The sequence below is a fragment of the Pagrus major genome, chromosome 24, assembly GCF_040436345.1.
Source record: "Pagrus major chromosome 24, Pma_NU_1.0".
NCBI lineage: Eukaryota > Metazoa > Chordata > Actinopteri > Spariformes > Sparidae > Pagrus > Pagrus major.
Window position 1 is genome coordinate 21,833,701 of NC_133238.1, and position 117,647 is coordinate 21,951,347.

Consider the following 117,647-nt stretch of genomic DNA (forward strand, 5'->3'; position numbering starts at 1 on the left):
CCCGTCTGCTCCTTATCTGAGGGAATGGAATTTTACCAGCACGCCATCGGCCTGTGGCGCCCGTCCGTCAAGAGGTGGCGCTCTCTGCGCTGTGCTGATTTCATTGGAGCTGCATGAGGAAGTGGAGTCCTGCTGTATCACATCCTGCTTTTGTTGTCTCCGCCTCTTGTGCAGACCACGCCACACTTGACGGCGTGTACGCATGAGCACACACACACACACACACACACACACACATATGAACACACAACCCCGCCCTTTGCTTTAGAGATCCTGAGGAGGGAGGGAGGCTTTTCTTGTTAAAGTGATCAGTTTCTTCATGGCCAGACATTCATGACAACATGGACCCCCCCCCCCCCAACACACACACAACCTGAAAACACCCCCCCACACACACACACACACACATCAATACAGCACGTGTGTGTTGTGTGTGTGTGCACGTCGAGCAGCACAAAAGAATTAAAGGTATTCTCACAAATGGTGATTCATGAGCTATAAAATGCTACATTATGAGGGGTTTTAGCTTTATTCTTGCTCTATAAGTGTAATATACAACCTATTTAGGGACTGTACACAAATTAATGGGGGGGGGGGGCAGTGAAAAGAGGGAAGGTTGTGTATTTTGTCGTTTTGTTGAAGAAAAGATAGAAAGGTGTTGCTTTTTTTACTTTTTCTAACACCCCAAATGTATATTTTATCATTCACCTGCAGGATTTACACACAAAAAACCCCAAAAACAAAAAACAAAAGGGATAAAATTGTCAGAAATATGTGTGTGCCAATGAGATTTTACTGTTTTTGTACAGATTTAACAAGCAAGATACAAAGTGCAGTAACAATTAGCTGCTGGTAGATGGATTTTGTTACTTTCAGATGAAGCTAAACTAGTATTTCCCCCTTTTTACAGTATTTATGCTAAGCTAAGCTAAACATCTGCTGGCTGTAGCTTCATATTTATTGTAAACACATCAGAGTGAGGTATCAAACTTCTTCTCTCACTCTCAGCGAGAAGGTGAACAAGGTTATTTACCAAAATGTCAAACAGCATCTACTATATTATATAGTTAAGAGGGTGTCGCAGTTTTAACGAGGGGTCAGGTCAGAATAAAATATTAATAATTTCCTATGGTGCCTTATTGAAGTCTTATTTAATGCATTTTATTATAAATGATGCTCGTGGGGGATTCTGTTTACTCTGTAAGAGGTTCAGGATGGCACAGCTGCTGCAGAAACACGTGAGAGTCTGTGGTTTTCATGCTGCGAGTGCAAAATCAACCTCTACTTTATGTCTGTGCTTAATGCTCTTGACAGAGGGGGCTGCCTGGCTGCTCCCCACCCATCACACCCACATACCCACCCACCCATCACGACCTTGAGGGTGATCACAGATGACTGGAGTGGACGTTTTTTTTTTCTCTCTCTCTTTCTCTTTGTGTTTCTTTTCTCTGCCGCAGGGTTCATTTCTGTTTTGACTGACACTCAAAAACTGAGTTTCTATTTTCAGGGTTTTAAATGAGACAAAAAGCGTCACAGTCTTAAGCTCGTACTTGTTAACAGTCTTGCACCTCCTCAAGGCAGCAGGAAGCGAGACTCCCCAAACATGCGACCGCAAAGACTAGCGACTGTTATGTCTGCTCTGGTCGATCGCAATGCTGCCCGTTAATGATAAAACTCTTGTCTGAGCCAGAAACAATGAGGAAGTAGAGCTGATATCAGCCTCTTTGTGAGCAGTGGAGGAATGAGTCAAATGCACAATCATGAGATACATTGTAATAGTTTTTTTGGGGAAATAGCGGCGGCGTCCAACTGAGTTTATTGTCATCTAACAAGCTCTGTTAACCCTTTTTATATACCACTGGCCTGAAGCATATAAAGGAAGTATGAGTATTGATTTGAATAGAAACATGACTTTGCTCTGAAGGACGTGGCGTACCAATCCTCTGTGGTTACGACCATATGTTCCCTCTGGTGCACAAATAATTATCCACATTGATTCACCACATTTGTTTTCCCATGAAACCCCCACTCCCACACACACACACACACACACATACACACCAACTGGACACATGCTCGGCCTTGTGGGAAATCCCTCCAACAGTGGGCCCTGGGTTACAAATAACCACATCCTCCTACGTCGCTCACAGTTGTGCAGCATCTACTCGACTAACATTTGTAATGTGATCACAGTGGAGGGGTGAGGCTCGAGTGGAGACGTTGGTTCAGCTGTGCATGAGAGAGATAAAGTGGCACCGAATAACCCGGTGAGCATCGCTGAAAAATGCTTCAAAATGACCTCCCTAATGCAAGGAATTATGGGTAAAAAATAAACATGCTTGCAGCAGCTGCTATATCCAAGCAGCCAAGCATGTCAGTGCAACCGCAAAACATAGTCCGACACTATTAGAGAAGAGTCACAAAGTTGGACTTCTAAACGCCTAATAATGCTAGTTAATGCTATCTGTAGCATTGGCTAGCATTAGCCACTTCAAGCTACTGGTCATACCAAAAAAGCTCTAGCAGCAAAATCCCTGAGTCTATTAAATTAAGTTTAAAGTTTACATTTGTGAAATATCGTGTCATTTATTCTTTCTAAAGTAACGTAGTCGAGCTTTAAATAGACGTTATCATCCTTTAAACATCCTTATTTCTGAACACAGCTGCGTTTAAAAAGAAGAATAGTGCTAAAAATATGTAGCGTGTTTCAAATGTTCATGCTAGCCAGATCAAGATGTGCTTGTGGTTATACCGCTTTTGTCCACAGGGGGCGCCAGAATCAACACAAATAAAAGGTCCTCATAGCGGCTTTAAATTTGTCTTTAATTTCATAGTTTTTTTGTTTTTACTGGTTCCAGATTAGTGTCTTTTATTGCTGTATATGTTTTATCATTAGCTCTTAATATTGTTAATTTGTTGCCTTCTGTGTTGAGGTGAATACATCACTGCATTTCCAGCCATGACCTCGCTGGATTTCACACGTCCGGCTCATGGACAATTCAAATTCAAACATCACTTCCCTCCTCATAAAGAGCTGTAACCCAACAAACTGTCTGCGAGCACAGTTAAATATCTAACCTATACGAGGAGGTTTAAACAGGTGCGATAAAACCCAGAAGATAAGAGCTGAGAGTGCTTTTGTCTGGACGGGCCGCACCTTGTGTGTAAAGTGACCTGTTTTAAACCAGCAGATAAGAAGCAGGATATTTTCTTGTTTTATTGGATTTGATTCTGTCGCTGTCAAACATGAGAAAGTCATCTCGACTTGTGCACAAAAACGGAAAGCACAGAGGCAGCATGTACTGTCCTTTTGACATTTTTAGCCTGCAGTCTCCCCCCTTCCTCCCCCGTCTCCCCCTCTCCTCTCTGGTAATTTCCGTTGGGTGATTGAGTCTGAATTCCAGATATCCCACAGTTCAGATTCATGTGCCTGCGGTGAGTCCGGACAGGACACTTCTTAACCCCTTCCACCTTTCATTCCTCTCTTTCTCCTTTATTTCCTGCTCCTCACCTCCACGTCACTTGCTCCCCACATTCCTCCCCCTTCCTCCCCTCCCACATCCTCCGTTTCTCCCCCCTCGGCGCCCGTCCTCTTCTTCGGCCGTCTTGATGGATGCACGATTACGCAGCCCGGAGAATCGGGATCGGTTAGCCGCAGGGCTGACATACTGTACGAAGAGAGGAGTCGAGAAGTGAGAAAAAATGTGGGATGAGGTGTGTTTTCAGACTGTGGCCGAGCACGAGCCATGGGAATGCACACACACACACACACGGTTTTACTGTACGCGTGTGTCCGTGCACACGCTCCCACAAATTCCTGCTTGGTCATGTGGCAAAGATATTAACTGCCAACTGAGAGCTGGAGTCACCGCATCTCCCTCTTTCACCCTTTGACTAATCAATAGACAAACACACACAGACAGACACGCACATGAACACACACACTGTCTAGTTTAAACCATGAGATGAGATAAAAGCTGCGAGCAGATTAAGTGTGAAAAATGGGTGCAGCCACACCGACATCTCTGAAATAACTGAAAAATCTTTGCATTAGCTTTACAGCGTCAACATATAAGCAGATCTTAAACTAAGACTGTGCATTTTAAAAGTAGTGGTATGACCAGTTAGCTTAGCTTAAGTTAGCTAATGTCACACTGACATTAACAAGTATGTTTGCAGCCTAGTCTCGCTTTCAGGACTCAAAACTAGCATATTTCGTTGCCACGCTAGCAGCTACAGGCTGAAATATCTCAACAACTACTGTGAACAATTGCGATAAAATAGTTTGTTTCAGGCATTAATGACTTTGGAGACTCCTTACCTCTCCGTCTAGCGCCATCATCAGGTCAAAATTTGGATTTGTCCAATATTTTTTACCTAAAGCTAACCAGAAAATGTTAGCATGCTAGCACGCTTAACGAAGACGGTGAACATGGTTAACATTACTAAAACATTTGTATGTGAGCGCTGTCATTGTGACCATGTTAGCATGTAGCTCAAAGCAAGCTTGCTTAGTGTCTATAAGTAGCCTCACAAAGCTGCTAGCATGACTGTTACTCATGTTCAAACAATTAGCTAAGAAGGATCTTCGCACATTTTTCTGTCATTTAACTAAAATGTCAGATTCAGGTGTTTTAATTTTACCTTTAAATATGTAGAAAAAATATAATAAGAAAGACTGTAGCAAGCTTTCTTTGAGCTAAATGCTAACACTTGGTGCCAAAGTACTGCTTCAAAGAGCTGCTAGCACGGCTATTAGTCTGGTTCAAATCTCAGCAGTGTCTCAGTTGATTCAAATGTCAGATTCAGGTGTTGTAATTTTACCTTTAATACCTGTACAGAATATAATGAATACTGTAGCAAGCTTGCTTTGAGCTAAACGGTAACACTAGAGCCTTAGTAGCCTACAGTTTCACGGTGCTGCTAGCATGGCTGCTTACTTAGCTGTAACTTTAGTTAAGAAGGATCTCTGCTATTTTTTCTGTAATTCAACTGAAATCTCAGGTTCGGGTGCTGTAATTTTACCTTTATACGTGTACAAAATACAATAAATACTGTAGCAAACTTGCTTGGAGCTGCATGCTAACACTTCTGATAAGCTACAGCTTCACTGAGCTAGCATGGCTTCTAGTCTTGGTCAAATCTCAGTAGCTACTCTTTAAAAGAGCCAAACATGAGTCTCTGGTATTTAGCTAATAAGGATCTTTGCTAATTTTCTGTAATTTAGGTCAAATTTTATGTTCAGTTGCTGTAATTATATCTTACATCGTACTGTAGTCAAAAAAACTGCATCATACGGTGTGATTACATGAGTCACTTCTGCAGAGGAGAGGCCAAGCAAACTGCTTTAAACATGCTCAGTATGAACACACGCCCTAACATCAGGACTGGTCCAGCTCAGGACATCACACACATCTGATGACTGGCAGTCTGAGCGCTGCTGATCTCCTCCAGTCACATAGTTGACCTCTGAGCTGCAGGACACGAGGAATCTGTGGCGTGGTCGGCTGCACAAACGCTTGAATCTCAGCCATTCGGAGGATGAAGGCCGCTCTTACAAAGAGGTTTGCATGATGAAACGCACACGTACACACACACATCTGAAGACACACTGCAGGTCATGCTCTTTTCATTCCCCCTCGGCTTTGAACCGATGTCCTTTGTCACTCGGTTGATCTGAGGTAAACCACAACGCTGCTTCTCACTTCCTCGCTTTCAGCGGACAAATGGCACTTAACTCATTTCACAAAAGGGGAACTTTAAAGTGAAAACACACACACACACACACACACACACACACACACCACAATGTGCTGGCTAGCTGAGAGGAAGTAACACATAACAGGAAAATGAAGTTGTGTAGTCTAGCATTGACACTTGATAGCTTGTTTTACCTAAAACATTGCTAGCAGGGCTCTGATGCCAAAAAAAAAAAGATTTTTGTTTCACTTTACCTTGAAATAAGACCTAGTAACGTTCATTTGCGTTGATGACAAGTGAAATGATACTTGAGTGAGGAAAAGTAAAGATATCGTGTTCAAATATTACTTTGGTGAAAGTGAAAGTCACCCATAAGAATATAATAAAGTATCTGATATTCAATGTACTTAAATATCAAAAGTAAAAGTAAATTAGACACATATTTGGCTCTGATGCAGCACGAATCTGCAAAGAAACTAGTAACTAAAGCAATCAAATCAATGTAAAAAGTACAGTATTTGCCTCCGAAATGTAGTGAAGTGGAAGTATACAGCAGCAGGAGATGGAAAGTAACAGTAATTGAGTAAATGTACTCAGTTACATCCCATCAGTGGAAACAAACAAGTTGTTTGTGTATCTGAGATGATTACAAAACACTTCCCCTGTATTTTATTATTTTTCTTCACTACATTATCATCATGTGTCAGTGTTCTTAACCTGGAGAGTAACTAAGTACATTTACTCGAGTACTGTATCCACTTTATGGAACGTTATACTTCTACTCCACCACATCTCAGAGGTAAACATTGCACTTTTTACTCCACTACTGACAGCTTTAGTTACTACTTATGGAAATATGACAGTGCAAGTACCTCTAAATTATATTAAAGTACGGTACTTGAGTAAATGTACTTAGTTACTCCATCCCTGTTAGCATCAAAGCTGAACCAAATACATTGTTAGGCCTCTATAGGAGCCAGCAGCGACACCAGATGTTAGTAAATTTCCATTTTAGGCCATTTTGTGTCGGAGGCCGTCGGGTTAATTGTTTGCACTCTGATGCTGAAGGTGGGTGAGACGGAGCAGCCGAGTCCAGGAGGAGGAAAAGGGGAAATGTTTCTCGGTGCAGTGCAAAGGTTCACCATCTCACTCTGGCTGCCTCGGCTGTCGTTACATAACAAGCGAAACATGCGAGAAAAAAAAAAAGAGACAGAAAAAAAAGAGGGGAAAGATAAATGAGAGAGAGAGAGAGAGAAAGGGGGAGGAGGGACAGGTGATGTCATGCTTTTCATAGTAAGAGGGCAAACACGCAAACATCACACTTCTTTTCTTCTCCCTCTCATTCTTTGTGTGGGAGCGAGATGCCGAGGCCGTGAGCAGCGGCGGCGACAAACCCTCGAATTACAGCAGATGTGGCAAACTGGCCTTATTTGGCATCCTGGGGAAGAAAAAAAGGAAGGAAGGGGACGAGGGCCAAAATTCCACATCGGGTTTTTATCAAACCGAGAGCGATGTGGAGTCAGCAGCAAGCAGCAGCCTTTAAACCTCGGCTCGCCTGCTACAAAGCCTGAATAATAATATCTGGCGGCGATCGGGTCGGCCATTTTGAGGCCCGGGGTAAACAAAGATAGCTTCCAGCCTCTGAGAGCAGGAATGAGGGCTTCAATCTGCAAAAAGACACACCTCTCAGCTGGTGTGGGGCTTTCTTTGTGTGTCGCTGCCTCGGCGCGGCCACCTCGGAGCACAAACACTTCATTTTGACACATAAAGACACATTCAGCCGCTCACATCTGACAAAACAACCAACAGGAAGCAGAACAGACACCTCCTTGTCTGCGCTCCGCTCGCTCGTTTTCAGAAATAGCCGCCCCCGCTGTTATCGAGCCCGGGTCGCACTTCCTGTCTTTCTGCTGTTTGAAAAATTCCCGCGCGAGGGATTCTGGGTAAAGGACGGGAGGTACGGTAAAAGGCGCCGCCCCCGCTTTTATTTCCCCCCCCCCTCCCGCCCACCTCTGCAGGCAGCAGGAAGTCAGCGCTCCCACTTCCTCCTCGGCAAGAGCGAATGCAGAAGTGGCGCTGGTTCAGGGGGCTGAAAGGTCGCTCTCGGTTCTCCATCTGAGCCTCGTCCTCCTCCCCTGCTATCATCCGTGAACCCGTTGTGTTGTCTGGTGGATTCCCGTAGAGAACAACACGACAACACAACGACCTCTGCAGTGAAGCTGCAGATAAGAGACAGGAAACATCTCTTGAGCAACGAGGTGCTGCGAAAAAGGAAGTCAGGGAAGTGGAGGAGAGATGAGGCCTGCTGAAGAAAACAAGGTGCACAGACTGTAAACTGTAACTCATGTAACTCCCATGATGCACTGCGCTGAAACAACTCAGCCATCTGTCCATTATTTACATCCTCGGAGGGGTCGCAGGGGTCAAGAGCCTATCCCAGCTCATTGGCAGACAGGAAATGGAGGAAAAGTCTTGTGTTTGATGGAGTTTAGGCTCTTCTTCTTCCTCTCTTGTGTCGTTTGGACCGACCCAAAGCGTCGGTAACTGCCAATCATAAACTTAGCAGCAACTATCGGCATAACCCAGCCTTCATCTCCCACATGATGTAACATAATATGACTTGATAAATCGGGAAACCACCTACGATCAAATGCCAAAAACAGTCACCCGGTAACCTGTTCAGCCTGTCAGCAGCCACGCTTGTCTTAGTATTTGTCCCGGGGGTCGTGCACAAAACTCTTTGAGCGTGATCCAATGACAACAAAACAACCACAGCTCTGGATCCAGCAGGTTTTTTGTGATCGGCTGCCCGTCAAGCGAGCCCACAAAATGCAGCAGCATCGAAACTACCTGGATTGTTAATACGCCCACACGCTGACAACAAACAGGATGACAAATTACTGTGGAAACGGCACACTCGGAGGTGCATTTTGTTACATTTTCAGATATTAAAACATCAGATTAATGGAAGGAATGCAGTTATGTGATGTTGTAATATACGGATGACAGAAATAAATCCCAGCTCTCCTGAAAAAACACAGCGAAATGCTGCCGGGTGACTTTTTCAGGCCAGAGCTTCTGTCCTCGCCTTAATAAACACACCATCCCTCCCACATTCCTGAAACAATGACTGCTCTCAGTACCAAAAACAGAGGTTCTTCAGCTCAGGGACGTGTGGTGAAGGGGAAGAAAAAAAAAAAAAAAACTCCCTCTTGATGTGGTAACATATTGTCCTTGCAATGGGAAGGTTATCTGACTGGTTTCAGTGTAGCAGAGGAAGGGACGGCCCACATTCTTCAGAGCTGACCTCACGCCTGAAAACCATTTTACCTGCTCGAGAAGCTTGTTTTACCGTTTTGGTTCATTCTTCGACAGGAAATTATTGGATTTTAAGCCGTAATCTCTCAAAATCATCACATTAAAGCGTGTGAGAGACGAGAGTTTCCTCTTTTTCTTGCAAACCCTGAAGTAGATAACCACATATTTAACATTGCTTCTAGTTTCTGGGAGCTATGTGAGGAAGAAGAAATGTGTCGTTAAATATTTCTTCCTCTTTCTCTCCCCTCTGCACTTCTTCTGAGCTCAGAGAGTCTGTTAGCGTAGCTTTCGATCACCAGAGATAAGAGGCCACCGGCCAAGATTGGGGAAAAAAAATTCCTGCACAGAAAAAATGGGAGCGTGTTTCAGCCGTGTCCAAATATGGCTGCATGCTGGCACTTGGCGAGAAGCTGAAAAAAATGAGGTAAGAGCGACAGATTTGTGTGTGTGTGTGTGTGTTCGTCCCCTGGAAAGGAAAAAAAACGCCCACGCTGTGAAAACAACAGAGCCGACCTCTGACCCCAGGTGGAGTCTCAGCGCGATGACACGTTGGCGAGTCGTCACCTGGCGTGCACGACGGGGCCGCGTTGTGTTCGAGTCACAAAGATTCCCACTCACGCTTTATTTTTCCGGGAACAAATCTCATGCATATTCATCCTCTCCCTCTTACTTTACCTGCCACAGTCGATTCATCACCCGTCTGTGCGCGCAGAGTGAACAACAAAGGCCGCTAATGAGCAGGAATGCCCACAGATCAGTGAAACAGCACGACAGCTGTCGCAGCAGGGGGCCCCCCTCATTGGTCGGCTGTTGTCCGCAGCCAACGGTGCCCCCCAATCAGACAATGGCACGCCTGGCTTTTCCCGCCGCGGGTGTGTTAATACTGTACAGTGACGGGCTGAAGACGAGAACAGCGGGGAGAACGGAGCTGAGGGGGAGATGAAAAACTTTCTCCTCACTCCCCGGGGATTCCTCCTGCTGTTTAACGTTAATGAATAAAGACGAGGGACAGTTGAGGAGCGTTATCAGTGGAGGGCGTGAGGGAGGGGATGACAGTACGCTTCCTATCTCGAGATAAAAAGTTGCACGTTGCAGTTTTAAAAGGCTGCTTCCTTCCGTGGCGAGTTACAGCTAACTCGATTTAGCTGATGTCTCACATTTAGGTTATTTTTAAATCAGAGGTCTTAGAAAACAAATCCCTATCTTGTTGAGTCATTTCAGTCTAGATTGAGTCTTTAAACACTTTTCTTAAAGGGTAAGTACACCCTCAAAGTCATCCTTGAGTTTCTAGCTAACAGCTATATTGGCTACGTAGCTGTAGCCACGCCTTGTGTCGTTACCGCTGCAGAAGAATAAATCTTGTTTGTGTATGACTTATGCATGTTTACGAGCCTTTCTTAGGTTTGCTAACGTTGCTAACTAATGCTAATGTGTCCAAAAGCTATAATTGATAAGCCCAAACTGTGGCTATCGTTAGCCAGTGTTCGGCTTTTTATACCTAGCCTGCGTCGACATATGATTTTTCTTTTTTCTTGTCAGGATACGCACATGTAGCATTGTAAACAAGCCCTCAAAGCACTTAATGTTAACTATTAGCGATCGAAGCCATGTGCCTCTTTACATATGAAACATTTGGGAGGATCCTTCGTGTTATTAAGTTAGTGGAAGCCAACAAGCAAAGTTAACTCGTCTCCACCAAAAACAAAGGATGCTAGCTAGCCAAATGTGCTAACGTGAGCGCTAATATCAATACAGTGAAGATAATATAGCACAATTAGTGGTGGGCTCATGTTGTGTTCACGCAGATGATTAAATCTTTGTGTTTGAGCCTCCCTTAGGCTTGCTAACGTTGCTAACAGACGCTAATGCTAACATTTCCAGCAGCGAGGATCGACTCTCCTCTCAATAAGACAATACATTCAACATGGCAGCAGGACAAGAGTCAAATGTAATAATAAGCAATAAATATAAATGAAATAAAGCAAAATAATAATGCTAAGTTGTAAAATCATATTTCTATGAAAAGTCCTTGTAGCATGCTAACCATCTCAACATGCCAAAAATAATCAATGGTACGGCCACTAAAAATGACACAATGGAATAAAAGTGTTTACAACTTCAGTGAAAATGTAGTCAGCTGACATTTAGATGCAGGAAAACAAGCCATACGCTAACTGCCTTCCTGCCAACAGCATGTAAACACATTCAAAGATTTACTGTAGGGAGTGAGAGCACGCTGGAAAAATCTATTTAACAACTTTACTGCCATAATCCTCCCCGCTGTACAATAACTACAAGTGTTACTTTTCCACATTTCATCACGCTGCACATGCCCGGTGCCTCGCCGAGTCAAAGGAAAACACACATCGTCATTCACAACATCCCCGAAACATCCAGAGATTTATACGTCACAGTTAATTCACATACAATGTGCGGTGGTGATGACATAAGTGGAGCAGGAGCGGTTACAGTAATTCCCATCTGCTGCAGCGGCTCCGGTCTAACGTCTGAGGAATGCACAACAGGAGACGTTTGGCTCGGGGAGGAGGAATGTTCGCAATTATGGCTGGACGAGTGTGTGTGTGTGTGTGTGTGTGTGTGTGTGTGTGTGTGTGTGTAAAAGGGTTGAAAGGCTCACAGACAAAAGAAAGAAAAATGTGTCTTGAGGGACAATGGCAATGTCTAGTTCAAGATCTCTTCAAGAATAAAAAAATAATGGCGTGTGTGTGTGTTTGTGTGTGTGTGTGTGTGCGTGCGTGTGTGTGTGTGTGCACCCACATCATCCAACAACCGCTCCTCCACAATGTGTCTGCCTCCACTGTGCCGCTAGATGGATGCAGGGATTACATAAGATGAGGTCTGATTGGCTGCTTCTAAAGCATGACAACCGGACCGGGGCTACACAGATGCATCCCAGTGGATTATGGGTAATATTGGAAAGTTGCATTAAGGGTGCAGTTTGTCTGTCTGACTGGCTTTTTTCTCTGAGTCTCTGGCTCGATGGATATTAATACTCGTGCATTAATACAGAAAAACAATGAGATTTAATCTTTGTTTACGCGGCAGCTTTCAAAATAAAAGTCCCCTCGGTGTTTTAGGGCAGAACAGTAAACAATAAAAGGATGAGTGATGGAGCTGTGAGCAGATTATATAAGACTGCATAAGACATTTCATAGTAGACGCTTTTGTTAAACCTGTGACAACTTTTCGATATCAGCTGTTAGCGATTAGCGTCTCTCTGGGTGCAGGAAAATAACCAAACTTGCAGTAATAGGTCGTCCTACTCCTGTAACCTCAGTATACACTCATTTTACCTTCACCCTCCTCCCAGGCGAGTCACACCCTTTCTTTACATTACAAGGAATGTCTGACTTGTCGGAGCCTGACGGCGACCGAAGATAACGTACCCTTGACACCGGGTGATAGTGGCAGGCCTGTGCATGTTTATCTCGCGACGCAAAGACTCGCACTCACACCCACACATGGCCGGTGAAAAGCAAGCTGCGAGGCTGAGTCCAAACACTCTCTCCCTCCCGGGTCTGAAAGCAAATCAGCGGATCAGCTAGTTTGAGTCGTGGCCATCGATTTCTCGAGCCATCTGCTCGCTTTTGGCCCCCGGCGAGCATTTCCATGACAACGCAGTGTTGATAAATGGAGGAGAGTCTTATTTAAGTCTGCAAGCTGTTCATGTGGTGAAGTTAATTCTCCGCCGCTTCCTTTTTATGTTTATTAAAAATGACTTGCTTGATGCGGCCTGACAAGAGATGAGCCGTAATCCCTGGATCAACATTTTCATAACGGAGGGGGAACTCGGACGTGAACACGTATTTTTCTCCAGGAAAGGAAAATAAAGCCTATGCACATGGATTTCTTGAATTTATATTAAAGGTTTTGAAGGAGCTGAAGGCCTGAAACTCACCAAAACACCCTAAAAATGACACAGAGTTAACTCTACACCCAGCTGTGAGTCTGCTTCACCAGATTCTCAGTATCATTTAGGATTTAGAGGAAGTTTACAGAGCGGTTTTGACGAAGTACAAACAAACACAACATCCCCGCTGCTGCTCCAGTTCCCATGAAAACAGGTCGCTTTGCTTTTGTTGCGCGAGGGAGATCCTCTTTCCTGCGACCTTTTGTCTCGCGTTTTAAACACGACTTTTTCAATTCCTCAAGGGTTTCATCCACTCCCACTCACGGATCGCAGCTTTATCTAAAGATTATAACCTTCGGTCAGATTCAATTGTGCCGCACCCTGCTGAAAAAGTGTCACAATGAAGGTATTTATAAGGAAACTGCCATCATAATACAGCACGTACTGTACACTGAGACTTGGAGCTCATGTTTAGTTACAGGATACTATGTTTGTATTGCAGGGCGAAGCTTGTTGCCTGTTTCAGGACTCAATGAGCAGATCTAATAGTGGGGCTGCAGCACTGTCATTTGTTGGTAATTACAGACTGCAGATTTAAAACAGGGAAGAAGAGATATAAATACTGCGGCTGCCCAGATTGAACACTTGAAAAGTTCTTGTTTAGTCTTGCAGAGACTCAGCTAAACTATTAAGGCCTATAAAAAAGTGGAAGTGACAGTTACAAGCTAATCCGTTTTATAGGTTTTATCGCCTTGTAATTAAGATATTCAGGGGGGTATTTCTTTTTCATTACATTATCTCTATTTTCAGACGGTTAGCTCAGTTTAGCATAATGACAAAAAACAGCGAGAAGAAGCTAGCTTGACATTAGCTGGTGTTTTGGAAAAGCAAATTTGGATTTTCAGATTAACATCCCTTTAATGTTAAATTCACCTCCAGTAATTTCACAATAGCTCCTCTTGAATTGGCTTTAAAATGTCTTTGTGTCCTTGCTGGGACCTTTACCTGCTAACTCAGCAGACATCTCAGTGAGTGACAGTGTCAGATAAATGATTAAAATATAGGTAAATCATGTCAACTTCAGCTCTGACAGGCAGGAAGCAGCAAAGAAGGAATGTATGTCCCCGGGGTACCTCAAACCTCATCTTTGTGACTGTCTTGTCTGTCTGTCGTGGGTTATATAAGACGCGGCCTGAGGACACACAGTCTCTGCATGAGTCTGACAGGACCTGCGCCTCTATCTGAAGAATCTGGCAACCCTCGACTCTATCTGATCAGCATCTTGTCAGGGTAGATTAGTGAGTGTGTGAGTGTTTGTGTGTGTTTTCTTTGACAGTCTGGTGGATTGCTGGGGAAGACGGTGCCAGTTAGGACGAAAGCCTATTCTTGATTATCTTCAGTTATCGTGCGCCAGGTATGATTTGGCTAATGTCAGCACAGCCGGTTTATTATTAAAAATAGAATACTGTACTGCGACACTTTCTTTTAGCTTTGAGGACAACGTTCAGCTGCCAATTTCGCATGAAAACATCAAGCATTATGCTCTTAAGCTAAGACTAAATCTTCTTAACCATGAAAGCATCCTAACATGCTCCAACATGTCCCTTCTTTTGACAACAAAAGTAAGCCGTCGCCGCGCTGAGAGCTTTCCCCGCATGCAGCCTCGCTGTAGCTAGGAGCACCAGTTGTCCTATTTATCGGCACCGGGCCCGAGCCCGGCCCTCGCAATCCAACTGAGCCATTTCACCCCTCTGGGCGACCGAGCCGAGCCCCTGATATGTCATAGATGTGTGACAGAGAGAATCCATTTAGCAGGGCTGTTCTCGTCACTGTGCAAATTGATTAACTTCCAGTGGCTGCGGGTGGAGCGATGTGTCTGGTGGTTGCAGGAATGTGAGAGGCAGCCAGTTGCTAACATTAGCCTATTGTTATCATATCAGATGCTGACAAAGTGATGAAAAAAACAGCATTGTGGGCAGACATGAGGTTTGACTTAACCGCTATCTAATCTCATCACAGTGCTGGAATGTAAATGTGATGCAAATCTGTTTAAAAGCCCTGATTTACCTCCTGAGTTTGACTTCGACCACTTAAGCTCGAGGCTGTTTAAAACTGCTCTTGCATTCGTGTGCAATTACTGTCACAGTATCGGCGCACTTGCCGAGCTGTTTACCATTGTTCCTCAAGTGAGACGTGACTTCAAAGACGGCGTATAAGCTCTGGATTGTTTCGACCACTTTTGTTTGGTTTAAGTCTTCTTAACTACTTAACTGAACACGGCAGGTAAATACGTCAAGACTCAGCAGCGTTTCACAAGCCTTGTTTTGCCTACAGGGTGCAACAGTTCAGGTACAGTGAGATTGTAGCAGGATTTGACTTGACGTTTCCATGCCGGATTAAATAGATAGATCAAAATGCAGATAAGTAAAGTATGAACACAATATCTGAAGCTGTGTACAACACGTACATGCGGCTGCTTGCACGTCCACTTCCTCTCCTTCAGTCAAAAAGAATGGAGGAGCTACTTCTAAATCTACACACACAAATCCTATCCAAATCCAGCAGCCATATCTGGGCCAGAACCATCTGATATTGCGCCTTCAGTGCCAGAATACAACTGATATCGGGCCTGCTGGACGTTCAGATGGAAAAACAGTCACAAAAGGGGCATGTTGTTTCAGATATCGGTGAGGTAATGAAAAACAATCCAGTAATCCCGGATTGAGTAAAAAATAAATCCATGAGTTTGATGCATAATCTGACACCAAAACACTGCAGTGGTTTGTGATAATATGAGACTGTTACAACACATTGCGTTATAAAGTTTCTGGTGAACACAGTGCTCTGCTGGCTGACACCGCACTGAGTTGCAAAAAGTTATCCAGGACGTCCCACTGTCTTGTTTTCCAATTAATTTCAATTAAATCACCGTGATCAGCCTCAGATTGGTTGCCTTCTCTGGTTCTTCATTCTCTATGCTTGACTCAAACTGTTTACTTGTCTAGCAGGGTTATTTCCTGCTTTTCTTGCGGTTCTGCTGTTGGTTTGTGAGCTATAGTTGCCCCAGTAAACACATCGACCTATTCGGCATCCTTCGCTGTCTTCTGCTGCTCTCTCAGTGTTACTCATCCTCCGGAGCAGCTCTTAGCCACATGTAGCTACTAACCCTAGCCGAAGAGGTTGGTGTGTTTACTGGAGAAACTACAGCTCACAATCTGCTTTGTCAGCTCAGATTGTTTTACAAACCAACCTCAAGAGAAACACAGACACAACCCATTGACAGCCACTGAACATAAAGCTAGGAAGCAAGCTAGCTATTTCTTCTCATTTGTGGGGTGATTAAACAGCAAATTCATCGACGCAATTCTATCAGAGGCGGAGAAGGGCGGGTCTTGCAAGAAAAGTTGGATCCATAATAACGCAACAGAGAACTGGTGAATCCAAAATGGTGGAAGTAACTGCCGTGACTTACTAGCTCGCATGTTCCCAGCTTGCTAGTAAGTTAGCTAGGAGGTCAGCTAGCACCACGTCATGCCTTCTCTGCTGTCTGGGTGGATTTCTTTTACTAGTGTTTACTGATTTGTGGGATTATTTAGAAGTGCAACACACCTGGGCAAACAAAACTTGTGTCTTTAAAGAAACAATATACAAGAATTTAGTCTGAATCTATGATTATAACGCCAAACAATAGAAAAATACAGTTGCTTGAGTCAAATTTGCAAAAGCAAATGTTTAAGATGACGAGATGATGAAGGAACCTCACACAGTCTAAGAAACACTACAGGGAGCAGACGACACATATCGCTCCTCACACACACTATCAACAGTCTGTAGCTGTCTGAAACCGATCCAGCTCTATCGGGCACAATGTTTTGTAGCTCCTCAGGCTACGAGTGCTCTCATGTTTGGGAAGATTTGTTATGGAAAGAGAGCGAGATCGAGGGTGGGCTTGTTTCTGGGAAGTAACCCTGCTCTGACCCCTGAGGACGAGAAGCAGGGGGGAGGGTGGACGAAGCAGCAGAGGAGGATTCTTTGGGATTGTGGCAGCCCTCTTTCTCTTCGCCTCCTCCCCACCCAGTTTTCCCTCCCTGTTTCTCATGTTAATCCTCTGCTATTTTGTCTCAGATTTCTCATGGCGGCCGAGGGCCAGATAATGTTTATAACGAGCCGCGGTGTGAAGAAAAACTCCCTCTAAACCAAGTAAAAACAATGGGGATATTGAGTTGGGATTCACTCAGCTGGCGCTCGCTGGTGAATATTTTGGCAGCAGGAATAGAGCGAGTATTTTCGGCTTCATTCAGCTGCTTTTATTAGAGTGAAACAATTATCGCAGGAATGTTTTAACTGGAGAAAACGAGTTTTTCTCTGCTTACCTGTGGCCTTAAGGAGTCAACTCTCTGCGGTTTGTTTTTGCCAGCAGGGCTGTAGCTCACAGCTGACATTCCCTCCTCTCCCACATCAGTTATTCCGGCCTACATCCAGCGAGATCTGCGTTGCATCAGGACGCTAATCTATTGCGTAACCGATGGGCCAAAACCTCACTTTTTCCCTGTGCCAATCTAAACATTTACATTCTGGTGAGAGCAGTTTCACAGGATGAAGCCTGTTCCCCTTCGTCTTGGACGTGGCTTACTACATTTTGTAAACATGCCGACCCGTGCCAAGCCAAAAATCATTTCATCATTTCAGAATTGGTTCTTGATTGAGGCTTCGACAGGTGCTTTTGTTTGTGGTAAAAGGTGGGAATTTTTTGTGCTTTTTTTCTTTTTGATCGAGTGGTTTTGGTTTCGGTTATGACGCCACCTAATTTGTGAGTTCGAGTGTCAAACAGTGGTTTTGAAAAACAAGAGGCTACCTGAGGGCTCATCGCCAATCTCTACACAGATAATAAAGCCCTGGCTGTGGCTGCTGTCATGATATTATGCTAATTTCAAAAGGAAATTTGTCTTAATTCCAGCATGCTGCGACAATCCCTACAACAACAACGCTGTGCCAAAGCGTGCCCGCCGAGGCTCTCCTTACTGCGCACTCATTACACACAAGCGCTGACGCCATTGTTGTTGTTGTGCCCCTCTTGGCAGCGAGCCTACGTCGGGGCTCGGGGAGTTTTTTCGGGGACAAACGGGGCATGAGGAACAAAAAGGGTGTGGGTGGCGTTTGGAGTTCAGCCCACGGTGCCAGAGCAGGTCATGTGCCAGTTCTGCAGACAAAGAGGGCGAGTCGGTGCTCATCTGGGCTGCAGTCCAGTCGAACTTGGATTGGGGGGCGAGGGAATGTAGGCACACGTCTGACTAAAGCCTTTATGTTCGGAGGGGGCCTCAACGGACAAAAAGACACAGGGACCGGCTGTTTCCCCCTGCAAAGACGGAGGGGTGCTCCGGCATCTGGGATCCTATTCACCCAGCAACGGCTCAAATGTTTTAAGCAAGCGTTGTGGGGAATTACGGCAGCTTGCGGGAAGTCCTTTTTGCTCATTTACAGTACAAGCAGAGCAGAATTAGCAAGTGTGCTTAAAATATCTCCTGGATCCTCTTTAGTCCTCATCGGTAACCTCTTCACATCGTGTCTCTCTGGCTCGTTTTCATGGGAACTATCTCCCGATACAAACATCTTATCTGCCCACAAACCTCCGTGATTCATTAACGCAGGCCTCAGAACAACACGGTTTCACCTTTGATACTCAGATGAAGGAAACTTGGCAGAAAGGAGCGCAGCTGAGCCAAAAACTCGCACCCAAAAACAGGAAGAGCAATCAGCTCCTTGACTTCCTCCCGCAGCAGAAATAATCAGGTCTTGTTTGAGAGGACAGAACATGCAGAGGTCCTTCATAACTGGTCGCAAAATTAAAAACAGAGGGTTGTAAGGATTTGTGTTGTACGTATTAAGACATCTACAACACCATCAGTCTAGCTCACAACCAGTGATGGAGTATATTTACTCAAGTACTGTACTTAAGGGTAATTTTGAGGTACTTGTACTTGATACTTTATACTCCCACTCCACTATATCATGGTGGCAAACACTGATAGACACAACACTGACTCCTTTTATAATTGAGATTACTGTGCACACCAAAAGTAAATCAGGTCTCGTTATCTTTATTGATTGGGTGTTGACCCAGATTGATAACACGCTATCAGTGAGTCACAGCCTGGGAATATTATTTGCTTTGTAAGTACAGCAATAATGAGTGATTGTATTGTGTTAGTGACTGAATAAATCAATAAATCACGTACCTCAAACATGCACCACGGCACGCACGGTACGGCCGACGCTTTCCCGGTGATAATTAGGGGGTTGCGTTAGACCGTGGTGCGCGCTTAACAAACAGCACGCTGCACGTTTTGCATACAAAGTGAATGAGTTTCCACCTTTAGTTCCCTCCACAGGCCCCTAATGAGGGAGCATTAAAGCTCTCCGGATGAAAAACATCAGCTGAGATACATTTACTGTGCAGCGGCGACAGGCTTGAACATCACTTCGGCTGCACATCCACGGCGAGCTCGCATGTCTGTTGCCATGGAGACAGCATATAGACCACTGTGACTTAAGCCACAAATGATGGCGAGAGGAAGACGGTCGGTGCTCGCTTCACCTGATTTCTGAGTGGTGTTGGTCAAAACGTATTAATTCATGTCTTTTTAAACCGTAAATCACGCTTGATGTGCAACTTCCTCCTCATCACCGCACTAGATGCTATGCATAAAAGATTTTACATCCTGTGACATTTCAAAAAATGGAGGTGAAAGTCATTTTTCGCCGTTTTAAATGTCAAACAAACTAATTCTGAAACTTGACGACTAAAAGCAGCGAACACAGTAATTACTGATAAAGTGTGAGAGGAAGTTAAGTGCAGCCAGACTTCCCTTTTTGCAAACACAAAAGGCCTTATTCATAAAAAAAAATGTAAAAAACCAGAGCTGGAAAGGCATGCTGGGACATTCAGGAGGCCGAGGAAGCTGAGCAGATCTTGGCGCCGACCACGGCTCATTCCTCCACATGGGGTAAAAAAAAAAACACCCTGAGGATCCTGACATGGACCAAGACAAGAAAAGAAGAATTTATTTGCAATGTTGCGGGTTTGGGCTCAACTCACGACCCCTGGCAGCACAAATACTGCATCTGACAAATCACCATCAGCATTAACTGAGGGTTCGGTTTGCTGAGACAGAAGAAAATCGACTCCACACACAATTTTGCAAACTACTGCTATGATCACAAATCTCTTGATCCCTCTTGGGAAATTGGATTCACTCGCTGCCAACCACAGCGGGGTCAAAGGTCAGGCTCAGCCATCCAGGAGATTTGGAGGGATTCAACAACTTTCTCAAGGCAAACAGGGCCTGGACACCAACACAAAGTATGATAACTACCTTTTCAAAGCTTTCGGTGTTTCAAAAACCCACTGAATACAATCTTGATTCCTTTGGGGGGGGAGGTGACAATGGGTCACATTCATAACATCCCTTTAATTGCAATAACATTTGTGTTTTGTCACAATGAGCGATCTCAGTAACAGAATTCACTTCCTTTAGACAAAACAACACGAGGGCCAGGATTCCTCGGATGCCAGGAGAGAGCGGTGAGTGGAGGTTTTGTTTTTGTGCACATCTGTTTCGACGTCCTTGACTCTGCTGGATTGTTGACAGCGAAGGTAACAGGGTGACCTAGAGCTCGACGGAATATAACCCAGGAATGTCAGTTCTGTTTTTGTTCGATGAAAGAGGAACTAAAACTCTTGAATTCAAAGAAATCGTCAAGCTAAACTGTGTGGCATCGTGATAGTGAGGAAATGATGCACCTTTCCTGGGTGTATAATGCAATTTACAGTAACGATATAATGCAGAGTCCACAGTCAAAGGGTTTGCTTCTAAAAACAAGCAGATTCCTTCATGATTATCCAACATGCCGAGGGAGAACGAGCCTTGAGATCAATGACATCATTATATTTCTATGCACGCCCCCCTAGCGTCCTGTTCTCAGATGTAAAAGCCTCCATAAATCTCAGGATGAGGCAGAACTTTTCCGCTAATGAGGGGGAAATCAGCCAATTCTCGCTTTTAAAATCTCTTGGCATTCGAGGGAGGGTGTGTTTGGATCTGTGGGCATTAATGCAGGTGTGTGTGTGTGTGTATGTGTGTGATGCAGTGTAATAATCTATTTCAGTCTCGGCCATCAGACCACACATAAATAGTGGGGTGATCATAATGCATTCGGCTCAGGTATGACACATTTCCGTCAAGCGCTGAACGCAAATGTCTGTAATCATGACCGCCTTCACTGAATAAAGAGGCCTGCATTGATTAGCTTTCTTGCTGAGAGTTAGATGAGAAGATTGACACCACTCTCATGTCTGGATGCCTATTGTGAAGCTATAGCTAGGAGATGGTTGTCTTAGCCCGGTATAAATATGGGGACGTAGCTAGCATGGCTCTGTACAAATGATAACACATTACATCTCGTTTGTTTGCGTGTGTTAAAAAGGCAATTTGTGAATTTGTTGGAATATACATTATGTACCACTAGCTACTCTGTGGATGCACTATAATAGATCTGTAGTTTCCCCGGTAAACACACCGGCCTCCTTCCTGGTCTGCGCTGCTCCTCTCGGGGTCACTCATCCTCCGGAGCCACGCCTTGCTGCCAGAGACACTGGAGCTGCGGCAGCCGAAGAGGTCGGTGTGTTTACCGGGGAAACTACAGCTCACAATCTGCTGTATTAGCTGCATCGCTGGCCATTTGTCATACAAACCGACTGGGAAAAAAACACAGACACAAGCCATTAACACCAGACAACAACTGAGCATACAGTTAAGAAATAGCATGCCAGCTTATTCTTGTCTCATTTGTGGTGTGATTAAAGGGTTAAGAAAAAGTGACAGGTGTATTTAGTACAGAGTACCAGTGCAAAGCCTACTGCTTACAGTCTTTATGCTACTGCTAAGCTACCCCAAATTCTTGTAATTAATTGGGGATTTGAAAACAGGGATTACTTAGTCATCACAGAGCTTCATTAGCTTTCAAGCCCAGATGTAGCTGCCTGCTATATATGAAGCTAAAGCTAGGAGACAGTTAGCCTAGCATAGCATAAAGACTGAAACTGGGAAACAGCCAGCCTGGCTCTTGCCATTTTTACACCTTTGCACGATTAAACCATATATAACATTAGATTATATAGTTTTTTGTATATCAACGATTAGCCTTGATTTGTTTGTTTTGTGGGTTGAACTATATCAGTCATCTTACGCTTAGTGTGTCACATGGCTCCCAACCTCTGGGACGATGGCCAGCTTCCTTGTTGTCCTACCTTGCACTGTTGAGTGTGCTGCTTTGCTGTTGTTGACACAGCTTCGAGCTGACCTTGGCACAGTGTGACTCACTGCCATGCCAGCAGGCGTTATCGCAACTAGACTGACCTCACCAAGGGAAATAAAATATAAACACTGTGTCTAACAACTGTGAGATATGAGGTTAAGTGGATTATAGGTGTGGTGTGGACTTGACCTCCTGAGGTTCAATCAGGGCTGTGAGATCCACTCGTTGAAACATATTCAGGGCAAGTGTATTAAATTCCCACAAGTTCTCTAAGTATGTGCCACTTTAACACATGACACATTAAAGCCTATGGTGATAATATCGTGTGCGTTGCAGACACCAGCCAGGGGTTGCACAATGGCGCCTTTGAGCAACATTGTTTGAGCAACTCTGTATGTCTCATGTCACATACGCCAGATGACGTAACACCATGAGGAGTCTTTACTGAGCTACAGAGCAGTGAGCAGCAGTGTGAGCATGCCGTTAACCTCAGGGCCTCAAAACAAAGATAATGAGCTGATAGATGGCAAAAAGGCACATGCACCTCTGTTATTCATGGTTTTAATAATAACACTTCCTTAAGGCCATGTGAAGAGCCGAACAGAGAGGTAGTGTTGGGTAATTACAAGTGGCACACACAGCTCAGACAGATTCAATTATCAGTGCAACTCTACCCTGATGATACAGACACAACCTGACTAATGGTTAGCTGAGAGACACCATTCATCCTTTCTGTTTTGTAAGCAGCAGCGTGAGGCAAAAAGGCCGGCGAGGAAGAAGTGAAACCTCATCAAGCACATGCAGGCGCACGCAGCTCGAGCCAAGACGGCGTGAAAAGGCTCGGGCGCCTTTCCAAAACTGAATCATCAATCACTGTTCGTGCTGTGGGTTGAAAAGGTGTCCTTGGGCATTTCACCTGCATATACAGAGCTATAACATTATAGAGAAGAACATTTCAGGTGCTGCAGGCTGAGGCACATGTAGATTGAAGCTTACATGGCAGATTTAACTATCCATACATACTGTACATTCATCTTTAAGTTTTCACCTCTTATCTGGATCTGGATACGGTGGCAACAGGTGAAACAAAGTTACCCAAACATGAGAATACCTTCAGAAAGAGGCATCTAGGGATCAACCTCAACACACAGGAGCAGCAGTTGTAATTCAAGCAGCTATTTGGCTTCGTTTAAGCATCAATGACGTAAACACAGAGCCCACCTCTCCTTGATCCGTAGTAGTCCTCCAGCTCGAAACACAGTCCGCCCGTCGGGTGTGATAGCTTGATCTGGGATGTTGTGGTGGAGACAGATCTCTGTAGAGAGGTGGGCACTACAGTCTCTGATTTCCTGTTGTTTGGCCAGCTGATTCCCATTTCGGCCATTTAATTTCCCTGCAACCGGACATTAGTCAGCAGCATCTGGCTGGTCAGGTTAGATGGTTGAAAGATGCGGTGGGCGGTGACTGTCTCAAAGGTCGCTGCTCTTAATCCAAAACTGCTGCTCCAATGCTGATATTTCAACAACAAAGCTGACAAATTAACAGTTAAAAAAAAAAAAAAAATCTGAAGGAGCTATCGGCTGCTGCATCTTCATGCACCGCCATGGCCTTAGTAGTAAGCTTGCAAAAGGTTTCAAGGCACCAACCTCTCAAATCTCAGCAACATACTGTGTGGCCAGACACATCTAAAAATTGGTTGATCCTTCTTTTTGTTTTGATCATGAGTTCAAAAGGAAACGGTAGGTCGTAGGTTGTACAAGCACAAACCAAACAGCCACATGAATGTCTCCAAATGACTCATTTGCTTTTGTGCAAACCGGAGTAACATGATCCGGTCTCAAAAGCACCTAAACGCTTCAACTGAGGTGGTTATCAGATGGTCGAACAACATCTGAAACCCAATTTTTGTGACTTTCCGAAGCCGACAATCAGACAACCACGCCCTTTTTGTTCGTGAAAATGAGTGCAACATTATGAATGCCTTCCAGGAAAGAAGTGTCTCACCTATGAACACTTATGGCTTCAGACATTATCGGACAACACTTTGTTCTGACTAGTTTGTGTTAAGCTTTTTTTGGTGTGAGAACACTGAAGGAAACTAATTTCAGCTGCTTCTATCTATGATCGTGTTCTTCCACTGACTTTACAGGAAGCTCAAAGACCGAAGGTGAGAGTTTGAAAGTAGATCGACAGATAAATCAAGAGCTCATCTGCATATTTCTACGCTTTATTGGTTACCCGTAAGGAAATCCTCTTCTGGTAGGAAGTGTCTTCAACATAAAACCTTGGATTTCTGATTTCTGGTTGGCAGGTAGTTTCCCAAACCTTCTCCTCTGTTGGTCTCATGCTGATTAATAAAACTCAAATAAGGACATGACATGACTAAGCTTGTTATTAACAAGGGGGCAGTAATTAAGCAGGTCTCTCTGGGACCGCCCGGGTAATTAACGCTCATGATCAACATTCTTCTAGCCAGCAGCTCAGCCTTGGAGAGTCTCTGGGCACCATGCAGTCTTTCTCAGGGACTTTGATTTTCTCAGTGTTTCTCTTTCGAAACAGATTCTTGGAAAAGGTGCAGATGCAGAAGCAGGACGTTAAATCAGCAGCGAAGGCCTCAGCCTTGTGAAAAAGGAGAAGTTAGCATTTGCAGTGATGCTGCATAAAAGAGGAGCTTGAAATCATGAGGTTCAGGAAATACAGTCTTTATGGAAAGGGGTCATAGATTTTTAAGATGCATTTTTGCATTTCGTGCATTTTTAAAGTGCATCATTTCACATGCATTTCTGAAATGGACTTGGAATCCTCTTTATCTCATGAAAAATTGATGTGCAAGCTCCACATTTGAGGCTCTCAAAGGGGTTCAGCTGCGAGAAGCATTAATTCTACGTTTTGTAAAAGAGAAACCAAAAGGTGTCTGCAGCAGCAGCAACATCATCTTGTGTGAGGAGGAAGAGGAGATGCAGAGGGTGGCCCAGATCAGCGCCTGCGGCGAGGGAGGAGGCGTCTCGTCTGCAGCGTGGCAGTCGCAGGGAAATGTCAAGACTGTCGCTCTGTGTAAACCCTCAGGAGAGCAGCCACTGAGAGCCTCTCTGTGTTTTCACCTCGCGGATGCACCGGGGAGACTCATGCATGCGTGAAAGGCAAGTCGCTCATGCATCTGTTCGCAGGATCGTGGGTGTGCACGCACAGCTTGATAAGTCGCACTGACTCTATACTTCACACTCGCTCTTGGTCATCACCTCAGAGTGGATATTTCCAGGACCACCTCATCAAGTCACAATGAGTCAAGCTGACACATGAGAAGCGCTCTGCTGTCTATACGGCTGCATCGATTCTGTGCAACGCTTCGGCTAATGCATTCACAAGCAATGGTGAACATCAACGCCATTTACACACCATTGATCGGGGCCCCACCTGGGGCCAGACTAATAGAGCATGTCTGGGATAATCAACCCGAGCTATAGACAGGCAGAGAGTACTGTCGGACCACGCCCGCTCTCTGCCCCACTGATTCTTAACAAGCTGGCTCTGCTTTATAGCATCAGTTTGATGGTGTAATTAGCGGTCGTACAACTGTTTAACGGACGTTTACCAATCCACAGGATCTGTCGTAATTATCATTATATGCAGCAAGACGTTTTTGAGCTGTTTCCTGTGGCTAACAATTCATGTCTGCTCTCTCTCACAGCTGAGCGTTGGCTCATATGTGTGTGCTTTTGTGTCTTTGTTCAGAAAAGCGCTATAAAAAGTGAGTTCCTGCTTCCCTGCTAACTCCGGACGCAGAACGGCACTTATCTGTAAACACATTGCACAAAGAGGACGTGGCTGGTAAAACATTCTGAGGGTCACTTTTTGTTGCATGAAAGTGCAAACTTTGTTTCATGATATCACTTTAATGTTTCGTGTCAGGTTGTAAATATGTATCCTCGATCACAATAACTCAGCTTTTGCAGGTCAGGTCACTCTGGACAAGAATCAAGGAAATCCCCTTGTATAAAGAACTGGAGAGACCTCAGAAAGAAAGGATCAGTGAATGGAAAACATCCTCCAGGGCGAGAGGAGATAAAAATAATGTGTTCATGTGGCACAACAAAGAAGGTTTATCTCCAGATTTGATGATTTCGAAGGGTTACGTGTCCTTTCTACTTCTTAAACTGACAATAGACACGTTTTTCTTTTAAAGGGCTCTGTGGAGCTGTTAGTGCTCCATTTCTAAACTAACGTTATGCTCTCTCCGTTTGCAGAGTGGGGTCTGGAGTCCTTCACAAAGAAATCCACAGTCCAGCAGCGTCAAACACTAGTTATAAATAGTCCACAGGCTTTTTTTGGGGCATTGCGTTACAATCCGCCCCTATATGACCAATAAAAATGTAATTAATCATGGAAATTGCTACAAATTGTTACATAGAGCCCCTTTAATTTATCATTATATGTACATTTTTCCAGTAAAAATGAAGGCTGACTGTCGATCTGGCAGCCTGGCATCATTTCTACCTGCTTTCAAGCCTCCACTGTAGACTAACTGAATAAATAAACTCACATTTTGCTCTGTAGTTGCGACTGCGACAGTTGTCTTTGTGACAGCAGTGCCGACAATAATACCAGTTGGAAACGCTCGGGGTGCAGAGGTCGTCTGTTTCCACTTAAAGCTCAAAGATCAGTTAAAAACCTGCATCTGCGTTTAGATTATTTCCCTATAAACCTCCCTGGCCATGCAGTCTGGCAGCCTGGCATCATTTCTACCTGCTGGCATCACAACAAGGCTGTTTTTCATAGTTTGATGGAAATCACATGACAGATTCTGTCTCTTCGGGAGCTACGAATGGTTTTGCATGACTACCACCTAAGAAAACAAAGGTCTTTTGGTAATTAATGCCGTTATGTCACAGCATGTTTTAATACAACATGGTGTGCGATTCTATTATCTCTGCTTAGTTAAAGGTTTAGTCTTGTCCATGTGAGGATGGGGAAGTCCCAGAGTGTTTTGATAGCTGTATTAAATTACACTCTGAAGTCATATCCTGTGAGCGAACATACACATGGCCCCTCGGCCCTCCGAGCGTGGCCTCGTATGCTCGTCGTTGCCACATGTCGATTAAAAGCATTCGTAGCCGATGACCTCTAACACAGCAGCAGAAGAGGAACAAGTGTTGCAGCTCTGCCTTCAACGCTGGTCGGCTGATAATGACACTGCAGACGATCTACTCAGAGATATGGTTTGGACAGGAAGCCACAATAATGACACAAACATGCCAGCTTAAACACGTTTTCCTGTTTACTCTCCCCGCTCTCTCTGCAGCCGCAGACGCGCTGGATGTTTATTAAAGCTAATGGTCAGGTGTGATCGACGGCAGCCGCCTCACGGTGCAGTGTAGCTCCTGGGGTGGTTGGTTGCCATGGAAATCCACAGCAGACCCCAGCCAGTGATGGAAAGATAACCGAGATAATGCAGATGATGTATAACACAGAAAAACAAGAGAGCAGCCGGTGAACAGAGCGAGTGATCTGAGCGAGTCTGCAGCCATGACAGTGACGCTGCAGCTCGGTGAATGCTAACATGCTCACAGTGACACTGCTAACATTAGCAGCATCTAAGTTAAGTATGTGAGAAGGCTAAGATAGGGGCTCTGGAAAGGAGACCGCGATCGTCTAAATCAAATTTGCAGCAACCCCACTGGCCAGTCGTTGAACTAAAAAAACACAAATAAATGCTAACAAATGTAGGTTAGCTGTAAGCTAGGAGGCTTGTGTGTGTGTTTATGTTTAGCTCAGCCTCTGAATGAACTCAGGACTCACCACAGCCTCTGGTTCTTTCTACCACCGGCCATCCTCTCTCATCTCTTTATGTACTCGAAGCAGATTCATATAACCCCAGGATACGTGCAAATTAATTCATGGGGACTGCCCTTTGTTCAGAAACCCTAATAGTGGGTCCGAATGGGCCAAAAGCCCATTTGTGCGACAGTCCATTAACTGGGAAACAAAAGCCCACTCCTCCAAAGGCTCTTTTTTACCCAAAACATACACTCTGTCTGGGTTTTTTGCCCTTGGTATCAGGTTAGGTTGAGAGGATGTAGTTTGGCGTGAGGCCTTTCAAGGGTAAAACCCCGGCTGATTCAGCACTGTGGACGGGGCCGGCAGTCACTGAACCAACAACTGCTGGAAAAGGGTTTATTTTCGGAGCAATGGGCAGGTGTTTTCAGGATGACAGGCTGCTGCACAAATGGACTTCTGATCCACGGGAACTTTTTCGGGCTTGGGGGTTTTTCGGAAAAATGAGCCATCTTCTTGCCGCAAGAAGTGAATATTTTGACCTGCTGGTGACCCAACAAGAAAAGTCAGAAGATCAACAAAGTCTTGATGATTCATCCTCTTGGCATTATGTATATCTGCACCAAATTTCATGTAAATCCATCTGATAATAAAAGAGTTATTTTAGTCTCGACCAGCATGGCTATAAACACTGTTTGTGCCACAGACTACTACTAAGTGCAGGGACTCCACAAGCCAATAGCGCGACAGCCTGCTAATGGAGCTTAAACAATGGCACGTGTTGCATCTGGTAACCATCAATCAATCAATCAATCAATCAATCAGGCCAGTTTCAAAGACATTCCTGCAGGAGACAGATGGTCCAATATGTCTTCATACAGACGACGGAGCAGAATGTGCCGCGCTCATAATCTCCTGAGTGTCTCGAACACACCACCGGGACGGGTTTAATGATGAGAAACAGACCGCCCTTACGCCAGGAAGTGACTCAGCAGCAGCTGTTGCCATGGGTTACCAGCCAGGACACCCTTCGGATCTCGACAGGCTCGCTGCTGACACATCTTACCCCTCCCAACCCCCAGCTTTAAATCCTCCGTCACTTTCTCAGGGAGGATCTGCTGCAGAGGAGAGGCAGATCGAGGGAGATGGGAGGTGTTAATCCCATCTGAGGGAGGACCTGCAGAGGCTTTGGCCTAGTCTCTTCTGCGCTGGCTAGCCCACTAACCTACCATATGTACCACCTCCTCCTCCTCCTCCTCCTCAGATTAATGCCTTATTAAGAGCAACTGACTTAACACCAATCCACTTACACTAACATGTAAGATTTGCGTACCACTGGGCTACCTGAGAACAATCTGACCATCGGTTTTGGATGTAGATTCACTTATACATCCATCCCTGCAATAAATACTATGTGATGTGTTGATGTGTTGATCCACCACATGGAGAAAACCTACAAAACACAAGTTAAATAAGATGTCTCTGACGTTAGATCTTCGAAGAGAGTCCACATTTCAATTAAATAAAAGCATCTAACGTAACATATATGTTCTGCAAAGCACGCCGTTTGCAGGAAATGTCAGCAGCGTCATGCTAATGCCATTAAGGATTGTACGCGGCGGCTAATTTAGGACGAAGGCAGTTTAGGACAAAGGGCCGAGTAAATCTCCTGCTGAAGCTACACCCTGTTCTCTGGGTCAGGGCGCTGCCACATAAGCCACTGCTCACCAATGAATCAAACCAGATAATAGGACCATCAGCTGAGCGATGTACATTAAAATTGTCTTAAATAATCTGACTGTGGCTCCTCAGTCGGCACAGTCTACCTCCGTGGCTTTAATTTCTCTGGTTTTAATGTGAGCTTGGTGCCAACGGTGGTGATCTTAACGTGTTCGTGACAGGTGCTTTCACTTCCCTGCACACTCTGGGATACGAACATGCAGCGACTCCTGTGCTGCTAAATCCCTGTGGAGAAGTTTAAGCCTTTTCAATAGTGCACAGCCTCATCCCTTAAGTAACGCTAACGGATTGCTAAGCGCCTGAAGAGTGTGAGATAGTGTGAGAAGTGGGTTAGAATAAGCTAGGAGAGTGTTACGTGAATGTTTGCTAATATAACATGAGGCTAACTGTGGTTGGATGTGATAAAATGGGTTAGAATAGGCTACCTCAATGTTACCTGAGTGTGTGCTAACATAACATGAGGCTAGTTGTGATGAAATGCATTAGAATAAGCTACAACAATGTTACCCGAATGTTTGCTAACTGCTGGATTTTGACAAAATAGGTAACAATAAGATAGAACAATGTAACATGAATGTTTGCTAACATGAATATGAGGCTAACTGTGATAAAATGCATTAGAATAAGCTACAACAATGTTACCTGAGTGTTTGCTAACGTAGCGTGAGGCTAACTGCTCTGGATTCTGATAAAGTGTGAAAAAGGATTGCCAGAGAAAGCCCAAATTTTTAGTAACAAATTCTTTTTTATTACAACATTTCACGGTTTTCCATTTCTCGTAATGGTTTGTGGCAGATAAACATGAATTCCAAAGAATTTCAATCTACGGTTGAAAGCAAACACATGGAATCAATCACCAGTATTTAGTTTAGTTTGATCTCCTTTTTCCTCATTCGAGACAATTCAAAGACAGATTGCGACACACGAAAGCTATCCCGAATCACTCTCTGACAAAGGGTTGTTACAATTAAACCGTAAATTAGGTCCATTTGAGCATCTCTCCCGGATCTAGATGGAATCCGTTACACTTTTTTGTTTAATCCTTGTGTACATACAAAAAAGAAAAAAAAAAAACATGGTGACAAAACAATCAATTTTTGGGGGCATTTACATTTTGGCCAGCGTACAAACAAAGTTGTGCATTTTTTTTTTCTTTCCGAAAATTAGAAAAAACAATAAAGAACAACAACAAAAAAAATAAGAAGCTTGACGCCTCAGCTTTTTGGGCGCAAAAGCAGCCACGCAGGAAGGTGGGTGACGATGATGATGATGATGAGCTCCCTGGGACGCGGGCCACGCCCTCGTCCCGGTGGGCTTCTCCGCTGTACGTCGGTGGTTAACAAGGTGGTGTCGAAGGATAGACCTCCTGCGGGTCCACCCCTCCGCCTCAGACAAATCCTCCTCATCTAGACGGAAAGACGAGCGTGAAGGTGGCGTTTGTTGTTGGTGGGGGTGGGGCGGGGGGGACGGGGCCGACCGCCCTGGCGAAGGCAACATCCGTCCGCAGGCATGTGCAGCTTGGTTATTGTTGTTTCATAATTTCGGTTACAAGGTTATACAGCTAAAAGAAGTGACTGAAAACAAGGCAATGCGGGAGGAGGGGGGGTGTACAGTGCATGACGGGAGGAGAGGGGCCTCATGACGTTTCCGCCTTCTCCTGTTCGATGGCTGCGGAGGAGACGAGAGAGGAGACGTTAGACTCTCACTGAGACGTGGACACAAAACAAAAACGAGCTCTTTGGACTTCAGGTCTTACTTTCTTTTGTCGGCAGGGGGTTTTTCTCCTGCGTCTCTGTCTTCTTCAGCTTGGTCTTGTCAAAGGTGGCCACCTCTGAGATGTCGGGCTTGTCGCTCATGGTTGCAGATCTGGAAAAAACACAAAAAGGAGATTTTTCATAAGCTACCATGTCATGTTCGTGAAACAAAGCTGTGTTCAGGATGTTTATGAAAGCACGTGGTTCAGACTGGGTTTATCAGTGGGAAGGGCGTTGCCTAAAATCTCAGTGGTCAAAAAAAATAAATAAAAAAATCAGTTCAGTTTAAGTACGTGCGCCACCGCGGACTACTTTCTCCTACAAAAATGTGCGTCCGCCTTCTTTTGTTCCCTGCGGCTCTGCCCAGCAGGGACTTTGACTGGCATCCATCCCCGTTATCCAACACAGCCGACACACATTCAGCCTGCTCCAGACAATGAAGCCGGTCCAAAGGCGTTCAAGCCACTACATTTACATAACAATAGGGGTTCCCATGCTGGGCAGAGCGAGAGGAGAACGGGACGGACTTCATGCGTAATCTTTAAAAAAAAAAAAAACATCAGATGGATAAAAATGCGCTAAAATGTGGATTTATGTGGCGCTTCTCCACATGGAGGCTGCAAAATTCACTTGTCACGTACTTCTTGGGGTGCAATCTGAAGGAACCACCGCCCAGATTGGCGTTTTTTTTCCCTTTGCACCCCCGCCTCGCTCCTTAAAATAAAAAAAAATCCCAAATTCAACTCAACATGTCACCAAAAAACGCGTAAAAGCCATCCACCGTGCGTCGGGCGTGTTTATTAAAGCGCGTCACTCTTTATAACGGTGCAGCTCGTGCAACAAAGGAGGCTGATGTGTGCGTGAACGTGTCAGGACAAAGACACAACACACACACACACACACTTCTTCATCTCCTCTTGTGTCGCTATCGGGTTTTTAAAACACACACACACAAAAAAAGCTGCTTTCACTTAAAAAACATCCAAATAATCGGATCTTTTTCTATCCATTTTTTGGCGCAGCGTCTCCAAGCGCGTTGCGCAACAGCCCGCGCACTAATCTGTGTTAAAGTGAGTGAAAACCTGCGGATTATAATCCAAACAATGTGAATTACGAGCTGAATGAGTCTTACCGGAGTGTGGTCTGACGGCTGGAAGGTCTCTGGTCAGTGCGTTGCAGCAGTAGTGGCGCGTCTTTGCGCAAGCGCTACATATAGTCAGAAATATGCTAATGACATCTGACATCACCAGCTCCCAGCCTCCGTCTGACACACACACGCACACACACGCGCACACACACCATCCATCCCCACTGCTCAAACCGAAAGCTCTCACAGGAGTCTGGTTTTATCACGGAAATGTAAATAAATGGTTGATTTCTGGTGTTTCTGCGCTCACTTTTTCTCCCACACGTTTCTTTTTTATCTCAGTTTCACGTCCCGACGCTTGTGTTCAGCATCACCGCGGCAGGTTTAGTTAAAAGGCTTCATTAGTTCAGCTGCGTTTGTTCGGAGAAATGTGACTTCTCTGGCTCATTATCCCTCCTCGTTACTTTAATGGCTGCAGCTGCGCATTTGTGCAGGAGCAGCGCCCCCTGGTGGTGATGAGGTGTTTGTTCCCAGCAGGTAAATAAAGTCGGTGGCTCTCCTGAACACCTGCTTTTATTGTGTTTTATACTAAATGTGTATGAAGCAAAGCACCACAAACACTCATTATGTCATAGTGTCACTTATTTATGGATTTATAGTGAAAATAAATGATTCCCGTGTAGCTGGAGACCCTCAAGCACCCCTGTGTTAATGAAGATTAAAGATAAAGATTAAAAAAACAATCTTTCTTCATTTTTCAAAATTTTGGCCGCCCATAAGTACTTAATTTTAGGCTGTAAGTGTGCAGTTAGCTCATAAATGTTGAGCTGCTGGTTCAAATATAAACAATTAGTTAATGTAAGATGGATTAAAGATGAAGCAAATACAGAAACAATGACATTTAAACTAGGAATTTTCCTCCTCGAGCCTCAAACAAGTCAAAGAAATGAAACCGTATTAAAAGTTGTGAAGGGAAACAAGTCAGACATCTTAAAAGACGTCAATTTGATGCTTTAAAGGCCTCGCAGTGTTTCACAATGCACTGTTTCAGATACATACAGCTGAAAGAGTGTAAAGAAGCTGAATATTAACGTACTCAAGCAAAAGTACCAATTTACATTTAATTTTCTCCACTGAAGTACATCAAGATATTTAACAAAGTCTCCCTGGAGCTCCAATAAATGAGTTCAATTTAACCATTTTATTCATATTTATGATATAAAAGGAAACTTTGATATTAAACAAAAATAAAAATGTAAAACTGCGATAAGATCGATTATTTACTGATCTACTGGAGATGATCAACCTGTAGAAACGTGTCTTCTGAGGCAGCTTTCTTGATGAACCTTGATGTCAGATATTAAAGCTTAAAATTCAAGAACTTTCAAGGCACCTAAACCAGAAACATTCAAACTCTTGACGTTTTTCTCTTCAGGATTTAGATTTTACACCCACAGCAACTTACCACCTGTTCAAATCCACTTCAACATGCACGTTCCTCACCTTTAAAAACACATTTAAGCATTTTCCAAACTTTTTCAAGGCGCGGTGCGAGCCGTGCAGCAGAGACGGAGGGAAGCCAACAGTAAAGACGAGCAGCACAGTTTGTATTTAAGCCATTGTCAAAGCTTTATTGTCAAAGAAACAGCTCGAAGTGTTACATATAAAAAAAAAAAAAATTAAATCATCTTTTCCACCAACTCTTTCTTTTTTTAATCCACCTGCAGGCACATCAGTGAACCCTGCCTCACTGGAGCTAAAGTGACCCGTTCACAGCTGCGATTACACCATTTTTTTAATGTTCGAACACTAAATCATCGAGCTGCGGGCTCAATTTGTTTCATGACCTTTTGGAAACGTGGGCTCGGCGCCCACTTACACCTTGTTATCAGACACTTTTAATCAACAACAGACCTGTCGGAGGGTTCGGAGAGATGAACTGAACGTTATAGCGCTGAAGGAGGAGGAGGAGGAGGAGGAGGTTGACAGCAGCTTGTTGCGGGAGGTAAGACGCATCGGCACATTCATGAGGCTCACTTTGAAATAAAACCCTGAAGACGACGTGAGGAAAATTAAATCTGTGTGTGCGTCTGACGATAGCATTTATTAAACTCATTATAGCGTTAGCTCGTAGCTGTTATTTTAATACTTTTTAAGCCGCTGGTGCAGCAAACACTTGCGGGGAGAAAAGGTGCAATAATTTCACTTTTATTATTAGATTGTGAAGCAGAAAAAGGGCCAAAATATCTCTAATCATGACAAAGTGGAATGCTTCATTAACGAGGTACACAGACGACATGATGATACATGATGGACCCTTTGGTTAAAGTGAAGGCCGGGCCTCGGTCGGGTTCAAGCTCGGCCAAACTGAAACAACAAAAGAAGATAAACAGATACTCATAAATACAAACTTGGTCTCCAGAGATGAAGTGATGTTTCTCTCTGTCTCCTGGTGAAAATGTCAAAACAATGTGTGGGCGTGACCTTCAGGCAGTCACATGTGGGGTTGGCCAAAAAAACCATCAGGCGCCTTTTGTGGAGGATATGTGGCAGAAAGTGCCCGACAGGAGGGAGGAGGAGGAGGAGGAGAGGGCCGGGGGTCGCCCTCTCTCGTTCTTTACAAAGGTACGTGGCTGAAGAGGTAGGACACTGACTCGCCGTTGTGGGTTCTCCTGATCGCCTCCGCCAGGATCATGGAGATGTCGATGACCTGGAGGGAACAAGTCCGACACGTGAGTATTAGTTTATTATTTCTGTTGGTGTTGGAGTTTGTCCTCATCCAAAGACGGGGATGGATTTATCACTCGATATACGTCGTGCAACTCTACACATTTCTTTCTTTTTGCTGCTGCTCTTCTCTTCACTGAACTGCAGCAGCAGATAAACGTAGGCTGGTGACACCCGTCAAACAAGACTGCACAAACCTGTGGGTGTTGTTATGAGCAACACAGCACAGAAAGTGGAAGACATATCTGTGAAGACTGTGAAAGTGACAGTTCAGCTCCCCCAAAAATAAAGAAACACATATTGTTCCTGTTTCCTGTGAAGCGAGTCTTTTCACCTAGATTGTTTTGGTGCGAGGAGCTCTGTGAGTTTGAGATATATCGCCGGCTGCCTCGAGGTAATTCACAGACCTTGTTGAAAGCAGGTTCATGTAGGAACCATTTTCTTTCTGTATCACAGCAGTTAGCCGGCTTCTCGTCCGTGAGAACACACGCTTCCTTCTTCCTTCAGCATCAAAGTTCACATCTCGACCAGGAGTGGATGCACGCTTCCCTCTCTCGGGTGAAACGGTCGGCGAGTGTGGTTTGGTAGAGAATAAATAGTTCCTACATGAAACTGCTCCCAGAAAGGTCTGTGGACTCTTCAGAGAGAACGTCAGAGCGCTCAGGGAAGTCAAACAAAGTGTGATGAAGGTGCTCTTTGGTCGGGAACACAGACGCTCAGAGAAGAGAGAAATCTGGTACCATCCAGTTTCATTATAATCAAGAGAAGGCAGACATCTCTACAGCTCACATCGAAACAATCTGGATGAATAAACAGCAAGAGGAACAATGTGTATTTTTCAAATCTAACACTATAATAGTTATAGGAGACAAACTACAGCTACGGCATGAACATGTTTACGTCTGATAAGCCTCAGCTCACACTTTTACTTTCACTACAGCACAATTCATCAGATATTAGAGTTAGACTTTGGCACAAACGTTATCTGAAGGCACAGACGATGTACAAACTGTTTCTCTGGAGTTGACGTGCTTTAAAATGCTGCCGGGGCGTCAACAGATATCAAAAAGGTGCGACTGATTCGATGAACTTTCAGCGACAACGCCTCGAGAAGCAAAAACTGGGAGCGAGCTCAAGTAGGAGCAGCCAAAAACTGTTTGCATAACAAATATCACACATGATCAAACATAAACACAGACAGTTGTGTCTTGATGAAACCCACGGCACATATCCAAGTGTAGAAACTGTGTGTGTGGTACGTACCTGTATTTTCGGGCACGCCTTCATCTTCTCTTCCTGTGGGATGGTGTTGGTCACCACCACGGCCTCGAACGGGGCGCTGTTGATGCGAGAGATTGCCGGACCGGAGAAGATGCCGTGTGTCAGGATGGCGTAGACCTTTACTGCACCGGCATCGATCAGCCTGAACGGAGGTAATATTAATATGCATCAGTTAAAGTTCAACACTTATCGGACTGTGATCCCAGTTTAGATCCAGATAAAGTTCTGCCCTCTGCTTCTACAATCCTGTTTCAGTTCGTCCATCACAGACAGAACAAGAGATACAAGGTTTGAATGACACTGACTTGTCGGCGGCGTGGCAGATGGTGCCGCAGGTGTCGGCCATGTCGTCCACCAGGATGGCCACGCGGTCCTTGACGTCGCCCACCAGCACCATGCGGTCCACCTCGTTGGCCTTCTTCCTCTCTTTGTGGATGAGGGCGAAGTCCACGTTCAGACGGTCAGCGATGGACGTCACGCTGGATGGAAGACGGACACATTAAACACGGACTGAACCTTTAACTGCTCGTAAACACAACACGACTTTTATGTGACCGTTGAGGCGACTACAGTGAAACCTGCAAACAAACCATCATCTAAAGATCTTCTGCACATTAACGAGGTTTCACAGAGTCGGTGTGATCTTACCGTTTTGCTCCGCCGGCATCTGGAGACACGATGATGCAGTTCTTCCACTCGGGGATGTTTTCTCTGATCCACTGCAGAACAGCCGGCTCTGCGTAAAGGTTGTCTACAGCGATGTCAAAGAAGCCCTTTGAAGAAAACACACAACAGCGTGAAGTTATTACAACCCCCCTTGCTTTGGGTGTGAGGAGCCTGACCTGTTCCCTCTTTATGTAAACTGACGAGGCTCCAGGACGACACTGAAGACACGGTTACATACCAGACATGCAAAGATGGTCACGATAAGTCATTCACTGTCATGCACGCAGCTCAGGTCGGTTTTCTTAGACTCAGTCAGCAGCGGTCCTGAAACATGCTTGGACCTTCAGCTGTGAAACTCGTGCGCTCACCTGGATTTGTGATGCGTGGAGGTCCATGGTGATGATGTGGTCGGCGCCGGCCACAGACAACATGTTGGCGACCAGCTTGGCTGAGATGGGTGCTCGACTCTGGGACAAGCAGCAAGACACAGTCGCTTGAGGTGAGTAAGAAAAATGTCAACATGTGAAACTTTTCTTTTTGATGCAGGTAAAATCCTTCTGTGTGAGCTTGTGGTGCTTCTGGTTGTAAGACGGCCTCGGGGCGTTTTGTCAGGAGTTAAGCTTTACCTGTGACCTTTTTAAAATCCTGACCTTGCTTGCAAGAAAAGCCAACACGGTGTAGATTTACAACGTCAGGCGGTGGGATTTAGGGCATGTTGACAAAACACTCGACGACCTGGAGATGCTGGCCGAGTTGCTCAGAGGAAATGCAGGATTGATAAATTACCAGTTTGAAAACAGTCTCCAGATTGAAATCCCACTTTTTCTTTTTAATTTAAAGAATAATATCAAACATTATTTTACAGTCTGGCTTCACTCGACAGTGTGAGAATACCTGCGGCGTCTAAAACGTTTAGTGTTTGTGTGTTTAAGTGGACTTAACTCTTTCCTGTCACCTTCAGCGTGTGGTTGAGGAAGTGTTTGCAGAGATTTGACCTCTAATGTGGCACCTCCATGTGACTAAACTGCTTTAAAAACATACAGGCGTTAAGATCAGAGGGTGTGAAGGGAAAAGGATAGTTTAATTCATTGTAAAAGTCTCCAGGTGCCGCTCCCCTGTTGCCTTGATTGACTGCTGCAGCTACATCAACGACTGAGGCAACAGCAGATAATGATTTACAAGATAATCAGGATGTGTGAACCAGTTTCTCAAACCGCTGGAATGTCTGGATTCCTTTCCGACGGCTCAGGTGACTTCCCTGTGAGTGTTGTCATTTATACATCAGCGCAGAGTTAGCCAACACGTCAACACGCAGAGATAAAGAAGAAAACCCTCCAGTATTTGACATTTAAACAGATTGTAGTGTTTAGTAATGTAGCTTTTATTGCCCAGAATGAGTCCTCCGATGACGACATGGTTCTTATCGTCGTAACTGTGTTTTACTATGTAATCATTCATTATCTGATGACACAGGAGCCCACAGGAGGAGGAGCAGTGGTTGAAAAATACATTAATAAGCACTTAACTGCAATTCTGGCACTTTTAAAGGTGCCCGAACCAAAGATTTCCAGACTCTCGTAGCCTTTATAGCCACATTTAAATAGCTGTTAATGCAACTGTGAACAAGAAGTTTGTTCAAACCTACAGTAGTCTGTGTTTTTTGTTTGTTTTGGGTGTAATATGTAAGAATTGTAGTTTAAAACACTAAAAAACTGACAAATTATCAACAGAATGAAGATAAAACAGTTTTAAGTAACGTCAAACGCGTTTATGTATTTTGTTGGAGAGATATCTACTGAAGTTAGCATGCTAACCAGCTAGCCTCGGGCCCTGAAAGCCTCTTTGTGCTGCTCCAGTAGTCCAGCTAGCTGCACGGCTAACTGAGCTAACAGAAGCTGCAGTAACGGACGCATAAACAGACTACAGTTAGCGGTTAGCAGCTGCTCTGGTGATACGCTGCCCTTGTTTGTTCAACAGGTATCGTGCCTTTACATGTTAATACACTGAATGCTAAACAGGGGAGGTTAAAGCAAAGTCCACCAAAGTATCAATACACCAGCGATCAATACTTTGTCTGTACAGTCTGTACAGGGCCTAATCTTTAATTTAGAGACGTTTCTATTGACACTATTTATGGGACAACGTGCTTCAATCATACTTTTGTTACAGCTTCTTCACAAAGAGTGTGCAGACATGAAACAAGACAGAAGAGTTTATCAGTCTGAACTGATCACATCTGGATTTGTGGGTGTGCGAGTGTCTACCTTGTCCTTTTTGTCCTGCCGGGCGTAGGGGAAGCAGGGGATGACGGCGGTGACGCGGGACGAGGAGGCGATCTTGCAGGCGTTGATCATGATTAGAAGCTCCATGAGGTTGTCGTTGATTTCGCCGCAGCCGCTCTGCACGATGTACACGTCCTCGCCTCGCACGCTCTCCCCGATTTCAACACTGTCGGGGCGAGAAAAGGGTGGAAACGTGTCACGTTGGGGTGCGACACCGGATTTTTATCATTTCTCGACAGCTGCGCTAACATTGTGCAGCAATCGTGTCCACAATAAAATGACATTCGGTTTATTATTCAGCTCCAGTGATGCGTTCATGAGCAGAGAGTGTTCTCGATTCTGACTAAAACCTGTGTCAGGTTTTGTACGACCGAGCTGCCAGAAACAAGTCTGGGCTGCGTCCCTGCACTCCTGTGAGGATGTGTGGAAACAAATACTGGCCTGCCAGGTACACACACACACACACACACACACACACACACACACACACACACACACACACACACACACACTAACGCAGACAGCATGTGTGTGTGAAACATTCCTCTGTGGGACACGACCACAGGTCCCCCCGGCCTCCGTCATGTGATCGGTGGACATGTCCAGTTGTAAAGGGTGAGAGTCACAAGGCCTGCAGTTTTTTTTTATAAGGGAGGCCACGATTACACGTCTGTAAAGGTAGCGAATCACCGGGGGAAACGGGCTGCTGATCACATTGTTTGAGCTCGTTTCACAGCAAGTTTTTACAGTTTGAAATGGAAGAAAACTGCAGAGAAGTTTGTAAAAGTCAAAGTGGAGGATCTGGCGACCGATGTGGCTGATTAGGAGAGCATTTGGGGGGAAACATTCACACCGAGGGTCGCAGCAAGGATCCATATTAAGGATCCGTTGCTGATTTGTCTATAAAGGTCACAAAAATGGTGAAAAATCAAAGGTTGCGTCCTTAAATGTCTCGTCTTTTTGTCATCTCCTTTCCTGTCTCGCATCAGCTGTCACTGTCCAAATAAAGCAGCCATGCCGAACACAAAATAACCTTAAAAAAGAGATGGCAGGAAAAGAAAACTGTCCCTCACAGACATCTTCAAATGCCAACAGTCAAAAAAACCCAAACTCAGTTGACTTTCATCAAACTCAGGCTGAAACAAGCAACTCTGCCATCTTTGAATAAAAGTCAGTGTCTGCAGACTCCAGCGAATACGCCTTCAACACAAAACAAGGCAGCGTCACCGTTAATTAAATCTGTATTTGGACATTTCTCTCTCTGCAAACAAACACAAAGTCTTCCTGCGATCGAATTCCCAGAAATCCACTCCCTGTGTTCCTGGTCCTTGACCTCCTGCAGGTCACCTGGCGAAAAAAACCCTGTGAGAAGAGCTGTTATTAGCGTCCCGTTCTCACCTCCCCGTTAGTCTGCCAGGATGAGAAAATAATCTTTGTTTTGCGCCGTGTGTCGCCCAAACAGCTGCATTCCCTAGAGAGGAGCGTCAGCGCGGATAATCAGAGTTTTGCTTGGATTTTTAAGAGCTGTGGGTGGAAACGTCACCGGCAGAGAGGAGGATAAAAGGGGGTCAGGCCACTTTTACGAGCTCTGATGGAGGAAACTGTGGTGTTGGAGCTCATTCGCTGGTTCTCATGCAAAGAGGAGATTACAAAAGCAACATATGCCGACAACGTTAATGCTCACTGAGCTTCAGGATCCAGAGACAGAATAAAATGCACTTTAATGAACGGTTGGAAATCACTCTGAACCACAATACACTCAGAAATAAGCTGAAATTAAAGCTGCGTCAGATACGTGGACGTGTGGTGAGGTCAGGGCGATAAAACGTCACCCCGGAGGTCAAACACACGTCCTCAAATAACTTTCTTTGAGGAAAGCAAGCAGGGGAAGATAGGAAGAGTCCTTTGTGATGCAAATATCAGCGAGGCTAGCTGCGAGCGTGCAGTCAGTGATTTGACTAATGATCAGCTTGGCTTTGGAAATAAGCACAAATGAAGCTCATGTGATTTAAAACACTGGGGAATAAACCAACCTCTCCTGCAAGTAATGAGGAAAAACTGCACTCTTTGAGTTGAGAAACAACCTGAGACACTTGATGTCTCTGTCCAGGTGACAGCTGTGGTTGAATTTGTGCATTTTGCTGCTTTTAAAACCTGTCAAACTGTCTGTTTTTGCAGCGAGACACATGTCATCGTCTGTAGTTAGCCAGCTGACGTTACTCCCATATGCAAATGACAGCAAGCTAGCAAGCATCCATTATCGGACACACTCTCTCCCCCCCGTTTACTCTACTTATTTTCGGCTTAAATTGGACAACAGTGTCACCCAAACCATCGTGTTCAGTCAGGTGTACAAACGTCGTATTAATTGTGTAGTTAAACCCTCAGGTGTCAGGTTAGCGGCTAGCTAACAGTATCAAGCTAGCTAACCAACCAGGTGATGGCGTCAAAAGGTGTCACGTCAAATTTGGTTCACTCGTAACAATGTGTTCCCACTTCAGAACTAGCTACCTATAACACGTTAAAACACGATTTAAAACAACTACATACTTATAATTTATTGTTTCGCATAGTTTAGACTAACACATGTGAGCTTTTTTTGGGGGGGGACACTTTGCAAACACACGCAGGAGGTTTGTCCGGACACTTTCTGCCTCGCATCACCATAAAAAAAAAACCAGACGCGACGCTAGCAGAGAGTTAGCATTGACACGCAGCGGGCAATATGTAAAGTTACGTAATTTGACAACGACTCAGGTCCATTTTAAAACAGCCGTGTGTGCTCGGTAACAACTCAGCGTGAGGACTGAAGGGCTAGCAGAGCTGTCCGAGAAAGGACGCGCCGAAGTTAACTCGCTATATGCTCGCTAGCCTGGTGTGTTTACATGCGGCTAGCTAGTCACGTGTGGACGTTTCAGCGCTGAATAGTAAACTATTGTTAGCTTCAAGCTAACCTGCCCCACATGTGATGCCGAGGCTGCGGCGACGTGAGCGGCTACACCCGAGAAACACACGTATCAAGCTTTAGACAGACAACAACAACAAGAAGCGTCGTACAGAAATTAAAATAATCCACTCGCCATGTCTCCTGGTTGCTGAATTTCTTCGTTATCACTTTCCCCAGATCCAGCCCGAGCCGATCGGCCACTTTCTGGGACAGGTCGTGGTGAGAGCTCCCGCTAAAAAGCACGATGTTCGGCATGTCCGTGTAAAAAAAAAACACACACAGCTCGCTCGAGAAAGAGAAAAGGAAGAGTGGGCAGGAACGCGACAGGTCTCCCCGGCGGAGGGCTGTGAAAACGGGAAAATTAGCTCGCTAATGTTGCAGCTCTGGCATCGCACTGGTGCGGCGGAGGGGACGGTGGGCAGAGAGGAAATATCAGGTCAGGGTGGAAGGGAAGTGCCCTCCCCTCAGCGGCCCGTGTAGCGCTCCACACATCCACACAGCCACTGATTACGCTGCCGTGTTGTTTACTAAACACACACAGGACGACTTTATAACACTCACAAACACTATTAACTATTTACGTCTATTTTAAAGCAGCTTATTTCACCTGACGGGCTGTTTTAGTCTTTTATTTTGAAATTTTTTGTGTGCTAAATATCCTATTTAAATAAAGTTTATTATTATTTTTTAAAATATAAAGTGTCCCAACTGATTATTTAAAGCCTCAAAACTAATTATGTGTTCACTATAATAGAAAAGGGCATTAATTTTAAAGTTTATTCGTTGATTTATAGCATTTTAGCTAGCTAACAGTATCATTTTTAGCCTAGCTTGCTAGCCATCGTTGTTTTGATACTACATGAGCTTTTTTTTAATATTAAGTGTTTTAAATTTATTGATGTGATTAATTATAAGAGAATATATTATAGCATTCATCTTAAATTGTTTATTCATTCATAGCTAGCTAAGAGTATCCAGCTAGCCAGCTTGGTGTCACGTCAAATTTCGTACACCCGTAACAATCGGTTCCTACGTCAAAACTATCAACTTTTTAAAGCTTTAAAAATAATTTTATCATGTTATTGTCATTATCTTTTATTCATGTGACCCTGTACATTTGAAGACTATATTTTATTTTATTTATTCTTCTATTATTCATGTTATTAATCTTTGCTGCTATCTGTAGCTGCCATTAGCTAATTAGCCCAGTTAGCCGTGCAGCTAGCAGTCATAACATGATATCAAACCTGTTATTTTCTTCAGTTTTTGAATATTTCACACTAAAATTCTTACATGTTGCACCGTTAATGCTATGCTAAACGTTCTCTTATGGGAATAAGTTATAAATATAACTTTTAAGACAACATATTCTGTTTCCTGCTTCTTAAAAGAACATTTTTCTGGCTTTTTTAAACTAATAAACTAAATATATTCAGTTTTTGGACACTTGGCCAAACAGAACAAGCTGTTTGAATATTTCAATTTAGGCTTTTGGGAATAATTAAGTAAATCTCTCCCCATTTTGTGACTTTGCGAGACCACTTTGAGGAGGAGGAGGTCACCTGATTTGAATCCAACATGCACACTTGTGATATTGGTTCTTGTAATTAGATTTTCCACTCAGCGACGGGTCAGCTGAGACTTCATGCCTCTCGCATGTCCTGCCATCGTTGCCGTCATGTGCCGGCCGGATGATTTACTCGTCTTCAGACCGAGAAGCAGGAAGATTTCTGTCATCTGTGCAGCTTTTCCTGTCGATCTCGACACATTTCAGGAATTTAAACAACCACCACTATTGATTGTTTACACTCGGATTGCACCAACATGGACTTTGAGTGTTTATTTCCCCGAGGTGATTAAAAAACTGATAATCTGACTTTGCATCATCGGTTAGATAATCTCAAGTCCTGACATCCTGTCAAGGATTGACTGCTGAATTGATTTTGGTTCCTATTGACCTTTAAAACCCAGATTTTACCTCATGAAAACCTGCAAAAACAAAGAAAAAACACAAGTACAGACTCTTGTATTTTTCAGAAATATATTTTATAGATGATGTCAGAGATGAAATGTCCAAAGCGTAGGTCCCAAAGAAAGAGTTTTCATCAATAGAGACAAACAACAAACAAAAAATAACTTTTTTTATCAATTTACATGTAAACCGAGAATTGCTCTTGAGCCACAGTGGTTATATATATATGTAGAACTGGCCGAGGTGGGTGTGACAATCAAAACGACGATGCCCTTTTTTTCTCTTCTTACCCAAACCGATATCCGTCGATTTCTAGTGCCCGTTCAGATCTTTGAAAAGAGGAACATTCTTTGGGAGAGTTTCTTTAATAAGGTGTGAATGTAGCGGAGGTTTGGCAGAGCGTGTTTCTCTTTAGCACAGTCCATATACACGTCGTTAAGTGCTGAATCGTGTTAAAATCACTTATTGGAAACGATATTCAATAAGAACGATATCAAATGTTCCTCAGCGGAGTCATTTGGACAAAGTCTTTTGAATTGTTTGCACACCAGAGAGGAAGAAAACCTGTCCTGCCTGGTGCTTCTCGGGAAGTTGCCGTGGGAGGTTTTTTTTTTTTTGTGTGTTTTTCTTTTTTCTTAAGTCCTCCAGTGTTTCTTCTTCTATTGTGCAAATACATTTTTGTTACATAGACAAGCAGGCATGCTGACTCACAAACCATGCAAAGAGTTAAAGTTGGCGCGAGCAGACGGCAAAAATGAAAGAGTAAGTATTAAAGTTTCTACAAAAACAAAACAAACAAACAAAAAAAAAGCCAAATTAAACATGTAACAAGTGGAATGTTTGTCAGACGTGAAAAAAATATCAACTCAAGCTCAAATTTTACAAGTTTATGAAATGATATCAACTTAAAAATGAACGTGATAGTCGATAGAGCAGCTGTGGATCAATTTCAATGTAACTTGATCTCCGACTGATCAGCTGAAGTCAAAGCGGGAGGAGGGAAGAAGGAGGCACTGATGTCATGATAGTGCAACACATGCTCAGAAAGAGATTTTTAAACTATCGCCTGATGCTTTCCATCCAAAAAACAACTTCTCCAGACATGTTCGACCCTCTGTAAACTCAGCTAGCTACATAAAACGGCATCTAAACCTCATTTTGGATGTGTTGTCACAGTCGAAATGTGCACACGAGCCATGCACGGGAAGGAAAAACGTATCGATTAGGCATCAGAGTGATCACTCGAGAGGGCGATCGGAAAGTCAATTGCAGTGCCGTGTGATGATCTCACTCGAGGGCGAAACAGTGCAGTCGATGACGAGTTAAATATGCTGCTTTTTTTTTTTCCTTAAAGTTCATGGAGTAATATCGTACACCATACTGTTTGTCGCTCACAATATCATAGCTGTCATTAGTTAGAGTACATTTATAAATTTTCCATATACAAATCTCCTATAAACAAGTACATGTTATAAATACACGATTGATGAAAATGCAGAAAAGGCCGAGAGAGCCGTAGAAAGAAAGAAAGAAAGAAAGAAAGTCGCTCCTTATTTCTGATAAATACAAGAAAGAAAGAAAGTTTTTTGAACAAGTAGTGACACGAGTACTAAGTGTGTGAACGGCAGCCCTATAACTATCCAGAAAACGGATAAAAACACAGAACAAAAATCTATGGATGAAAAAAAGTTAGAAAAATAATCTTATACAATAAAAAATAAAAAGTGGACACGCTTACCAAACACGGTTTGTCGATATTGTAAAATTGACAACTCGATGTGGAAAAAAAATCATACATGTAGATACAAACGGGGGCAATACTCGATTACTGCCTCTCAAAATATATTCAATTCAATATACATGACTAATGTTTTTAGCTCACACTAGCAAAAAACCAAGGTAGCTGCCAACCGGCAAAGCATGGGAGGCCAAGAAGATCGGCACGGAAATGCTCACTTTTTGATCCATGAAGGGTTAAATTAGTAAACATTGAACTGGGGGGGCCGAGATGAGAAGTGTTTTTAATCGAGAGGAGTGAAAAGTACTACTGTAAATGCAAAGTCATGCTTTGGCTTTTCTTGCTTGGCTTTCTCTTTTGGATAACATTCAAGAATCTTGCAAAAAAGTCTGGTTCTCTCTGCTCGAACGCATGCTTCATGTGTTTACAAAGCAACGACTTCAGTTAAAGGGAAGCTACATCAAAGGCTTTTTGAGAGTTTTTTCAATCTAATTTCCTCGTCTGAAGGTCTCCATGTTTGCACCGTTTTTTTTCTACTGAAGCTGGCAACTACCTTTACAAAGCGTTTCTCTTTCTTCTTCTTCTTCTTTTTTTTTTTTTTTTTACAGAAAAATAGATCCATCCAAAAGTAAAGTAACTCTTCGAGAGAGGCTGTGAGAGACATAAACGTTGTCTTCGTCACGTTTCCAAGTAAACATGCTGAAAGATTGTTTGCTTTATGTTCGTCGTTCCCCCCCAGAAAAGGAGAGCGGGAAACTCTCCGTCTCCCTCCCTCAATCCCTCCCTCCCTCCATCCCTCGCGCCGACTCCTCAGCGAGAAAAATCTTTTAGACTTAAGGCAATCTTTTCCTGAACAATCCTGAAATCCAGCGGACCCCTCACCAAGGCACTCCTCTCACTCGTCAACCTTCACAACGACAGGCTGCTCCGGCGAGGTCGTCAGTCTTCCTCGTCAAAAATCTTTGCGAAAGCCGACTCAAACTTTTTCGGCCACAGTGAACGCATCGTGTAAAATAGTATCTCGGTTTGCCGCGATGCCCTTTTTGTTTTTCGTCGGGAAAAATAGTCGAGAAAAGAGAAAAAAGAAACTCCCGCGCTGTGTTTGACAGCTGGGAACATCTGCTGTCCCTGGTGTCCATACTGTGTGTGGTCAGAAGGCAGCTGTGTAAAGCACCGTTATGTTTCTGCGCCTCTCCATGACGAGACCTGAGCTCGCCCCACAACTCCAAATACACTCGCCCGCTGCTGCCTTGGTCACGTGGTTAGCCGCAGTGGGCTAACGTAGGGGTGCGAAGACTGACAGAAAAAAAATGAGTGTCTCTGAGCGAGCGCCGCCAAGCGACGCCGGTATGTCTAATTCTTTTTTTCCAATTCAGTCCTCCGTCTCCTGATTGGCTCCCTACTCTGAGGCTGAGCCCACCCCCTCTCCCTCGTGTTTTGGCCGAGGGGCCGCCAATCAAGGTGACTGACGTGGTGAGTGGGGTTAGGGGGACTAAATGAAGGGGTCAGTCGAGACTCTTCGCAGCTCAAAGAGGCGTTCTCCGGAGAGGTCAATGGTTTACAGTGTGACACCCTCGTGGTTCCCTCTGTTACAGTGGTTCCTCCTCCTCCATGGGTTCCTCTTCTGGCCTGGAAGACACATTCACAGATATTAATCGTCAGGCAGAGGATGGATCATATTTGTTGCAATGTGACGACAGGATACAGAGATTAGTAGTAGAAGAAGAAGCGACAGAAGGTTAAAGATATCCTGTAGATGTGACTTTGGATCCTTTACCTTTGATCCATGGCGTTGGTGTTCGCCACGGAGAGAGAAGCCATGGCGCTGACGGCCTCGGCCTCCTCCGAGTCTCCTCGTTTGGCCTCCAGCAGGGAGAGTCCCAGCCGTGGTGAGTAGCGGTGCACCGAGCGCCAGTACTTACCTGGAGAGGAGGACAGAGATGAGAGAAGTTGTACCAGTCGTGTGGAAGCAAACTGTCAAAAAGTGACCATGAAGTGAATATGAACTCACTGTGAGTCTCTAAGACCTTCTCCAGAGAGCGGACAGCGTTGGCGTTGGGCCTCTGCTCGAGGACGGCCTTCGGCAGCGGGTCCAGCTGCACAAGACGAAAACAAACACACAGAAAATGTAAACATGGAGTCTGGAAACAGGCTGCAACTCCGATAGTTTCCACCAGGGGGACGACCAGGAAATAATGCACCATGTAACATCAATTCATTTCACTCCCACTGGATCCCAGATGGATGACATGGTGACATATTAATGCCTAATGAGTCTATTTCACAGTACTTTGTCAGATTTATCAATGTAAAACTAATTCAGCTACTGTTTTCATGTTTTACAGCCGAAGCAATGATCATTTTGAATTGGATTAGTGCAGCTAATTTTCTGTTCTTTCCATTTCACTGCAAACATAGCTGACTAAAACGTAGCTAAAATTAATTAAATCTATTAATCAGTAGTAGAGTTTTGAAGCACCTGGCCGACACCCTGAAAAACACGCCACTCTTTCTCCCCATCCTTCTTTCTTCACTTTAATTAGGATTCAGACCCTGTGTGTTGTCAAAGTGCCCTCCTTACCTCCTGGCCGAGCAGGGCAGCCACGCAAGCCTCGGAGGCGTCGCAGATGGCGGTGAGGTCGTGACCCCCCTCCAGAGCCAGGACCACCCGGCCTCCGGCGAGGGTCATCAGCTGCTTGGTCAGATAGCCGAAACCTGAGGAGAGGAAGTGAATTAATGTAAATGACTCTGCGTTGAATCTAATTAACATTTGAGCCGCTCGTCCCCCCAGAAACAACTTTAAACTTTCACCAACTATTTGTTTTGCGCGGTCGACTGCTGAGAGTGCGAGATAAGAAACTTCACGTAATCTGGTACTCACACTTGGACGTCAATGTGTAGCCGCCCAGTGGTGGAGGGTGTCCCTCAACAGCGTCGAAGCCTGAAGAGACCAGCACGATGTCTGGAGCGAACTCGTTGGCAATGGGCATCACCACCGACCTGAGGGGGCAAGTGTGGCGTATAAAGATTAGACAGAATAATGTAGAAGATACTCAAACAGCACAAAGTGAAATTATTTATTTTTTAAACCACCTCAACCAAGTAATTAATCAGTAAGTATTTAATTTCTGAAGCAAAATGACCAGACATGACCTGACATTTGCTGCTTTTATTAGCTAATATATTAAATATCTTTGAGTTTTCAAAGGTCGGTCGCACCAACCAGACATTTGACAGCATCACCTCGAGCTTGAAATTATGATGAGCATTTTTTAATCATCTTTCTGACAAATTACCACAAGATTAGTCAGTTGAGACAAAAATGAAAGTAAATCATTAGTTTTTTCATATTCCAGGAAGAAATTGAGCTCAAACTATCATCTCTGTCCAATAAAAACAACATATAGGAGCTGTGAGACGAACCGGCTTCACTCTCGGGCTAGCTGCTTTGTCTTTGTGTGATATGGCGACGTTGTATTTTGTACCTGAAGGCAGCCAAGTACTCGACGTCTCCCATGGGTGGATCGAGGCCTCCGGTGAAGGCAACGTTGACGTTGAACCCGACTCCAGGCCCACTGCCCACCTGCAGAGAGACGCATCTGTGACTCACACTCATAAATACTCTACGTCAGTTAGCTGTTTAGTAGACTGAACGACTCTTTAATTGTTCGATTAATTGCAGCTTTAAATAAAAGTACTCATAAAGACAAGTAACATTAGTGTGTTACTTAAAAGTGCAGTAGTCAGAGAGTGTAAACAAGCTATCACAGCGTCATTGTTGTTATTTATTTCTAAATTGTTTACTGAGCAGTGACAGTTAATAAGGTCACACGCTCACCTCGTCAGGTGCTCCGCTTCCAGGGAAGAAGTTGCCGTCGTCATAGCGATGAATAGACAGGTAAAGGACGTTGGGGTCGTCGTAGAAAGCCTGCTGGGTGCCGTTGCCGTGGTGAACATCCTGCAGTAAACACATGATATAATCACTAACTCTGCCGCGCTGTGTGGCATTTAAGATGTATTATATGCTATACGTCACACAAGAGAGATGTAGTGAGACTGACCCAGTCCACGATGAGGATCTTGTTGACGTTGAGTCTCTGCTGCAGCAGTTTGGCTGCGATGGCCACAGAGTTGAAATAACAGAAACCCCTGAAACGGCAGCAAAAGAGGGAGGAGACTCAGCCATGCTAAATCACTTTCCTGCTCCATTTCCATGTTTTTATAGTGCGTTTCAAACACATTGTGAGGAGGATGTGAAAAATAAATAAAGCAGCCTTCACTCAGCACTTTATGTGCAGATTAACTCATTGGTTTATGTTGTTTCTATTCCAGATGAGCCTGTTCTGACGCTAGTATTTGTATATGCACGGATTAAGTGTTCCTGACTGAGTGTGGTGTCGGCTGTGGCCTTACATGGGAGTGCTTTCCTCCGCGTGGTGTCCAGGAGGGCGGACCACAGCGAAACCGTTCTGCAGAGAGAGAGACAGGAGTGACAGGAGTCTGAGTCACGGCACTGATCGCCAGGATGTAGTGATTAGAAATGCAACTTCTGAGTGGGAAACAACAGCTAAATCTGTCTTATAATAAATCTACTTTACTGTGTTTTCTTTGGGATGGGAAGTCAAAATCAAGGTCATGCATTATTTTTTTACAAGCAAGACGAGTGTGATGACGGTCACCTTCAGCTCTCTGGTAGCCACTTTGAAAACGAGCTCCACCACCGAGCCGACAGCGAGACGAGCCGCACTGGAGGAGTGGACCTCGTTCCAAATGGTGTCGCTGTCCACCTACGAACACAAGAGACAGTTTACTAAAGCTTAATCCACAATCGAGGGAAGATAACAGGTTAGAGTCGTATCTGAGCACTTAGACAAAACCCTTTTGTTTGTGTCTTTGTGCAACGTACAGCAGTCATTTTTCATTAATATCAATTTTCCTAAGTGGCCATCACAGCTGGAGCACACAGTCTGGCACCACTGTTTACAGAACATTATCAATCATTATGTGGACGCTTACATTAGAGTTATTGTTTTTGTTATTGTTCTCGGTGTCGACAGCTTCTTTACTCTCAATTGTCTGAAAGGTGCAATACAAAGAGAGAAGCCTCGTCTTTCCACACAGAGACACACTTCTGTATTATAATTTTTAAATACTATTAGATGATTATTAAATAAAAAGCATAAACATTTCATCCGAAAAATTTTAATTCCCTCTATAAATGTGAGCGCAACTTACCCCGACTCCTCCACACGGTAGCCGTACAAACATGGGAGTGATTGAACCTGATGATCAGGAGATAAAAATGTAATTAAAGACAGTTAATGACTAAATGTTAGCAGGTCTGATGCTCTGTGTGTGTGTGTGTGTGTGTGTGTGAGATCTTACAATCAAGTTTCTGTCGGAGAGGGTTGGTTCCATACAGCAGGACGTGGGCTTCAGAGTGAACCGTCTGCAGCTCTTCCAGCGTGGCCTTCCTCCCACGGATACACTACATGTACACACACACACACACACGCACAGAGGGATACAACTCTCATATGCAGCTTACAACTTTGTGTGATGTTCACAGCAGAGTGTTTTTTTTTTCTTCTGATAACACACCTCACACTGCGCTCTGAGTCCGGTCTCCTGCAGACGAGACCAGATGCTCTGGATCCGGCCGGCGTGCTCCGGGTGACTGTTGGTGTTCCCGCACATACACTGGTGCTTCTGCATGAGAGAGTCGTACACCAGGCCTGAGGAAACACACAGAGACACACTTATTAACGATCACAGGATGGAGATCAATCAGTCAAATGACAGGGAATAAACAAGTAGCTGTTTTAATGAGTGAAATGCCAAATATCCCCTTATTCCTGCTTCTTAAATGTGAGATTATACCACTTTTATTTTGTTTTATGTTGGTGTAAACTGAGTCTTTGGGTTTTGGGCTCTCAAGACGCTACATTCAATGTTTTATATACCAAAAAATGTATCAATTTATCCAGAAAATATCTGTCAGATTAGTATCTATAATGAAAACTTACAAAAAATTAGATTTAAAATGACAAAAATGGTTAAAATGGTTTATTTCCTTTATATTTTTACATGTTAAAATCACTGACAGTTGGTTTAAGGTTTCTTTTGCGAGATTAAGAGACATATTGGTAGCAAATAAAAGTTAATGTTTACGTAATTATTGTTGCATAAACACTGATATTTCCAGCTAAGAAGGGGGTGCCAGTTTTATTATTTTCTGTTATTAAAGACACCAAAAGACACAAAAGACAGAAGTGGGATATTCTCCCTGTTTCCTGAATATGAAAGTCAAACTTCTTTCAAAATGTCAAACTTTACAGATATTCTCACTCTCATCATCTCTTTTTTTCTTTTACATTTTCTATGCAGTTTGGAGCGGAGTGGGAGTAAAGTAGGCCAAACTGTTATAAAAATATCCTCATCTTTGTAGCATGAACACAAAAAGCTGCCACATTATGTGGCGTCTTCATGGTGTTAACACTTCAGTGCAGATACACAAGTCTATTGCGGGTAGGAGCTTAATTCTGCCTTCATTTCTTCTCTATTTATCGTTTTCAGATTATGTTTCAAGAGTCAGATGTCTGAGAGGAAGACTAAGTGGGTGAGAAAAAGGTTTTGGCAAGATTTGCTCCACTGCTACCAGATGGAGGCCAGATCCACTACACCACAGAAGAATCTATTTTTCACTCTCCAGTGTATTTAAAAGTGAAATTCAACACAGAAAAACAGGCAAAACATCAAAGACGATGAGCAAAAGTAGCTGCAGCTCAGTAGTGGTGGTGCTGACCTGTGGTGAAGCGAGGTTTGGTGGGAGGATCAGTAGTGGGGACGCTGATTGGGAAGGAGGACGCCGAGGCCGGAGACGACTGGGCCCTGGACAGGGGGCGGTGTCCCGGGAAGGAGATTGACAAGCCGGCAGCCTCCATGGAGGCCTGATAGTTTCTCAGCTGATGGATCCGCTGCTGCTCCAACAACAGGGCCTGCTGCTCAAACACACACACATGGAGGAAACACATAAAGAAGATGAATCCCACAGTTGTCATGGTGAGTTGTTTGGAGAAAATGTAAATGTGTTTGACGAATAAAGGGCAGAAAATTAGCTTCGACGTTTTCTATTGCAGGTGCAACTAATGGCCAAAAGATGGCAGCCAAAACAAATGATACAGCTTCGATTCGAGCCTTTAAGTACAGACAGCCCAAAATGTAATTCTGGGACTGTTTATTTGAGTTTCACCTCTCCAGGACGTCCCCGGGAACACCTTCAATACATAACTGCCAAGTCAAGTTTAATCAATTCTCCGACTTCCTATTGATTCTCTCAGCCCACGTTGTTTAACAGCTGGATATTCGGGCACATGTCTCACTTTTCGCCGTCCTCTACCTGTCTGAAGAGCAGCTCCTGCTCCGCCTGCCTCTCCCGCTCCCTGTGCTGCTGCATCGCCGCCTCCTCCTGCAGCTCCTGCGGGTCGGGGGGCTCCTGCTTGATGGTGACCCCTGGCGGCAGGGCCCCTCCGTCCTGGTGCTCCCTCAGCTCCTCCTCTGTCTCCTCCGGGTGGCTCTGGTGCTGACGGCCAACGGGGGACTCGCTCGGCTTGGCCATCATCTGCGGGGGAACATGAGGAGGGGGGGTTTGATGATGTTATGATGTGAAATTTTTTTCACAATAAAACAGCAGGACGTGACAAATCCCCTCCGACGTGTGAGGCTGCATTCAGACGCTCTGCTCTGAATCAAATTCCTGGCAAATCACTCCTTTCTCTGGAGCATTCTTCTTTTAACAAGCTTAATTTGGATTACTCAGTCAGATTGGTGTCCCGCTCATTTCAAACTGATCCGTTTTAATTGAATGTGAGTGGCCGCTCCGCCGACTGTACTCCGGGGCAAACTGTGTCTCGTCGAACAGAGACATTCCACACTCCCCGTCGCGTCGCTTTTCATCGACTCATTTTGGGGCCTGCTGTTCACCTAGTAGTGATTCAGTTGTCTGTTCATTCACTTTTAATGACATGAGCTATTCAAAAAAGTGCCATTCAAGGCTGAGTGCTCGCCTCCATGATGTGCTAGTGTTTGCTGGAAGCCTCAAGAGTGGGTTACAGCTACAGGTGTGTGCGTTTCCCACAGCTATAAGCTTCTGGGTCCCATGGCACAGAGATGACGCAGGATGTACATCAGAGCATTCATCAGCTTACATTCAACAACCCCCCTTCTGTTCTTGTCTTCTTTACATCCGAGCAAACACTGTCCCCCCATTTTTACACCTCCTCTTGACCCCCCATCACCCCCACCTCTCTGCTCCACTTTCCCAGAAGCCTCTCTTTTATCTAGCTTAAATAGGAGATATGGTTCAGAGACTCAATAATGACCAACCACTGTTTTTGACCAATAGTCCAAAACCCAAAGATATTCAGTTTACTATCAAAGAAAAACATCTAGAACCAGTCATGAAATGATAAATCGATTTTTAGATTACATACAGTTCATTCAGAATACGTGATTCAAGTATTCGAATGACTTCAAACATTAAACTTTCAGCTAAAAATTTGCGTGCAGCTCTTTGCAGAGTGTTGTGTGGGGAGGGCCAGAGTCGGGGGCAGAGCCAAACTTAACCAACAAGAGGAAAGCTCAGAGATTACTTTTTAAGTTTTGGAAGTAAAAACTGGATTAATCTTCACTCCTGTTTATCAACCTGACTGCAGCAGCGATCTACGGAGGTGACCTCCATTACTGGGTGGTTTATGTCCTGTAATGCTGACTGCTGACGGATATGACTCCAGGTGTTTATTCCTCCAGAAGGTCTGACTCTGCACCTGACTCTCTCCTCCAGAGCTGGCCGGCTCTGAGCATCGGCTCTACCCAAGCAACACTCTGCAAACATCTATTGTTTTGTTTTGACAGAGACCCCTAGCAGAAGAAATGACATATGATGATAATTTAAGTCCTACATCACTTGTTTTTGTGTCACAGTCTCTGATTTGATCACGTTTATGGCTTCAACTCACAGCACATTAATCTTTTAGTCTATAAAATGCAGGCAAACAATGAAAAACGCATCACAACTCCCACAATATTGACCAAAAGTCTAAAACCTGAAGATTTGGACCTGCGAGATGTTACTGATGCCAATAAAATACCATTTTCTGGTTTCTGTTCTGCTCCTGATATTTGACAGCTTATCAGCTGCTGGCTACAGCTTCATATTTACTGTACACACATGAGAGTGGTGTCAATCTTCTCATCTAACTCCAGGCAAGAGAGCAAATAAACACCTTCCACATGCATCTGTTGTTGGAAACTTCAATGATATAACATTGACAGAAAGAAAAACAAATCTGAGATGAGAGATGGTTTTGAATGTTTGCCTTTTAAAAGTAAGGAATTAATTGAGTAAATTGACACCACTAGTCACATTATAAATTTCAGAATAAAACACAGCTCTTCGCTCGCCTGTATTCTGATTAATTCCTGCAGAATAAAACAATGTTTGAAGTGGAGATTTTCATTTCTGTCCTGACAAAACTCCTTGGCGTGCCAGAGGCTGTTATAGAGATGTTTGTGTGAAAAGCCGCCACAGGAGAGCTCTGAAACATATGGAGGGAGTGAGAGAGAGAGAGCCGAGCCGAGCAGGGGGAGGCGGAGGAGGAGGAGGAGGTGGAGGAAGAGGAGGAGAGGAAATCCCTTGTTTCATCCACCCACCTCTCCTCCAGCGAGTACTCTGCTCGAATAGGTAAAGCCATCCAGAGCGGCGGCTGCTCGCTTCCTACCCTGACCATATAAGGCAGGGGCTTCCGCTCTGTTGCCATGGCAGCAGCGCACAGTTACCTCGCAGTCCGTGGCAACTGTCTCGGCCACAGTCACAGAGACGTGGATGCAAACACACACACATGCACACACTCTGCTATATGTGTTAACCCATACCTGCCTCCGCCTACACGCAAACAGAAATACAACAGAGGGAAAAGAGAAAGAGAACGAAATCAAGGACTTCACACACGTCCACAGCTCACAAGTTATTGGCTGTGAGACTGTGTGGCTGCCGCCTACACAAACAACTACACTACAGCTCCTGCTGGCCCACGCTGCCTTATAGCCCTAATTAATTATCAGTTGATTTGAGTGTGATGTCAGATCTGTGGCCCCTCCATCGGTACAGTGAGAAAACTGTTTATAACACGTTATATAACAATAATAATGATGCACGACAAACAAGAAAACACGGGAGAAGTCAAACAAACATAGAGAAAGACGCACGTGTCTCCACTCTTTACCTTGTTGAGGTGGAGCTGCTGCTGCTGGAACTGCTGCTTGTGCTTCTCGAGGAACTGCTGGTGCTGCTGCTGGACCACCAGCTGCTGCAGGGCCAGGGCCTGGGCGTGGGCCTGCGCCGCGCTACCCTGGGGCAGAGGGGCCGACTGGGTCCGTCCCAGGGGCCGGTGCTGCCGCTGCAGCTTGGCCATGGATGCCGCCGGGGACATGGACAGGCCGCTCACGCCTTGGACGCAAACGAGGAAGACAGATGTTGGATATCATTACATTGTGGACACACCAATAGTCATCCCTTCAATATTCCCATAATATGAATGACGCCATATTTGAGAGAGTATCGTGGTATTAGGAGAGCTTTCTTCAAGAGAGGACAGTGCTTCAATCTGAGACAGGCTGTGTCCTTGATGCTGTATTTTTTGAGCGTCTCTGTGAGTATCGGACACTTAACTTAATCCTTTTAAGACCTTGAAGAGAATTTTATAAATACATTTAAGACTGCATTGCAGTTAAATATAAACATGTCAGTATTTCCTGAGTGTGTCCTGTGCAGATGTTGGTTTAATACGGTTATTAGAGTGAGTTAAGGCTAATCTACATTTTGCCGACATGTTGAAAGACAGTATTGGTTTCAGTGGCAGGTGTAAAGATTTGTGAATGATGTCGATCAGTGTTTTCCAAAGGCAAGGATGCAGCTTGCATGTCTTGTTTTGTCCACAACCCAAAGATATTCAGTTTACTGTCACAGAGGAGAAAATAAACCAGAAAAAACATGTTTTATTCTTTAAAAATACCGAAACTGACAACACGTAATCGATTAATTGATAAATCGTTGCAGCTTTAGTTCAAATCTGACTGACTATCAGGTTCATGCAGCTGAGCAGAAAACTACAGTCCTCAGTGGTGAGTGTTTTGTTGATGACCTGACCAAAAACCTATTTCTAAAACGTGTTTAGACTAAGTGTCAAGATGATGTATTGTTCTGTGTCTGAAAGGAGTGTTTTGGTGACGACCAGAACAGACGCCACATTTTTCCAGATTCCTAAATTAAAAATTGGTTCAGTGAATTATTACGTTGTCCTCCAGTCAAGGACAAGTTTATATTGTCCATGTCTGAATGAGGTGGAAAAACTGTGCAGCAGCTGATTACAACGACTTTAAAATCTCCAGTCTGGTCGGTGACTAACCCTAACCCTGACATTTAATTATAAGCTGCACTGATGAGATAAATTCCTGAAACACAAAATAAAAACATAATTCCTACTTTCACCATCGCTGGTGTTGGACCTAAGATTAGTCAGCAGATGTATCCGTGAACCCAATAAAAACAACCATCTGTGCTGCCATACTGCAGTCCTTCTATTGTGATGATCCGAGCCGGGGAAAGTGAACAGCTCAGTGCATTTACAGTGTATCATCCGGGTGACGAGAGTAAGAAAAACAGACTGGGGAAATGATCTGAGAAGCTTGATTACTGTGAAAATATCAGAGGAAATGACTAAACTCGCAGAGTGCTTTCAAATTGTTTCTGTCACGTTGTTTTCAGATACACAGAGGCTTTTTTTTAATGTTTGAGCTGAGAGGTAAATTACTGCATCTGGGCTGTAATTCACTCTGTCCTGCCGGCCTGTGTGTGGGTGTGCACACGTCCTTGTCTGTACGTTTTATTGTGCGTGCACATGCGTCTGTATGTGCGTCATTTGCCCATTCACTGCTAGTGCCCCACTCAAAATAGCAGCGAAATGGTAGTCAATGAATGAGCTGATGGGAAAGGTCGCACAATGCGACCATGTCACACTCTCGTAGCATACGCTGACATATGAAAGGAGCTCATTAGTTTGAGCAAATGAATGGACGTCTGTCAGTGTGAGGGGGCACACAGTGTACCACGGACACACATCCCTCAGTGTGTGGTCACGATTTTCTTTATTCATGTGTCGCCAGAGATTGAAAACTGAATAATACTTTAACTTTTACTCGGAGTTGTACTTAATGGTCTTTTTCCTCTTATTTCCATCAATTTCACCAGAGCTGCTCCCTCTAATAGACCTGCCAATGCTTCTTTTATCACTTTTAATCACTCCTACCTTCAATCAAACGTCTATTAGTGCTCCTACCTGTCACCAGGGGGCTCTGTGCTGGGCTCTGCTCCATGAGCACCATGTGTTGAAGCAGCGGACTGTGTGCGCCGTGTCCGCCGGTTCCCGCTCCGGCCTCGGCCAGGTAGGGGGTCAAGTGGCCTCCGGAGAGGAAGGGAGGGCTGAGGGAGAGGGCCGGCTGCAGTCCTCCGTCCTGCTGGGCTGACGTCACCTGGAGAAGATGGTTAAAGTTAGTCTGTAAACTCCAGATAAATTCACAGATAAACAGATGCACAGACAGTTTCCTCCTCACGTTGGAAGCAGCAGTGGCCGTGGCAGTGGCGGGCAGCCCCAGGGTGATGTTGGGTAAGGATGGCGAAGTGTAGAGGGACAGCTGGTTAACGGAGCCCCGCTCAGCACTGCTGCACAGCCTCTGGGCCAGAGACGCCTGGAAGCACATTTAAATGATTTATCTGTTTGCATCACTGCAGCAGTAGATGTCCACACAGAGGGAAAGAGCTACACTTGCATCCTACTGGCGATATCAAATCGTCACGGCCACAAGCCTCCTCCACGCTGCCTGAGTGCCCCTAATGGCTGCCACAAATAGCATCTTGCCAGCTCTTCGGCTGTCTTCCTCCTCTGCAGAGCCATCATGCTTCACTCAGAGGCTTTGTGCATGCTATAGACTGCTAAGTTTAAAAAACTAATAACTAGCACCTACCACCCACATGAAACAGTAGAGCTACAGACAGCAAACAACAATAAAATGTATAACTTCTACAAAAAAGTGATTCATACATCAGTGCACTGCAGTGACTTGCTGTATGTGTGTGTGCGTGTTACCTCCGTGTTGTTGGAGACTGACACAGTGATGCCGTTCTCATTGGGGATGTTGTTGGAGCTGTTGTTCGGGGAGCTCGGGCCTGAGCCGGGGGCGCTGCTACATGCCGAGTCTGAAGCAAACGCACACAAATCAAATACGTATCAGAACATACAGCAGCCTGGAGTGAAACTTTTTGATCACTGGACAGCTGAGTGCCTGCGCGTCCCTCACCTGCCATGTCGAGCGAGCGCTTCTTGGCGGTAGTGATGGGGCTGTCTCGACGGCGCAGCAGCGGGCTGCTCCTCCGCTCGCTCACCTTCTGCTTCAGCCTGGAGCGCAGCTTCAGGTTGGGCTCCGAGGCTGAAAGGAAGATGGAGAGAGAGGCGAACCATTGAACATTCATTCATTCATGGTCTAAGTGATGTCCTGAAGTATATGATGGAGTTCTTCCCCTGCCTTTTCAAGATCATATCGTGCACCGTCATGGATAACTAACAGGCAAGCGAATAAAGAAAACTGTTGTTTGAATACAGATTGTATCCTTTTCCACGGAGCCAGATAAAATAAATACAAGCTGTAGCACAAGGACGAGTTCAGGAAGCTCTCAAGAAAACTTGTATTGCATCTTCTTGTCCACTTCAGCAAAGCAAAGAATTTTTAATCATCTCTTCTCTATTCTGGGATATCATTAAAGGAAATAATACGCTTTGAGTGAACATCTCCAGCGAAGCTGAATGCAGTCTCACTTAATGAGAGTTAATTAGGAGCCACACCTGTGTCTGACTATCTGTTGCACTTCTAACGAGGCGTGTCACTGGTTCTTGTTGCAGCCTGAGAAAAAGGTTTTGTTGTGTTATTTATGTGAACAAATTACTCCGAATTCAGGAGTTTATTCTCATGAACTGTAGTGTGCCATTTCAACTACTGGCACACTACAACTTCTTGCCAACTCAGACGCCAACACCCTTGTTGAGCCTCCTTGATGTTACACAGCGAACTGGCGGCGGTGCAGCTTTGGACAAATCAATCAAAAGGGTGGGAGAGTTACCTGAGCTACAGTCTCACAGGCTTTCATCTTAAACTGGGAGCTCCACACATTGATCTGTCATGGAGCGCCTTCCACAGAGCTGCTCTGTTATGAAACCTGTTTGGGAGACACACTGGTATGCTGCTATTCATTTACTGTTCCCTCCTTTTTAAATGCTTTCTGAACTTGCCAAATTCTGATCCATTTTCCCAACGACATCGCGGCTTAAAAGCAATTAGCTCCAATTTGGGAGCCATGTCTGATTGTCTAAAGGCCCTTTGGTCTTTTGTGTACACTGTCACAGACTTGTGAATAGAGACAGGGAGAAGGGAACGGCATGTCACCTTGGCTCCCCTCATGGAGGCTAATGTTCTGTTTACTCTGCCCTGCCAATCAGTGACCTCGGATAATTTCGCTATTCATTATCCAATTTTTAATCATCAAAGGAGGGCTAAATCCAATGTGGTACACTGCTAACCCTGATTATGACATAACCAGATTAATCTGCTACTTTATTCCTTACTTTATACAGCGGGAGAGGCTACTTTTACCTGAAATAAACTTCCCAGAAAAATCCTTTTTGGAAACATTCATCAAGAATGAACATGTTCCCATTCACAGTGTCAGATAATAATAAATGTGCGATCAGGAGTGTGTGTGAAGTGTCAACTATGAAGTGTGAATGTACAGTAGCACAAAGTGGGAGGGAAAGCTCAGTCCAGATGGAGTCAAACCAATTAATGTTTGTACTACAAATCCAGATTTCTGATCCTGTCACTGAATTTCATTTTTTAGATGTTTGGAAACAATAAAGATTAAAGTATTCTGCAAACTACCAAGGCCTTAACAATCTAGGTCATTGGACAGTTCATCAGAAACAAAGCCAAAGAACAGTGACCAAGTTAAGAAATCAAGTTAAGACCTGTGTCTAACTCTTATTATGATATACAAATGTGTGATTTTCTGTAAAAACAACACACTTTATGACAGCCATCATTAATAAATGTTACATTTATAGTTTAGTTAATACTTATTTGACAGCTGACACAATTAATTCCTCAAAAATCATTTATTCTGCAAGTGATAAGCAATATTTTCGAACCTGTTTCTGTGACTGAAAAAAGTTTATAACTGGTAAACGACATGTATAAAGAAGAAGCTACATTTAATCATGATGGAGAGAAAGTAACACAAATAAACTAGCTCTGCTAAAAGCTAACTAGCCTAGCGTCAAATCATAGGTCCAAACAAAGATCACAGCATCTGCTGTTATCTGACAACTGCTTTTGTTTTCTTTTGTGGGAAATATTCATCCTTAAAAGCATAAAATTCAAATTTTACAACTTATATGGCCATTACACACTTTCCTCTTAGTGGTCTTCAGACTCAGTTTCTGTAAAATTGAAGCTTTAGGTTTGATAGAAAAGGTTTTACATAATGCACCGTGCTTAATTCACTGTCTTTCCACCCTGTACAGAGAATAAAAGTTCAAGCTAAGTTCATAAAAATGAGCTTTTACAAAGAAAATGACAAGAGATCCTGGAAATCATTCCTCTGCATGATGAAATAAAACAAATCCATCATGTGAAAGTGATTTTGCTTCAATATTTTAAAGAAGAAATGTACTTATATAACCCTGAAAGCTGATCACATAAGATCATAACATGCTATCTCAACACTAATATGTAACGACAGGACTCAGGAGTGTCTGTTGGTGAGGGGAACCAGACAGAATGGCAGTAATTAGCCTGTTCAAGTAGAGTAATTAGGTTTGTGCTACCGATTTCAGAAGAGCGAAAACAAATTTTAAAAGACAAACGATCGAATATGACAGCACCCAAAATAATCACAGCAAAGGTAAAGTCAAAGCCAAGTGGAGTCGATAGGGGAAATGTCAATACCTTTTCTCTTTGAGTGGACTAAAGAGAAAACAACGATGTGGAGATTACAGAGAGGCAACTGCTGAGATACAAGATAGCGTTTAGGATTATTAAGGAGGTTGTGTGATTGTAAATGTGTCTTGGATCCTTCTTACGTCTCCTCCTCTGGTAGATTAATCAAGTAACTTCAAGGAGAGTATGACTTCATGATTTAAATTAATATTATTTTAGATTATAATAGGAAATTATGGCCTGACATGACTGCCTCATCAAAAATGAAAGGCTTTGTTATCGGCCTTGGGGCACATACAATCACACATGATATCAGTACACAGATGGTGCATTGTCACCCTGTTAAAATGGGCCTCACAGCCGAGGTAAAAGGTTCACTGAGTGACGTCCTGTATTCAGACAGCCTCATGTTGCCTTGTATTCATGAGCGAGCAATCTGGCGTTCAACCAACGTCATGCACTGTGCAGTACCAGTCTGCCTATGTGCTATTGTATCCATGTGAAGGACGAGCTGCCCCAGTTAGGCCACAAAAAACATATTTGTGGCAACAGTGAAAAGAGGGGTTAGGATGCCTTGCCCTGCCTTCAAAGGTTACAGTGAGTCTCAGGGCCTCTTTCCCACCACATTCATGTACATGTGAACATGATCCAGACAAGGCGTACTGTATGTACATGTGATGCTCTCTCCCTAAATGTGTCCTGTGCAACAAGATAATAATGATGATTAATGACTTTGATGGCTCTCATTCAGCTGAAGCATCTCTTGTCACGCAAATATTTGTCTGCTTCACATTTAGATGATCACTATTATCATAAGGTTACCTCTGCCAAGGAGGTTGTGTTTTCACCTGTGTCCGTTTGTTTGTTGGTTGGTTGGTTTGTCAGCATGATAACAGAAAACCTACTGAACAGATTTCAACAAAACTTGGATGGAGGATGAGTCTCGGCCCAGAATAGACCCCATTAACTTTTGGTGCAGATCCCGATAAAGGGACAGATCCAGGACTCAAAATTCTCATTAATTTCTCAGGGAGTAATGAATGACCAAAAAAATCTGGCATATTTAGGTGACATCCATGAGTGAGTACAATTTGATGCCGGTCCAAATAAAAATCTGGACCTAGAGGATTTCAGTATGCTTTTTAAAAATAAAATTTGGATGAGGCTTGATTGAATTAAAGGGGACTGTTGGCCTTGGTGGAGGCATGCGCTCTACCGAGTGACATTCTAGTTTACGGCTGCACTTTTTTCAGCATTGTATTGAATGAATACTGCAGGAGTCTGCCACCACTGTCCTGGATTCGAATTTGGATTTAAGAGATTTCAAGGAAACAATGCAGCGCATACTTCAGCTTTATTCTCTGTAAGTCTGTTTCACTGATATCAGCCTCAATGACTCCTCTTCCCCTCTGCTAACACTCTGGCAGACCTGTATTAAATGACTGCTAGCTGATAAAGATTGTTTCTGTAGTATTAAACACCCTCTTGCTTCAACCATCAGTAATCACAGCGGTCGCAAACTCAACCAGGACCGAAATCTTGAGGATTACGATGTTTTTTTAGCTTAATCTCTTGCCGTACTGATCTAATTGTGCTCTACATAAGGGCATCAGCTGCACTATATTTCTGAAATGTTAAAGGAGAGATGGGAGATGCACAAAAGAGTGCTGTTGCGTCCTTTGACCGTTGCTGGGAGCTCTGGGTGCCAATCCTCTACTTTATGGCCAGGCGGTGATATAAAAGGGCCTCTAACCTCTCCCGAGCTGGCATTACCATAAGTAAACCCCGCAAAGCACGTCATCGCTGTGGGCAAATATCAGGGTGGCACAGGTTCTCTCCTCTCTCTGCAGCGGAGTACAATCCTCAGCCTTATAGAAATCAAGCGACGAACTGACACTCCAGGGACGATCTTTTTACTCCCCACCATCTTCCTGCTTCCCCCCCCCCCCCCCCCCCCCCCCCCCCTTCTCTACATGAAGCAAGTTTTGGGGGAGTGTGGCATCATCGTGCCACTTGCTGGATTTAGTTTTAAATCCTGTTTGCAAGCTCTCATCTTCTGTGCTCTCATCTCAAACCAACACTTCCTCCATCCTCCACCTCAAATGTTTTTTAACAAAAGTGTCTTGATGTCTTTTAAATGGGCACTGAACGTTTCTCCACTGTCATCTTCCTCTCTCCATCTTCCTGTTTGCCACAGTTCCTTCTGTCCTCTTCTCTTCTTCCTCCTTTCTTTCTATCCGTCTTCTTCTTCTTCTCCTCTCCCAGGGTGGAATGTGGCTGTGTGGGCCAGTGTCAACTGTGGTCTATCTGCTGTCGTAGCCAGCAGCCCGAAGGCTCAGAGTCAACAGGGCTGGGCTGTAGCCGCCTGCCGCTGCACTAAGTGAATAATTGCACTGTAAGACGACCGCTGCTTCACAGCTACACCACCGCACACACCACTCACACTTTGCACAAACACACAAAGCTGTACACATACACACACCTGACAAAAAATACGCTGCAGACAGCTGGTTTTACTCTGTAAAGGCTTCTTTAGTTTGAGCACTGAGGTCTGAGGACGTTAGATTGTTGGTCACAAAGAAAAAAACGTTTTTCCAGTGGTGCATTCTTCAGTGTTTTAGTAGCTCTAGTGACTTTTGACAAGATTTGTCACCCGCTGAAAAGAAAACATGCTGCGCTACGCAGAAGTACAGTTACTACTTGAAGGAGCAGTGTTTCTCCGTTCTGTTGATCATTTTTATTTAAATATTATGATGTCACGATCCTCCAAATCCAGGATTCAAAATACGTATGGAAATATTGTCAAATATTCAGAATCTAAATGTATCAATATGTCGATATTTTTGACAACATGACCTCGTATTGGACCACAAATTTGTTATGCAATATGTTCACTGTGCTTAGTTTGTCTGTCCTGGAAAAACACTAAAAGATGTTTTTCGTAGTACGAGGGAATGAGATCAATTTGTTTCTCGGCCCAAAGGTTTTAGCAGCAATTAACATCAAAAAATGATTGGACGTCCAAGATTTTACATCTCTGTGGGTATGAGTATGTGAATAGAGGAAAGGTCTGATGGGTTTACTGTGCACGATAATCAGAATAATAGTGAAAAAGAACTACTGCAGTTGTGAATTACTTTACCCGGAGGTATCATGCAGATTGAAAACAATAAAGGGCCGAGAATAGAGCCCTGGGGAACTCCAAAAGTAATTGTTGCTCTGCTAGAGGAGACGGTCCCTACTGACAGACCCCTCAAAAAGCATCTGTCGGGGCCAATTACTTTTAATATGCAATTATCCAACAAATTAAAGGCAGCAGAAATGTCCGTTAACACATAATAATACAACAGGAAGCGTCAGAGTTCTGCTGAACGTCACCTCAACCAACCTCAAATCTGACCTGAGCTAAATATGTATAAATATATTCCCCTCTCTAAACTCTTGGCTAGAAAAATAGATTTGCACTTATTAGCACAAGATCAGGCTCTTAGTATTGTTACACGATATCTTTACTTTAAATAAGTAAAAAAAAGTAATAAAAAAAGTGTGACTTTTGAGTACTTTTTACAAACAACAGCTGATTCAAAACAACTCCAAAGGATAAGCAAGGATTAAAACTAATAAAACGTCAGGTGCTAAAAAGGTAAAAACCTCTTTCACTCTACTGAACTCTTGAACCACCCACGCTTGTACTCTCTCTAACACACTCATGTGGGGGATGCTGGGAGACCCTGACAACCTAATGTGGATGTGATTAATGATGCAGAGCCCTGATGCCATCTAAATTATGCTGGACGTGAGTCTGCATAGCAGCTACTGGACGCTACAGTAGCAAGCGTGCGTGTGTGTGTGTCTAATCCTGCCAAAACTAGGTGTGTAAGCATGTGTGTGTGTGATGTACCGGTCTTTCGCAGTGGGAAGTCGTCCCGAGGGTTGTAGACACCCAGCACAGGTTGGTTGTAGGTGGACATGCCAGTCTGTGGAGGCGAGCTCTGGTCAAGAGAGCTGTGTTGAGTTTTGCTAAAGAACAAAAACACAAACACACACAGTGTTTAAGGTTACACAAAGACCACAAAATCATGCGAAACAAGGGCAAACACTCATAACTCAGTGGACATAAGGGGACTGAATGAATCGAGCCACTAACTTCATGGCTGTCAAAGATCTGTATGATTAACGCATCATGCAAATCCCCTTGGCAAGGCTCGCAGACATGTGCTGCCATCTGCTCACTGCCTACAGAATAAGGTGGTGTTTGTAGGCAAAGTTAAGCTGAGTTGGCTTCACACCAAATTTGTGTTCCTGACAAGCGGATGTACACACACGTCTCTTCCAAAACTGATGGGGGTTGATGAGTCCAATGAGAGGAGAAAATTCACTTTATGGAAAGAAAGAGACGGATATAGAAGGAGAAAGTTTGTACCGCTTTGAGCTGTTCAAAGTCAACGCTCGTGGGTGTTTTATTGGGTCACACGTCGAGATTATGTAACGTTATTTATTTGGTTATGTGTTTGCATTTTATGGTTTGAGTGCCAACGTGAAATACATAATCATGGAGAACATTGGAAATCATGGCCAGCACACAACGACGGTGTTCAAATATTTCAGGGTTGTGTTAGGTGATGTTACAAAACAGCAGCAAGTACATTTATTATGTACTGCATTTGTACTGTGTAGTTTTGTGGTACTTTGTGGTACTAATTGATCTTGAATAGACTTCACACTGAACTACTGTATTTTTGCTCTACTCCACTGATCTGACTGCAATACCTACTAGTTTTGGGGCTTTTTTTGCATATTGTATTACATTTAAAAAAAAAAATACGATCAGTTTCTCAAACATTATGTACCAATGACTGAAAAAGGTCCCTCTTTTTTATTTCAACATGTTTTTTATGCCAATAAACTTTAAGAATTTTAAAAAATACACCTGCAAAGTAAGATTTTTAATACTTAAAGGTTATATTGATAACATTTTCTAACAATAATACATCTACAGAACTTGTAGAGAGGTGCAGAATAAAACTCCCTTTACCTTAAAAACATCACATGATTGTGAATCAATCATTTTTAAATGTTTGTTGGGTACAAAATGGTTGTTTTGTTTATCTCTGTGTAATAATTCTGACGAATGTTTCCAGCTTCTAACAAGGTTTGTGAATCAATAGTATAATGCCGTTGGTATCACCTGGTATCTGTGCTTTGTTAGCATCAAGAGTCTTGTACTGCCCTGATGTTAGCTGGCTAGCGATAGTGACGTTAGCATTAGCTAGCATTAACAACGTTAACATTTGCTATTTGCTTTAATAAAGTTGTTAAAATCACCTTCATTGCAACCACCTACAAATAAACTGCTGCTCACATATTATTGCATGTGTATGTAAATATAATAAACAGTGATAACAATCCTATATCACATTTTACACCATGAAAGAGGCAACTCACTAGGACTACTTCTACTTTTGTTATTTAGAGTACTGATAATATTTCTCCAAGATCTAGTATTTAATTCGCATAATTTCCAGCTTTTATTCAAAAACTGCAAAAGTATTAAATTATCTTGACTGAGAGTCTGACAGATTTTTTTAACGCAACTTTGACTGTCGTTTCTATTTACATATTAAATTCTTTGGTTTGCATAACCATGTTTGCAGTCATGCAAAGCGTCCACATTTACCCACTGACTCAATGAAAGCATGTGACAGGCAGAGCGAACAAAGAGGAAACATCGAATGTACACACCTGCAAAGTGCCCTGGAGATGCTATAATAAATACTCAAGGCCGAGCCTTCACTGTAAGAGCCCCTATCATCAGGTTCCAATATCCTGCTCTCACGTGTATCTGTGTGAGCATGCATGTGTTTTCCCATCTTTGTTTTACAGCCCTGCTCGATCCATCTCTCAGTCAGGCTCATATAGTGTGGCAGGTGAGGAAGAGTGGATGCTCGGTGACAGATTAAGACACAGTCCAATACATTATTCATCTGCTGTCAGGGGGAGAATTTACAGTCCGTACTTTTAAAAGTAGCATCTACTGTATTCAACCGCTTACAAAAATTAAAAAGTGTTGAAATACAAATATATTCAAATGGTTTTCCAGCTCGCAACTGACAGGAGTGACAGTGATTTGTCAACGCGAGACAGCCTTCAAGTTTTTTCTTTTTACTTTCCGAGTTAGCGGAGTCAAATCTAAATGCATCTACTTTACTTTTCTGTGCTTAAACAATCATGGGTCCTCACCGGTACCAGTAGGGAGCGTCATTGGGGGGGCCTCCCTGGTTGAGGCTCCGCTGGGCCAGGGCCTTCTTCTTGTTCAGGACAAACTCCTGGAGTCGCATCTTCACCTCAGTACTGGCCACAGCACCTGTGGAGTGAAGAAGTAGAAGAAATTGAGAGATAGGAACATTCACTATAACATGTTGACTGTCTTAAATTTTAATGTAATCTCACACAGATATTTAAGAAACCTGAACAGAGATGGCTCGAAACATAAGTGGTAATGTCCATTTAAAGCTGGTTTATTAAAGGGCCACTGTGTAGTTTTGGAGGAGAAATCCAGTACCAGTCCAGCTCTAAAAAACAAGCAATTTAAGGACATCACCTTGTGCTTTGTAAAACTAAGATTGACATTTAAGAGAACAAACAAAATAAATAATTAAATAATCAGCGGTAGATTCATTGATGATGAAACTTCTTGACATAGCCTTGGAGTCTGATTACCACAACTAGAGGATTTTTTTAACAAGGATGCTGGAAAAAGAAATAAATACCACGCAAAATGCTGAGAAACTGACCACAACCCGCAGCCGCTCAGGTACACGTGAGAGCAAAAACACTGAGCAATCCCTCTCGACTCGCACGGATGCAGCCTCGATCTGTAACCACTTTCCATATAGTGTGTAAACTGCTCTCAAGGACTCCTGTCCACTCGCTTTCAATGAACTGTTGAGAGACATCCAGCAGGCAGCGGTAATAACTTGGCTTAGCCCTCGCCAAGGCCACCGGCTAATACAGCTCGTTTACCACGGTAAACACACAGGTTCTCCAAGTAAAATGGAAATACACGGACGAGCTCGCATGGACAGAAACACACAAACACACTCTGTGAATACTGATCTCAACGGTCCTTTCAACCTTGGATCATTTTGTATAAAGAGGTCTTGCAAAAGCAGACTGATGGTCAAAATGGGAAACTTTTTGTCTGTGGTCCGGCAACGGATATTTGCCTCGACAGAACTCAAATGAGGAGAGTGCACACAATGACTAGATGCTATTTATGAGCTTGTGTTTGTGTCTTATTCTGTTTTTTCTGGTGAGAAATATTTAGTACAGAATTTTTGACAAGAGGTGTGAAATTCTCTTGTTTTCATTCCTCCAATGTTTGTTGTTGCTCTTTATGTGTGAATACATTTTCCACTGAAGGTGAGAGAAAACAAAAAAAAAAAACCACAATCTGAGTTCGGTGTCAGACTGAGCTTCATTTTTAAATTTTAAGGTTTTGTGTGATTTTTGTACTTTGGTAATTATGTTAGACGGATCAGAAATGCGCCAAGAAAACAGGTTGGAGCTCCTCCAGAGTAGGGATGCACAATTAATCAAATTATAAGCAAAATCACAATATGGTCAAGTGAAATATCCAAATCAGAAGAAGCTGCAAGAAGAACTGTAGTGTTGCAGGGTTAAAAAAGTAAGTAAGTAAAAAAAAAAACTGGAGAATTAATACAAATACAAAATGTATTTATTTCTGTATGTATTTAAAATGTTGTCAGTTTCGGTCCTCGCTTTCCAGTTTCCCATCTTGTGTCTGTATCTACTTACTCTCTTGTCCCCTCTCCTTGTTCTTCAGCAGCAGCAGCTTCTGCTCCCTCTGCTGCTTCTCCAGCTCCTGCTCCAGCCGGTGGTTCTCCATCTTCCTCTGGTGCTCCAGCAGCTCCTGCTGATGCTTCAACGCCAGGAGCTCTTGTTGCTGCTGCAGGAAGAAAACATCAGAATCACGTCAGCAAAAGACTTAATCTAATAGAAATCTGACTCATGTTTGAGAGATTGTGGAAGATAATTGCTGGATAAATGCTTAAAATTGCATGCCCCTGAGTTTCTGTTCTAAAAATAATCAATTAATTGCTTCTCTTTCGACATCTATTTACATGCCACTCCTGGTGCGCTTACGTTGACATCTGAAATAATTAAGTCCGACAGCTGTTTGAGGCAATAAAATAAAACCTTTGCAATTCCATAAAAAACCTCAGGCCACAAGCTTAATCCTTCAAATAAACATAAACAATTTAACGAGGGATGAGGCTTTCGCAAGACACATAATCCAATCTGCTCACTTCCTCATCAATCCAAATAAACAGAGAAGAGCATCTGCTAAACGCTTTAAATGTAAAAATCTGTCCTCCTCAGGCCTTTATATGGGAGGAACAAGCCCGACTGTGGCTTGACGGTTTGTCCTTTTAACCAAAAGGTCACAAATAAAAGCCCAAATGTGCTCTTCGTCCCACTGAAGAGTCCTTGAATGAGGCCCAGAACGCACAGTGAGTCACTGAGGATAAGAGCACCAATTAAACGCTACAAATGCACACTGCTCTCACCTCCTTCGTAGCCTTAATACATGTCTTTGACCTGAGGCACCACATAAAGTGTCCAAATTACTCTTTAATGTCTCTGTAATATACAATAAATAGGCGAGCTGTCTGTGCTTGCACTCCATAACGACCTCTCTCTGACGTGCCTCCTCTTCCCCCCCCCATCATCACACACCCAACGGCAATATTTGATCAGTTTACTGTAACTGCGCGTAATCAACTTCTGATGGCGTTTTTAAACACCCCAAACAGACGCTCAGTAGCCGGGACATGCTCCTGTGTTTACCGCCGGGGCAAATCAAATGTTTGAGACAAGCCTGTGAATACATTAGTGGCTGAAGGTGAGAGGAAGGTGAGGCGGGGCTCGTGAGAAAAGCGCATCAGCTCTCTGGCCCGCTTCCAGCCTGGAGCCTCGATCCGTTTTTTTTTTTTTTCTTGCCTTTCAATCAACGTTGGGGATAGGGGATTGAGTGGGTGGGAAGACTCAAAGTAACCTCTTCGCCCACATGCACACACACAGACCCCTGAGGCTCCACAGACCAGAGATGTGCACACACACTTTCCCTTTTTGACTAGAAGAGCTTCAGGATAGCTCTCACTTTATCAGAGCTCCCTGTTGTCAACATGTTTGCAGACATTTGAGTGTGTGTGGAAGCATGCGTTTGACTGTGTGTTTGCTGATATTTGAGTATGTTTTAATGCCTGTACGCCGGTGTGTGTGTGTGTGTGTGTGTGTGTGTGTGTGTACACACAGGGGCTGTGAATGGGGCTGATTGAGGCCGGGCCTCCCTGCTCCGGCTGTGCGTCACTGGTCTCCACCTGAGTGGTCCTGCAGCCCCACCACAGGCCAGACGGCCCTTCAGACAGCATCACTCATCCCTCTCAACATCACCGAACGACCCTGCAGAGGAGACTCAACGCTCCCGCAGTACAGACTGTAATAGTCCTGAAAGAGTGATGCATCTGCACCAGGCTTTTTTCATTACAGATGGTCTGGAGAAGTGCTAACAAACTTGATGATACCAAAACTCTGTGATACTGACAGAGAGCAAGGAAAACAGAGTGTAGTAAGAGAGAAGGACATTAAAACAGAAAGGAAAGAAGAAAGGAGAGCATAAAGGGACAAGGAGGACAAGAGGGGAGGAGGGAAGGAGGAAGTTGGAAGTAGGGAAGCAAGAAAGAGAAGAAAAAAACAAGAAAGCAAGGGAAACAATGGATGAAAGGAAAGAAGAGATGGAAGAAGGAAGACAAGATGACACTGAAAAAGAAAATAAAGGTGATCGGAGGCAGGAAGAAATTAAAGAAGATAAGATAGAAAAGATGGAAAGAAAGAAGCCAGGAAATGAGTAAAGAAGGAGAGGAAACCATGAGAGGAGAGAGACAAGAAGGAAGGAAGGGACTAAAGATAAAAGACAGAAAGAGAGGAATACATGCAGTAATAAAACAAAACAAAGACAGTAAGTGATGAAAGATGTAGGTGACAAACAGGAAGTTAGGAATAAAGACAGAGGGAAAGAAGTAAAAGGTGGTGAGGGAGGAAGGAACAGAGGACATGATGAGTAAAGAAAGTGAAACCGAGGGTGACAAAAAAAGACTGAGGGGACTAGTAGGAGTAAAGAGAAGAAAGAAAAAAGACAGGAAAAGAGGAAAGAAGGAAGAATAAGGGAGGATAATTAATGCCGAATTAAAACAGAAAGACACTAAAGAAGAGAGCGAGGACAGACTTAGACAGGAAGTAATGAATGAAGAGAAAATACAGAAAAACATGAGGAGAAGAACCACGGAAAGGATGAGGAAAGGAAGGAAGGAACAGAGGAAGGGAAAAAGAGAGGAGAGGGAAAAAAAAGACAAGACAGAGGAGACATAGAGGGAAGAGAAGAAAGAAACATAACAGGAAGAGAGGAAAGAAGGGAGACGAAGGGTGGAAAGGGACAGGAAGATAGGAAGGAAGGAATAAAGAAAGAGACAGACTCCTCCAGTCTGAATCAAATGATTACATTCGAACTAATGTAATCCTGCGCGTTGCAATCTAATCTCCTGCCCCCGTGATCCATTTTTAGACATTTTATTCAAAGTCCTGATAAAAAAAAGTAGTTCAGCTGTATGTGAGCGTTACAACTCATGTTACAGCAGTAAAACTCTCACACAGAACAAACACTGGAATATTTAGGGCCCGAGCAGTGAAACTGCGAGGACCCTATTGTTTTTGTAATGATTATTATTATTATTATTATTATTATTATTATTTTTCTTTGTCCGTAATGATCGCATTTTTCACTGCCTGAACATACCCCAAAAGTCACCAAACTTGGAATATAGATCAGACCTGGCGAAAAATTTTATAATCTGTTGTCGTTGTGGACTTTCACCACTAGGTGGCGCTATAATCAAGAAAAGTGTGTTTTGGCTAATAACTCCCACATACTTTGTCGCACATTCAAAAACCTTACATCCACGCGTTCAGTGAATTGTGCTGAATCTCCTGATATAGGCCACGCCCATTTCTGCCTACCATTTTTTTTCGCTAGCTCGCCAAATGTCGTAAACCTACTTTTTCGAACTCCTCCCAGGCAATTTCACCAATTAGCACCAAACTTTGCACACAGCATCTGTGGACCCTTCTGACAAAAAGTTATTAAAAGAATTTTGAAATGCCAAAGAATACTCAAGTTATTAAATAACAACTTCCTGCAGATTTCGTTCCAAACAGGAAGTGTTGCATATCTCCACATTGGTTTGTCCAAATGACGTGAAACTCAGGATACTACTTCCCCATGAGCCCCTAAGGCTCTGTGCTAAATCTTGGCCCATCACCACTAGGTGGCGCTATTTAAATAGAAGTATTTTATATCTCGACATTGGTTGGTCGGATTAACACAAAACTTGGTACACTGATTGCCAATGGCCTCCTGAGGACAGCTGACGAAGGTGTTACTGATCTGACACTAGGTGGCGCTCTGGTGGCAGTTTCATTTTATAATTGGCACTGTGCCCACACCATAACACTTATGGACATGAAACTGATTGGGGTGGTATAGACTGGCATCTGTAACTCACACACCAAAAATCACCAGCAGGTGGCGCTATTATCAACACAAAACCATTTTTGGCTATCAGTTAAGACATGCGCGCACAATAACGGGGCAATGGGTCCGGGTAAGGAGCACGCCCCGACAGCAGCACGGCCCGACCCGCGTGGACTGCGAGGGCCCGTTCATCGCTGCTTGCAGCTTTAATTTTACATGACATTTCGGCCCCACAGGAGCTCTCCGGTGCTCTCAGGGGCCCCGATGTATTAAAGCTGCAGAGTGTGGGCGTGCTGATCTAGATTCACTTTGTATTTCCAGGTCACTACGATACCTTCATCTGTTACATGTCATGTAGCGCTCCATGTGTGCAGCATAAAGTGCCATTTTGTTTATTATCCAGAGGCTTCACGTTCCTCCTGAACATGCAGTATGTATTATTGGATGCTGATATTTAAAGTAAGGCTACAACAGGACAGGTGCACAAGAGTGTAGTTATGTAACACACCACCGGCGCTACAAAAGTCAGACTTTCACCGATTTTCTGAATCCGAGCACATCCTTATATTGCTGCTATCCATCCCTGAAGTTGAAGTAAATGAAGGCAAAGTGCCTCCTTGTTCTCGGCTCCCTCTTTACTCGCAGCACAGAGATTTAAAGCTGACAGAGCTGCTCTCTGTTGGCAAGTTCGCTCCGTTAATGAAGAATCCTGTGGCAGACTAAATTAAGAGCTGCCTCTGCTTTGTTTCCTAAAGTTTTAAATAGGTTTGGGCTACGAGCCTGCCACTTGGAGGAGTTAAATAAAAACTTGGTCTGGTGCTTTTGTGCAGCTTTAACTGTATTTGTTTATGGACGTTGCTGGCTGCTGTTGGTCGACAGCTTTAATGATTGATGACGCCACTTTTCCTTCAGATAAAGGTCAATTTCCCTTGGTATACTCAATCTTTGACGATGATGGCATGCTCTATGCTCACATTCAAAACCAATATTTACGACAAACGCTACCATTCAAAAGTTAAATTAGATATGTAACTGAGAGGAATACTAGAGGAATAGGTCCACTTTACAAGTCGATGCTGACAATGACCATGGAAAGGGCAGAAAAAGACAGAGACACCTCTGAACATCTTCAATCTAACCACTAAGTAGAGTAAAGAGGCACCGTTGTGGTTCACTAATGATCTGAGATCACTTGGACTGTAAAATCCATATTTAAAATCAAACTATTCTCCCCTGTCATGCACAACTGTGGAGGAATTGACTAAATGGGAGTTTAAATCTTTGAATTATTCATCTTTCAGGTGTAAATAATACATTTTCTGTCTGAATTATACAATTTTTATCTGTTAAAATAGCCATTAATGGAATCAGATCTTGAACTATGACGACATCGACTGGTGTAATATCCTTGAAATGTCTGTGACTGTACTCATCTCATCTGTGCTGATGCCTGGAAATTTGACTTTCACAAATCAATTTATGTTATAACTTTTTTACTTTACTTTTATTTCAGTTTTATTTTACATATCCAGTTGTGGAGGACGTTTTGAGATTGAAACACACAGTGTATAAGTGCTCTGTAGAAGTGAAAGTAGGAAAAATTAAATTACTCATTACACAGAATAGCCAGTTACAGAATAATATATGTTATATTATTGAGTTAAACGATTGATGCATGCGTACATTGCAGCCATTTCTAACTCGGGAAGATAAATCTACGATAATACATCACAATTTAGTAGCTGATTCATTTTTGTAGCAATAAACAGAATCTGCAAGCTAACAAGTATCTAAAGCTGTCAAATTAAAGTCAAATAAAAAGCACAATATTTGCCTCCAAACTATATCGTAGTGACATAAAATGCAATTACTCTAGTTACCCGTCAGATATGTAAATTACGTACCTTAATGTGTTCCTGCAGCTGGGCCTCGTGCTGCCGGGACAGCTGCTCGTGCTGCCGCTGGAACTCGGCGATGAGGATCTGCCGCTGGATCTGCTGCTTCTGCTTCAGGGTCAGCAGCTCCTGCTGCAGCTGCTGCTCGCGAACCGAGGCCGCCACCCCGCCGGCCTGGCCCGGGCAGGACGACTGCTGACCGGGCGGGGAGAGCGAGGACACCTGCTGCTGCTGCTGTTGCTGGTGATGGTCCACGCGCAGGTCCATGGGGATGGCGGCCGGAGGGAGACGCAGGGGAAGCGCCGAGTTGATGTCCACTGCAGGGGGGAAGAGAGACAGAGAGATGCTGGGAGGGAGTTGTAGACACTGTCTGTCCTTTTTTCTTATCATTTTACAGTTTGCTCCAAAATAACATGTTCCTTTGTGTCGCATTGATCCTACAAGGCACCTTGGTGTTTGCACAGTTGGTTAGTACAACTGCAAGTAGAGACTCTGTGTAGCTGAGTGGGATTAAATCAAAGCTCTTCAAAATGTTTATAATGGGTCTGCCTGCTCTGGGATGCAGAATCGAGCTTTATAAAAAACTACATACCTGTTGGCACCAAACTGCTTCAGCATGAGCATCAATTGTGAAGCATCAAAGGGTTTCACAAGAGATTCAAAGCTTTGTGATTTTTAATTAATGCCTGTTCTCATTTTCAACAGCTTTTCTACAATCTTAGTCAAGGAAATACATAGCTGCATGAGAGAGGGAGTTTTGTAGTTTTCTTAGCTAAGCTTTCAACTGACATACAGCATAAAGGAAACAGGGAAAAAAACTGCCATCAAAACTTAGCAATAACATAATAATGACCATCATCCATAAATGGTAGCAGCTGGCAATGCAGTTTAGCCTCCAAGTCTATGGTATAGTTTGAATCCTTCATGCTCACCCCACTATTATGACTGTTGTGACTTCAAATAGATGAAAGCCAGCAATTCAGTTTACCCTAACCCTAAAATATTCCATATCTTTCATACGCAACTGGTATTATTCCAATTTTTAAAGCCAGCAATGCAGTTTAGCGTCAGGTTTTCAACAGCCACCATTCGCATCCACAGTTTCTTCAAAATCTCTATCGACTATTCAACAACTTTATCGGATTATTCTACTAAAATGCATTTGTCGTGAATGTCCTATCTAATACGCTCAGCAAAAAACACAAACAGCGATATCAGGGCGATAAATCAAAATAGCCAATATTAACTATAGTCATGTGCAACATGATAGATGCCCCTAATTCAGAAGTATTGATTGTTATTTGACCGGCGATCCCAAGCAAAAGGTCTAAATCTTTGATATGTGTCAAAAAGTAATCAATCTGTTCTCCATTTTTGAAATGATACAAGATAAAGGAGTGTTTTTCAATAGCTCACCCTGACCTCTGACCTCCTTGTGAAAGAGAAAATAACAGGGGAATCATAAAGCTTTACGCAGCATTGAAGCATCTGCAGCAATGTCAAATCTGACCGTCTTCTGCACGCACATACACACACAGCCTATGACTGATGCTGCGCTCACACATGCAGCCCGGCGACATCTGACAAAGATTGCATTGACCCGGCGAGGTGCAGGCCTTGAGCCGCTTCAGCCACCCACAAATCACTGCACAGGAAGCCTTCCAATCACGCAGCTTCCTCCCCATTAAATCTGAATAAATAGGAGTCGATTGGCTGATTATTTACCTACATGTTTACAGAGAGCGCGGCGAGAGCCAGAGATACTTACCTGGAACTTTGTGTTAATAAAGAGGCAAACATCGCTGGCACACTTAATAGCTTAACATGAGGAAAATACACGGCAAGCATTATCCTGTGGCAAATTTACACTTGGGTGCAACCTGGAGAGATTTCTTCAGATTATTTTTAGGACGTCGCACTTGTACTCAATCCAAGTGTGAAAATACCTTAGGACTTAAGACTCATCATAAATACACTTTACTGCGACAAACTGTCTTGAGGGACGTCTGAAGAAAAATATACACATCACTGGAAAATTTGCTATCTATTCCTTCCCATTTCACAGACACTCTCTCTTCATATATCATTCTCAGAGATGTGCCACGACTGAAAAATAAAACCATAAAGCATTCACAGACCATCCTGGGAAAGAGTCTTTCATCTTCAGGCTAATCCTGCATCCAAACAAGCTCCACTATTTTATGTTTTCATGCAGCAGGTGAGAACGCGGCAACAACATGCACCAGGTCCCTAAGGACTGCCTTCATGTGAGGGATGACAACAACATATGACTCAGACGTCCGCACGGTCTTGTAATCTCCTTGCAACGCATCCATGGTGAAATTAATCTATTTGTTTCAACCCACAGGACATGAGGTTTGACATTATTTTGTCTTCCGCTATTAATTTCCATACGGGTAAAGGTGCTACACGCTTTTTGCCATTTGTGAATCTGCCTAACGAGGTACCACGATACTTAATTAAATGCAGTGACGCCCTCAGTTTTGGCCCTTGCTCGTTTTGGAAGCAACGGCGGTTGCAGTTTGGCAGTTGATGAAGGAGAGACGGGGGCTCGTTAGTAAGGACTATAACTCCTACAGTCCTGAATCACTCTGTGGAGAAAGTTTGAGTTTTGACGACAAGATGCTGGATCTTGAAATTATAAGAAACTTTTTTTTTTGGCTCCTTGCAGTTATGTCACGAATGTACCTTGATCAGTATGAGTCACTTTGCAGTTTGAGATCCTGAGTCTCCCTGACTATTCAGGAGGCTGAAAGTAGCAAGGACTCCATATTAAGTCTTCAGGGTCAGTTTAAAGCTGACGTCAAAGATGAACTCACTTTGAATGGTGACTTCCGGGTGGAAAAAAACTGCATTTTTTCTCTTTTTTTATAACTAATAAGTGAATTATTCATTATTCATTAGTCAGACGTGTAAGAAAGTAAAAGAAAGACAGCGCAAGACACACGCGATTATGACTGAAAACAGCAGCCTGGGCTAATGCAAATCCATAACTCACACACACACAATCTCCACCCGTACAAAATGTTCCTACTCGACACAAACAGCCCCGCGCGCACACAAGCACAAACACACCTCGCATGGCATCCCTGTCGGCGCTAATTGCTCGCAGCACAAAAGAGGGAGATGCAGAAACAGAATCAGTGGTGTCGTTAAACGTACCCATCAGTGCTCTCCTCCTCCTCCTCCTTTCAGCAGCTTCCTCTCTACGTCCTCTCCTCCTTATCACTGCACCTCCTCCTCTTCCTCCTCCCTTCTTTCAGTCTATGACAGAGAATGACAATACACTCTGACTTCTCCTCCTGCTCTCCACCTCTGTCACTTTTTGCTCTTCGCTCATCCTGCTCTCCTCTTTAACCTGATGGGCGTCTCTCTCTCGCTCTCTCTCTATCCTCTCTCTCTCCTCCCCTCGTCCCTCGTTTGCCCAGTGGTGACATCACAGGGCAGTCTCAGGCATGCAGCCTGTTTATTCTGCAGCTCTCTGCTTTTCCAGGAACCGACGTCACACACACACACACACACACACACACACACACACATACACACACACACACGCAGCATTCTCGCTCTCTCTCTCCTCACCCTCTCCACTCTTTCCCCGCTCGACCTGCTTTCCTTGCTTCTAAGGCCAAGGAAAACCCTCCTCGCCGGTTGTAGTGCATCAAATATCTCCCACACACTTGCAGGCGTCCCATTCGGCTGCATGTCTCCTTTGGCTTCCCACCCCCCCTCCTCCCTCTACTTATAATAACCATCCCTCACTCTCTCGCTCTCTCTCTCTCTCTCTTTCTCTATCTCGCTCTCGTGCGGTTTTAATACTGTGTGCTCAAATTCCTGGCCTGGAATTTGCCTGCATTTCCCAAACAAATAAAGCCACAAAATGGTTTCAGGTGAAGCCGAGTAAGGACTTTCCCTGCAGGGAGGCTCCCCTGATATTTAAATTCTGGTGGATCACAATAAAATGAGGGATTAGCATTAAACTACTGTTTGTGATTTTTCTATTCTGCTGCTGTAGTCTCTTATGTTGACATTTTTGTTGCAAGTTCTGTTTAATTGTACATGTTGGAGAATGCCTGGACAGACATCTACTCATCCTCAAAGTCTGAATGGAAAGTTTTGTCGTCCACAGCAAAACAGCAAAACAGCATCGCAGCATTCTCCTGAACGACTGAAGTAGATGGTTTCAAAAACGTAAAAAACAACGAAAGAAAAAAGACTCGACATGTAGACAATCCTGCACTCTTACGCTTTAAGTTTAGCAGCTAAAGTATATACATTGGGTTTGAGCTGAAACAGTTAGTTGCCTAATTTATTTTGTCAATGCATAAGAATATTAATTGGCACTATTTTGATTTTGATTGATTAACAATTTACACATCTTTTCAAGCAAAAATGCAACAAAGTTCCAGCTACTGACAAAGTGAGAATTGCTGATTGTTCTTGTCTTAACTTGTTTTGTACTGTTGGCAGGACGCATTCAAGCAATGTTAATATGCATTTTTCACCATTATGTAACAGTTTTTGACCAAACAATTGATCACATAATGAAGAAAATAAAAGGTTAATCAATAATGGAACTAATGATTAGTTGCAGGTCAAGCTCATTAAAATGCTCAATAAAATACAGCTACGCAGATTTCAAAAAGCATGGAGAAAGCTCCTCTCTCAAAGGTCAAAACACAAACACAACACCAACTTAATTACCCAGAAACATTGTGGTGTACAGGCCAGTTATAAAACGATGACGATAAAGATGGCCGATAAAGATAAACACTGATATCAGCACATTTTTGTGTACAAGCTGTGACGTCAAACACGTACCTCAGTTTACTGATGTGCACCAGATAGAAGACAATGTGGGGGCACGGAGAGAACACCAAAACAAAGACAAACGTGCCGTCTTGCAGGAAACCAGGGGAGCTTCCAGGAGTCTTGCACAACTGACAACCTTACCAGGAACAACAGGAGTTTGACAAGAGCAAAGACTTCGCTTCCAGTTTGTCAAACTCATTTTCTCTGCAATCTGAAGTGTGAAGGGAAACAGAGAAAACCTCACATTTCTCGTCTTTCCTTTGAGCGTTTGAAAGTTTCCTTCAGTTTGATCTGGAACATTTTTTAAGCATGAGAGGGAATCTCCACGACATGACTTGAACATCTCGTCATCTCAGTTATTTCTTTTGAAGCGTTTTTCTTCCTCCAGCTCCATCTCTGACCTATTACTCCTCCGCCACCTTCTTCTTCGGTAGGTTCCTTGCCTCACTACCCTCTGTCCTCCTTCTTCGCGCCCTACAGTATCCTCGGGCCCCTGCTCTGCGTCCTTCTCTGCTCAGTCGCTCCCTCCCACCTTTCTTCCCTCCATCTCCCCGCAACAAATCACAATCTGTTTACAAGCCCTCGGGCGCACTCCACAACTCTTCTGGCTCCAATTGCAGATCTATTTATACCAGACAATGCAGAGGGCTGGCGTCTCTGATTTGAGACTCGGTTCGCCGAGTGTATATCCCACGGTCTGACTGCCTGAGCTCAACACTCGTTAGGCTTAATAGATGTCATACTGAGCCGAGCAGAGCTGTTGAGAGGGGCCTCGATGAAATGATCTTTTTTTTTTTTAAACATGCAAAGAGATGACAAAAAAGAGGAGATATTCTGCACAGCGCTTCACAGTGAATTTAGCAGCAGGGCGAGATGAGAGGCAACAAGTAGCACATCTGTTGATGGGGGGAAAATAGCTGCGTCCCGCTTCCTGATTGGTCTCCGAGGGTGGGTTTGGTGAACATCAGCCTACGTTACTTTCTCTCTCAGCTGCTCTGAATTAGCGTCAGTGCAAGCTCAAACTCTCTGAGGCGATAAGAGCTTTTCCTGATTGTCTGATTTTGCCAAAATGGCAGCGTGACCTCTTGAAAAACAAGACTAAACTCCCTGAGAGGAAGAGGGAGGGACGTGCCGAGGTGCAGCGAGTCTCGTTCTGCCAAAAAGCGAGCACTGACTTGTCGCCGTCTCAGTGACATCATACAAACGGTCTGCAGCACCGCAGCTTAAGAGGAAGGAGATGGGTGAACGCGAGGCAGAGACATAACACGTGAGACGCAGAAGGGGGGGTGACGTGTGAAGGTTGAGGGGCAGTACGTGCAGGAACGTGTTCGGTGCCATGAGGATACTCCGGACTGGTTGTACCAGATGAAGAAGTCAGATCCTACCTTGTCCCGCACATACAGTCTATGGCTGACACTAACGATTATTTCTATCATCAATCAATCCGTTGAGTCGTTTTTGGATTAAACCTCCAGACGTTCCCTTTACAGCTTGTCAATTCATGAGGATTTACTTTTCTTTGTCTCTTGGTTTTGGGCCGTTGATCAAACACAATAACCAATTTTCAGACATTTCATAGGTGTGCTATCAAAGCTACTAGCGCGATTTTTTTGGTCGATTGAAAAGAAGATTAATCAAGCCAACTATTTTGTTAATCAATTAATCATTTCAGGCATTTTTTCAAGCAAACGTGTCACTTATTTGCTGGTCCCAGTTTGTTAAATGTCAGGATTTGCTGCTTTTCTTTCTCATTTATGAAAGTAAATGAAGAGTCTTTGGGTTTTGTACTGTTAGTTGGACAAAAGAAGAGATTTAAAGATATCGCTTTGGGCTGTGGGAAATTGTAATGAGCATTTCTTTCTGCTTTTTGCTTAAGAATTAAATGTCTTTTGGTTTTGAGCTGTTGGTCAAACAATACAACCAATTTGAAGACTTTAGACAAACAGGAACATCATCTAATCTGCTGTAGACTTAAAATTTCGGGTCTATCAAATGTCTGAAAATAAAAGTAAAAAAAAGACGCTTATTCCAGAGGTGACACCTTCAAATTCATTGTTTTATCCGACAACACCCCCAAACCCAGAATTATTACATTTAACAAAAGCAGGATTATGTTGACACCTGAGAATCTTGATAATAAGTTTAATGATGAAAAAGAAGATTTACCAAAATATTTGGTGATATTTCCTGATGATTGACATTTCAGCACTAATTTAAAAACAGCTTATAAAGGCTTCTCCTTCCTCGTCATGAGGGGAAAGTTGATGGTAGAGCTGCACGATATAGTTAAACGATACAGTGATTAGTTCAGAGATGTTACGATATTATTTATTTGCCTGTTGGTTGATCGACATCCGATTGCATAGATCGACTATACATGCCTTTTCATTTTGGCAGTTTTGGTCCTCCATATGCTATTAGTCAAACTAAGTTTGAAACATGAAATGAAAACACGTTTTCTGACATCAGTAGAACAAGTTTTTTTTAAGCCGGTACATCTCTGCAGCACTACAGTACTTCATTATAATGCTATTTTGTCACAAGAATTACCTTTATCAAAAAAAGGCAGCTTCTTGGTAATATTCGATAATATTTCTGTTAATTATGCAGCCTTAGTTAATCATAACAAAAGTTCAAGGTGTCAAAAGAGCAGAGTCACTTAAAACAACCCACACATATGAGGTATTTACTTTGAGTCATGAAGCTCCCTGCAGGTGCAGCCACCACAGCTTTGCATCCCAAACAAAAAAAGGCGATGTGTGTTGGAGCTTTAAATGCATCCACCAGGATCTGATTACACACAGATTAGATGGCAACGCATTCAGGACTCTTTCAATGCAACAATTGCATTTTCTATGAGGAAACTACCCTGGGATGTAGCGGTGGGATGCTACAGAGTGCAGTCTAAATGCTCTTAGACAGGTGCACTCTCCTCATCCTGCGAAGAGCCGATCCAAACAGTCCGGGTCACACACTCTAACAGCGTGGAAGTCCCAACAGCTCCGCATCCAAGACAACAGATTTCAAGAATATCTGATGAAGTCACTCCAGTGAATTTAAATATTTTAACAGCCTCGCCTGAGGCACGCAGAAAATGAACCCCAACAACAACACGAGAGCACATGTGAGGCTTCGGTAAGGTCCGGGGACGAGAGGGAGACACTTTGGGTCAAAGTAAAGAGGAAGCTGTTTTTTTATGTGCTCTTTCCAAAGCAACAGGCTGAATGAGCTCGTTGCTGCTTGATCCACCTGCTCACTGCTGTGAAATCATAGAAACAGAAAGCAACAGAGCAGCATGGGGAGTAAATTATGAATCACTCTCGTACTATTTTCATTATCTTTTAAGGGGAAAATCCAAATTGTACTCCGTAGTGAGAAATGAAATTCACAGAAGAGTTTAAGCTTCCTCATTATGGAATTAGATAATGCATTATGCATATATTACCTCAGACTCATTTCTCCTTCAGATTACCTCATCTCCATCTGTGCCCCTTTCATTTCTCGCCTCCCTCTATACTGCTTCATTCTCACTGGATGTAGAGAAAGCTATTGTAAATACAGTTTGACTGTGTCCTCACAAAAGGACACCTAAAACCTATTCTGTTAATATTTTCAGTCATAAAGGTTAGCTCTGATATTTCTGGGATGTTCTCGGGAACTTGCAAACGCATCAACGAGATGCACAAATGCTTGTTTTGCTGTATATTTTTGGCAGCCGCTCCTCTTGAGACATCAACAACAGTTTTCACATAAGCTCACAAACAGAGCGCCTACATTCGGGGCGTCTGTATTTCCATTCAACAAAATGGCACTGTGAGATAACTGCATCACTACAACGAATGGGAGAGTAAGCGTGGATTCTTTTGAAGACTTTTTGGAAACGCATCACTATCAATAAGATAAACCATATTTTTGAGTTATAAGTCACAGTGCTGCTACCTAAGAACAGACATCTTAAAAGTGTAGGACACATCAATAATTAGAACGAAACATGAACGACAATCGGACACATCTGAGGAACACACAAAGTCACACAGGATGTGGTTAATAGTGAAATCACGTAGGTGCACGCACACAGCACATGCACACATACACTAACAAACACACATAGAGTGTCCAACCTGTTGGGATGTGGTTGAGCGCCGATGTCTTCAGAACCTCCAGCGGCTGCTCCTTTCCCAGGATCCCCTCTGTGGGAGAGAGAGCACACTCCGCTTCAAATATTGTCCGCAACATTGAGACGAGCTTCCAGTCACAAACCTGCTAATCAGGCAGTTAAGACCACAGTCCGAGCGAGCGGGCTTCAGGTCATCTGCAAAGCCGCGAGCACATGCCGCGGCACCGCTACTGCCGCCCGAGCGAGTGCCTGATCCATGACCGGCGAAAGCTGCGAATGTGTCGGGATGCTCGGCTGCAGAGGTGCTCTAAAATTTGCTGGAAATCTGAGGGATACCGAGGGAGCAGCCTTCATCAGCTCGTGTGTGAGTTCAGTGTGCGAGAGGAGGGATGTTGGGCTCGACTGATACTGCCTGTGCTCAGCATAGCAAATGTGGCTGGCAGCAGCAGAGAGGGATGAGGAGGGGGGGGTGGCGGGGGGTGATGGAGAGGAGGGGAGGGAGGGAGAGAGGTAAAAATAGCTCACCCTTTTGTGTATAACAGCACATGCAGAGCACGCACACACAACGCACACACATGCAGACACAAAGACACAGTGCTGTTGCTCCTCTCCTGTGTTTGTGCGTGTATGAATGCATGTCAGTGTGTGTGTGTGTGTGCATGTGTGTGTGTGCAAGTGTGTAGGCTGTAATTATAGTGGCAACATGAAAAGGCTTTTGTAGCTGCCGAGCCCTGGGAAGACATGGCTATAAAAAGCAGAGCGACAGAGAGGGGGGTGGTGTAGGAGGGTGAGGAGGGGGGGAGGGCGCATCGGGGGAGAGGGGGAAGACGGAGGTAAGGAGGGGAGAGGGGAGAAAGGAGAGGGAGGCGAGGAGGATGAGGCGATGGAGGAAAAACAACGAAACGGCGCAAAAAAAAAGGGAGGATAGAGGAGAGGATGGAATTGACATGCAACATCAAATCTGTGACTACTAACACACACGTTCTGTACACATGTATGTATTTTTAGTCATCATGAGCACCTGATCCATATATATTCTGAGCACAAGGCTCAAAGACATCTAAGGCACGCAAACATGCAATTATTCCTTTGGATGGGAGATGAAAAGCCATGTAAAATCCCTTTGGAGGAATAAAAGAGAGGAAAACAGGCGAGCGTCTCACTGTGCACGATCTATTTCTGGAATTCTCTCTGGACCAGACTGGCACATACACACACACACACACACACTTAATTAGCCATGAAGCTGGAGGATGCATCGCACGCTGATTATGTGTGTATTCGTCTCGCACCACCTTGCATGAATGGCTGCACCCCTGATGCACCAATCCCTGTGAGGACTTGGGTGTGGACCTCGATCATCACGTTCGGTCCTGTTCAAACGGCTCTCAACACACATTTGTTTATTTACCTTAATCTTCTCACCAGTACCTGCCACATATTTCTGCTTGAGGTACAATGGTGCCGAAAAAAAAACAACCTTAAAACAGGTGCAATTGAAACTCCAAACTTTTACAAGACACAAGTCAAACTTCAAGTCAATCCCTGTGAGGACTTGGGTGTGAACCTCGATCACCACGTTCGGTTCGGTCGTGTTCGACACACTTTTATTTACCTAATCTTCTCATGAGTGGCTGCCACATATTCTGCTTGACGTATTATGATGCAGAAGAAAGCAACAACCTCAAAACAGGTGCAATTCAAACTCCAATCTTTCGCGAGACACAGGCAAAACTTGCGGTCAATCCCTGTGAGGACTTGGGTGTGGACCTCGATCATCGCGTTCTGTCCTGTTCAAACGAATCTCGACACATTTGTGTATTTACCTACATCTCCTCAGCAGTGGCTGCCGCACAATGCCGCTTGATTTATTAAAATGAAGACGCCGGTCAAACCTGTGGTCTCGTACAAACACAATGTGTCATGTTCCATGTAAAAAGTTCAGGAAATACTGCAAGAGCAGACAGGTGGTCACGCCGCCTCCAAAACAAACACATCAATGATAGCTGATATCTCTTCACAAGCCTATTCAAATGGCGCACACACATCACCGGATTTTGCAATGGAAATGAGGTGCATCTGTGTGTGATGACACCTGTGGCTCGGGGGTAATTCTACGCCGGTTTTTGCACAAATTGCCGGTAGCGGCTTTACATCTCCGACTTAAGTGTGGGGAATTAGGGGGACGGATGTCTTTGTCTGTGGTTAGTTAGACAAAGTGTATAAGCTTTCAGTCCAAACCGCGCTGTTGATACCTGAGACACACAGGTGTGTACGCACGCACACATCCAACAAGGACATACACAAGAACGACACACACTTGCATAGGAGAAGTGCCCTACACCTTGGCAACATGCTCTATCAATCTTGAATGTAGCCTAGTTACCCAGCAGCCCCCTCCTCCCTCCAGCTCCCTCTCTCCTCCCTCCTTCTCTTTCTTTCTTTCTTTCTCTCCTCTCTTCTTGGTCCCACTAGGCGAGCATTGGGAGACGGGGAGCTATAAATAGCCTCAGCTAGCCTCAGGCGGAGAGTCAGTCGACTCGAGCTAATGCAGCTACCGCTCGTCGAAAACACGCATGTTATGATCTGCGCTGTTAACGGGGAGGGGTGCAGGAGTAACGAGCTAACCGAATGGTGGAGAGCTCAGTCCGCTGCATTGCATGAATGTAGTTTTGTGACAGCATGGAGAGACGGAAGAGCTTGACCCCCGGTCTGCATGCTGTATGTTGACAGAGGCCTTTGTTATGTAGAAGAAATGAGATGTCTGTCTGTGCCTCTGTGGCGTTTACAAAGACAGAGACAGTGACAGAGAGAGAGAGAGAAAGAGGAAGGATGCTCCGGCCTCATTACATTCAGTGCACTTCCGTTCTGGCTGCTTCGTCCAGGGTGACTCCAGTGAGCAAGGTGAACCAGACAGGAACAATACGATTAATCAAACACGCCTCTCCTTGAAGAGCCTTTTCCTCTGGGTCGCAAATTTGCTTCCCGAGGGCACCGGCTGACGTCATGGCGACTGATAAAAGAGAATGGGTGACCCCTGTGTGAGCCGCCACCAGTTTGCGTCCCGTGAACAGTCGGAAACAACCATTTGACCCTCATTTCATGCTGCTGGTAAGTTGGAAAAACACAGCGGTAATGCAATTTGGCGTGGCGTCTCAGTGTTTCTTTGTACTTCTCAGCGATGCCGTCATTTGATATAAGATCACAAATTAGTTGGGAATTGGTGATTGTCTGTTTCAAGTCCAAAACACGTTAAAGTCATGAGGTCAGTAGACCAATAAAAAGGCCAAAAACTACAACTGCAGAGAGGATGGGGCTCTCACAAAGGGTAAGCCTTTGAGAGTTGCAATGCCAGCGTTAAATCCGTTCAGATTTATACATTTAATATGACCGTGACTGTCGGATAAGCATTTGAATGTGATTTATTAGCTCATTAATAATTGTGTGACTTTAGAACTACTATTCAAAAAGCAGCAAAATTTATGGGCGTAAGCTGCAGCTTGATTAAGAGAGAGCCATTAAAGCAAAGTGGAGGTGGATAAAACCTGCGGAGAAGCTGACACCTTTGGTTCATTTGATTAGACTTTAAATATCTGTGTGAAAAGTTAACAGACTGATTTCTGTTCTTCTGGTATTTAGTCAATCAGGACACTGAAATACGACTTTGACAATCAGATTTCTGACTGTTTTCTGCATTTAAATCTGTTGTAAAAAATGACTTTTTCCGTGTGAATTCCAGCTTTTGGACATCAATGGCAGAAAGCTGCATTTCTAACCACACAGGTCGAGCTGTAAAAGGTTTTTTCCTGCTCTTCCCCCAGTGCATTCTGGGATAGACTGCGGCCCCCTGAGGTGTAGCAATAATTAGCTATAGAAAATGGAAAGAGTCATGAATTATTGAACTGACCAACACACACCACTTTTGACATACGCTATCCCTCTCTATGCCGAGTGGTTTTCATGTATTTAGAGATTTATTCGCACACAGTCGACTCTTAAAGGACGTCCATGATGGTGCCGCACACGGTTGCTAGGATATCTGTGATGCAACTGTAAAGCCTCTTGGTCTAATGCCATACAACAACAAACACCCACAACATGTGAGATGACAGTTGTTCTGCAGCTACTATGCATACAGAGTAACAGGTGCACCGCATACCATTTGGTATATTTTGACTTCTTCAAGCGTTCCTATGTTTCAGGTCCCAGCAACGATCAGACTCTGATCTGCTTGCATAACGGCAGTGTTTCCTTGGCGCCCAGGCCAGACATCCATGCCTCTTGTCAAGCACGGTGGAGCACAATGTCAAAAGGCACAACGATAGGGCTTCGAGGCGGCGGTGTAAACCGTAATTGCCGCTGACAGCTCGTTGGCAGAACACAGTGTATCCCGTTTCTCAGCCGGGATGAGACAAAAGACACAGGGACAAAAGATGTGTCCCGTTCCTTTCATTAGCTCATGTCCCCTCACTGCTGTTTCTGTCCTAATACCAATTAAAAACAGAGCTTTTCTAATACACCAGGACATCCACCCTGCGTACAGGCCATGATGAGGTGTTTGTTTTTGGAGGGGGATGGGTGGTCGAGATGGGTGTTGCGCCCCACTTGCACAAGGACAAAGCGGCGCTTGTGCATGTAGGGGGTCGGTCGTTGCACAAGAGACCCCCCTGGGTTTGTTCTGGGATGGATGGACTGTTCGTCATGTTCAGCCAAGTTGATGGCACATGGGAGGACAGAACTGACGAACTGTCTGGCTGGCAGGAACCTCATCTCCGTTCGCCGGGTTCAGCAAGGGAGGGAGGGTGCGGCATTGTGGGAACACGCCGCTGAAGTACTCTTTGCAATCTGCCACAATTTCGTAATTTGGTTTTGAAGGATTGAAACAACATGTCGGCGCAAGTGGACAGCAGAGAAACGTGACGATAAGGGCTTTAAATTACTCCTGAATGAGGCTCATGCTCGTATCACACTGACCGGTGCACAAAAGAGGCAGCGGTTGTGTCATGCATGCACTCGTCCCGTGCTCCATTTTTAGCCGACAACAAACCGTTCAGTCGTGAAGAAGGGAATCAACACGGGAGACCAAAAATAATGATTGTTTGTTCGCCATGCATGCACGTGCTCATATCTTGTGTGTGTGTGTGTGTGTGTGTGTGTGCTTCTAAAAATAGACTCAGGGATAAGCCGGGCCCTCTTTATTGCAGCGAAAAACTTTTAACCCCTTCACCCCTGGATTTGAGCAGCGTGATGTGTGATTGCATGCATGTGAATAAGAGGATGAAAAGGGGTCACTGAATGGGTCCAGACTGGAAAGCAGGATGAGAGACATGTACATTTAATGCATTAAGCATTATACATTTTGGCCTCACAGCTGTATAGTGCACCACTGCAGTGAAGCTTGGACTTTTTATGAAAAGTTGACAGATTAGGAAGCTTCCTTTTGCTCTTCTCAACAGTTTTACATCTGACATACGCCTTTCTGTGGCAGCTCTGCTCAAGCATTTAGGAATTATGTGTCTTTCTCAAGGGCACCTAAGTTTCCTCACTTTCTCCTACCAAGGGAAGAAAAAGTGCTCCCCGTTCACTTTTTCCATTTACCAGCCAGTACAAGACGGTGATCTTCCAGTCTAGAGTCTGTTCCTTAAATCTCTATGCCACTGCTGCCCCGTTAATAGTATCTGGCAGGTGTAATAAAAAGCAAATCCATAATATAGACTTATAGCCATCCAGAGATCTGTGTGGGTACTGAATTGCAGTGTTTATCAAATACTGGGGTGAGACCCAAAGAAGGTTCAGATGACACAAAAATAGGCTGTAATTTTTAAGTAAAAATGAATACAAAATGTCAAAAAACCTGGGTGAAATCTTCTTTCTGTTCCTTCTACATATGAGGAGGCAAAATACAAGTCTGCCAGCAGCAGGGGGATAGTGCAGGAGTTTTATTAGAGCCTGCCCTAATAAACCTACAAGATTAGTTTTTGGCCACGACAACAATTACCTTGAGAGGGATAGACGACACGGCCTCCAGGATTTTTTATCACTTCAGATAGGATCGTGAGGACAGGCATGAACAACACAGCAGGAGCAAGACGCTTCAATCCAGGAGGTCACGATCATCATGGTGTGAGCGTTTAACACCTCGGGGTCGTATTTGTGAAAGGTGACGTCAGTAAAAACTGCGTATTGATAGGTGCTTGTACTGTACTGTAGCGCTCTGTGTCCCTTGTGTCAGTTGTCCCACACCAGCAAGGGAAAAACCCTCCACCAGGGTATTTACATGTGTGTGTCACTACCTTGTCTGTAGTACTGTTGACGTTAGTGGCAGTCGCCATTACTACCAAAACTCCCCACAGACCTTTTCGTAAAAGTGCTTTCATAAATACACACCCGAATACAAAATTCAGCAGGTTTGAATTCAGAAAACACAGATTACGACACAAAGAAACAGACATTTAGAGAATTATGGTATGGTGTTTGCTTTCTTGCCGAGAGTTATCAGAATCACAAATACTTTATTTATTCATGAGGGGAAATTGGCAATAGTGCTTGCCCAACGTGGGGCTCGAACCCACGACCCTGAGATTAAGAGTCTCATGCTCTACCGACTGAGCTAGCCGGGCTACATTTTCCTGTTTGAGACGCTAACTTCCTCCTGATGGCTTTTTGCAGGTTAGGGTTAGCCAACTTCAGACAATACAGATTCCAGAGTTCAACAGAAAAAATACCACCCAGTAAACCCAGCGTTCTGACGTCGTCGATATTATCTCTGGTACAAGTCAGGTAATAATCTTTGTGCACACAGGAAGTGCAGTTGTCAGATAGCACTGTCGTCTTTGAAGTGATTATCGAACATCTTACTGATTCAATTCTAATCTCAAGAAACTGGCAGGCGTACAAACAGAAATGAATAGATTCCTGATACAATGGTATTCCCTTTTACCCAGTGTCCATTAAATCTAAACCGACTAACGCAAACACAACTCAAGACTAGTTTGTACAAGACATAAATCTGTATATGCAAATCAACACATCTACCAGCGCCTGAAGCCTGAAGAGACATTATCTAATCTTGGGTACCAGCCCAAACGATACAATCTCCTGACCCTACTCGTTAGTGTTTGTGTTACTTTGTTTGATTTTCCGCACTGTTTTTGTTGTGTTTCAAGGCTGTATAAACCTGGAAACTGTTGCGCTTGTAACCTAGATACAGCTGAGCCTTCGAGGAAAGGAGCACTGTGTCAAGTTCACCGGTTCAGAGCCATAAAAGGCGCTCACGCCCACACAGACCCTGCACAATAAAGCAGTAAAAACCTAACCTGCACACAGTTTGTATCCTGCTCTGGATGCGCTTTTGCTCGTGGAATGTGTTAATTTCTGATTTTTACATGTAAAAATGTATAGTTCAAACCTCTCATTCACAAATAATCACTTACTGTACCTGGCACTTACTTACCAACCACTTTACTGGCCTCAGTGTGTGTGAGTGTGTGTGTGTGTGTGTGGATGACTCATGTGCAGACCCAGTTTTTGCTCCAGTGTTAGCACTGCAGATATTCCTGGAAAGACTAAGACAAAAACAAATCGTTGCCAGCTTGTGGCATCAACTTCCCTTTTTAATAAGACACCGTAACACCTGAAGAAGCCACCTGACTTATGTAAGGTTTATAACAGTGGAGTTGAAGGACTTATCTCACTACTCGTGTCAAAAATATAGATTAGTCAATACACGTTGATTCTGAATATTTATCAAAAGACACGAAGGCTAACTTGTGATAAATGTTTTCTTCAATGAAAATCTTTAGCTGAGCGCATGTGCATGTCACACCCTGGAGCCTTGCTGTCAGTTGTCTATTTTCTATTCATGCTTCTCAACTGGCAGCACTTGCTTTTTTATCTTTCTTTATATTTGTTCTACTTACTGTGTTGATTGTTTCGCACCAAAAGTTAAATTCCTTGTATGCGAATACCTACTTTCAATCTGATTTAGGAAACCATCAATCAGTGCAATTCAATGCTTGTTATTAAGGACATAAGGTCTCATCTAACATTAATTATTGCAGCCTTAATTGCATTTGTAAGATCCTTAATTGCATTTGTAAGATCAATAATATAGGTTATTGTATCTGCCACAACACACGGATTCGCAGTTCTGGGTGTATGGGACATGTTGGACATGCTCTGTGCTGCCATCTGCACTCATAATGTTTCATTCTCACTCACTTATTCAGCCTTTTGTTGTAACTTTTTCAGCCATGAAATAAACAATGATTTGAGAGAGAGGATTACCTTTGTTTTTCATTATTGTCCTTACTCTCACAATACTCACACAGACACATGTGGTTTGTGTGCTCTCCCTCTTTATCCGGCGAGAGGGCAACCCGGGTTGTCACGAGGAACTGATAAGGGTGCTTGGCAAGTGACCACAACCACAGAGGGGCCCCGGAGAATCATGGGAACAGACATGTCTGACAGCATAATAAAGTTTTAAAGGTTCAATAAATCAAGACGATCATCAGTTGACAAAACACACTGACTTTAAACTACTTTGCTTCCATCCACAAATGTTCAACGGATAATTATGTCAAGCAGGTGGCGCTAGTTAATCACAATGCTTCTGTTGTGAATCTGAGTGTGTTTTTATTGAATATACTGTCCTCCATATATAGCCACAACACGTGCAACTCATCCTGACGTTTACAGAAAACCACCCTGCTCAACACGTTAGCTCATTGCTAAGCACAAGTGCAAAACAAATGCAGCTGGCTAACGTGCAACAGCTCTCGGTACACAGAGTAATCACTCCTGTGCAAACACTCCAGCCTGTTTGCTGATATGTCCCACACAAAAAAAAAAGTCTGATGTGAGGGGCCCTTATCAGCATGACCCCCCTTTTGTTCTGGGAAATATAAACCCGACAAAGCGTTTTACATTTCACTTTTCTAGGAAGAGATTTGCGGTAAATGATATTTAATCTAAAAATCCCACTGCTGCTGTAATAAAGAAAATGAGTAAGTCCTGGATAAAAAAAATTTAAAAAACGTGCGTGCTAGTAAGCTCATTTACAGATTACAAAAATGGCACACAAGCAGGCAGGCACGCACTCGCAAACACCCGCCAGAGCTGCTGCTGCATGAGGGTGAACATACACACACACACACACACCACACACACACACACACACACTCATGGCTTTACTTAGAGGGCTGGTGCATGATTGGAAATAAGTGCAAAGCAAGCTCGGAGAGAAAGTTGGCAGCTTTGGATCGCACTGCAAACACAAGAGCACAACAAAGCCGCGAATCTGAAAGTCTCATTGTTCACCTCGAGAACAAAGCCAATCTTGTTTAATTACGCTCAATATAAAACAGATTCAATTTAGCAGACAGTAGCAGACAACCCTGATGCAACCAGAAGCCGCAGGATCAATTTCCCTCGCATCTCTGTCTCAAGAACAGAGAAATCAAACTGATGCGTCTCTTAAAACAGAACACATTCCTTCCCCTGCTCTCCTATAAACATCACTGCCATAGCCCGACAAGCACCACAAGGCCAATTTTTCACATTTCATGTCTTTAAATGTCTCTTGGCTGCTTGTTTCTGTCTCTCTCCGCGCTCCGGCATCCAACAAGTGTGTCTCCAAGCTGTCATTCAAACGAGAGAAGCAACACCTCAAATTGACGCCCACACTTGGCAGCACTCAGAGGACCGAGAGCGTCTCCTCTGAAGGCTTTTCAGAGGAAAACGAGACAGTGAGAAACAGCCGCTGCAGGTATGAATTGTTTCCCCTGGACTCAAACAACAGATCGCAGCTATTTTTGTTTTCAGTGAGAGGTGAGTTAACACGGGTGACGGCGGGCAGATCGTGGGTAGCCGTGTTTGGTGCTTTCATGGGAAGCAAACTGTGAAGATGAGAGGTAAAGGAGGGCAGGGTGGGAAATTAAAAAGGGCTAAATCTTATCATATTTTGACAGGAGCTGGTTAGTTTATCTGCTTTATCAGCTGCTGCAGCCCGTGGCCAGAATGGAGTGAAGTTTCCTGCCTTGGCTGTGTTCAGAGCTGGGCATTGATTCAATATCGCTGTTTGTCTTCTTCCAACAGAACTGTATTATGATAAAATAATGATAGAGGTATCGTTTGGAGATTCATTTTTTAGGAAATAAAAGCAATTATTGATTTGGAAAAAGGCTAAACGAGTCTGCATGACTGGTTTAATTTCATATTCAGAGGCTTTTGGCCAATTTTACACATGGAGGTCTGTTTGTTCATTTACTCTAATGAAAGAAGCTATTGAGTTGCATTATGGGAAATGTAGGATCCAGTGTTTTTGGAGCTTGAACCATGCTAGGGACTAGAAGTCAGTGGATGTCGGCCTCTGCCTCTTCAATTTTCGGCATTTTTTAAAAATCTATCTCTTGTGAATTGTGAAGATAACTTAAATGTGTTACATAATAAGAACAAAAACTAATTCGGGGAAGGCTAAAGAGTGGTTTAATTTCCTTTTTTTCTAAAAATGTATGGGAGTCGAAATTCTATTGAAGAATTAAGAGCATCATCATACTTTATATTATTCAGTATCAATCCTTGGATAATTTAACATTATTATTTTCAGCATCAACTTCCAAATGTACTGCTGAGACATAATTATAGCAATCAGTAAGATAAACAATTTTATTCTCTGATCTGAGGTTGCTCTAACAATATGATGCGCTTGGCCCGACTTGGTGACGGGGAAAGTGAGTCCACGCTGCATCTTTTCTTGATATCTGCTCCACCCTCCGTGCTGTGTTCACATGTGTCAGCGATGGAGATGTTGGAGGGCCGCGGGCGCCGTCTGAGGCCGCAGCTCGTTCATATCTCTCGAGGGCTCGGTGGTTACCTCAGCTGTGGTATTTATAGTGCGCACGCTCCCAGGTGTACAAAGTAAACAAGGCCGATACTGTCAGGTACCACACCGTCCGGGGCAGGAAGCTAACCTTTTCATCCGCCAGCTGCTCACCGAATAATTCATCATCTCACTAAAACACAAACCGACGCTTCTAAACTGAGCTTGATTAGGTGTCAAAGAGGAAACATAGACTCTCTTAATGAGCCCGTGTTATAGACTTTTTCTCTCACCCTCCGGAGCTCATTCATATTGAATCGCGCCAATTAACAGTCATAAGACCAGATTAAAATGTTTTATTGCGTTTTTGTGAGCGGTGATGTGTCTGTGTTCAACATGTTCACATATATCAACACAGCAGACAGAGCAGCAGCAGAGAGATTTCCCTTAATGTGACCATATTGAGGAGCTAAACTCTCATTACTCCTCACGTGACAGTTACAAATTCTGTTGAAGATTCCCGACGCGTATCAGCAGCAGTGATGGATGGGTGTTTCTTCAGCGCACAGAGCGAGAAGATGCTACAACATTTCATCTTCTGTCTGCCTCTCTGGGTCCCTACAGGAAGTTAAACATGATTTTTCTCACCTTAAGCTCACACATTTCATCAATATCCTACACTGGGACTTGTGCACAAATAACAATTTTATTTGGATTCTTTCTTTTTTTTATCTCAAACTCAAATAATAAAATTGGGAAACATCGATGCTCCCCTACATCAAGAAACTCCTGAAAACGTACAATATTTACAGAACCTGCATTATAACATCTGCCTGCATAAATGAGACAGAAGCTGTGTTTATTTTAAAGATTAGTTACAAATATGTAACAGCCGGTCAGTCTGGCTTACTTAAAGTCCCAGTTTTACATTTGTTTTGTCTGAGAATGGATACATTTAGCATAATTGTTTAAAGCGCCAGTCAAAATGTTGTGTTTATTGACTGTGAACTCACACAGAACCTCAGAAAGTTTTGTTTTTTGATTTAAAAAGAAATACTTGGATGTTTTTGGACTTCCATGTGAATTTTTGTCCTCATCAGACCTTTCCTGAGCAAGTTACAGCCATTTATTATCATATTATCCTCAGCGCTTTTCAAAGAAAAACAGGAGTAATCCTATAATTCATTTACTGACCATGTAGATGTGTCCAAAAAAGTGCAGCGAGTAAATATAAAGGGTATTAAATCATCATCAACTGTTGCCCGTTGGAAAGGAAAAAAGAAAATTATGTGGGTTCCCTTGACGAATCATTGCTGCAGAACTTGGTGATATAATCACAGTCACTACAGAGCTCCTCATTGCCAAATGATACCATTGTCACCACTGTAAAGCTGAGAAACGCCACTTTACATGAGTTTTTTATGGCATATGGTTTGGAAGAGCGGTTGAAAAGCTATTAAACATTTTAGAAAAATAACATTTTGTAGCAACCAGCAGCTGTGTAGGTCTTTGAGGGTTATATCAGGGTGACCAACTCCACCTATTCACTCACTGGTGGACTCGCCATGTTTGAAAAAACAGAAAAATTACCCCAAAAAAGCTGTTAATCAAATTGCAATATCATAACTTTATCCTGCATGTTGCATCCTGCTGTGTCATAAGTGCAAGACATGTGAGTAAACGCTCTTAAATTAACAAGAGGTTTAATGATAATGATCCTACCTTGGTGGCTGTGTGATGTCATCGCTGACAGGTCGATCCGGTCGGTGTCCACGCAGTGCGGCAGGTGAGCACCCGGCTTGACTTGTGTGTTTGTGTGAGTGCAGATGTGATTTACAGAACAGCAATCTGATTGCTGTTATCCTGCCAACACTGTGGATGTCAGGGAGTGTGTGTGTTTGTGTGTGTGTGTGTGTGTGTGTGTGTGTGTGTGTTCAGGCTGATCCAACACTCAGGACGGTCCCTCAAAAATCCCTCAAGGCTGGAAACAGGAAGCAGACGTCCAGCGGCAGCAGCCAATCCCCATGAGGCTTTTGCTTTGTGCTAGTCCAGTCGGAGCGGAAGATCGCTGTCTAGCACCGGTACCAACCTATCAGAGAGGAAGAAAAGGAATGTGTCAATACTTTTCTTTAAATGTAATCTAATTTCTGGACAAATCCAGTTTTCATTTGATTTTTTTAAGGTTTATACATACATTGGATTGGAAACTGCACCCAAATAAGAAACATCAATCTTTCAAAGCAGCATATAAACAAATTGGACTGGTACTGGCACCAATATTTATCTTTTTCCGTCAGTTTCATTGTAAAATTCCCACTCCCAGGTATCACTCAGTCATGCAGGGCTGCCCCGGCCTCACGTGAACTTCACACTACTGATACTGATTTTTAAATGTGTGAAAAAGAGAGCGCTGATATCAGGATGAGTTGAGAGTCCGGAGTCAGCATCAGGACGGAGAAAGCTGGATATCCTTATTGATGTCTCACACACACGCAGCTCATTTTCCAGTTATAGTATTGATCTCTCAGTGACAACTGTTGACTTGTCTTGGATTCCACTTACGGTACAGAGCTGATACGCCCTGATCATCTGTAACTGTTCCAAGGAGGAGTTTTATGTCCATCAAAGCAATTATATTCACATTTTAAACCTTCTATATATTCATATTCTTGAGACTATATACTGTATATCCATCTCTATCTGTCTCTTCCTGGTTTTAAAGGCTGCATTACAGTAAAGTGATGTCATTTTCTGAACTCACTAGACTGTTCTACTTGTTCTTGCCTTCATGCACTTCAGCCCTATCCACACAGGACTAATATGACCTGTGGACCTCATGTAATTTGTAATGATTGCGGAGGATGTCTGTGATCTTAATCCCATGCGTATCTTCCGCGTCCTTAATTTGTAAAGTAAAAACTCCACCACATGTTACCTACTATATTTCCTCCAGACACGTGAGGTCCTGTGATAATATCAGCCCTGAGAGAATCGGCTTATTGTTTATATGGCGTTCTTTCTTTTTAAACATCTGTTTTCTGTTTTCAGGCAACGGAACAAGTGGGAAATTTGATCACTGCTCATAATATGTTTAACAACAGTCAACAGCTGTGCTATGAGATCGACTATATTGACGTTTAAAAGCGATGACAGCGAGGGTTAGGAGCGACTAAAGGTTGTCATATTCAGCCACAAAGCATCTGTTATTTGATTGAAAGAGCTGCTTCGCTTCTGAAACACTGATGTTACATTAAGACATGGTATCATATTCAGGGGGTTATTTCAGTAAAAAGGACTAAAATATAGACTTTGCTTGTCCCGTGCAAATGCCCACATGAAACACAAACATGAGGTGATAATTTCTGAATCACATCAGGTCCCCTGGCTTTACTAGTCTCATGTGAATAGGGCTTAAGTCATTTTATTCACATTACAGATGATTATTTATCAAACAGCTCAATGTTTTCATATTTTGTGAAAGTATCAAGGGTTAGACTTGGACACATGCGGATGGTCGCTCGAACAAAACAAGGAGCGTATCACCAGAGGAACCGCTAACTGCTGTTCACTAAAAACTTAGCTACTAGCTACCGTAGCTAGGTAGCTCAGTTAGCCATGCGGCTAGTGGTCTTAAGCTGGCGACGGCACCAGGCTCAGCAGCCTCCGTCTTTGATATAATCTTAAAAGTGATATTTCTTCATATACTGATGATAATTTTTGTTAATTTTGATTGTTTTTAGCTAAAATTCTTACACAGATATTACATACTGCACCTTTAACATGAGTAAACAACTTTTAGAAAGGCCATCACCTTAAAATAGAGTACTTATTCAACAACTTTAACACGTTTTATTCCCTGGCTTTGGACAATTTAGGAATCCCGCACCTTGAAATACATGTTGGGGTTTTTTTTTAAAGTAAAATACTGCTGCCATGCAGATCCAAGACCACCATCGAGAACTCAATACAACCTCAAGTTCGACCTCGCTGTAAACCAATCGGGCAATAAATTGCTTGTCCCAGACATGTTTCTTTTTGACTGGGGCGCTCCAAGATTAAGAAAAATATGGAAAAAGTATGATGTATTACTTTCACTGTAGAACTGGGTGGAGCGGTTCTGTTAGTCTCATGAACACGTGAATGTTACAGAGCAGAAACCTGCGATTCTTCTATTTGATTTGGGGATAAATGATCTTCTTCTTTGTTTTTGGAAGCGGCTGATTGGTCGTTTTGCTGTTTCTGGAAATAAATGATTGTTCTTTTTCTTTGTTTTCGGGGAGTAGCCTGAATTCCTCAAGCCTGGAGCAGGAGTGTCAGATGTAATCACGGCTTGAGCCCAGAGCATCAAGTCGACTTTACCACCACAGAAAAGAAGGGGTAAGACTGCCCGAGGGCGAGGTGGGTGGGGGGTAGTGTGCATGTTCACGCCCTTGTGTGTGTGTTGGCAGAGGTCTCTGAGGTCCTCTGAAGTGGGATGGATGCGCAGATGTGTGTGTGTGTGTGTGTGTGTGTGTGTGTGTGTGTGCACTTGTCTCAAGACAAGAGGGCCAGACAGTGCAGCCGCGGGACAAATTGCCCCCCAAAAAAGTCGGTCACTGCACAGCGCACGCACACTTGCGCTTTGTGATGGAAAAGCAGAGGCAAGGAGGGGCAGGGGAGGCGAACGTGTGTGTCACGGGGAGTAGCTGACACTCCGGGGGGGCTTCATGCAACACCATTCACCCAGGGCATCTCATCTGTCTCGGGAGGGGTATTCATATGTGTGTGTGTGTGTCCTAGGCCATTGTCCTTAAGAGGAGCTTGCTTGATGCAGGGTGACAGATCTGGGGAGACAAGCCCTGGAGCCCAAAATGAAGAAATAACACAAAAACAGACTGGAACATGGGTTAAAAACACGAGTTATTGAGAGGAAGAAGTTGTAAATAACATCCAGTAAGCGTTTATTATGACAGTAGCCGGCTGTTACAAAAAAAAGGTGTGTACACCTCACACTCCAGTCCCAAACTCAAAACTCTTCAACGCATCCGACGCCACAATTCACACGTCCCGACTAATATTTCCTGCTCCAGACCGCTCACAGACACTTTAAAGCTGCTTTTGATGTTGCTTTAACAGCTCCAACAAACCCGTACGCCCCCATTCACAAAAAAAAAAAAAGATTGACGCATGCAGAGAATTACCACCGCCCATCCCGAACCATTCACACACACTCAAACACACACACACTTTACGCAGGGCCTTCATTTTTACGCATTTATCTCGCCAACAACGCGAGTGCGAGGCGACAGAGTCGTGCTGTCTGTGTGTATATTGTGTTAAAGCCTAAGGCTGGGGCCGTGCACTAAAAATAGCTCAGCAACAATCGGCATAATAAACATCGCCTGTCCAATCTCTCCCCCCTCCTCCTCCTCCTCCTTCTTGTTGCCTACACACTTCCCGCCCGCTACAGTGCAATGTTAAAAAAAAAAAAAAAGAAGCTAAATGGTTTTTTAAAAGACGTGAAATCATTCCTACCAACGAGTAGACACGAGTCGTGCTCAAGAGCGAAGACGGAGAAGGAGCCGAAGCGGAGTGGAAACTTCAGCAGCCGGACATTGTTTTGATGAATCCTGTCTGTGCATCGCATCCCTGCTGCCTGAATATCAACATCAAAGCGGCGCAGCTCGGCTACACATTCATCCCGCGAGCACGTAAACACACCAGCAGCTCACCTACACGCGCCAGGAGGAGGCCAGTCGTCCCAACATGTGTCCCGCGGGGCTTTTTGTTATTCCTCTCCCATGTTAGTGGGGTTTTTTTCTCAGCGCAGGAGGGGGGGGGACGAAGAAATTCATCTCCTGATAGATTCCGCCATACTGGATTTTTGTTACAGCCCCAGCGTCACATGGAGAGCGCCCCTACTTTTTTTTAACCAGGGGCGGGCTCAAGCCCGATGAAAATGTGATTATCTGCTAGTGTGCAGCGTGATATCATGTGTGTGTGTGTTTGTGTGTGTGTGTGCAGGAGGTAGTTTGGCTGTGAGGTTGTAGTTACGTACTGTGTTATTAATAAGGAGGAAGAAAAAAAAAAAAGTCTCTGGGCGTGTCCTGTGTTAAAGGCAGCGGTGGAAGAAAAAAACAAAACACAGTGTGAAAATACTCTGTTACAAGTAAAAGTCATGTGTTTAGCAGCAAAACATACTCAAAGTATCAAAAGTAGAATAATGTATATTACTGTGTTATAATTAATTAGTATGCATCACTGTAAAGGTGCAATATGTAGGAATTAGCCACCTGTCAGGTTCATACTCAAAACAAAGAGGAGGATATCACCATAGTAACTGCTAATTGCTGCTTACTACAGCTGTTGTTAGCTAGTTAGCTCGGTTAGCCGTGCATCTAGTTGTCCGGACTAGGAGCTCAGAACATGCTTTAAGTACCAAAAGTAAAAGTACTATCTATGCAGAATCATGTACATCACTGTATAATAATGTATAAATATGCATCACTTAAAAGGTGCAATATGTAAAAAATTAGCTGAACTGATATTTACTAGAGCTGTTGTTAGCTAGTAAGCTCGGTTAGCCGTGCATCTAGTGGTCCAGTACATGCTTTAAGTACCAAAAGCAAAAGTACTAACTATGCAGAATAATGTACATCACTGTATAATAATGTATAAATATACATCACTTAAAAAGGTGCAATATGTAAGAATTAGCTGAACTGCTATTTACTAGAGCTGTTGTTAGCTAGTAAGCTCTGTTAGCCATGCATCTAGTGGTCGGACTAGGAGCTCAGAACCTGCTTTACAAACATGCTTTAAGTACCAAAAGTAAAAGTACTGACTATGCAGAATAATGTATATCACTGTATAATAATGTATAAATATACATCACTTAATATGTAAGAATTGGCCACCTGTCAAGTTCATACTCAAAACAAAAAGGGGACATCACCATAGTAACCACTAACTGCTGTTTACTAGAGTTGCTGTAATCTGGTTAGCTCGGTTAGCAATGCATCTAGTGGTCTGAGCACAGAGCTTGAAGCACCAGGGAAATGTAAGTGTTGACACCACTAACAGGAGGTTAGCAGGTTAGCATGCTAACGTCTTAACGTAAATACTGCCATTGCTTCACATTCTGTTACATTTTCAGTAACAACTAGCCCAACAATACCACAGTGTCAAAAAAAAAATACTGTTACAAGTAAAAGTGCTTACTAGAGCTGTTGTTAGCTAGTTAGCTCGATTAGCCATGCATCTATTGGTCCTGACTAGGAGCTCAGAACCAGGGGAGTTAGCGCAGGAGGTTAGCAGGTTAGCATGCCAACTTTACTTGACATCTCTGCAACACAATATGTAGATGTCAAAATGTAAAAAATAATTTTAGTAAAATGTTCAATAGTTACAAGTAGCTAGTAGTTTAGCTAGTTAGCTCGGTTAGCCATGACTGTAGTGGTCCAAAGTGACCACACCAAGTATAACATAGATAATGAAAGTATTCACTGTAAAATTCTAACGTGGCTGCTGAGTGTCTATAATGTGGTTATTATATTGTTTATTTACACTATTTTATAAAGTTTTACATTCACTGTAACTGCTGTATAATATTCACAGAGGAGCCTGTATGTCTGTTGTAAACAATAATGACTTTCTGATAACAGTTTCCTGCTCTCTGGCAATTTTTATTGACGACATCGTCATTATCACAATCTAGAGTACTGTGACAGGCTCTCATAGTGTCAATTATAGACTCTATATTGAGTTTATGAGCCCTTAATCCAAATTAGTTGTTTTTTATCTCTCATACACAGTATCTTAATACTCCTACATTATTGTTTTTGGAACTTACAGTGAGTTTATTAAAACTTTATGCCATAAGTTATTTGTTTTAACCATAATAACATACTTAGACTAATAATTTGTGTGTTTTTGCTACACAGAGGTTAGTTTAAAGTGGCATTATAATAGTTAATGATATGTTTTCTCTGTTGTGAATATTATAGCTTTAATGTCCTTCATTATAATCATAATAGACTGTCTTTTACAGGTGGCCTGCACATCTTAGTGGTGTCTTTCTCCTTTAAGATGGGTTTATCTGCCATGGTGTGTCATTATGACATAGCAATTTAAGATAGAAAGCTGCTGTAGTTGTCCCTTAAAATGGATTTTGTTCCAATGTCATGTTGTTATCTTCTAAGTGATGACTAATATGCCTACAATACGCTTATAATGCTATTATTGTTGTTGTTCTGCTGTCATTTTTCTGTAACATCTACTCCTGGTTGCTGTAATTGTTTATAAGTAACACATATTATATTCATCTATAGATTTTGGCCTGACATGTTTTGCACATTGTGTTATTACAGCATTTGTGTTGTAATTATTAATGATGGAAAGCAATTTGCTGCCTGAAATCTACATCAACATCATTAACCTTCCTTCCATTATTCAACACTTTCCATAGTGGCAAAATGAAACAAACGTTTTTATCCAATTCTCGCTCACTGCAACATGAAACGCCTTCCGCACTGCCTTCTCTAATCCAATCTGATTTTATTTCCATTACTTTATATTTGATTTTGAGTCTCAGCAGCCACCCACGGGCAAAAACTGCGACACCACTGCCTGGTTTAGCTGACTTGATTACTGTAATATGCTAACCAGTTTCTATATGGGCTACATCTGCAGGCGGAGACAGTGTTATCATTCCACGTGCAGGTAGACTATACAGCTCGACTTAGCTCCTGAATGGACCAAGCCAAGAGTGACTAAACTTCATCACTGCCAAGATTTGTGTTAGGGTGCCACTCAGCAAAGGAAATAAACTCTGACAAACAGCATTACACCTTGACCGGAATATTTCTGGCTATAGCTGAAGGGGAAATATTACCTTCATCTTCCAGGATGTCAAAGGTCAGGCGTACCAGTATCATTGCAACATCATCGCTCTACAAAGTAATGTACTATTACAGTTTCTAACTTGGTTGTGTATCTTATCTCAGTTCTTCTTAACCTGTGTTGTCTGATGTAACCCCACAGCTCCGTCGGATAATCTCAAGGACCTCTTCATAAACATCACCCATCACGTTCTAGTTGTGTTCACTATTGATTATATAATAAGTGGATATTGTCACAATAATGTTTTCACATAGTTGAACTGTTATTGTCGCGTTCAGTTACTAGTACCACTTGGAATGAAAGAAACAGAACATTATACCCAATGAGTGCTCAAGGGCACTCTGGCAGCCCTGCTCCTCCTGGTCACTATCACCACTTTTACTACTGTCCAAAGTCCCCTTTTCCTTATTCTTTAACTCGTTTCCATCTCTGTGCTGCTCGGGTACAAGTTGAATTCATTAATCGAGGTCGCTCCTCTTTTGGAGTACAGGGGAGGCCCGTTGGGACAGCCGTATCCATAGCAACAGAGGATTATAATTTCTGTGGATGAGCTACGGAGCCTCGGTTACGTAAGGCAGTCGGTCTTGGAGGCATCTCTGATGTTGTTGTGCTTGAGTAAGCTCTTTAGGCCTTCGTGGCTGTATGGCTGCAGACCCTCTCCCTCTGTATATGCTGTATATAAATAACATTACATAAATACCTGAGAATCCTTTTGTTTACATGCTGGGAGCCATTTTCATGTGTTTGTGATGACCTGCAAACAACCTGGAAAATGACTGATGTAACTTCCAGCGGTGGAAGAAGTATTCGTATCTCTTTCTTTTAGTGTAGCAAGGTCACAATATAGTAAAACCGTACTTGTTATGCAGAATGACTCATTTCTGAATAATAAACTGTATATTAAATTATAGGATTGTCACTGTAGATGCAGTATTGTGTACATTTAGCCTAACCCCTAATATTTTAGCTGTTGTTTTAGTGTATACAGTACACTGCTGGGTAGCTTGTGAGTTTCTCCCTGCATAAGGTCTTCACTATCTTATACATATACAGCATACTTTTTGTTGATTATACTTTCTATTATTAATGTGTATCTGCTGTAACATAAGTTATTAATAAATGCAGGGGAGTGAAAAGTACAACATTTGGAGTATTTAAGTACACAGCAGAAAAACAGAAAATGGAAAGACTCGTGTGAAACAGAAGCAACTGAACATACAGATAAATTGCAAATTGTTAAAGAACTTACACAATCCTCTGATCATATTCATTAAGACGGACGTCATCGAGACACACACTCTATACAAACGCACAGAGTTTATACTCGTTCTGTCATTGAGCACAGATCGGTCTTGGACATCTGCATCTGCATTGTTTGTCTATGGGCTTTTGCTGACGCAGACTTGCATAAAACACTCAAATGTGTGTATACGTGCGTGTGTGAGAGTGAGTGTGTCCAGAGCAGTGATGTCAAAGCAGGGATTAGATTGGCTTATATTGCCCAGAGCAGCACATTTGCAATTCAGTGAACATCACACTGGGGTTGCCAAATCGCTGATTATGTTAGTTTAACTATTTTGCATCCAGGGAGAGTACTCATCACCTCATTCCATTTCAGGTTTATAAGTCCTCCTATTTGGAGCGCGATGCCTTTAAAAGCGTCTGTACCAAAGTACCTTACATGGCTCTGGCTAAAAACACAGATCCTGAGTAATGATGTTCCAAAAATACACCATGTTTTTTGGCCAGCGGCTGGAAGAGGAGCAGCAATCAGGCTAGAAAGTCAACAGGCGAGCGTGTACGGCCTGCGCAAACTACCGCTCTGCCACCACAGCAGACACATCACACACAGGCTGTGGACCAGACCTCTTGCAGTACACACACAACTGGCTGTTAGTGGTTTGAGAAGGGAAGCCGTCATCTCACCCAACACGGTCCCACATGAGTCAGACGCAGCGTGCAGACAAAGCAGGCAGACCTCAGCGTCATAAAGAAGTTTGCCTCGCCAGCAAGAAGGAAAACACTTCTGAACATCTCACAGCGTGTTCGACGGCGTGCGATGAAGCTGCGCAACAACAGCCTCCAACATTAATCAGCGCTATTAAGCGAATTAAGCTCTTTTCTTGTACGTTTGCTCGCCTATATTTAAAAACGAGACATAAAATCTTTCCAGGATGCCGTGAAACTGGAGCGTTTAAGAGAGAAAAGAGAGCAAAAGGAGCCATAAAGAGTTCTTGTTAAAAAAGAAGCAGAGTCAAGGCTTCTTACAGTCGAGCCAGTTAGTCTAAAACTTTCCATCAAAGCCTCGCTGAGCTGCATGGAGTAATTACCTCTCACACAGCAACAGCTCCCAGGCCTTATTAATGATACTGTTTGTGTGTACGTGCATGTGTGTGTGTGCGTAAAGGTGCATGTAGCGCACGTGCGCACACACAAAGTAGATGCATGTGCCTCCATGTCTTGGTCAGGCAGATGTGTGGTTCCATGTGTGTGTGCCTATAAAGTAACAGCACCCCAGAGTGTCCTGCTTTTCAGACATAAACCAGCTTGCCGGAGTGATAAACCGAGAAATGTTGTTATGACGGGTCGATCCCGGTCTCTGCTGTTCTGATGACGGCAGAGAGAAGCCCACCCAAAGTGCTGTTCCACGGCGTCTGGGTAAAAATAGGCAGATTCAAGAGACTGAGACAAAACCAAACTGGAACGCACCCAGAGGAAGAAAAACCTCCACTAGTGCCGAACAATCCCTCAGTCTGCTGCTGCACCTGAAGGCATCATTCCTCTCATCTGTACACTTGCAAATCAATTTCTGTGTTTGTTATTAGAAGTGTAAATTTGACTCAAATTTGAATGAGGTTCAGTATTGTGAGACGCACTGAAATCTTTTACCGAACTACCAAAACAACAATGCAAATGTACTTCATCACGAGGTAAAGTGCTGCTTTCACAATCCTGCTGAAGTAAAAGTAGCCTATGATCAGCTAAATGTATGCTAAGTAGCCTAGCTTATAAAGGTAAAAGTACTTTTTATACAGAAAACTGTACATAAAATTGTACAATATTATCTCATCAATATTGAGGCAACAGTGTTGTTTAATGACTCTAGTTTTAGCAGTTGTGAACGTCTGTTTAAATATTGTATAATTTTAACTCTTTTACAACTCTGATTGTTATTTAATTTAGACAGTATGAGAAGTTCAGAGGGGTAACTACTTACAGACGTGGACATTTGAAACATTACAAGGGGCAGAGATTATTTTTGTATCAGTGGCCACAAGCAAAACATTTTGGTTTAATCTTTAATTGTGACTTGTTTTTTTTTTTAAAGCTTCTAATAACTATTTTTGAGGAAGAACAGTAGGCTAACAAACTTAGTAACAGTAAGTGGTGAAATAACTTGTTTTTGCTCATGATTTGTGTTTCAGTTGATGTCCTGGTTGCTCAGGGGACTGAATCACATGTTTTCTGAGGTCAAACCAGCTCATGATCTCTGCTGCATATATGGTGTTTCCTGTTACTCCTGACTCTACATACAGTCAGAGCTCCTAACTAGGATTAAACTTCTATATCTGCCCGACTTTATTCATCGTGTTGTTGACCTCAGACGTGACCAGTCAAGTTTTATTTTTACTTTTGTGGACATTTCTGAATTTTATTTATTAACCACACTCCCTCAAAGGGCCGCTAAACCTAAAGGAATTCCTTAAGTCAGGGTTTTAGTGTCTCATGACGGTTTAACTGCTGTTTCAAAGGCCTTTTCTCGGAAAATGGTGTCTTTTCTTGGCATGTTTTCATATAAAAATGAGTTAATCTAATTACAACAAAAAATATCAGCTCTTGGATCAGTATTTCTATCATCCTTCAAAATCAGCCTCTGCACAGTTGTAAAAATGTCCGCAAGCTTGAGCAATATTCCCAAATTTATCCAGCAATGTTAGAGTCTTTTAAGTTATGTGAACAGGGTCTGAATGAAGTCCTTTGCTGGCACAACAGCCAGAAAAACCGACGAAATGCAGAAGCAGCTTGATGAAATAAAGCGTCTGTAACCAGCGTCGTAACTAATGTCATCTAACTTTCCAGCGTGAAAGTTCAACGGCCTCTTCCAGCGTTACTCATAACCGAACGGAGAGTTTATAAATCTCTCACTCACTGCAGATTTAAAATGTCTAAATAACGTACACCCTGATGTTTCCACATCTCACCACATCATGAGGTGGTTGTATTTTTCCAGGGAAGGCTTGAAATGGAGGGCCTGGGCAGCCAGTAAAACTTCTTTGGGCATGCAGTGCCTGAGCCCTGCCAGGAGCATATAGCAAGAGACATAAAACCCCAAAAACCTGAAGTAGACAAACTGTGTTAAGTGTTCATAAAATATCCCTGGCGAGGGAACTTTTGATGGCAAGATTAAGGAAGAGAGGGGAGCTCTTTGAAAATGGATTATGGCTCTGCTTCTAATGTTATTCCTGTGGTTTACTGCAGTCTCACAAATATCCTTAAATGTGAGCTTAGAAACTTTGTCATCTCATTCCCTCCTGCACAGGGAGGTCAGAGGTCAAGCTCAGCATACCCGAGGCTGGCAGGGATTCATTCTGTAGACACTTTTGGCTTGATTTCATGGAGGTGATTGGGAGGAGCTCTCACTTTTAAAAAAAAACCTACTCTCTTCCTCTTCCTCTTCAGATAGATTTACTCTCTTTAATCTCTCTGAACAGTGCCTTATGAGTCTCCAGTGGTTTTGTAAAAAAGTACCCAAAAGTCATTCTTGAGTAATAGTAAAGATATTGTATTAAAATATTACTTTGGTAGCAGTGAAAGCTACCCATACGAAGAGTATTTGAGGAAAAGTCTTTTTAGTATCTGATTGTAAATGTGCTTAAAGGTCCTATTTGTAAGAAATGTTGATTTTTGAGTCTCATTTCCAACTCGTCAAATACTGACGCTTTGGGAATGTAGGACTGGTCGGCCACCATCCCACCATGTCACTATTTGGTGAGAACGAGACTCAAAAATCAACTTTTTCTAACCTTTTCTAGCAATAAATGTACTTAAGTATCAAAAGTAAAAGAAACTGTACATTTATTTACATTATCAGCAGAATATTGGATTCAATATTCAACATTTTTGCATTGTTTTATCCAATTGCTAATAAAAATAATTGATTTTAAAATGTGCCATGTTTGCTCTGATTGCTGTGTGCCCAAAAAAAAAAAAATTAAATGTTTCTGTTCAGCTCCTCTGGCGTAGTCCAAGTCTCTGGAAGCTCCAAGATCCCAAATTGACTAAATAAATATGTTACTTACTCTCAAAATCTTCCCTGTAGCTGCTAAGATAAAAGCATTAGTTAGCACCCCGTCTGAGGAGCTTGACTGAATGTTGAGGGGGTAAATAACTTCTTTTCAAATCAATTTGGGATCTGGGGGCTTTCAGAGACTTGGATTACACTGGAGGATCTGTACGGAGTCATTTTATGTTTTGTTACAGTTGTTTTTTTACATTTTAAAACAAGTCCCCATCTATTTCAGTTGTTTTGGAGAATTCTGTAACACAATAGTACTTAAGCAGAAATACATCCATCAGTTTTTCATCGCGACTTACACCGTCTCATCTTTCTGCCATTAAATAAGAGCGTCTTAGTTCAACGTGTAAGATGTATGACCTGCAGTGGCTTCAATAATTACTACAATGGAATGAAGATGGACAGCATCAATAGCATGCACGCTATTCTCAGTAAAAAAAATCCCACAGTGAATTGCTTCACCCTTGCTCCAGTAATAACAGATGTGTAAATTACAGTTTTGTGACAGAATGATGATGATTTTCAGTGTCTGAACTCTCAAGTCGCTACTCACTACAGCGAAGGCCACTGATTGTTAATAAAAATAGATTCCTGTTCTTGGAGGAGCAGCATAATCACATTGTAAGAGGCAGGAACGCATCATAATCAGACTGGAAAGGGACATATTATTACAATCACACAATGAGGAACTATTCACGGTGGTATTTTAAGAGTGAGTGTCTGACGAAGAAATTTTTGCACATGCAAGGACTTTTGCTTCCTGGGCTAGAAACAGCTCAGAAAAAGAAGCTGTGGGCAAAAAATAATCATTATCTTCATGATGCTGCTGATAATGGTGCTGATGAAATGGACTGTTATTCTTACTGGTAGATGTGGGAGCACTTTTCTTATTCGACATCGAGGTCTTGAGGACAGTTACACAGATACAGAAAACAAAAAAAAAACAGGTATTAAGGGGAAAGTGCCATTTAAAATCAACTGGGGCAAGTAAGATGCACTAATAGAAGCAAATAAGAAGGAAATAAACATACAAAATTAGCTAGCAATAACACTGGTAAATATAGCCAGTATTAGCCTATTTCAGCAAACTAAGCAAGATATCAAAACGCTGGTATTTTTAGTGATGAATAAGTTTTCTATTTTTACATTATTTGGACTAATACTATGGGTTAACACGTCTGTTTCTCTCCTTTGAAAGATTAAAAATAATACTTATTTGTCACCTTGATTTCCTGTCAAACACAGTCAAGTAGCTAAATATCTCTTCACTGAGCTTGGCTCTTTGTGTTTACTTCACTTAATTATAGACATGGTTCTGTATGGTACACTTAAAGTAAAAAACAAACAAAAATTAAAGATAATAAAACATTTTTCAAGCGAAATAAGCCTTGAACAACCTGTATTGTGGTAGAAGTAGCGGCTATCATGCTACAAGAAGCTGTCTGTTGACTTCAAAAACTACTCTTTTCCACACAAAACATAAAAACAGATAAGGTTAATGTTAATTCCGATATTTAAGGGAATAATAACTCACCGAGGGGGTCGAAACATCTTTATAAATCACCTCCAGATACTGAAAAATACTCAAAACTCAGCCAGTATTTTCAGAGTTGCGCTGCTGAAGCTAATTTGTGCAACGCCGCCATCTTGTGGAGACGGAGCTACACGACGCCGACGGGGCGCCCATTTCCTACGTCATCATTATGCGTCTGTCTCTCCAGTCACAGCAACGTGAGGAAAACATGGGGATACAGTTAGTTTGACATTTAACCACTGTTTATCTAAACTCGTACGACACTAAATGCGAAGTTTGTGAGCGAAAGTGTAACTTATACTCACGTAAGGACTCCGTGAGTAGCTAAAAGTGAGGTAGCCTAAAGTCAGGTTAGCTAGCTTCACTCGCACGGTTACTTTTCGGCTGTTTTACTAGCTTTTAGCCTGCTAACAGCATGGATAACACGGAGCAACAGTCGGTTGAGCTCCACGGAGATGAGGAAATTATTGAAGTCATCGACCTGGAAGATACGGAGCCTGGTCCTGGTGGGTAGAAAACTGTTTACAAGTCACTTTTGACAACGTTTATCTCTAACCATGCCTGTGACACTCTGTGTAAGGCTAAACAGTAGGTGTTGTTAGCTGGAATTAGACTTACAAGATACATGACACTTCACCTTACATGTTATTTTCAATCTCCCATCTTTCTCGCTCACTGTCAGACGATCTGGCTGATGACTTGGGGGACGTTGACTTTGAAGACGCTGGAAACGCAGATGATGAAGGCTGGGAGACAGAGGACGAGATGGAGGCAGAGCAGGATGACAGCGAGCTCACCTTCTCCAAACACTCTGGTAGCACCTTACCTTGGGCTTATTATGATCTTGTCATCAGGCAGATTCAGTCTGTTAAACCTTTACTTTTCTTTTCCCTTCCTCTGTCCAGGCTCAGTGTTCTGTGTGAGTTTGGATCCTGCCACGAACAACATGGCGGTGACAGGAGGAGAGGATGATAAGGCGTATGTGTGGAGGGTGAGCGATGGAGAAGTTCTGATGGAGTGCTCAGGTGAGTGGTGAAGGCAGACTGAAGGCTGGTTTTACACACATTCAAGAGTCAATGTATTGCACCAGGGGAGGAAGAAATATGGCTCTCTCAGGGCTGATAATGCAGATAATTAGTAATCAAGGAGAAAATAACCAGTTTTGGAGTGTAACTTGGCACAATTTACTCAAGTACCTCCATTTTCTGCTACTTTATACTTCCACTCTACTACATTTTGGAGTAAATAAGACTCTCTTTACTCCACTACATTTATTTAGTTTTCATTAGTTTTCAGATCCTTTGCAGGTTCAGATTATTTAGTCTTGATAGGCTTTGATTCGTGATGTGTAACCAATCAGATAGAGCTGTCAGCGGGACATTCAGTGAGTTTTCAATTAAAAAACTGTTTAACCACTGACTCGATCTATGTTAATAAAACTGATAAAGGAAACACCAAGTTACGTGAATGATGATCTGATGTATTTGTGCCTAATTCTGATTGTTGGTTAATACATTTTTAATCTTTTAGATTCATAAAGGCGATGTAAAATTACTCATGAACATCCCTGATCACTGCCAGTATCTGGTTAGCGGGTTACCTTTCTGAGTCTTGGCAGTTCCTCTGTGTCTTAATGCAGCTAAACTGACATAATGAACATAGAATATGTCCATAAATGTTAGCATAGTTGTTAACATGTTAGCAAAATCAGTTTCTCGGCTACCAAATGTTTAATAGAAGGTGACTTGTTCGTCTGCTATTAGGCAGCCGGGATATAAACAACGTTGTGTTCCTCTGTTTTTAAGCTGAGACTGTAAACATTTCAGAACACCTATGTGAGCTCTTCAAAAGTATTTTTCCCTCTGTCCCCACAGGTCACAAAGACTCCGTGACGTGCGCCGTGTTCAGCCACGACTCATCCATGGTGGCGACAGGTGACATGAGCGGCATGATTAAAGCGTGGAAAGTGGAAACCAAAGAGGAGATCTGGTCGTTCGAAGTGGGAGATCTGGAGGTACGAGCGAGAGTGTAATCCAGAAACGCTGCAATCGGCCTCGCTGTGTATTTGTGCGTCTGTTTAGTTTGTGCATCTGTAAGCACTTGTGTGAAGTCTTTTATTGGGGCTGAAGGAATTTATTAGGAGAGGATCACCGCTTGCGCTGAGAATTTGCGGTCTTGTGGAGGAAGTGACTGATCACACGTTCACCCCTTTCCTCAACCACGACTGCTGAGTTGCCCTTTAGCAAGGCACAGCAGCTATTAATTCACGGCTGTCTGCCCTGCTTCCTCCTCAGTGGTTGGAGTGGCATCCCTGCGCTCCGGTGCTGCTGGCGGGGACAGACGACGGCAACGTGTGGATGTGGAAGATCCCGTCAGGAGACTGTAAAACCTTCCAGAGCTCCGCGTGCCAGGCCACCAGCGGCAAAGTCCTCCCTGATGGTGAGAATAAAAGAAGCCCTGCTCTAAATATACTCTTGATACTGGATCCAAAACATAAGAAATTAATTTATTGTATTATTTGAAATGTTTCTCCAGGTAAACGAGCTGTTGTGGGTTATGAGGATGGAACAGTACGCGTGTGGGATCTGAAGCAGGGAAACGCCGTCCACGTCATTAAAGGTGAGTCTGGCAGCTTCATCCTGCTGTTACCTTTACTTTTTTGTTATCTAGGTGCATTTATGTTTTAAGAATCTTTATGTAAGAAGTATGATTGAGAAAACACACGACTGTTTCATGAACGGTTTATCTCGTTCAACAGGTCAGGACGGACACCAGGGGGCGCTGACCTGCCTGGCGTGCAACAAGGACGGCTCTCTGGTGCTGACGGGGTCGGTGGACGGTTGCGCCAAGCTCATCAACACCGCCACAGGCAAGGTGGGTTTCAGAGAGACGTAAGAAAAGATGGAGAAGAGAGTTTGTTTCTAGGATAAATTGTTCTTTAAAACTTCTGTTTTCTGTGTTGTTTGTGTTTAAAGGTGGTGGGATCGTTCTCTGTGGACGGAGGCAAAGCCAAAGCATCAACAGACGACGAAGAAACCAACTCTGTGGAGTCTGTGGGATTCTGCAACACGTGAGTAAAGTAACTAGACCACTCGTACAGCTGGAGGAGATGAAATAACCATCAAACTGCAAAACAATAAAGGAAATGTCAAACAACTTTATAATAACTACTGGATATCTCCCCACACCATGATCCCAATGTCTGGGGAAAAAAGTAGTAATACATTTGAGTACATTTTAAAGAATTGCTGCTGATTTCTGTCTTAGATAAATGAAATGCCTGACAAAAACATGCAATTTGTAGCCTTTTGGCTTCAAGATTCAAATCAGGTTAATGAAAATGGTCATTTACATTATCGCTTTGTCTAATCTGAATCATGAAATACTCCACTTCAGTCCTGAAAGGCAGGTGTGTGATTAAAAAGATTTGAAAAGCCTTTTTTTTCCTAAGTTGAGCCTCTGTCATGCCTTTTCATCGCAGTTTCAAGGATAAAAAAAAAAAGACCATTAGTGGATATAAAAGTCGTTTCCCCTGGTAGCCGAGTCCTTAGCTGTAAATCAGGTTGAGAGCGGCTCTGGTTTGCAGTTTATTCAGGAGTTTAGGATAGAATCTGGAGGTAGGTACATTAATCAATTTGTTGTTTGACAGAAAACTAATCTCCAACTATTTTAGAAATCGCTGAACTGTTGGAAGTCATTTTTCCTCTGTTTTATACCGTATCAAAGTGAATAACTTTGTGTTTTTAACTGACAAAAACAAGACACTTAAAGACATCACCTTGAACTTTGAAAGACTGGAAACAAACATTTTTCACATCTGTCTGGCATTTTATAGACCAACGAGTGATAAATTAAGAAAGTAATTGTCACAGTAAGTGATAATAAAAGTAATCATTAGTTGCAGCCCAGTTTCAGACATACTCTTTTAAAGTTTCTACCTTGTTCCATCTTTCTTGTCCTCTCCAGTCTTCCTCTCATAGCTGTGGCGTACCTGGAGGGAACTCTGGCCATATACGACCTCTCCACACAGGTCCTGAGGCACAGGTGTCAACATGAGGTAAGCTCCCCGTACATACCACCATGGATTCTCACTTGTCCTGACTTTGCATAATGTATGGAGGCTTTGCAGTTACATCACATATCTCCCAGGATGCACCACTGGTACCACCAGGGAGGTCCAGTTGAGTTGTTGTGGCTTGTGTGCAGATAATGGCCTTAACTCATACATACAGTGCAGAGACACCTGAAAGAGAACGTCCAGTTAAGGAATCGGTTTTTAGCACGTTTGACCAACATTAACTGATTTTACGTTATTGACATATTATCACCTTTTAAGTTGATTTGGCAGACTTGTCAGCAAAGAGTTGCTTCCAGCACATCCAGCAGTAACGGACTAACATTATCATTCCTTTAGAGTCGTGTTTTTGGTCACCTGATGGATGTAAGTCCAATATTTATTCTAGTTTTAGCTCTGTTTTTGGTCTCCACCACCTCCAGAGAAAGTTACCCGTCTTTGTAGGTAGACTGACACTATGAGAGCGGTGAGAGTCAACCAAAACAATAAAGTTGCAGCTGGAACAATGAGCTAAAATCTCTATATATATAATATCTTTTTTATTAAAGCATGTAAACGTGTTCAAACGCACACCTGAAATAATACAAGCATGAGCCTGACACTGAGCATGATATGTGACCTTAAGCAACGGTAGAGTGACTGATACTGTAATGGTTAGCATAGGCTAATGGAGGTACACCTACATTCCCTCTCTGTGTTCCTCCAGGCTGGCATCGTTCACCTGCAGTGGGAAGAGTCTTCTTCTGTGGTGTCCACTTGCTGCTTGGACGGAGCGCTGCGCTTGTGGGACGCTCGTACTGGCAGCATGGTGTCCGAGTACCACGGCCACACTGCAGAGATCCTCGACTTCACCATCAACAGGTACCACTTTGATACAATCGTCTATCTCTGGCATGTTTTTATTTTTGTATTTGGTCCATTATTGTGTTTATTTTGTTTCTTCAGTCCGTAAATAATGTTCATTTCCTTTGTGACGTCGCCCTCTTTCAGGGAAGCATCTGTCGCAGTCACCGCTTCAGGAGACAACCAGGCGAAAGTCTTCTGCCTACAAAGACCAGACCGGTAAAGAGAGCTGAAAGGAAGAGGAGAGGAAATATTTCAGGAGAACCAGCAGAGACTTTTCATGATCAGACTTTTTGTTCTCCAACACTGGAGAACGTTTCCCTTCTCCTCAGGATTTTAAAATGTTCTCACCATCTTGTATGTCCGGAGTTTCACCTCTGGTTCTTTCGAACAAGCTGTTCCTTCTAAGTGTGCTCTTGTTCAAGAATCTGAGAGAGTAAACAGAGAGTTTCAAAGAGTGATACATTACAGTCCTTTGCCTTTGACATCCCTTTTAATGTTTGAAAATGTTTTAGAGATAACACAAGGCCGAATAGAGGAATTCATTATAATTTTTCCCGTAATTGGAGCGTTTTATTCGTGTGTGTGGTCTTCCAGCTCTCAGACAGATCAGTCAGGAATTATCTCGCCAACTCTTAAGTGTAAATACCAAATAATAAATAGTATACCTCCTTCTGGTTAACCATGGACTGTGTCATTCATGACTTATATCCACCCAAACTACTTAAAACACTTAAACCTCATCTGCATCTGAGGACATTGTTTATACTTGCGTCTATTTTTGTCCTCGTGTATCGGTTTGGATTAAATCAAGCTGTTAAGGATAAAAAGTGGTCATTTTGTGGGTCGCAGTGACGTGGATAAATGAGATGAAGATGCAATTAACTGTAAAATCTTTTCTGAATTCAAGTGGGCTCTCTCCGTGTTTAGACTTGAGTTTTTACTCAGATCCGTTTTATTTATTTTAACAGATTAAGGAGGAGGTGAGTCAGTCTGCAGACGACACGACCCTTTTAAAGAAGTGGATCTTAAGACCGCAGCTTAGATCTGATTATTATTATAAATGTGAGAGTGGTGCAGTCAGTGGCAGACTTCCATCACAACACATGAGCTCAGCAGAGCCCCTTTAAGAGCAACTTATTTACTATTGTTGAGTTGTGCAGGTGTGTCATGGCGACCTACAGGGGTCGTACCACATAACCGCAACCATCTGTCCTGTCCACCTTTTTACTGTCCGCTACCAGAAAACACATGAAAAGGCTCCAGTTATCTGTGAAACTAAACCCAGCAGATCACCTCTGGCTACGCACAACTCTGTCTAGCAGCCATGCTTTCTATGAAACAAGTAGATGTTATGAACACTGCGTAAAATAGAGCAATTATGAGACTTTACTGCCTTCACAATCAGGAAATACATCAGCTCACCAGCCACTTTGTTGCTTGTTGCTATGTCCGTGCTTTAATATAGGC

At 43.3% G+C, this 117,647-nt stretch overlaps 4 protein-coding genes and 1 non-coding gene across 6 annotated transcripts; 1 reads left to right on the forward strand and 4 right to left on the reverse strand.

Annotated features, from left to right (window-relative positions):
• Positions 1–30,441: 30,441 nt before the first annotated feature.
• LOC140992036 (thymosin beta-12) lies at positions 30,442–32,693 on the reverse strand. The gene is made up of 3 exons (XM_073462254.1): positions 32,603–32,693; positions 31,473–31,582; positions 30,442–31,384 (listed from the first exon to the last, which is right to left on the reverse strand). The coding sequence occupies exons 2-3, from the start codon at positions 31,570–31,572 to the stop codon at positions 31,353–31,355; spliced, it is 132 nt and encodes a 43-aa protein (XP_073318355.1). The 5' UTR covers positions 31,573–31,582; positions 32,603–32,693; the 3' UTR covers positions 30,442–31,352.
• A 1,468-nt stretch (positions 32,694–34,161) lies between these two features.
• Positions 34,162–42,962, reverse strand: LOC141020441 (ribose-phosphate pyrophosphokinase 2). Its single transcript, XM_073495515.1, has 7 exons — positions 42,594–42,962; positions 39,496–39,679; positions 37,600–37,698; positions 37,214–37,338; positions 36,871–37,044; positions 36,548–36,707; positions 34,162–35,267 (listed from the first exon to the last, which is right to left on the reverse strand). The coding sequence occupies exons 1-7, from the start codon at positions 42,713–42,715 to the stop codon at positions 35,175–35,177; spliced, it is 957 nt and encodes a 318-aa protein (XP_073351616.1). The 5' UTR covers positions 42,716–42,962; the 3' UTR covers positions 34,162–35,174.
• Positions 42,963–46,971: 4,009 nt separating this feature from the next.
• Positions 46,972–101,346, reverse strand: LOC140992122 (histone deacetylase 4-like). Of its 2 annotated transcripts, XM_073462386.1 has the most exons (27): positions 101,261–101,346; positions 97,272–97,638; positions 84,732–84,800; positions 75,787–76,094; positions 70,090–70,240; positions 68,512–68,635; positions 66,173–66,291; positions 59,584–59,712; positions 59,373–59,482; positions 58,840–58,974; positions 58,566–58,758; positions 56,454–56,677; positions 53,570–53,791; positions 52,976–53,171; positions 51,772–51,905; positions 51,556–51,658; positions 51,406–51,452; positions 50,850–50,957; positions 50,584–50,639; positions 50,232–50,319; positions 50,009–50,128; positions 49,656–49,753; positions 49,052–49,170; positions 48,752–48,885; positions 48,182–48,266; positions 47,948–48,092; positions 46,972–47,799 (listed from the first exon to the last, which is right to left on the reverse strand). In XM_073462386.1, exons 2-27 carry the CDS (start codon positions 97,291–97,293, stop codon positions 47,760–47,762), a joined length of 3,279 nt encoding a protein of 1,092 aa, XP_073318487.1. In that variant the 5' UTR covers positions 97,294–97,638; positions 101,261–101,346; the 3' UTR covers positions 46,972–47,759. The 2 variants fall into 2 exon arrangements, with proteins under 2 accessions (XP_073318487.1, XP_073318486.1); XM_073462385.1 differs by lacking the exons at positions 97,272–97,638; positions 101,261–101,346 and having other exon boundaries at positions 84,732–84,846.
• trnak-cuu (transfer RNA lysine (anticodon CUU)) lies at positions 91,275–91,347 on the reverse strand. The gene has a single exon. It is a non-coding gene; the product is annotated as a tRNA-Lys (tRNA).
• A 10,090-nt stretch (positions 101,347–111,436) lies between the features above and the next one.
• On the forward strand, positions 111,437–116,859 carry aamp (angio-associated, migratory cell protein). Its single transcript, XM_073462649.1, has 11 exons — positions 111,437–111,765; positions 111,942–112,073; positions 112,165–112,284; positions 113,134–113,273; positions 113,554–113,698; positions 113,795–113,878; positions 114,018–114,133; positions 114,235–114,329; positions 115,226–115,316; positions 116,041–116,195; positions 116,325–116,859. The coding sequence occupies exons 1-11, from the start codon at positions 111,675–111,677 to the stop codon at positions 116,398–116,400; spliced, it is 1,245 nt and encodes a 414-aa protein (XP_073318750.1). The 5' UTR covers positions 111,437–111,674; the 3' UTR covers positions 116,401–116,859.
• Positions 116,860–117,647: the final 788 nt, after the last annotated feature.

Bases quoted from the DNA above. Each gene is read 5' to 3' on its own strand.
- LOC140992036 (XM_073462254.1), bottom strand. From the start codon at position 31,572: ATGAGCGACAAGCCCGACATCTCAGAGGTGGCCACCTTTGACAAGACC. The intron at 31,385-31,472 runs GTAAGACCTGAA...TCTCCTCCGCAG, and splicing joins CCCCCTGCCGACAAAAGAAA to CCATCGAACAGGAGAAGGCG.
- LOC141020441 (XM_073495515.1), bottom strand. From the start codon at position 42,715: ATGCCGAACATCGTGCTTTTTAGCGGGAGCTCTCACCACGACCTGTCC. The intron at 37,699-39,495 runs GTAGACACTCGC...TGCTTGTCCCAG, and splicing joins GGCAGGACAAAAAGGACAAG to AGTCGAGCACCCATCTCAGC. The intron at 35,268-36,547 runs GTACGTACCACA...TGTTCCCTCCAG, and splicing joins AGGCGTGCCCGAAAATACAG to GTCATCGACATCTCCATGAT.
- LOC140992122 (XM_073462385.1), bottom strand. From the start codon at position 84,846: ATGTTGCGGACAATATTTGAAGCGGAGTGTGCTCTCTCTCCCACAGAG. The intron at 76,095-84,731 runs GTTGGACACTCT...TCCCCCCTGCAG, and splicing joins GCTCAACCACATCCCAACAG to TGGACATCAACTCGGCGCTT. The intron at 50,958-51,405 runs GTAAGTTGCGCT...TTGTGTTCGTAG, and splicing joins TACCGTGTGGAGGAGTCGGG to GTGGACAGCGACACCATTTG.
- aamp (XM_073462649.1), top strand. From the start codon at position 111,675: ATGGATAACACGGAGCAACAGTCGGTTGAGCTCCACGGAGATGAGGAA. The intron at 111,766-111,941 runs GTGGGTAGAAAA...GCTCACTGTCAG, and splicing joins AGATACGGAGCCTGGTCCTG to ACGATCTGGCTGATGACTTG. The intron at 112,285-113,133 runs GTGAGTGGTGAA...CTGTCCCCACAG, and splicing joins AGTTCTGATGGAGTGCTCAG to GTCACAAAGACTCCGTGACG.